Here is a 144179-nt window from a genome sequence, read left to right as displayed (position 1 = left end):
TTTGGGGAACCACCACAAACAGGGTTCATAAACATAAACCATGAGCAAAAGACCCACCTCCAAGTAAGTTGGGCAGTGTCCTTTTCCCCTCAGTCCAGCAACCCAGAAATCCCTTTAATGTGCCTGTCCCTTTCTCTGCACTCCACTCACAGTTGCTGTCCTTGGTCAGTGTAGACCCAGAGTTAAAAGGTGCATCTGCAGAGTTTGCCTCCCACTCTGGGTAGAGGTAAGGAGGCACCTTACTCGCTCCGCTGCTCAGGCATTCACCTGCTGCCCCTCTCCGCCAGCAACCCTGCTGGCTGCTCACTGCACTTCTCTGCCAGCCCGCCCTGCTGGCCACTCGCTCTGCTCACCGTCTCATCAGCCACTCGTTTTTCCAACCGAACATCAGTCACCTTCTGCTGCCACCTGTCTCTCTACTGTGACCTCTGCACATCAGAATCTTAGTGATTTTCAGCTCTTTTCAGGATGGACAGAAACACTGCCCCCTCTCAAGTGACTTCAGCTTTCAGTGATTGAGCATTTAAAATAACAAAACAGACTCCCAATGAAGCCTATTTAGCTCTTTCTTTGAACAGTGAGGAGGAACAGGTTAAACCAGTCTAGGGAGAACACTTGGGGAGGGTTCACAACCTCCTGGCTGGGACACCTGTTCCCCTCTCTCTCTTACCCTTCACAGGCCTCTGGCATTCGAGCTCCGGGCTTAATGAGCTCCTTTCAGCTGAGCGTGACCCCCTCATTCGGAACAAGATAAGCACAGTTCTGCTCCCCTTTATTCACAATAATGCCAACATTGGTAACAACATTTCCCTACCCCTGCATTCAGTATTAAGGTGATTTGTAACCCAACACCAGCCCAAGTTGATCACTTTGAGCAGAACACCGCTCTATCTGCTGAATATCTAAGATCCACTTCCTGGACACTACAGTGCTAATAAACGATGGTCACATAAACACCACCCTATACCAGAAACCTACTGACCGCTCTTCCTACCTACATGCCTCCAGCTTTCACCCTGACCACACCACACGATCCATTGTCTACAGCCAAGCTCTGCGATACAACCACATTTGCTCCAACCCCTCAGACAGAGACAAACACCTACAAGATCTCTATCAAGCATTCTTACAACTACAATACCCCACTGTGGAAATGAAGAAAGAGATTGATAGAGCCAGAAGAGTTCCCAGAAGTCACCTACTACAGGACAGGCCTAACAAAGAAAATAACAGAACACCATTTGCCATCACCTTCAGCCCCCAACTAAAACCCCTCCAACGCATTATCAAGGATCTACAACCTATCCTCAAGGATGACCCAACACTCTCACAAATCTTGGGAGACAGGTAATATTACCTTGCCTACAGACAGCCCCCCAACCTGAAGCAAATACTCACCAGCAACCACATACCACACAACAGAACCACTGACCCAGGAACCTATCCTTGCAACAAAGCCCGTTGCCAACTGTGCCCACATATCTATTCAGGGGACACCATCACAGGGCCTAATAACATCAGCCACACTATCAGAGGCTCGTTCACCTGCACATCTACCAATGTGATATATGCCATCATGTGCCAGCAATGCCCCTCTGCCATGTACATTGGGCAAACTGGACAGTCTCTACGTAAAAGAATAAATGGACACAAATCAGATATCAAGAATTATAACATTCATAAACCAGTCAGAGAACACTTCAATCTCTCTGGTCACTCGATTTCTGATCTCAAAGTGACTATCCTCAACAAAAAAACTTCAAAAACGGATTCCAATGAGAGACTGCTGAATTGGAATTAATTTGCAAATTGGATACAATTAACTTAGGCTTGAATAGAGACTGGGAATGGTTGATTCATTTTAAAAAGTAACCTATTTCCCCTTGTTTATTCCTTTCCCCCCTCCTTCACTGTTCCTCAGATGTTCTTGTTAAACCCTGGATTTGTGCTGGAAATGGCCCACCTTGATTATCATACACATTGTAAGGAGAGTGATCACTTTAGATAACCTATTACCAGCAGGAGAGTGGGGTGGGGGGAGAGAAAACCTTTTGTAGTGATAAACACCCATTTTTTCATGGTCTGTGTGTATCAAAACATCTTCTGTATTTTCCACAGTATGCATCCGATGAAGTGAGCTGTAGCTCACGAAAGCTTATGCTCAAATAAATTGGTTAGTCTCTAAGGTGCCACAAGTACTCCTTTTCTTTTTGCGAATACAGACTAACATGGCTGTTACTCTGAAACCTAAGCACAGTAGGTGTCCTTATGTAAATACAGATTGCTCTTAAAGTCTCTCCCCCTCCCAGCTAGCTGTTGGGGAAGAATTCAGCAGACCCTGCTTACAGTATCAATGCACAAGAAAATTTGGGGAATTCGAAGGGGAGAGGAAGCAGCTCTTAGATACATACCTAAATGGATCCACTGGCCAAATATCATCTCACTGGGAGGGAGAGAGGGAGGGACAGAGAGAGAAAGAGAAACAGAGAACAGGACACAGGCCCCAAGGCTGCAGAAGCAGCCATGGAATAGCTCCACTGGTGTTTTACATCCTAAGAAAGGCAAAAATTCCATTCCAACAACTCCCACTAAGAACACTTGCATGAATCCCATTTTCTTGGGAGCTGCACAGGAATCAAAGAGCTGGCACACACAGAGATATCAAGTTTATCAGAGAAAGAACTCCTGCTATCCATGAAAGCAGTAGATATTATGTCAGGAGCAGCTGAGTTATTTTGCTGTGTCTTTTGCCTCACAATCAGTTTTCTTTCAACATTATAAAATTGGAAACAAATCTCCAGCTTCATCTCTCAGAAACCGATAGGATCATTTTCTACTTTCCTCCTTGTTTCCTTCTCTCCACAGCTTTGTGTTCTCTCTAGTGTTCACCTGCAAAACCATTCTAACATGGGCTGTTAGTATTGTATCTTAGGAGAATGCAGATTGCTTTTGGTTATATTAAAACATTCAGATATTTGGAAGGTTTAGCTGTGTTTAACAAGTAGAAAATATTTGTTTCATTAGACATGGTAAAATATGAATTCATATTTTTGTATCAGCAAAATAAATGACATGCATGACCTGACCAGTATTCCTGGCCAAATAGTTCCAGCATTTGTCTTATGGCAGTTCCTATTTCTAGCATTGCTCATCACTTCAGAAATGTCAGAGTTACACTTCTGCTTATGGATGCATTTCAGATGCAAGTATTTGGGCATCAGTAAACAGTTCTCTTTCTGCATGAATAGTTGTTACATTAGCATGCATTCTCTTCTCCTTTTGACTCATTTTCCCACACTGTGGCGTTGTCTACACTACAGGAGAAATTCGATCTAAGCTATGCAATTTGAGTAACTGAATAGAATAATTCAAATCGACGTAGCTTAGACCTACTTACCGCTGGGTCCACACTACGCAAAGTCGACAGGGGACACTCTCCAGTCAACTCCCCCTACTCTTCTTGGTCTGGTGGAGTACAGGAGTCAACAAGAGAGCGATCTGCAGTTCATTAGACTCGATAAATCGACCGCAAATGCACTGATCGTCGCTCATTGATCCCCCAGTAAATAGACAAGTAGACAAGCCTTGAGTCACTTTAGTGGTTGTGCAGCACATGCATGCCTAATCTAAGATATTACAATAACTGATGACTCAGAAGGTACGTATTCCACCAGCACACTGTAACCAGGCACAGACTCACTGGTGGCACCTTCTGCTGGTCATCTCAGGGAATTAGCATTCCAGCCTCCGGAGCGCCCTCTGTCAGCCAGTGTTTCACCTTGCTGCTGGCTCCTGTGTCCCACTCGGTGCCCCTTTAACTGAGTGCTGCTACCTGGCAGTACCCCGCAGTTCTGGGTCTTCCCCTCTGAGGGGAACCCCCCTACCCACTATCCCCACCTCACCTCAGTCGTAGGCTCCTGCTAGTCACCAGCTAACCCCCGTGCCCTGGAGCAGACTGCAGTATGAGCTACTCATCACAGGCAAGCCTGGGTTTGGACCTGCTGCCTCTGGCTACCCATGGGCTGCCCCCTACAACCCTAGTATCTAATAGGCCTTACCAGGCATGCAACCTGGTACTTTCCTAGGTCAGAGCTCCCTGGCTCCCTTGGCCTTTCCCCAGCCCTGCTCCAAACTAGGTCCTCTATTCAGGTCTCTGCAGCCAGGTCCCTCCCTCTCAGGGCTAGAGAGGGAGTCCCTCTGCTCTTGGCTTTTATAAGGCCTGCTGGGTCTGTTTGGGGCATGGCCCCCAGCTGTGGCTGCTCTGCCAATCAGCCCAGCTTTTCCCCTGCCCCAGCCCTCTCCCAGGGCTGTTTTAGGCCCTTCCAGGCAGGAGCAGGTGGCCACCCCGCTACACACATGTTGGTGAAATATGTCCTATTCTAGTACACTACTGAAAGCTTTGTATTTACAGAAGGCTGCTTTCTACATATGCAATCATAAGGCAAGTGGATGCTTCCTACTGAGATCAAAGAATATAGTTAGAAAAATTAAGTTGTTGAGTGTCATAAATTCATAAATAAAAGTATGATTGTGATGGGTTCGCGCTCGAGACTGTCACTTGATGAACTGGGATACCACTGAGAACAACCCTCCTGCCAGAACAGGTGCCCCTCCACTCCAGTCTTGCTGAGTTAGACACTCCAGTCAGCTCCAGCACAGATCCAGAGGTCAGGTCACACCTCTTTGTAGTTCCCTGAAACTGAGATTCACTCAGTCCAGGGGCTTCTCAGTTAACATGGACTTTCCCAGCGCCCAGTGTTCAGCCTTTCTGGGAGCCTGAACCCCAAATAGATCCATTTTACTCTGTATAAAGCTTATACAGGGTAAATTCGTACATTGTTCGCCCTCTATATCACTGATAGAGATATGCACAGCTGTTTGCTCACCTAGGTAGTAATCACTTACTCTGGGTTTATTAGTAAACAAAAGTGATTTATTAAGTATAAAAAGTAGGATTTAAGTGGTTTCAAGTAATATCAGACAGAACAAAGTAAGTCACCAAGCAAAATAAAGCAAAAATATGCAAGTCTAAGCCTAATACATTAAGAAACTGATTACAGCTAATATCTCACCCTCAGAGATGTTCCAATAAGCTTCTTTCACAGACTAGACTCCTTTCTAGTGTGGCCCACAGGTGGTAAGTGGGGTTTTCTCATGACTGGCAGCCCCATTTGTCCTGCTTCCCCCTCCTCCCCCACATTTATAGCTTTGGCACAAGTCAGGAATCTTTTGTCTTTGCTTGTCCCCATCCCCGCCTCATCAATGGAAAAGTATAAGTATTAAGATGGATTTCAGTATCATGTGACATGGTCACATGTCACTGTAAGACCCCTAGTCTCCATGTTTCCTGGGTTGGCCCACATGTACACAGGAAGGTTTCCAGGTAAATAAACTATTTACAACCAATTGTCCTAGTCAATAGGAGCCATCAATATTCTAAACCACCATTAATGGCCCATACTTTGCATAATTACAATAGGACCTCAGAGTTATACTTCATATTTCTAGCTTCAGATACAAGAATAATACATGTATACAAATAGGAGGAATATATTCAGTAGGTTATAAGCTTTGTAATGATACCTTACAAGAGACCTTTTGCATAAAGCATATTCCAGTTATATCATATTCAAACTCATAAGCATATTTCCATAAAATATATGGAGTGCAACATCACAATGATTTAAAAAAGTCTTTTTAATTAGGAATAATACTTAAATCAGGGATAGGAACACATCAGTCCATAGTTGCTCTTCTGTTCAAATATGTTTAATTTCTTGTCTCGTAAGTAACCTATTTCAGCAGACACTGTGCTATTAAAATCTGTCTATAAAACTAGGTACTTTTATTTTTCAGAAAATTCAGAGCTCTAGCTAGCACTTTTGTCATAATTTACTCCATTACATTTTTTTGTTTTTGAAGACCCCTGAGTTAAGGCTGGAATGCTAGTCTGAATTCTAAATTTAAGTCTGAAATTGATTTGTTCTGTGGATAGTCAACTGATATTTAATGTTGTGTGGAGTAAATATAAATTAGAGTTGTTGTTTATAAATACCAACATGAAAAGATGAGAGCTTAGTTGACTGTAATAGTTCAGAATCCTGTATCAAAATCATTCAGAATAAATATAGGTTTCAGAGTAACAGCCGTGTTAGTCTGTATTCGCAAAAAGAAAAGGAGTACTTGTGGCACCTTAGAGACTAACCAATTTATTTGAGCATGAGCTTTCGTGAGCCGATGAAGTGAGCTGTAGCTCACGAAAGCTCATGCTCAAATAAATTGGTTAGTCTCTAAGGTGCCACAAGTACTCCTTTTCTTTTTTCAGAATAAATATGTTACTCAACACACATTTTCAGCTACTAAAACTTTTATTATTTGGTAATTCCCATGAGCAAAGTTGCTGAGACAAATTCTGCCCTTGGTGATTCCCTGGCCCCTGAATTACAATGGTGCATTTGTCAATGGGGTCACAACTGAGGGTAAAATCCAGCAGACTGGGTTTTTGTTCAAACCCAAGAAAATGAATAATGCTTTTGTTAAAAAATGAAAAAAGTCATAAAGAGAGCTTCTGCAAATGTCTTCTATAACATGCAGAAAAGTAATACTAAAAGCTGAAGCCTAGTGTGTAGGTTATCAAAATATCAATCAACTATTTGAGTTGGCAAACACTTATTTTCCTCATCTGCTCTGTTCCTCTGATCATCAGAAAAGTAAGCAATAAATAATTCATGATGTTTCTGCAGTGGAAATATTTTGGGGAAGTTAAAAAGGTGAGACGTTTTAAACCAAAGTCATAAAACTTTGCTTTTGTTTATTTTTTTTTACTTAACACTTCACAGTTTGTTTCCCCCTTTCTTTCTCTGCTCCCTTTTAAGTCACTCAAGTTTCTGGTTTTAAAAGTCTAAACTATATAATTCAGTTTTTATATTTGCAATGGTTTGTTTACTTTACAGATGAGTAGTAATTTTTAAGGGTTCTATCCATTAATAATTATCCTGAGGTCACTGACTTTGGCCCCATAGTAAGACAACTAATGCACTAGGTCAGCTGCTCCAGAAAATCCATTTTTTCCCTATTTACATGAGTCTGAAGCAAAGGGGGTAAGGAAGGAAAGCTAATCATATTACCAGTTGGTCGACCTGACTAAGTCATATGGTGATCCACCATCATGAATGAACCTCTTTAAAAGATTAAATTAACTCAGCAGTGCAGCTACATAATTTATATTGAACTCAATCTAATTTCTTACCCCTCCCTCACTACTCCCCACAATCTCTCATCCCATTAAAAATAATCAAATATCACCAGTTCTCCTATAACCTGGAAGAATGTCTGAAGCTCCTAATCCTACCCAGGCTCTCCTCATTCCAAGGAAAAGTAACTACTTTTTAAAGCATTGTCACTACCTACCTACCCCCCACCCAACCACCCCCGCCACACAGACACACTTTCTCCCTTCCCAACATGCTTGGCCCCAAAACACACAAAATCTCATCAACTCTGGCAACTACAAATCCCTGAATTATTTGGTTCTGGCCTGAAATCAGGACAAGGGCTGGACAAGGAAGCTGTCCAAAAGGCTGTCTTTAGTGCTGCAGGGAGTTACAATGATATACATAACTCTGAAACATGTGTGGGAAAAGAATAGGTAGCTTTGTGGTGATAATACATATTTTTGGCAACTGAAGATTCAGCTTTATGGCCTAGATCAGGATTTGCCTCCATATGTAACATGCTATTGAAGCTAGCAATATGTCCAATAGCACGAGAGCCTAGGGCCTTTAAATTAAGGTATGGCCCATCAGTGGCCCATCTAGCAATAAAACAGCAGAGCGATTGCATAACTCTGAAGCCTGTTCATGACCCTTTTGGACTGAGAACCCCTGACCGATCAACCTGGGAATAAAGTAATGTGCAAACTAAATAGACCATCTTTGGATGGAGGGAGAGGCACAAAAAGGGCATGCTTCCAAGGGTTTATTATATTGTTTGGAGTTGGTTTTACTGTGGTTAGTTTTGGTTTGGGAGTGAGAAGCAGCTCCTGGCCATATTTTTAACATAAGTGCCAAGACGGAATGTACTTTTTTGGTAAATGTTTATTATATAGCTAAGTAAATAGATAAATATTAATGTAAAGAGAACTATAGAAATGCCTAATTCAAAAATAGATGGAGGGCATTCAATCTGTCTCCTGTAGTTATGTGTTAGAGTTGGTTTAAAAAAATTCTCTGTGGAAAATTTTGAATTTTCAGTTATTACAAAACAAAAATGGAAAAAAAAGGGGGTTGATTGAAAACTGAAATTTTCAGCTAGGAAATGCTGGCATAGTCCCTCAAGCAGTTGTTGTTCAGGTGCCTTGTGGTCCCATTTTCTCTATGGATTAGGCTACATCTTCTATGATCCACACAGTCTCTCCTCTTACTGACCCTTTGCAGTGCATGTTGGGAGTCTCTGGCCTCAGTGTAACATGGGAGATTGTCCATTGTCCATTGAAAAAAGTTTTGATTGAAAATCTTTAAACAGCCCTAATGAGTGCATTTAAAACACTTCATCTACTTGTGATTTACTTCATGACAATAATCATTTTAATGATCTAGAACAAAATCTGTTAATCTTTATAGGTCTGACCCTGCAGATCCTAAACTGAATGTGGAAAAAAAATCAATAATACTATGAACTAAAAAATGAATAAAATGCTGTAAGGTTACCCCTCTGTTAGTAGGCAAAATGGGTAACCAAAACCCCAGTTTTCTCTAAACCAACACAAATTTTCCACCTGTCTCAAATGATGTCTGTGGCACCCAGGGCCAGTTTAGATGAGTTGCTGTACCTAAAGTCATATAGTCAAGTGGCCAAGGTAAAAGCATTTTCAAGTGTCCTGAGTATGTTACCTAGGGAGAGAATGATTCTGCAGCCCTTATTAATTCTGAGTAATACCTACTAACATGAGGAGGCCAACTCACTTCAGAATTGCACCTGGAGTTTGATAGTTCACGACCTGGACACTGAGCTTAGCCTTATGCCCAAGAAAGAAGGGCTTCTGGCATAAGAAACTCTCTGAACCCTTCAGGATGGTTGGCCTAGATGAAAAATTATGTGAGAGAAACACATTAGGACTGGGTGGTGCCCATACTGAAGAACACTGACTCACTATCACCAGGGCTGAGGTGGATTAATTGTGCCTTCAAGATCTATTCCCCTTCCATGTGTGAAAGATGTAGGAGGAATAATTGTTTGGAAGCTGTAGAGATGGCATCTCTGATCATAGGGCATCCCATTATATACAATGCTGTGGAAGGAATGCAGTAATCACATAGTTAAACCAATTTTACACCTCATTAAAATCAGGGGGTACCACTGATATTGTCTTTAATATTAACAGCCCAGTGTGAAATATATTATGAATCTGATACTTCTGGGTGTTAAGTCTATGTAATAATCATTCATAAATAAACTTTTGGTGTAAAAGTTTTTGTTAAGTCAATGATTGGAAAAAATATCTTTTTATAATTCATAAGCACTGACTAGAGCTCTGTGTTAACTGAAAACCCAGGCACTGGCTGTAGCCCTGAAAAAACATCCTAACCCAAACAAATCAGAATTAATGCTTGGAATAGAAAAGTGTGTGAGCTCTGCTGCAGCCAGGTCCTGTTATATGAGTTTTAGAGTGTACATTACCAACAGATTAAACTAAATTATCAAATGCAAGAGGCTGTCTCTTTACAAAAAAAATGAAAAAAGAAAACCCACACAATCAGATTATTGTGAAACAAAGCAAGGAAACTGATGTTTCACCCTTAGATTGTACTGTTTGCTTAGGTGTAACAGAACATGTGTAGCTAACATCACATATTGATGGGAGACTCTTTCAGCTCTTAAAAAGAAAAGGAGTACTTGTGGCACCGTAGAAACTAACCAATGTATTTGAGCATAAGCTTTCGTGAGCTACAGCTCACTTCGTTGGATGCTCCTATAAACTCAATGTAATGTTCAGGAATAGTGCCAGATTGACAGTACTTAGTAACGGAACCCTTATGTTTATTATCCACAGAACAGGAACAGTAGTGGCAGTCCGGCCTTCTGCATACTGCTCTGCCAATGTGCCTCAGATATTTTTCAGAGCAACAGCTGCTGGGAACATAAGTTTATTTTTAGCATATTCTTGGCCTCTCCACTGCAAATGCCAGCAATAGTGCCACATTATAGTGATGGATCACCAGTCTTAGGGTACGTCTGTATTATGGGCTAGGCACGTGATTTCCCCTACCTACCTATATTCATGCTCGCTCTCATCACACTAGCATGAGTATGAATAGCAGCATAGCTGGGATAGCATGGCCACTGGCAGCGGAGGGAGGGATGAACTGTGCCGAGTACATACCCTCCAGGGTATGAGTTAGGATGAGTATGTGTACATGAGTAGGGTAATCATACCCCTAGCTCGAAGTGTAGACATAGCTCAAAAGGAAATGGACTGTGACCATGAACGGAACTGATATAGGCCAGTCAAACAGTTGTCATGCTTTGGGTCACACCCACTAGGAACAATGGGTCAACTTCCAGCTGGTAAACTATGAAAACAAAGCAATGTCGTTTGGTAGGGAAAGATGTATGTGTAGAGAGAGAGGGGAAACATTTTTCTTAATTATTCTTATGAGAACAAAATGAACAGTTTCCAAATGATATTTTAAGGGCCTTACTTTCAGCTGCTCTTACTTGGGCCTCCGTTTTTGCAGATATAACTTTATCTCCCGCATTATTTCCATATGGATAAGGAAATTCTTGTGGTTGTAATAAAGTAATTGGGTAAGTAGCTGTAATAAGGTAAATGGCTAAAGGATTTAATGTCCACAAACTGTGGGCACAAAAAGTAAGGCCAAGTTTTGAACATGACCCTATATGTAGATGATTATTATTATTGTGGTAGGAATATGATCACCAAAAACAACTATTTATATAAAGCAATAATTTGCAGTTGGACAGCTTTCATCCAAGAATATCAAAGACCATTATAAATGACATTTAAGCATCCTCTAACAAGCTTATGAAGAAACTACTAGCATACTCCTTTGTCCCTTTGGACTAATCACACATGTAAAGTAAATGTATTTCTCAAGTGGGGCCCGACCTATCTAAACCAGATTCATGAACTAACATTTCACTAAATCACTTCATCATTTAAATCTATTTTAGATTCTGTGCTATCTGTATGACTAAAACCACATTTTTGATCAAAAGATGTAGAAATTAGGTATTTAGCAAGAGATCCTTATGGCCATGGGTAATCTGCACTGCGCTGTTCCAGAAGCCTGTTGGGCCATTTAAGGTTTATGGTGCCATAGCTGTTTAAACAATGACATCAAGTGCCCAGGAGGCTTTAGATTAGCTGTTTAAATAAAAAAATTAATTCAAAAGAAACTGGTCATTCTTGAAGCATGTCAAGTAGAGGAAGAAGTTAGAAGGATTTCCACTTTGCAGACCAATTCCACAAGAAAAGTGGCCAGGCATGATTCAAAGAACACTGCCATATCCCTACCTGGTTGTCACTGCTAGTTTTTAATTCTGTGCCAGTTTAAAACAGGGAATGTAAAATTCCAGGTCAACAGTGTTGCAAACTCTTGGAATTTTATCACCAGTTTCATGCTAGTTGGTGTTTTCTTAAAGCACCAATTTGCTAGAATCAGGTTATTGCCAGAGAATCTCAGATAAGTCAATTTCTAGTTCTCCTGGCTGCAAAACTTCCAAATGCTCTAAACACCAGAAGGAATATAAAAAGATCCCAACATTTATTATATTTGAAATCTCACAATTTTTAAGCCAATCCATGATTTTGGGGGCCTGACTCTTGATTCTTGAGCTCTCAAAGTTGGCGTCATTTGATTCATCACTATCCCATTCCAAGGTTTTACTCAAAAGACAGACAGATGACATCATGGATGCAGTCACAGAAGAGAAGACACTGCATACAGTCACAGCTTGTACTTTGTAAGGGAAATCCCAGACTGCTAACTTTGTTTACAGCACAAGACTAGAATTTTAAAAGGAGGGCATGCCCAAATCTCCTCTGCCTGAATAGCTCAAGGATTATTGGGAAAAGCACTCAGGGTGTTGTGCTGGACTAGGGTAGGACAAGCCTGGAGAAGTCCTTCACCCCACATTGCCTAGAAGAATAGACAAGCGATCCATTGCTTATTTTGGTGTTTGATTTCGGAAAGACTTAGCATCTTCACCCTTTAAAAAAAAAAGTCAGTTCAAAAAATTGAAAAAGTTCATTTTTGGACAACTCAAAAGAAAAATATTTTTCATTGAGCCAACTAGCCAAAAAAATCAGTTATTCACACAGCTCTGCTCAAGAGTGCCTGTATGCACAGTGCTTTGCTAAACCATGTGATCCTCAGGTAAATTTCTCAGTGAAATCCAACTCCATTTTTGGTAGTTAAGGACAGCAGAATTGGGCCCATTATTGTTGAACCAAGTTTAGTCAGATGTGTTGAAGGTACCTATCCCCACTGGGGGGCGGAGGGGGATCTTTTTAAAAAATAAGGAGGTATCTGATCACAAAAATAGCTTTAAGGAATTTCTTAAAAACAAACAAAACAATGTTTGTTTGGAGTTGATTTACTATCAATCCAATGGAAATGAACACCTCTTTCCAAACAAGTTCACCTTTCAGTGGAAAACAAGAATAAGCAATTTAAATCAGAGGGGCAGTTTCCCCCAAAAAAGTAATAAGCACCAGAAGGAAAATTTATTCTTGTCCATAATATCCCAGTAGCAAAATTAGGCTAGTGATTATTATTGGACGACCTTGAAACGAAGATGCATCCAGCCATGCATGTAATTATTGCTGATAGATTGTGTCATAGATTGTGCCATGTCTTGTCTGGAACCTGAGAAACAATTCATATCCCACTATGATTGGGGTGCTATCACTTTTGCAGTCTGATTGCATTTGGATTATTTCCAGCAAGAAGCACATCAATCTTCCCAATGCTGGTAGATCAGATGCTTCACCAGCACTGATTTATTAAGGGCAAACTAGTCAACAAACCTTTTTTTCCTTTCCTGCTGCATGTTGACTGCTGCACAGTGTTTTCTTAAAGTGCTTAATACAGGATCTGATAGGCTTTTCTATTATGTTACACCTGTGTTATGCTAATGTCACTCCAATGAGGTCAATGGAATCGCATCAGGGTAAAACCAGCATAATTCAGAGAGTAGTATCAGGCCCTCTCAAGGTTCCTCCCCCACTCTGAACTCTAGGGTACAGATGTGGGGACCTGCATGAAAAACCTCCTAAGCTTATCTTTACCAGCTTAGGTCAAAACTGCCCCAAGGTACAAAATATTCCACCCGTTGTCCTTGGACTGGCCGCTACCACCACCAAACTAATACTGGTTACTGGGGAAGAGCTGTTTGGACACGTCTTTCCCCCAAAATACTTCCCAAAACCTTGCACCCCACTTCCTGGACAAGGTTTGGTAAAAAGCCTCACCAATTTGCCTAGGTGACTACAGACCCAGACCCTTGGATCTTAAGAACAATGAACAATCCTCCCAACACTTGCACCCCCCCTTTCCTGGGAAATGTTGGATAAAAAGCCTCACCAATTTGCATAGGTGACCACAGACCCAAACCCTTGGATCTGAGAACAATGAAAAAGCATTCAGTTTCTTACAAGAAGACTTTTAATAAAAATAGAAGTAAATAGAAATGAAGAAATCCCCCCTGTAAAATCAGGATGGTAGATATCTTACAGGGTAATTAGATTCAAAAACATAGAGAACCCCTCTAGGCAAAACCTTAAGTTACAAAAAAGATACACAGACAGAAATAGTTATTCTATTCAGCACTATTCTATTCAGCACAATTCTTTTCTCAGCCATTTAAAGAAATCATAATCTAACACATACCTAGCTAGATTACTTACTAAAAGTTCTAAGACTCCATTCCTGGTCTATCCCTGACAAAACAGACTATAGACAGACACACAGACCCTTTGTTTCTCTCCCTCCTCCCAGCTTTTGAAAGTATCTTGTCTCCTCATTGGTCATTTTGGTCAGGTGCCAGTGAGGTTACCTTTAGCTTCTTAGCCCTTTACAAGTGAGAGGAGCTTTCCCCTGGCCAGGAGGGATTTCAAAGGGGTTTACCCTTCCCTTTATATTTATGACAGGCCCTGTACATGTTACAGGTAAGAAAGTAGACAGTTAAAAAGTATGCAGAAGCTCAAATCAAGTACTTAACTATCAAAGTCATAAGATACTCATTATCAATGATGCAAACTGTTCCCAGAAAAAGGGAGGTCAGCTTTTGAAATCTGGTCTCTAATACATCATACTTTTTTCAGTTCTAAAAGCTCACCATTTCTATTGATCAATGTTCATAGCCTTTCAAACCCTCAAGATAATGCTAATTCAGTTCATTTGTGTCTTAAGGAAATATTTATAGTTTAAATTAAAAAGATATCAAAATTTGAAGGACCAAATTCAGAGGAGAGCCTAAAGGAATCCAAATGTGTGAGTTAATTACACTCTCTATCTACACTAACTTACACTTTCTTTGACTCCCATCCACTTATCCCTGTGTATATCACTTCTTCATTTGGTCTTCTGAATACTAAAAGAGGACATTGCTGTATCACAATAGGGCACATGTACTTGATCTTACACCACACTCATAGTGGTTGCTTTTTCTGCTACATAACTCTTACTTCCCCCAATTTACAACAGTGTTAAATTGAGAGGTGATGGGTAATGGGTTTTCATTATTATGTTGGTAAGTGGACAGTGTCCAAGTCTGATACTAATTGGCTTAATTTACATGGTGAGGGAATATGAAGATGTAAATGACACCAACATAGACTCTTCTCCGAATTTGGACCAAAAGGTATGCAATGTATTACTTTATTTTGGAGCTAGTGAAGTCACCTTCACTTCTTACAGAGAAATATGAATGATTTTTAATGAAGGTATGTCTTTTAATTGTTACTGAACTGAATTCCAATCTAAACCCCCCCCCACAATCGGCTAAATTCTGCTCTCAATTACAACAGTTTAAATCCAAAATACTCCAGTGTAAATGTGGAATATCTCCCTAACATCAGCAGTTTAAAGAGAATTGTTTGAGAGTAGAATTTGACCCCATGGACTACACTGTCCTTTCTCTGACACAAAAATACTGTCCTAATACAACAAAGAATAACCACTGAACATCTGAAATATGCCATCCACCCACCTCAGTGGGGAATTTCACCTGGGGAAATTTGAGAGCCAACCCCAAATTACTGGTTATTTGGTAGGAGCCTTAAAACCCCCAAAACTGGAACCAAATCCTAGTAGGGGTGATGAGTGGGTAACTCCCCTCTGATGTTCAAGTTTAATAAAAGTTGCAACCTGATGCTTAAAATCCATCCATATATTTGTTCTCATTTCAACGATATGTCCGCATCAGAGATTAATACCTTAAAAATCCTTATCTCAAGGAATATGGCTGTTGCATTCATGTGAGAAAGGAACCCCTGGCTTTGCCACGGAATGACCTTGGGCAAGTCACTTCATTGTTCTATACCTCTATTTTCCATTCCACATTTTGTCTGTCTTGTAAATACAGATTGTAAGCTCTTCAGGATGTGGATCATCTCTTACTACATATTATATATGTATATATATTTGTATACAAACATACACACACACACACACATTTATATATGGTGCTTAGCCCAGCTGAACCCTGTTTCTAGCTACAAAGGTGAGATTTGAAGAATATAATATATAATAAAGGTAGCAGCTACAGCTAGATTATTAATATTTTGTGTAAGAGAGAAGATGCTAATATTACTGGTGTACATAAGGAACTGATTAGACTGCACTTGAAAAAAAGAATAACCAATAGTGGTCAGCATCCCTAAAAAAATAAAATTACTCTTGAAATGATTTAGTACAAGATATAGGATAATTAGACTGAGGAAAAAGGTCAATCTCACATTGGAACACAGGGACGATTTACAGTAATTAGTTATTTAAAAGTTATGCTGATGCCATTTTTGGTCAAGCATATGATAAAAGATTCTTCTGTGACAAATCTGGAGGTTCAGATTATGAAGGAACAGTGCTCACTGTTTTTTTCTGTTATTTTAAATCAAGTGTGTTGCAGTATCTTGCTGCTATTGCTCTGAAATTTATTCAAATAGTAGCATTTGAACGTTGTCCCACAAGGATACTAATGGAAATGAAACTTGTTTCTCATGATGAGGGTGTCCCAGGGAGCAAAATTAAAATAATAAAATTAAACAATTGATCCAGTAAAGATATCTTTACAATTTCAAAGCAGGACACTAAAGTAATGTTTTCTCTAGATTGGAAATTAAGAATTAAATATAGTGAATACTCAGGCAATGAAGTCAAACTGAGAAGAACAGCTATATAATCTCATAGGGGGTGGTTTCTGGAGCAGAGTGAAACAGCAGCATGGTAAATTGATAAAAATTAGGAAAGAAATATTTATCTGTACTAGAGTAAGATTGGATTTAATAATGGAATTTTCAAAAGAAAGAAATGGTGTGCATAGGAACAATTGTACCACATGGATATGCTATAATGCATAACTTATATTGAAAAATGGCAGTCTCTCAGGAATCCTATGAAGGTCATAATTCATTATCAAAAACTAAAAACAGATGGTAGGGCTCTAACCCAAGTGAGATGGTATCCATGGCTTCACAAATTTTACTGGTGAACTTCCATGAATAGGGTTCGGACATTCAGCAAAATTCAGAAGAAAGCTTTTACTCTAAGTGCACAAAATTGATTAAAAGCAGACATGACTGGTAAGAAGCAAAACATTTTCTTTATCACTGTACAATACTGTAGCAAACAAAATATTAGCCAAGTGAGAAGAAAGCCAGCAAAGCTGTATGCTGCAGCAACATACATATTCTTTCATCATGTTCTACAAGTAATTTCCATTGACTGAACTGATGGGGAGAGGTGGCATGGTATTTTTGGTAGAAAGCACTGAAGGCTCGGAACATCGTTTCCTGTTGCATTCTTGCCCAAGTTTAAGACTGGCAACTTTTAGAATATGATGTTAAACAGTCTGGCTGTGTAGCTAGCAGGGAATTTATTGTCAGTGGACATCAGGTACTAAGTGTGATGGCTTTGGTCACAGAGACCGCCTTGGGACTGTCACCTGATGTGCTGAAACTACCTCTGAGACCATTTTCTTTGTCATCTTGGGACTCCAGAACCCTGTCTTGTTGAGCCAGACATGCTAGCCTGCTGCAAGACAGACCCAGGGTCTGAACCATGCCCCCAAAGCTGCAGACTTAACTGAAAACAGCTCAGCAAGTACTCCTGTCTCCAGCACCCAGACACCCAGCTCCCAATGGGATCCAAACCCCAAATACATCCTTTTTACTCTGTACAAAGCTTATACAGGGTAAACTCATAAATTGTCCACCCTCTCGAACACTGATAGAGAGATATTCACAGCTGTTTACTCCCCCAGGTATTAATCACTTACTCTGGGTTTACTAATAAACAAAAGTGATTTTATTGAGAATAAAAAGTAGGATTTAAGTGGTTTCAAGTAATAACAGACAGAACAAAGTAAGTTACCAAGAAAAATAAAACAAAACACGCAAGTCTAAAGCCTAATATATTTAAGAAACTGAATACAGGTAAATCTCACCCTCAGAGATGTTCCAATAAGCTTCTTTCACAGACTAGACTCCTTCTTAGTCTGGGCCCAATCTTTTCCCCAGTACAGTTCTTGTTATTTCCAGCTCAGATGGTAATGAGGGGATTTCTCATGACTGCAGCCCCGTTTTTCTGTTCCACCCCCTTTTATAGTTTTGGCACAAGGTGGGAACCTTTTGTCTCTCTGGATCCCCACCCCTCCTTCTAAATGAAAAAGCACCAGATTTAAGATGGATTCCAGTTCAGGTGACAAGATCACATATCACTGTAAGCCTTCTTCATTACCTAGTAGCTGGAAGACAGGCTTGCAGGTAAACAAACCCATTCACAGTTCATTGTTTCTGAAGCACCCTTAATGGCTTTCACTTAACGTGTTTACATCAGTAACACAAGTTTATATGACAGGTTTCAGAGTAGCAGCCGTCTTAGTCTGTATCCACAAAAAGAAAAGGAGTATTTGTGGCACCTTAGAGATTAACAAATTTATTTGAGCATAAGCTTTCATGAGCTACAGCTCACTTCATCAGATGCATGCAGTGGAAATACAGTGGGGAGATTTTAATATACATAGAGAACATGAAACAATGGGTGTTACCATACGCATTGTAATGAGAGTGATCAGGTAAGGTGAGCTATTACCAGCAGGAGAGGAAAAAATAACAAAAACACCTTTTGTAGTGATAATCAAGGTGGGCCATTTCCAGCAGTTGACCAGAATGTGTGAGGAACAGTGGGAGGAGGGGCAGGAGAATAAACATGGGGAAATAGTTTTACTTTGTGTAATGACACATCAACTCCCAGTCTTTATTCAAGCCTAATTTAATGGTGTCCAGTTTGCAGATTAATTCCAGTTCTGCTGTTTCTCATTGGAGTCTGTTTTTGAACTTTTTTTTGTTGAATAATTGCAACTTTTAGGGCTGTAATTGAGTGTTCAGGGAGGCTGAAGTGTTCTCCAACTGATTTTTGAATGTTTTAATTCTTGACATCTGATTTATGTCCATTTATTCTTTTGCGTAGAGACTGTCCGGTTTGGCCAATGTACATGGCAGAGGGGCATTGCTGGCACATGATGGCATATATCACATTGGTAGATGTGCAGGTAAACGAGCCTCTGATAGTGTGGCTGATGTGATTAGGCCCTATGATGGTGTCCTCCGAATAGATATGTGGGCAAAGTTGTCAACGGGCAAGCATATTCCAGTTACATCATATTCACACTTATAAACATATTTCCATAAAACATACGGAATGCAATGTCACAGTGAGGATGAAAAAAGGAGAGCAATTTGATGTGGTGACAATATTGTTTGGGCATTGGTTCTATATATTTCTCTTTTTTATATGTGTCCAGATAATATTTATGTGCCCATCATGTACTAAGTACCATATCATTACCACATAAATAGCTACATGATCACAACTTTCCTTGTAAATTATTTGGGCTTGATTCTGTTGTCACTTGCATGGGTGAAAATCAAAACTAACCATTATAGTCACTGGAGTAAAAGAGAGGAGAATTAGAGCACAAGTTCCAGGGTCCTGATTTTCAGAGATACTAAGTACGCACAACTTTAGTTAGAATCAGTGGGAGCTATGGGTTCTTAACATCTCTGAAAATAAAGCCAATAGGGTTTAATTTTGCATGTGAAATTACCCAGCATATGTTTTAAATCAGTTAAGTTCCTAAATAATTAAAGAGCAGTTAGTTTTGGTATTATAGAATATTTTAAACACCATCTTTAATTAAAAATATTTTAGGGAAAAACATTAGCAAGGTAGTCTATGTTTTGGGTTTATTCACACTTACATTTAATCCCTACCTACCCCTGCAACAGAGCCTTCTATCCCATTATTTTATAACCCATAGTAACAAATTAAGAATAATTGACAGCATGAAGTGATCCAACTAAATTATTCTTTCATAAACGTATGGCAAATCTAGAGGTAATAATATATAAGCAAATACTCATTTTTATGATGCTTTTGATATTATTACTCAAGACTTGACATATACCACAACTCAGTCACTCATTACTGTCTAGAAAAGAATGCTAGTATTTTCCATTATGCCAGCTAAATGAATGTGCTGAAGTATATATCTGTAGGCTGCAAAGGGTTAAAGAAACACAAACTTTTTTCTGATGGCAGGTGGTCACGAAGCAGCCCTTTTTCACTACCTACAGGAAAATGTGTCCACAGGTATTATGCTAACCCCACTATGTTTTCCATTGCAACAAAAGCACCTCAGGAGTCTCATATTACATAGAAATGCTGGGAACAAAGGAATGCAGAGAGAGCATTTAATAAAAAAAGTCTTTTCTTTTGGTTCTCATCACCAGATTTACTGTAAAAGTAACCGTGTTTTATGTAAAATTGTCAGGGCTCAGGTAAAAGCACCTGGTGACCAGCATGCTCTCAGTTTTATTAGAAACACTCTACCAATTTTTAATCCAAAAAAATGGTAAAAATTTTTCAGCCTAATTCAGACACTGGAATCCTTCCCCTCAAAAATAAATATATAAAGTGAACTGGTATTACTGTACCAGTTTTGTACTAGATTCATACAAAGTCTTTCAAAAAACAAAATTATGGGATATCCATAAAGACATAGGTATAATACATCAACCACATTATTCTTAGGGATACAAATATCTTAACCTTCCCAGCCTCTAACTAATGTCATGTGTACTGCAATAAAACAAAATAATTCTCCAAGAAATGTTGGATTTTTTTTCCCAAGTGCTCAAGCACCCCTCACTCAAACTACATATGGTTTCTGCAGGAGTCCTCCTTCAGCGATGGCAGTTGAATCAGTGAAACAGAAGCATTCCAAGACTGGAAACAGCATGCTCAGGCGTTAGAAAGGAGTTGGAAAGGCCTCTGCTCCTCACTAGAATACTAGAGATTGAGAAATGAACAAGGTTGGACCTCGCTGGGGTTGTGACAATCCCCCTCACAATGCCAACAACCCACAGGCTCTAGGGTGATAGCAAGTGTGAAAAATCTGGACGGGGGTGGGGGGTAATAGGCACCTATATTAAAAAAAAGCCCCCATTATTTGGATTGTCTCTATAAAATCGGGACATCTGATCACCCTAACAGGCTCCCACTGCCTCCCAACACCCTCACTAGAAGTTTATTTCCACTGAAGAAGCGGGTTGAGTTTAATTGTGGGTGCATTAACTAACCACCTGTGGACGTGTTGCAACATCTTTTATTTTGATTGAGCCAGTCAATGGGAAGCCTTGGGTATGTTAGGAAAAATGTGTGGATAGGTCATGATTAGTTAACACACTGCAACCTAACTTCAACCCATTTTTCCTAGTGTAAGCATGCCCCTAGGATCCCGACCGGCCCACCAGTCTTCTCACAGTGTGCCAGGCTCTTCCACCACCTCAAAAAAATCTCTTTTCTCTCCTCTCAGCAACCCTCTTTCAGAAGCTTCACTGGTTTTAGAATTTGCACGTGGATTTACTTTTAAACAGAGTTGCCCAGGCATAAGTGAAGGCAGAAATTTGTCCTTTAATTGCTCCATCAGCTGAACTTTATTTTAGTTTTTTATAAAGATATATGTTGAAAAAATACTCTATAATAAAAGGCTTGAGACAATGGAGAGTACCCTTTGTTAACTGGTTCCTAGTGAGTCTAGTTTCAGTGCTTTTCTACACTAGTAGAACAGGAGCACACCAGCACTACCTGTTTCATCAGAACACAGTACTTTCTCAGAACTCACTTTGTCATTTTACCCCTGTCCATGTCAACATTCTACCAGGCCTAAAGCCATGTCAGCAATAATCACCCCGGCAACCAAGGAAGGGTTGGAGGGGGCATGAAAACTGAAATAATTAAATTTTATTTCTCAGTGATATCAAATGTTTCCACAGTCCCACAGCTGCATTAGTCATCTATTTCCCTAGGCTACAGGTCTATAAAAGATCAGTCTCAAATCATCTAAGACAAAATGAAACAGGAGAAGTCACAAAAGAGAAATTAAATGGGTACAGCCACTACCTCTAGGCTTGCTTCTGACAGTATATTACCTCCTTTGCTACTGGCGCTCTTGCTAGTGTCTCCAGGGCACTGAGTGACAAACAAATGCCTCCTTGAAGAATAGCCTGCCACCAGGAATATTTTTTTTTTAAACCCTGTTATCATCCAGCAATAGACTTCTGATACAGTACTGTTTCCATTAACAGAGTGTGTTGTGGTAAGCAAGCACTTCTAAAAAAGGTATCCAAAACTTTTGAATAAAATAATGCATTTCAGTTCTCTGCATTTTCCCAAAGTCATTACCATAACCACTAAAATCCTGCCTGCCAGGCAGCTTCATTTGATTTTCTTTTCTTCTGTTGGAAATATATGCAGCTCCACTTCTTCATAAATTCTCCATAAGTAACTCTTGTTATGCCTCAGTACAGTTCATGAGCCCATGTGTTTTATAGCACAGATTTTTGTCAGATGGGTCTACATTAAAACACTCTTAAGGAAATTAGAGTAAAGTTCTTATCATAAATCCAATTTCTGTCAACCTTTATTTAGTACCAACTAAAAAATATTATTGTTTTTCACCAGATTAATTGAGTGACATGATGCAATCTTGCCAAAGACAAAAAACTAATTCTGCATGTCCTAACATAATTAAAATTCAACAGTTTAAACAGGAATTGGATAGACAAGCAAATAATTTGGTGGTGGGCACAGTAAAAACCTCAATAAAATAGGATATCTAAAGCTTAATCAAGAGTATCCTAGCTATAAATGGACCATTTCCATATCTTGGAGATCTTGTGAGGAAATCCTGCAGAATATGCTGGTTGATGGGTAAACATTAAAAGGAAAAATTGATTCCTGTTTTTTTTTTTAAGAATTATTTTAATAAGTTACACCCAGAACATGAGTTCTTAGCTCTGTATATTTATAGTGTGCAAGAGACACCATAAAATAAGTACTGACTTTTTAATTGGAATTTTTAAAAATGGGTTACATACATTTTCTGTAGACTTTCACCTCTTTGCACTAGTATATCAAACGTTTATTCTGTTAGTGAGCTTTCAAGCTTACACAGAGCTCTTCTTCCGGTCTGGGAAATGCACTCAGTGTCACAGCTAAATACAAGTGGAACAGGATTGTTTAATATAAGGAGATAATACATATTTCAAGGGACCGTTCAAGGTGAAGTGGCCCATTAACCTTTCTCCACTCACAGGGCGGGGGAAAGGAAAAAAAAACTGGGGGAAGCGTTAAGTGAGTCATAGATTTATTGGACCAACATAAATTGGTCCAATAAGAGAGATTACCTCAACCGCCTAGTCTCCCTAATATCCTAGGTCCAACATGGTTACAACAACACTGCATACAGATATTTATTCTGGAATATTAATTCAGACTTCAGTAGAGAATTGATGTCAGCTTGTTATTATTATCAAATTATTTTCCAGTGGGAATTTAATGGACTATCACAAAAGTTTCCATGACAACAGCATACAACAAGGTGCTCAGTTAATACCAGAGTTGTTGTAATAAGATAAGCTGCTGACATTTACATGAGAGCAATTTAATCAAATTTATTATTTTCTTTACACTTATAAAATGTCTGAAAGGGCTGAGAAATGCTAATAAGCCCATCTGACTGATGTGATTTAAACTCCACAGTTCATAAATCTGAGGGATTCTTTCCTTATGGAATTTCTTGACTGGAAGAAGTAGAGTGATGCCTTTGTGAAGATGTGTTATCCAGCTATATAATTCCGACAGGAAAGCAGGGTAATTCAGCCAGCTCCTCTCAGAAAACATGAGAATTAGCATGCTCTTCATCAGATAGTCAAATCCTGCTGGGTTTGTGACCTCACTGCTATTAACCTGTTAGAAGCTTATTCATCTCACCTTGCTCCTTTGTGCCATGGTTTTCTGATTGCTTTGGCTGAGTGCATCAGAAAGGCTGCTGCTGACATCATCACCAGGCACTCTGGTCTGATCCATACTGAAACCGTCAGATGAAACTGGTACAGAGAAACAGTAGTTGGCTTATAAAATAAGGGTTGAAGCTGGCTGTTTATTTTGCATCTGAAAGCTTTATGAAAAGCTTAGAGAAAACCAGAGATCAAAAGTGGAGTTCTTCAGCAAGGAGGGCGGGGGAAAAGATGGGATACATTTGCTTAAAGTTACTTTTTATTTACTTTGTAGATAGATCAATCTTGTGAACATTGATGCCTTCAGAACCCTGGCAGTTCAAGTCTTCTGTTTACACATAGAAAATATATAGTACAACATGGGGCACACCAATGCAGGTTTCCCAAAACTATCCCACCAATGTGCCTCATCTCTGACTCAGAATGTGAGAGGTACTTTGAAGGTTAAGTCTCAATGTGTATTCAATCCTTGGCCTCTGCTGAGACAGTCAAACAGCGTGCCCATGTTCATTTTAAGTCATTTTGAGATGGGCTGACAAGATAGCTCATGAAACACTGTTTTGAACCCAAACTACCTCCACTCAGCCCCAGCCAACACCTCGTCCTGCAAGGAATTATTTTATTTTTCAGAAAAGATCACCCATATCCAGAATGACTTCAGAAGCCACTAAGAGTGACAAGGGACAGTAGGACCTAAACACTACACTCACCTCCCAAGCCTCAATGCGCAATGTAGAAATCACAGAAACATCAATGCCAATCAAGGCCATCTGACCCCTGCTCCTGCTGTACAGTAGAAAATTAGAGCACAGCTGGGACTCAAAGTAGCAGAAACATTTCAACATCTCTTTTGGTGAGGGGAATTAGGCATCCACCCTAGGTAGTCTGACCAGTACCAAACAGTCCAACAAATTCCAAAGGAATCCATCACTCAACAGGAGAGACCATGCAAACTACTTCCATATGTCTAACTCATCTTTCCTGAGCAAGATGATCGAAAAGCTAGTGCCAAGAAGGCTAAAGTATCACCAAGTATTAGGGGGTAGCCGTGTTAGTCTGTATCCACAAAAACAACAAGGAGTCTGGTGGCACCTAACAGATTTATTTGGGCATAAGCTTTTGTGGGTAAAACACCACTTCTTCAGATGCATGGAGTGAAAATTACAGATTCAGGCATTATATAATGACACATGAAGAGAAGGGAGTTATCTCACAAGTGGAGAACCAGTGTTGACAGGGCCAATTTGATCAGGGTGGATGTAGTCCACTCTCAATAATGGATGAGGAGATGTCAATTCCAGGAGAGGCAAAGCTGCTTTTGTAACAAGCCAGCCACTCCTAGTCCCTATTCAAGCCCAAATTAATGGTGTCAAATGTGCAAATGAATTTTAGTTCTGCTGTTTCTCTTTGAAGTCTCACCGTCATCTCAGATCCCCGTCAGTCAGGCTTCAAGCTCAGGCAGGGTACAAGAGACAGTATTTGTTACTCTGGTAGACAACATTCGTTTGTCAACCAACAGGGGGAAGTTTGAGTGCAGGAAGTCTGAGTGACAGAACTGGATCTTGATGATTGAACTTAACCCCTCAAAACAGAAGAATGATCACAGGCCTCAGTAAGTTCTTCACACACACAGAAATGCGAAAACATATAAACGAATAAAGCTACTTCTTCTACAGAAGGAAGGAAGGAGTGAGTATTTCTATTTTAACAGTATTTGAGACACTCAAATATTACGTTGGGGACCAGATACCTCAGATACTAAAGTTATAAGTGTAGTATTAGAATCTATATAGAACAGAATATGAAATTGTTAAATGAAAGAGGAAAAATTTGCTGTTTCAATTTTGACCTTGATTTATTTTAAATTATTAACAACTATAATTTGAATTACATTCTTGCTGGTACAGTATCTTCAGGACTGATATCACAACAGCTAATACTGACTAGGTAAAAATCTATGTTTTCACTCTGGCAAAGTATTTCCAGGCAGAGACTGAGGTTTCATGGGCGACATAAAAGAATTCATTTAATGTACTGTGCATACTGGTAATGAAAGTGATTTATAGATAAAATTTAAAATACTCAAACATGACTAAATGAATCCTGGCCCATCTCTAGAATACATTAGCACAGTAACTTGGTTCTGTATGAATGTTTTCATATGTGAGAAGAGTGAGAAGAAAAGTCAATCATGTTGGTTTTAATTGTTCTATTAATTAAATCATACAGGCTGACATTCACTCCTCTTGCTCAAAGTGTGAATTCAAATCATACACACATTCCAATACACAACACCAGGGTCTCTGAAGTACAACCCTTCTATAACTCCAACTATAGGCCATAGATGGGCATAGCAGTAACTGCTTGTCTGCAACTAAGTATGAAAGCTTTGAATTATTCTGATAACTTGGTCCATCCTCAGTCAGTCTTCAAATCTCTCCTATGCAGCTGCCTTTCTAAGGCCAGCACAGAGGTCCCTATCACAGTATAGGGGCTGGGTGTGCAGAGCCCTCTGCATACAGAGGATCCCACAATACAGTCCCACTGCGGAACTTAAGGGCTTTAGAGGATCTTACATAGGCCATCTACACCTCTGGTGAATTTCTTCCTCAGTTTATTCATCTGGGAGCACAATGAAATTTTTTTGTATATGGAAGAGTGCACCTGATAGAGATATGCCTGGCCAGCTCCCAGTTGAACATTCCCTGGGAGCAAGAACTTTTTGCAGTTTATAGTATAGAAGCAGGCATGTTTTAAAGTAACAGGATTGAATACTTTTATACTCAGAAGCAATGCACATTTTAAAAAAAGAAAAAAAAACCCCAAAGGGTGAGACATTCCAGACTTTCACAACCTCACTTATGATGTATCCACAAGTGCACAGTAGTATTACAATTAAGAATCTGAGCTAAAATAAGCAATAAAATGACTAGCATGTAATTAATAATATATGCAAGTTTTTTTTATTGTCATTCAGTGATGTTTACTTAAAAGTATTCCTATTTAATTGAACTTCCCCATACCCTGACTTTGTTCATTCATGAGCTCTATGTATTTCTTCTCGCTGAAATCACCTCACATCATTATTGTATATTTACTGATAAGAAGGGTCTCATTCCAGCAATAAAGCCATGTGGAATGTATTACCCGAAGGTCTATTAAGCACATAAGCGTCAGCATTTATTTACAGCATTGAAAGAAAGGAATCCTTAAAAGGTTATTTAAGCTATGGCACACAGACTAAAATATATCCAGTGTCCTATTGATCTGACAACCAGCCATAACTGTCTAGAATAGTTCTAAGTAGCACACGGGTACACACTCAAAATATCTCCTGGAAAAATGTTACCAATTAAAAAACCCACAACAAAAATAGTTCTGCTTTTGAAAGCCGTTATGCATATGTTTGTATAATCCTGTTGGATACCTATTGTAACTGAAAGGTATGCGTCTTCCTCACCCTATGAAAGGTAATATTGGCATGAATAAAAAAAATCAGTGTCTAAGCTCCTCCACCCATGTGACACGTTGCCTGCTTTCATTGAACTTTTCATCTTGAAAAGGGGGAAGGGGGGAGTAGCTTGCCATTTCTCATTACCAACACAATGCATACATTTATTCAAGATCAGAAATAGAACTCTGGGGAATGAAGAAATGTTTTCATGCCTTCTGCTCCGCTGAAAATATAATAGCTCCACCTTGAGGCATAAGTAGGTGAACAGCAGTCAAATGGTATAAGCCAGAGTAGAACTGAAGATGTATTTCAAGATGCTGTCAAGCACAGTAGCAACCTCAATTAATAAAAGTGAGCTTCTTCCGCCCTCCCTTTCTGCCTCTTTCCTGAGCACAAAAAAGTGTTGGTGTATTCAGGCAGGATTCACCATGAATCCGTACTGACTGTATAGTGAGAAGAGAAAAACCATCTTAAAGGGATATTGCCAAAGATTTTACAATTCAGATTTGGAATAAGTTGACAACAGTCCTACCTGTGAGATTTTACATTTGAGTCTCTCTTCTGTTATATATTCATGCACTTAAATCAGCTATTCCCATGAGTGTTCCTGCTAAGACACTCTTTCATTGTTTTAGTATTCACTTTCAAAGAATATGGCAATGTCAGCAGAGCTGAAACATCCTTATTTCATTTGACTCAGTATTTACAAAAACATTGAGAGATTTGCTTAACACTAATTTATAAGCCACTAATTTTATCTTTTCATAATGATCCCATATGCAATGTTTAAGTTCAAGTATTTTCTGCATAACAAGATTCTGGGATTGTCACTGTAGGCGTCACTCTGAAGCCTAGAATGTCTGTTGAGTTAGTGTGATGCAACAGAAACTTCTACAAGCATGGCTGATAGCTTTTTTCATTCAAAGTATCACCAGGTGTAATCATCACTGGAATCTGTGGTCTGTTTCCACACATATTGGTAAACAGAGGCACACGATTTTATGAATTTACACCCATCTGACCAAAGAGGTTTCTAGTTAATTTATTATGGGTCAGAACCTCAGTGGTATAAACTGGCTTTGCTCTATTAACCTCCTGTGGCAAAATATTCTGCTGTAATGCCTCAGTGCAGACATTACCTAGGCCAATGGGAGCGGTTCTCCCATCAGAGTAGGTAATCCATCTCCTGAAGAGGCAGTAGGTAGGTCAACAGAAGAATTCTTCCATGGACCTAATACTGGCTATACAGGGGGGTTAGGTTGGCTCAACTACGCTGCTCAAGGGTGTGGATTTTTCACTCCTGAGCAATGAAATTAAGCCTGATTAATTTTCTAGTGTAGACCAGTGTCATTTACTAACTTTTGAATGTCTGACTTTGTAATCTTAACTTTTTTTAACACTGGGTTTTATTGCATGTAAAAAAGTACAGAGGTACAAACTGAACAATTGTAATAGCAAGACTTTTCATAGAAAGAACTTTTTAAACTGACCACTATGGGAAATTTACAGACAGCAAATTTGAAATATGTAAACAAACATTTGCCCTTGAAATCAGTTTTTAAGAAGCATGCTCACATATTAGATAACAGATACATGTGTCCATTCATCATTTACCAGGATTATTATTATTTGTGTACAAAAGCACCAATCAGGACTGTGCTTGGCACTGTACAAATCCATATTAAAATACATTTCATGTCCTGAAGTGATTATAACCTAAAATCTTGATCCTGCAGTGAGCCCCTTGCAGGCAGATGGAATCCTGCATTCAGTTGACTTCACTGGGGTGCTACATAGCTACAGACGTCCACAAGACTGCATGGAAGGGACTCCTGTCTGACAGCATGTGACCAGGGATAGCTGCTTCTGAGCCTCTTGCTTCCCCCGGAGGAGCTGCCTATGCATGCTGCTGCTTTTCACCACGATGGTTCCTGATAGAGCCCTGCAGCTCTGTGGATATTTGCTGTATATCCATGGATATAAATTTTGTATCCATGTAGGGCTCTAGTTGCGAACCTGTCTAGGAAGTTTTGAACGGAGGGGGTGGAGAGATTTTGCCAAGTATTGTTGTCAGGTGGGAGGGGGCAGAGGCAGAACACAAAGGATCAGAGAGAAACACAGACAGTCTGAAGGACCAACTGAAAGCATGACGTCCCACCTTGGGAAGAGGTTTCTGGGCCAGGGTGCAAGCTGAAAAGAGTGTTCTTGGTGCTGTGAGCAGAAGAAGCTGTGTCCTGCTAGTTGATTCCTTCTGCATTCAGACACTGAGAATTTTGTACATTCATTGTAAATAAACAAGACTGCATCACAAATTTCTCTTCCTAACTTGAACCTCCCCGGGGCCCCAAACTTTGACTAGATATTAGGGTTAAAAGGGGCAACAGTAATGATCTCAGTATTCCCTACTGACTACCTGCTTCCTAATGGTCAGTACTGAGTAGTTGCAATGAATTGCTAGTGAATGACAGTGAAAGAATTTTGTATGGAAATTTTTCAGCAAATAGTGAAACCGGGTTTGTTCAATATCTTCATAAATGATCTGGAGGATGGTGTGGATTGCACCCTCAGCAAGTTTGCAGATGACACTAACCTGGGAGGAGAGGTAGATACGCTGGAGGGTAGGGATAGGATACAGAGGGACCTAGACAAATTAGAGGATTGGGCCAAAAGAAATCTGATGAGGTTCAACAAGGACAAGTGAAGAGTCCTGCACTTAGGACAGAAGAATCCCATGCACTGCTACAGACTAGGGACCAAATGGCTCGGCAGCAGTTCTTCAGAAAAGGACCTAGGGGTTACAGTGGATGAGAAGCTGCCATATGAGTCAACAGTGTGCCCTTGTTGCCAAGAAGGCCAATGGCATTTTGGGATGTATAAGTAGGGGCATTGCCAGCAGATTGAGGGACGTGATCGTTCCCCTCTATTCGACATTGGTGAGGCCTCATCTGGAGTACTGTGTCCAGTTTTGGGATCCACACTACAAGAAGGATGTGGAAAAATTGGAAAGCGTCCAGCAGAGGGCAACAAAAATGATTAGGGGACTGGAACACATGACTTATGAGGAGAGGCTGAGGGAACTGGGATTATTTAGTCTGCGGAAGAGAAGAATGAGGGGGTATTTGATAGATGCTTTCAACTACCTGAAAGGGGGTTCCAAAGAGGATGAATCTAGACTGTTCTCAGTGGTAGCTGATGACAGAACAAGGAGTAATGGTCTCAAGTTGTAGTGGGGGAGGTTTAGGTTGGATATTAGGAAAAACTTTTTCACTAGGAGGGTGGTGAAACACTGGAATGCGTTACCTAGGGAGGTGGTGGAATCTCCTTCCTTAGATATTTTTAAGGTCAGGCTTGACAAAGCCCTGGCTGGGATGATTTAGTTGGAGATTGGTCCTGCTTTGAGCAGGGGGTTGGACTAGATGACCTCCTGAGGTCCCTTCCAACCCTGATATTCTATGATTCTATGAAACATTTAAAGAAAATTATAAGTTGCTCATAGACTATTTGCAAGCAGAAAGCAGATTTAATATTTTTTCAGCTTTATTTCAAAATTGTATTTTATAGATGTACCTTGAACACATAGTCTGTCCAAATGATGCCTATTAGATCAATTAGATTGATTAGTTTAGACAGACAAAAGCAACAACATTTTGGCCAGGTTAGAGAGCTGCAAGTTGAGTCAGTACACCACAGAGGATGTGTCTATACAGCCCATGGAAGCAAGCCTCACAGCTTTCAAAATACCTGTGTAGATAGTTCTTTGAAGTTGCAGCTCAGACTGGACCCCACCCCTTTCCCTAGACTTCAGAGAAGATATCTGCAGTTGGCTATGTGGTAGACTACCAAGGAATGGATCAGGGGCTAGGCACTAGGGAAGAAGTGAAAGACAAATGTTTGAGATGTTATATATGAAGAATCAACAGGGTTTAGTATCGGACTAGATACTGGGTACAGGAGGGAGGTGACACTGAGGTATCAGGCCTGAGAAATGAGAAGGTTGATGGAGTTACTAACATGCTGGAAAACTGAGAGAAGAAAAGTATGGAGTTTGTATTGGCAGTGGAACATCCTGGAAGAGAGACTAGAAATACAGTTGCAGTTAGTAGATTAGAGACCAAGACAGCAGGGGAGAAAATCTTGGGTCCATTTAAATCAATGGAATTTTTGCCATGGACTCTAAAGGAGCCCAGATTTCACCCTTGGGGTGTGTCTATATAGATAGAGAGAGAGAGAGGTGTTGTATAGGTATATATGCACACCCTAGTTTCTCCCCCTACTTAGTCTCATATGTGTTACCCTTGCTTTCTATGAACGTTGTATTTGTGGTTTCAGAGTGGTAGCCATGTTAGTCTGTATCAGGAAAAAGAACGAGGAGTCCTTGTGGGACCTTAGAGACTAACCAATTTATTTGAGCATAAGCTTCCATGGGCTAAAACCCACTTCATTGGATGCATGCAGTGGAAAATACAGTAGGAAGATATATACACACACACACAACATGAAAAAATGGTTTTTGCCATACATGCTATAACTCCTTGTTCTTTTTATTCTATTACTGTTAATTTATAGAAAGGAATAATCTAAATCCACTGCTCATTGAAGTCAATGGGGGACTTTCTACTGACTTCAATGGTCATTGGGCAAAGACCCTTGATGCATGGACAGGAGTATAAATAAAACTTCCAAAGATGTGGTATCACACTAGCTTTCATATTTAAATACCAATGGCTCTTAGTGTTTAATGATTTTTCACTACTTATGATTCATACACAAAATGTACTTCTAGTCCCCCAAACTGTGGCTTCTTTCAAAGCTTACAGGCAGGCCTATTAACTTTAACTAAATTTCTAATTTTATTAAAGGAAATGCAGTGTTATGATAGATGTAGAAATGCAGTGCTTCAACTTAAAAAATAAGTATTTAACCTGATTTCAAAACTCAGACAGCATCTATAATTTGCAATGCAATCCCATCCCTTTTATGGTTTATTAAAATAAGCGTTAGTGAAACATTTTAATTCTATACAGCTGAACAGTCATATAAATTTATGAGTGCAACGGATGTTTCTACTGGCTCATTTAGGCTGCTTATCCTTACATTCCCCTCAGCTGATGAGGTGCCCTTCTATATTACAAGGAATTCCTTTTACATCACAATGGTACAGCTGGTTCAAAACACCACCTGCACTCAAATGCCTGGGTTGTATGTAGCTACACTGTACAGAATTTAAAGTTGCTTTCTGAAACCGATGATGGAGTTTCACACTAGAGTGGGTGAAATTTACCATGTGAAAAGGGCTAGTGCAGAAGGCCTGTGTACCACTTACATTCTACTTAAGACCTATTTTGAGGGTGTAAATGGCACTTCAGCTTTGCGATGGCCATTTGTGTTGGGAGAAGTTTTACTCTCAGGTTTTTTCCCCTCCCTTCAGTTAATGTAGTTAGGGCTTTCCCGCCCCATTTTTTTTTTTTTTTAAAATAGGGGCATATCACTAGAGTACCTACTTATAAGTACAGGGAGGGAGGGAATCACACTCTTGAAATTCAAAATGAATTTCAAAGCAGTGCTAAGACTTCAGTCACTATCTCCTAGCCAGACCTGTTCAATAAAAAGCTTAAAAAGCTTACAAAATATTAAAACATTATTATTAGTAGAATAATAGCACTTACAAACCCTAGTTATGGACAACAACCCCATTGTGCCAGTACATGAGACTCATAATTTACTCTAAAATAGATTTTAAGGGCTAAATTTTAAAACAGCAAAGCTTCATTGATATCAATGACCTGCAACTCACCTGATGATACGAGGTAATGAGTCATCTCTGAACTAGAGCCTGATTAAGCCACATGTGGTGATAAGTCATTTCTTTGCTAGGCTCTAGCCAATCCACAAGCCAGAAGCTGGTCTGGTGACTCTCACAGCAAGCATATAAGCCACACCAGTGAAACAGCAGCTCAGTCTGCCCTGTGTCACTTCATGACTTAGAATTCTCTTGCCTGGTAGTGGTGACAGATTCCACAGGGCTGCTCTTGCTCCAGCCCTGGTCTAATTTCAGCCTTGTTCCCAGTCCTGCTCTAGCAATGCCTTTGCTCCAACCCTACTCTTACTTTGTTCCGAACTTACTCTTGACTCATGATTCCAGCTCCAACCTTGGGCTCCAGTTCCTGTCCTGGCTGCCACTACTCACACCACTAGGCCTGACCCTCCATATCTTGGTTTCTGACAGATATTTCAGTACAACTGCTAATTTTAGGCAAACATATTTCCATATATGAAGTGTTGAGCTGTTTTGATTCAACACATAGGTCCAGGTTTCCATTCCCTGACACGATGAGCTTGACATCATCAGCTCAATGTCTGGTTGGCAGCTGGTATCAAGAGGAGTGCCACAGGGGTTGGTCCCAGGCTGGTTTTGTTAAACTTCTTTATTAATGATCTAGATGATGGGATGAATTGCACCCTCAGCAAGTTTGCAGATGACACTAAGATGGGGGAAGAGGTAGATATGCTGGAGGGTAGGGATAGGGTCCAGAGTGACCTAGACAAATTGGAGGATTGGGCCAAAAGAAATCTGATGAGGTTCAACAAGGACAAGTGTGGAGACCTGCACTTAGGAAGGAAGAATCCCATGCACCACTACGGACTGGGGACTGACTGGCTAAGCAGCAGTTCTGCAGAAAAGGACCTGGGGATTACAGTGGACAAGAAGCTGGATATGAGTCAGCAGTGTGTCCTTGTTGCCAAGAAGGCCAACGGCATAGTGGGCTGTATTAGTAGAAGCATTGCCAGCAGATTGAGGGAAGTGATTATTCCCCTCTAATTGGCACTGGTGAGGCCACACCTGGAATAGTGTCCAGTTTTGGTCCCCCCTACTATAGAAGGGATATGGACAAACTGGCGAGAGTCTAGTGGAGGGCAACAAAAATGATTAGGGGGCTGGGGCACATGACTTACATGGAGAGGCTGAGGGAACTGGGGTTATTTAGTCTGCAGAAGAGAAGAGTGAGGGGGGATTTGATAGCAGCATTCAGCTACCTGAAGGGAGGTTCCAAAGAGGATGGAGCTAGGCTGTTCTCAGTAGTGGCAGATGACAGAACAAGAAGCAATGGTCTCAAGTTGCAGTGGGGGAGGTCTAGGTTGGATATTAGCAAACACTATTTCACTAAGAGGGTGGTGAAGCACTGGAATATCTTACCTAGGGAGATGGTGGAATCTCCATCCTTAGAGGTTTTTAAGGCCCGGGTTAACAAAGCCCTGGCTGGGATGATTTAGTTGGGGATTGGTCCTGCTTTGAGCAGGGGATTGGACTAGATGACCTCCTGTGGTCTCTGCCAACCCTAAAATTCTATGATTCTATGACATTGTAAATAAGAATATTCACACAAGAAAATAGGCAAATTTTGAAATTTGCTTTTCAACAAATATTCTCCAATATTTACTTAAAGTGTATTATTCTGGCAATCTTTCCTGCCAGTGAGCTTGTTTTCTGGGACACTCACAAAAAGCAAACAAAAGGCACAAATACAGGTAAAGTGGACACATTTAACGTTGGGAACAAATATTTACAAGTAATTTTTCAGCACCTGTCCCATTCTAGTCTTGAGTGAAGTTTCAAATATGAGAAGTTATGTTGTGGTTTCTAATACACAATAGTCCTAGGATGATCTCATCAAACACTTTGAATTCTGACAGGAGACAGAATTTGAGCACAGATTTACCGAAGTTGACAGCTTGTGCACTAACCGACTGATATGGCAAGTTCTTGGCACTGTTTTACTTACACATTACTATCTTCTATGACTAGATAGTAGCAGTCTCTTCAGAGAAGGAGTTGTGAATGTCTGCAGAAAATTTTCATTTCAAAATACGGAACTCAAATTCTCAAAGATTATGGCACATTCCTGCCATCATCTCTGGACTGTACACTTTAACTTTCAAAATCTAAACAATTATCCCGCTGAGCAAAGTGTGTGAAAATTGGGCCTCCAATCCAGTTTGTAGAGCACTGCCTGAGAGTTCAAGGTGGCTCTTGTTAGTGAGTGACTCATGTCCACTGTGATTTCTTATTAAGACTTTATATTATTCTTTCCTTACTGTTCCCTTTACAGTAAAAATCATCCAGACTGAAAGTCCATTATTGCTCTTTCTCTATGAAAAAAACATAAAATAGTGCACATCTTTTACCAGATGGGAGAATGCAAGAAGAATTAAGCTATCAGAGCTGCAATATAAACAATTACTGCAACTAGGAGATAAGCAGGTTTAACTCTTGAGACATATTTTTCATAACTCTTAAGACTCCAAATTTAAGGCTCAACTGCGAGTTCTTCAGCCCAGTATCTTTTTTTTATAAGCCCACAGGTAAACTGTTAAAGTGGCTAATGGGAGCAGTGAGGAGTTAGCCATGCGACTCCAGTGGAAGTTTTACAGTAAAATCAACAGGAAGGGCTTGGAAAATGTACCCCTAACATTAACCATTTGATTCTCCCTACTCTCTTTTGTTCCTTTTTGGTTCCAGGTACGTAGTTGAATTGCCCACCTCACTCCAAAGAAAACTACATACTCTGGTTCCAGTTCTGCAATGTACTGAATCAGGTGCCTAACTTTGGCCTCCTATGAACAGCCCCATTGAAAAGAAATTCAAGTCAGTGGAGTATCATATTTCAGGAAACATTGGAAGTCAGCTACATCCCATTTTTGTTATTACATCAACACTAAAGAATGTAATCAGATTTGTGGGTCCAATTTGTGCTAGGACTGTACAAACCATGTGAAAATTTCCTGCCCCAAAGAGTTTATGATCAAAGAAGGTCCTGATGTACTTTATGCCACTAATCCTCCTCCTTTCCCCAGAAAAAAACAATTATATTCAGAACATGACCACTGGATCCCTTTCTTGAAAAACATTCAGTTTCCTCATGGCCCGATGCTCCAGTTTTGTGGCCAAATTTTCTAACATAGTACCTGATCTTTATTAATGCAGGTACAGCTGTATTTCCATAATCACTCATGGAGTGCATTTGCTTGGGTGCTCTCACTTGAACACTCAAGTGATGGAATTTATATGCACAAAGTCCATCACTTGGCTCCATCACAATGGAGTTGTACTGGATTTATACTAGCTAAGGATCTGGCCCCATATATTGAAAATTTGGACTTAAATGTATTCCTTGGGTTGATCTTTGTAGCAAAACAGTGCATGAATTCAGGCTTACCATAAAAAAAAAGTGGCTACCATGCAAATACTGTAAATCTAGACGTAGGGAACCCTCTATCAGAACTTTCTTTTGTGGTTATTTAAGTGAAAATTGGATTGAAAGTCCTTATAAAGAGTAATAAATTTTCCTGTCTTTCCCTTCATCCCATACATTTGGGATGAGAATTTTATGACTAGGGCATGGGTACTTTCTTACTGATCTTCTGGCAATAGCTATCAGTTGAAGATTGCTGCTTCTTCACCACCTTTTCACCATAGTGAAATGACGCAGTTTGCCAGATATAATTTCATCCTTATGCTTGCAAACAGACTGTTTAAGTAATTGCCTGCATGAAACATTCAGACCATTATTTTAAAGCTAAAGGCAAAGAAGGTTACAGTCTTTGCCAGTTACTAAAACTGCGGTGGAAGGACTCTGTGTGATAGTATTATCACTTTACACATCAGCCCTAAGAAAACCAGTAGCTAAAGTGAGAATGCTGATTGTTTTTTTCCAGAATTGGCTTTTCCTTGCCAATTTAAAAAAAAAAAAAGATTTTTCATGTCACAAAAATGTGACCATGTTTTAGTAGGGTTAGTGTCAGGTACCTTTTTTCTGAATCCTGCTATCTACCCTGCATCTTTCACAATCAAGAAAAGAAAAACGTGTTTCATTGTAGAAGTATTTAAACTGAAGAATCTGTTCAACTATCATGAAGAGCATCTCTATTTTTCAGTGAGATGAGCTGGGTCAGAAATACAGTTTTCCTGCCTGAGCCCGTTTCCATGTACAGAAATGCTCCATCTGTGGGAGATTAGATACTCTAACACGCTCCCCACAAAGGCTTTCAGGTTACTGTCAGTGCTATTGGATGGCAACCACTACACTTCAGAGTAACAGCCGTGTTAGTCTGTATTCGCAAAAAGAAAAGGAGTAATTGTGGCACCTCAGAGACTAACCCATTTATTTGAGCATAAGCTCTGCATCCGATGAAGTGAGCTGTAGCTCACGAAAGCTTATGCTCAAATAAATGGGTTAGTCTCTAAGGTGCCACAAGTCCTCCTTTTCTTTTAACCACTACACTGAATGCCTTATAAAGCCATATTAATGGTCCCCCACTGAACATCGTATGCTCAAGGACTGAAAAGAATGATTAATTATACACAAAATAATTGACATGGGGGCAGATTTTGATTCCCTTACTCACTCAGGTAGCACCTTACTCTCCAAGTAGCCCACTGTAGCCAAGGGTATCACAAGCTGTCCCTTAAGAAAGAATGTTCAGGTTTCAAGCAGGAAAACGGTAAAATGACTTAGTGTAAACAGCATCTGAATGGTGTATTAGAAACAAGGGCTTGAAAGAGCTGCTGGAACATCTTTCCCATCACTACTACAGACATGTCCTTTATATTAAATCCCTCTGTACCTTTTGTCTAGTCTATTCCTGAATACTTCTAGTCATGGTGCAGCAATGATCACCCTTAGCAATTTATTCCATTATCTAGCCAGCCCAACTCTCAGAACTCTTTTCAAAGTTAATAGAAGTGTGAATTTTTAACTGCACTGAGATGTTCACAGGCGTTTCAAAGAATAAATGAAAAGCCCTCTATAAAGCTCATGAGCCAACTAGACCCAGAGCCACATTGGTGATATCCCCACAGAGTGTTCTTATCTAGACCCACAGGACCAGATTTTCAAAGATATTTAGGTGACTAAAGATGCAGATAGGTACGTAGTGGGATTTTCAAAAGCAACTTCTACATCCATAGGACTCTAAATAACTTTAAAATCTGGCCCATAGATAAAAGGGACAGCTGAGCACAATATAAGCAGTAAATCTGGGAAAAGTACTTGAAGGCATTAAATTTTATATATTTATAAAGTATCTGGTAGGTGGGTAAGCTAATGAATATTGCTCTGATTTAGTGATGCTAGGAGCACCATTAATGCCCAGTTGGATAGCAACAGGGTTGGATGGAAATATGCCATGGAGAATGTCATGGAGAATATGACCCTATTCTAACTTTGACCTGTCTCTAAACACTTTTGGTGAAATCTGTGTCCACTGAAACTCCCATTGACTTCAGTGGAACTAAGATTTCTCCTGCAGACTCTAAACCAGGGGTAGTCAATTATTTTTTGTCAAGGTCCAAATTTCTTGGTCAAGGTATAGTCAAGGTCCAGTCTCCAGAGAAAATAATAATAAAAACAATAATGATAATAAGTACATTCAAAGAGTTTAGGGTCTGTTCAAAAGTGTCTGGTGGTCTGGATTTGGCCTGCGGTCTGGCCCCTTGCTCTTATCCCTTTCAATCACAAGATGAAAAAACATTATTATACTACTAATGCCAGCATATTTCTGATTGCTTAGTTTAGTAGATTGAATTCCATTTAATAGGAATTTATTAACTTGACAGCACTTGGAATGGAAACCCCCAAGAGAGAATAAATATGGATCAGCATTACATTGCCTGTTATTAATCACTTTTGATCAACAGCCAAATGGGGGGTTTTTTGGTTTGTTTTTTTAATCAAACATGACAGATAAGGCTTTATTTGGAAGTGAGCATATTTCATTGTAACTGAGAGTAACTTTTAATTAAGCTCTTGGACTTGTGATCTTTGTTTTTAGGCAAACTTCCAAATCAGTTCTGTTTTACAATCTCTCGCAGCTTTACAGTTCAACATTAGCCTTACCTCAGACAATATTTGTTGTCAATTCTGAGTGGGTGTGCAATTCCACAGAGCATTGTACTGGACTGGTCACCTTCATTCAAGTGTGTCTGTTGTGCAGCTCTGGATGTATGAAGTTGTGGGGGTGGAAGAAAAAGTAATTGTTTTCCTTTTCATGCCAAAGTACCTTTCTGAAGTTTGATACCTCAGCTTAATAAATGTGCCATTCTACAGTGAATTACAATTGGTTCTTTAATGGGTTTGATACACCTAAGTGTGCAGAACCAATGAATAATGGTATTTTGATAGCTTTATCATCCACATGAAACTTCCTTTAATGTCTGTTGTGGGATCGAGTCTCTTACTTATACTGTGGACTTGACTGAAAGATCATTAAGTGTATTTATTTTCTTTTTTTATAGGCAGAATCATCTCTATCTGTGAGCTGAGAACACCATACCCACTATCACAGTGCCATGCATGACCTTGTGCATTGTATTTTATATGGTATTAGTTGAAAGAAAGTACTTTTACTAATAATACAGTTCTGTTCTTGCTCTATTGTCAGCCTTGAGTCATCCCTCAACACAGATCCTCTCTTCAGACACCAGCTATTTGAAAAGCTAACATAAAGAAAGGTCTCCAGCAAAGATTTTAGTGTTACCAGTGTCATTCCATAGCTTGAATGCTACCATTCAAAATCTAAGCCACACAATGGCTCGGGCTTGATCTTCTAGGCCACTCTATTGATCCAGTCTTGCGTATATATATATTTTTTGCAATTTGCAGTGTTGTTTGATAAAGAGTTTATGTTGAATAATTTGAGATATTTAACATTACTCACAATAGTTATATTTCATGCACTGAGGAAAAGGCCACCTTTTCTGTATAAAATGCTATTTTTAAGGAGTTCATAGGACTAAGCCAGAATAATTGCATATATAAAAAAAGAACAGATCAAAACAACCAATAATATAAGAAGCTGATCTTGTCCAGTGAAGTCAGTAAGAGTTTTGCCATTGACTTTGATGAGAGCAGGATGAGGCCCTAAAAGAATTAATCTGAATAACTTTTTTTGCAGTTGGACCTAATCCTACTTTCTTTGGAGTCAATAACATTTTTGCAAGTAAATTAAAATGGAAGACTGATCAGGCCTATTTTCAGACATCTTATGGGACCTTATTCAGACAGAATAGTTTCAAGGTAACATAAATAACCTCACAAGGGGAAAAGGCATTTCTATAAAAGCTTCATTTTAAGCTTGAGAATGTGCAAATAATGTGACCTCTTTAAAAATAGTCTCTCACACCTGGTGCATTTCTTCCTTTTCCTTGGCATAGAAAACTGACCCCATTCTGTCTGGTTTCTAAAAATATTTTCAATGAACTGCACCTCTTTGGTTCGGTATCTTGGTGGTGATAAGATGACTGAGCACTCCATAAAAGAAGTTCATAAAAAAAAATGGAGAGAGAGTTTGGATGGGAGAACGGGGCTGCAGAACTATATCCAATCTGTACTGATTTCTACCATTAAGTACTAAAATAAAAGAAAACAATGAAGATGAACTAAAGGCACTCTAAAAGAACTCAGCCTTGATTTTTGTGTGTGTGGAAGAAGAGTAGGTTACCTAGGAAATGTTATATGTATTGCTAACTGAGAAGCAAGTGTTTTTAGGAAGCCTCCCTATCCCCCATTAAAATGATGGCAGTGCATCACCCTTTGCATTCCCATTAGTGCAGGACTCCAAATGTGCTTGACACTTGCATGGCAGGTGAAAAAGATTGTACCCCTGCTCCCCTGAATACAAAGGCCTGACACACATGAACTGAGTGATGCACAGCCCTGGACAGTAAAGCCACTGGAGATAGACCCTCGGTTAGTGTAAATTGTCACATCTCCATTTAAGTCAATAGAGCTGACAATTTATACCAGTTGGGGATCTGCCCCATGGTACTGAGGATATCTTCTATATGATCTTCAAACTTCTACCTAGAAGATCACTAGAAGAAAGGAATGACCAATTCTTGCACTTAGATTCAGTCTGAAAGATACCACCTCTGGCAACACTTTTTATTCATCACCCAAATTGTGCTAGGCATTTTACATGAGAAAACAACAAGGCTCTTCAGTTTAAAGTAGACAATGATCAGTCAAAGGATGGTGTAATAAAAGTACAAGTGACTGAGAAGTTCTGAACAGAGTTTGTCGTCTTAGTTCCAGATTTTTTAGTGCATATCTCAGAGACAGGACCAGGGTTTATGGGAAAAGTGTGTTTTAAGAAGGGACTTAGCAGTGAACTGCATTGCAGGGTCAGGAAATGAAGTCTTAGGAGACCTGACCCAATGTGACCTAAAAGTCACAGAAGAACTACAAGAGGCCTTCCATCTTCCTGATGTTTTCCTTTTAAAATACACGTCTTCAATTATACCCCCTTTACACTGAATATGAGCAGTTTTGTCCCATGTAGAAGCCCTGATGCAAAATTACAAAATAGTTGTTACTAGCTCAGATCTATAAAATGATTTAGATTTAAAGTCTTTGTGGAAAAAATAATCACAAAATAAAATTGCATAGAGCATTACTGATGTTCTGGAGCCCTCAGCAAATTACTGTAAATATCTAGGCAATCATTCGCTCTCAGCTATTAAGCAAAAAAGAGTCATTTCCATAGTAACCACTATACTCATAAATTACACTGTATGCTGATAAAAAGCAACTTCTTCAGTAAATCTACACGGTTATGTGAAGGGAGCTAAGCGGGTTGGGTGGGGTTTAGTTAGTTATTTGAAATGTCTAAGAGCAAATCTTGTAGATTCATATCTCAAAGCTGACTGTCCTAATTAGAGCTATGCAAATAACTGATTCTTTTGGTTCTCTGGAAGTTCCAAGACATCCCCAAAAAATCATTCTGACACAAAATGAAGCATTTTGTTTTGACTGAGCTTTATGTAGCCTCAATAGTCTATCTTGATTACATAATGATGAAATTTTGTGTTGTACCTCATAGATTTCAGGCACAAAGTGCACGCATATATATGGAATCTGAAGCCTCAGCTCAGTTGAAAATATTTAAGTTCACATTTCCTTGATTAGTGTAGAATATTTGCCTAGGGAATTTAATATGGATGAAGTAAATAAGATTCTATAGAAATTTCACTAAAAAAAATCCATAATACTTAGTAAACAAAGGAAAATTCATATATAGATAGATTATATCTATCTCTAGATCTTAGAGAGACAGAGAGAGAGAGTGTGACATTCATAGGAGGTTTTTAAAAGATTCTAGAAAGTATCTTTCTCCCCTTATGGAAAATACCTGCAGAATTTAATAGGGATGTAACCAATAAGATTCAGTAGAAATTCCTCTAAAACCCTAACTAAAAAAAAAAAAATCAGAAATTAATGGAAAATGATTAGAGTATTCATATAAATAGATATTTTTAGAATATAGAGACTTCTATACCATACTATAGAATTATGAAGTTGGTTTTAAAATTCTCTACTATAAACTTTTCTATGGGAAAAAGTAATGTCTTTTTAATTAGACTTTTTTTGGCAAAGCAAAACATCCTCTCTGTAGTACTACATGTCAATATACTATTTTTCATAACCTATTCCAAACCTCAATCTGAAGGCTCCCAATCCTCCACATAAAATTGCTATACCAACAAACTAGTGTGACTTTATCATTAACATAACAAAGATCAAAGTGTAAACAATTTGTTAAGGAACAAGTTTGCAATACTATCTTCACATATGAAGATCTATGAACTTAAAAACTGTATCACTATAAACACCAAATTTATTTTCAGTTATGGCTCTATAAGAACAATCCAACTCTAAATTGGGAAAATGAAACAAAACCTGATGGCAGATTTCGCAAATATGAACAAGGATTTTACTTCCTCTGACAGAACTAAAACAAACTTTTTAAAAAATCTTCCTAAAAGTGGTACTGAACTATTCCTGGGTTTAAGTCTCATTGTCCTTTCGCACAAGCATGCTCACTCAGTATTTGTGTTCCAGGACAAAAATAAAGAAAAATTAATTTTAATAGCTTGGCAGGTACATGAACCTGAGGGTAAGGAAAACTTATTAAAGCAGAGGATGTGGTGAATCATCACAACCACTATGGGAAACAGTATCACCTCGTCACAGATTCCTTGGTAATCATTTTTTTCCACTCTATGACTCACCATTCGTCAATGAAGCAGAAAATGTAACTCCTTGTATCTGGACACTTTCAGTGCCAAGTCTTGAAAATTGATCTTCATCTGATGGATGTCATTAGCATTTTGGAACACCTTTTCTGTCTAGGGCTTGTGGCTATACTTAACACAGAAGGGGGTTTTGACCTTTGGAGACAGCATTAGTCAATGTGACAGTGTTATCTGTAACTTTGGCAGAAATACTGGAACAGCCTTTTCTTTATACCAATGGTTAAAATTAAAATACTAACCTGAAAATAGACTATATAAACTTATCTTTTATTAGGGTGGCAAGAAGATGATCTTCAGTAAAGAGTAGTGAAAAGCAAACTGGGATCAATGCCATGCATGCCTGAATGATATTTCTTTTTCCTAGCTAGTCTGATTTTTTCCATATTGTATGTAAAGGGAACCAACTCTTCCTTAGTTCACCTAGGGAACCTACCGCCCTAACTCCCCCTAGTATTGTGATAGAAATATAGTTTACCGCACTATGACCTATAGATGTAATGTGCTGGGCTAGGGCATGGGATCAGATTTTCTCCAGTGGTTGGTTCTAGCACCTATATCTTCTATTACTATCCCTCAACTAAAGTACATATTCTTTAGTTCAAGGGGGAAAATGTATAGAATCATAAAAAAGGAGAGCTGGAAGGGACCTTGACAGGTGTCATCTAGACCAGCTCCATGTGCTGAGGCAGGACTAAGTATAACTAGACCGTCCTTAATCAGTATTTGTCTAACTTGTTCTTAGAAACCTCCAACAACAGGGATTTCACAGCCTCCTTGGTATCCTATTCCAGTACTGAATTATCCTTACAGCTAGAAAGCTTTTCTTAATATTGACCTAAATTAAGCTAATTACTTCCTATTCCACTTGCAGTGGACATGGAAAACAATTCATCCTTGTCCTCTTTATAACCATCCCTAACATATCTGAAGACATGTCCCCCTCCCACCCCACCTCCATTTTCTGTTCTGTCAAGACTAAACATGCCCAGTTTTTTAAAATCTTTCCTCCTAGGTCAGGTTTTCTAAACCTTTTATCATTTTTGTTGCTTTCCTCTGGACTTTCTCCAATTTGTCCATAGGACACAGTACTTCAGTTGAGACCTCAAGAGTGTTGAGTTCAGAAAGACAATGACCTCCTGTTTCTTACATACAACACTCTTGTTAATACACCCCAGAATGATATTAGCCTTTTTCATAACTTCATGACTTTGTTGACTCTTACTCAATTTATGATCCACTATTACCCCCAGATCCTTTTCAGCGGTACTACTACCTAGCCAGTTATTCCCCATTTTGTAATTGTGCATTTGATTTTTCCTTGCTAAGTGTTTTGGTACTTGTCTTCACTGAATTTCATCTTGACAAATTGGAGATTTGGTCTGAATTCAACAAGGTCATTTTGAATTCTAATCCTGTCCTCCAAAGTGCTTGCAACTCCTCACAGTTTTGTGTCTGCAAATTTTATAAGCGCACATTCCACTCTGTTATCCAAGTCATTAATAAAAATCTTGACTAGTACCAGAGTCAGGACATAACCCCTGGGGGATCCCACTCCACAGCAAACCATTGATAACTATTGTTTGAATACAATCTTTCAAATGGTTTTGCACCCACTTTATAGTAATTTAATCTAGACCACATTTCCCTAGTTTGCTTATGAGAATGTCATTTCAGACTGTGTCAAAGCTTTACTAAAAATCAAGATATTTCACATCTGTAGCTGATCCCCAGGCACTAGGCCAGTGACCTTGTTAAAGAAGGAAGTTAGGTAGATTTGGCCTGATTTATAATTTTGGTCCTGAAGTTCCAAATTCATTTCTCACTGATGACCGTGGTTTCTGTATGTATTGGACAGTTGTGGTTACAGAAGCATTAAGTGGAAGCCAGTAGTTGATGTTTTACAAGCCGCAGGTGAAACAGAGCAGCTATAAGAAAGCAGAAAAGTGAGACAGAAGCTAGCCTTCAAGTAGCTTTATCAAACAAGCTGTATGCTGACTGATTGGCTGTAGAAACCTGAAGTAAAGTCGATATACAAGTTTCTTAAGGAGAGCTGAAAAGGTTTCTGGGAGTCTTCAGGTCTATGTGAAACCCAACTGACCACAAACTCAGTACAACTGAGGGAAAACCACATAGCCACTTCCTGTATCAGAACCAAAGCACTGGCAAAGTCCGACAGAGAAAAACATGATGGGAGGAAAAAAAGATCCGAGGACTGAAGGAACACTGAGATGTTGGGTAAAAGCAGAGTCTTTTGGCCTTTGAATAAACAGTGAATATTCTTGTCTGCAATAAAAAGAATTGCTATACAGTTAGCACACTTCAAAATGTTATTACATTTGTTCAGCCACAGAACTGTTCTCACGGAAATCAGTCACAATCTTTCTAAGCTCCCTTCCTTGTCTGATCAACAGAGCCCCCTTTTCACTGTTGTTTCTACTGTGTACATTAGGTAATCATCATCCTGCCTCTACTTGCTACAGGACTCCTGTGAGGGATACAAGCTTTTCTATGCATGTATCATCAGCTAAACCATGCCCTTGGTTAGTAAGGCAATTAGTCGTGTACAGCAGGGGGCAGCGATGTTTGTTCACCTCTTTACACTCATGCGGGTAATGTAGACTTTTAAATGTTTCAAAACAATCTATTTTTATTCATAAAAGAACTATTGAATTCTTATCAGCTATGTTGTTTTGTCCTAAATACATACCTATGGAGCAAGCAACAGTGAAATGGTTGACCTATGCCAGCCTCACTTGGGGAGGGAATTTCCTATCCTGACAAGTGCGGCTGCTATTTCTCTGCTACTGGTTTTTTTATTTCTTACTGTATACTGGCCAGGCTATAGGAACTGTAACAGCATCTCCCTGTATTATGTTACAGATATCCCTAGTGCTGCGCTTGAAGCCCTGAGTCTCTCTCCCCCTCTCCCCACATCCCGCTGATCTCAGACAACAGAACTATGGCTTTTACAGCCAGTGAGTGGAAATTCCCATAAATTTCCTTTATTATACTGTATGTTACCCTACTGCAGTACACCCCGTTCTTGGTGTACAACTGTGCAGAGGTTACTATACTTTTGTAGTGTCCTACCTTTTGAGACCCGGCCTTGACCATGATGGTCTTGCCTGAGCCTTGAGAGAAAACTAAATATATTTCACAATGTGGTTAATGTCAATATTTCTGTAAATGTGATGGAATACCAGGCAGTGTTTTGAGGTGCCAGTTGTCTGTCTTGGCATGATGTCATCTTAATTTCTGTAAGTCCTGTCCATGAGGGTGAGCTAATTCATTAAGCTAGGTGTAAAGCAAGTTTTTATGCTGTTCTTCTGCTTGAAGAAATCATTCCTGTCACTATTTTGAATAAATATTGTTCATGTGATAATTATGATGGGTCAAAGGGTAACTTTGCATTTCCTAGTAATGGCAAGGCTACAGGAGACTAATTCATTTACAGCAGATTAATTCAACATATTGCTGGTAACCAGAAACACATTAAAGCTCATATTAATGCTTTCATTCAGTCCCTTTATAGACAATGAAATGTACAGTAGGACAATTTCATTTGTTATTTGAACTTCTGCCTATCATCCCAACTCTATGATGGCATTCTTAGGGCGCTCCTGGGCGCCCAGAGCAATAGGGTCACCTATGCACAAGATTTCAGGAAAATATGGATATGAATTAATACTTGGATGTTCCACTTCAGCCTCCAACTCCACTGCACATCCTAAATTTAGAATAAGTAAATAAGCATATGAGTTAGGCAGTCCCATTGACTTCAGTAGTACTACTTCCATGTTTTACTGTTTTCCAGAATCTAGGACTTAGAGATTGTTGACCTAAAAAGAGACACTTTTACTTGCACTATCCTGTACTGTTGAAACGGAGTTAGGATTTTACCCCACTATGCTCTTGCTAAAATATCCATTGTATTGTATCATTTTAGGACAGGGAGTGATAAATTACTTCACTTTAGCCACTATCCATGAGTAACTCCAACACACAGTACTAAGTAAGGATTTAGTGTATCCAACTAATCCTTAAATCTGGGTCAACTCATGCCTAAATGGTCAGGATCTCAGTACATGTCATCTACTTCTTGTCCTCTCTACCAGCTTCAGAGCGCATATTGAACCAAACTAGATTTTTTAATAACGGGTAGCTTGAGATCTGCCTTTTTAACTCACCTTGAATGTTTTGATTTACTCAGTAAAGAGGTATTTCTGGAGCTGCTGCTGTCTCCTATAATCATAGAAATGTAGGGCTGGAAGGGACCTAGAGAGGTCACCAAGTCCAACCCTCTGCACTGAGGCAGGACCAAGTAAATCTAGACCATCCCTAACTCATCTGTTCTTAAAAGCCTTCAATGACGGGGATTCCACGACCTCCCTTGGAAGCCTATTTCAGAACTTAATTAGCCTTATAGTTTGAAAGCTTTTCCTAATATCTAACCTAAATCTCCCTTATTGCATATTACACCCATTACTTTTTGCCCTACCTTCAGTGAGCATGGAGAACAAGTTATCACTGTCCTCTGTATAAAAGCTTATCAGGTCCTCCCCATCAGTATTCTTTTCTCAACTCTAAACATACCCAATTTAATTTTTGCACATAGGTCAGGTTTTCTAACCCTTTCATAATTTTTGTTGCTCTCTGGTGGACCCTCTTCAATTTGCCCACATCTTTAGTAAACTGTGGCACTCAGAACTGGACATGGTACTCCAGCTGAGATCTCACCTGTGCCAAGTAGAGCAGGACAATTACCTCCTGTTTCTTACATACAGAACTCCTGTTAATATACCCCAGAATCATACTCTTTCACAACTGCATGACATTGTTGACTCATTCAATTTGTGATTACTATAATCCCCAGATCCTTTTCAGCAGTACTACTGCCTAGCCAGTTATTTCCCATTTTGTAGTTATGCATTGATTTTTCTTCCTAAGTATAGTAGTTAGTACGTCCCTTTATTGAATTTCATCCTGTTGATTGCAGACCAATTCTCTGATTTGTTAATGTCATTTTGAATTCTAATTCCGTCTTACAAAGTGCTTGCAAACCCTGCCCCCCCAACTTGCTGTCATCCACAAATTTTTAAGCACTCTCTCCACTCTATTAACCAAGTCATTAATGAAAATATTGACTAGTACAAAACCCTGTTGGACCCCACTAGATATGCCCTTCCAGTTTCAAAGCAAATCCTTGGTAACTACGCTGAGTATGGTCTTTGAACCTCTTTTGAACTTGCCATATAAAAATTTCATCTAGACCTCATTTCCCTATTTTGCTCATGAGAATGTCATGTAGGATTGTGTCAAAAGCTTTACAAAATCAAGAGCATGATCCTAATTACTCATTACTGATCAAATCTGACAGGTTTCACAAGTTATTTAGTTCTAGTATTAAATACTTTTTTAGCATATGAGTCAGAGTGATCAAGGGGCTTATAATGGAATGCAGCTTTTCACTTTTAAGTCACTACCTTGATTTAAGTACAAATGGATGTTGCCAAGAGATGGGTGAACCAAAAAGGATTTTGGTTTGTATATGCATACAGAATTTCAGAAGCAGTGCTGAGCTTATGAATCATAGAAGTTAGACATGAAAAACAAATGGAAAAGTGATGAACATCCTAGAAGTTAAAGATGGAAATGATATTTTTCATCTCTACCCAGACCTGCCAATGCAGGACATTAGTCATAGAAATAAGTCCAAAAATAATTTTGAATAATGAATAAAATTCAAGGAAGTCACAGTTCACTCAAGGACAGTTAGGTTAAGATTTTCAAAGGACTCAGCTTTTGCCTGACTTCACTACCAGTAAAGTCAGTGGGAATTTTATCACAGACTTTAAATGGGAACAGAGTTCGGTCAACACTGAGCATCTTTAAAAATTACACTCAGTTATTTGTGCCAACACTAGTCTGTACCATTTGGGGTGGGTTGGAATAACTGACAGAGGCTGTCAGATGAACCTAAAATTGTTTATGCTATTCTAATATGTTTAGTGCAATATAACCTTAGAATCATAGAAGATTAGAGTTGGAAGAGACCCCAGGAGGTCATCTAGTCCAACCCCAACTAAATCATCCCAGCCAGGGCTTTGCCAAGCTGGGCCTTGAAAACCTCTAAGGATGGAGATTCCACTACCTCCATAGATAACCTTGTTGAAGTTCATTAACACTGCATGTTCTAAATTATATTGTTTCTGATCTTGGAGACTATTTGTTTCGGGTAAAATTTAAAATATATTATCTATTTGCTAAGCACGTGTATAGAAATAATCCAAGTTATTGAAGCTGTAATAGTAAGAACCAGCAAGAACCACTATTAAAAATAGACTTGGCTGTATTTCTTAAGCATTAAGTGTTAAGCACTTAGCCACTAAACTGCTAGTCTGTTGATCCTTCAACCAGTCAGGAAGCCTACTACAAGCCAGCTATACTCATTAGGTTAACTAGAGACTGAGTCTGCTGCAGGCCCTGATTCCTGTCACCCAGAGAGAATAATCTTCCTTCAGGCTTCTGCAAGAATCTGTTTATAATTACTAGTGCCTCTTACAAAAGATACTCAGGAATTAAAAGCATATATTTTGTAGTGTTCTGTCCAGTATGGCACGGAGTATTTGTTTTAAGTGATGTAGGTAGAACCCATCTGCTCTCTTAGCATTTAACTCTAGGTAAATAGTACATTTTTACTGACATTTATAGTGCCTTACAAGATAACATTGCCTTTGGAAATTCTGTTTTAAATTGAGTTAATTGAACCTGTAGAAAGTGTGGTAAGTATGCTATGAATCAGCAGCACTGGCTATGACTTTCAAAGGGCAACACAACATAGAAATTGATTTTTTCAGGCTCCCTGAAAAGGAATCCACTTGTATTAAAAAAAAGTAATCACTGATAGTAAAAAATTAAAGAATGAATAAGCTTGTAGCTACACTAAACCCAGCATGTGGCTTTAACTCAATATTTCAGGCTAGCAATAAGTATTTGTTCTAGTTTTTCCAATGTACCTTGAGAATATGTAATATAGTGAATTCAAAGACAGACATGTCTCACATGTGGGAGACTAAAGCTTTGTGAGTTTAAAATGGAAGGAATTATAGAAACAAAAGTTATTACTAGTTATTAGAAGAGAATACAGAGCCTTTTACTTAGAAGTCACTGGTCTGAATCCAGCCCAGACAAGTAGTGAACAAATGGTAATGTCATTTTGTGCTTGAGATGAATGGATGGTCTCAGTTGAGTGATCATTGGGCAGGGCCCACTAATAAAAGACACCACCACACTTGGCACTAATTAGCAGTCTCACTGAAGTGGCCAAGGATCCAAAATAACTCTTGCTATAGAAGGACTGTTTATGTAAAGTTAGAAAACAAAATATTACAGCAGAGCAATAGCTCTGCTATAGTTAAGATTCAGATCAGCTTTCTGTTTAAAGCTAGACTATGTGCTCTAAAATCTACATGGTTACCTGCATTGAAATTTGGTATGCCTCATGGTGCTGCAGGGTTCTTTAGTTATCTAACTTTGGAGCCAAAGGGTTCCTGAGGTAAAGCACCCCTCCAAAAGCAGCTTTTCTTGAAGTTGAGAGATTCTGGCAACAGTCTTTTGTTCACAGATGGAGATCAGCGTAGGCCTCAGATCATTGCACAGGATCTCCAGTACTTGAAGGTAGCAAACAGAGTGCATGGCACCAACCAACCCTTTCTGAAAAATCAAATATTTGAAGAATATTTTTGCTTCTATTAGGTTCACTGAAAGACGCATGTGCTTCTTACTCCTAATAGATTACACTGAGCATGCGCAGATAGAGGAATTAACAGAATTAATTGTTAGCATGAAAATTAGGAGGCGAACTGGATAGCTCAAGTGGATAAAGAGTAGTCTTTCTGAACCTGACCCACCTAGAGAATATCAGCTTAAATTTCACCTTAGGCAGAAATCTGGAAAAGATTGTGAGGCATATTGCTAAAAATCTGTCTATCCTTATTTGTTTGGGGTTTTTTGTTGGGAAGGGGTACTTATCACAAGGAATGGTGGAATGAGGTGGAGAAGGAGTGACATACACACGACTTCTCACATGCTTAAAAAGTTACTTTAACTACCAGGTAATAAAAAGTAAATAAAAAAAGAGGGCTAATGTTTTGAGACATAGATCATGGATGAGGTTTCTCTCATTGACTCTGTTAGCAACTATACATTGCAAACATTTCACTATAACAATATGTACAAGAGGTGGGAGGAGCACGTAGCCATATGGCCTAGTGGAAACACCAGTGGACTGGGACTAATCCTAGCTCTGCTATTGGCCTGCTGGGTGACGTTGGGAAAGTCACTTCACCTCTGTGCCTCAGTTTCTCATCTGTAAAAAGGGGGATAATGATGTAACTTTGAAATATACCAATGAAAAGCACTATATAAAAGCTTGATCTTTGATCATTGCCTAGCAACAGTAGCATATCAACTGCAAACCTAGTTAAGAACTGCAACAAGCTCCTATCAACATTTCCTTTCAGCTTAAAGAACTAGGAAATTGAATAGCAAAAAACTTCATTAACACAGAGCTAAGATTGCCCTGTGATAGCTTCCAGATTGTTGAGTTCAGCAAAACTCAAACTTCCGAAAGCCAGGAGACAGAGTTAAGGTAAATGTCCACGCAACATTAACTTTGCCCTCTTTGAACGGTGCCCCACAACTCCCATAACACACACTCACATTGTAGTGGACAGGTGCTACCTGTCAGGAATCAGGGCCTGCAGCACTGGCAGGCTCAAGGCAACCAAATGTGTATAGCTGGCCTACTTAGTTGGAAGAGGCAGCAGACTGGCTTTCAAGCCAGCAGCTTACCATCTACACAAAGTATTTGCCCATAGCTACGATAGCACTTCTGCCTTTCTCAGGCCTGGTCTGGCCCCTGCTCCTGTCTTGACTCATTTCAAGTAAACTGGTTTTGACCCTTGGCTCTGGCACCAGGCTACTGACTGATCATGAGGCATGACTACCCACGTCCTAGTCACATAATATCATCTGCGCTTGCCCTACACTCAAACACAGAGCCTACTCCTCTGAAAGAATACCACACTTATCAATTTTAACAACCCCTTCACACTTACACAAAGCATACTTTTATTTCCTGGTTTTTGAAAGTTGAGTTTCACGGAACTTGACATTCTGGAAGGGCACAAGCTATCACCAGGCAACCTCAGCCATTCATTAATGATGGTTTTTTGACATTTAACATACAAAATCTTCCCAAAACAAAAGTTAACCTGGAGTAAGCTGTTAAATATTATTCACCCTAAGTACTTAACAGATATTGAGAATGTACAGAGGATCAAAATGTCAAGTGCTGGAGGGTAACACAAAGATTAACTAAAACAAGTATGCTTGGGCTTTTCCACTATCCTACTCTGTATGGAGGTCAATTAAACCCCCGTACAGAGAGAGTGTAAAATGCTATCTGATAAGAATCTGTTATACCCACTTTGCACAGATGTAAGTGACTACACAAGGCACAGGACAACAAAATCAGGCCCACTGTGTGTTTCGGTAGGTGCTCCTCCCACCCTTTTTTTTTGGACAAAAGTCAACATTTTCTGCTGAAGGAAACATTTTCTGATTAGCTCTAGTTAAGTCTACTTAAGGGAGTTTTAATTGAGCAAATGAAGAGTTGTAAAGAGATAGTGGCAGGAGGCTTAGCCAATCCAAACAAAATGACAGAACACCAAATCTGAAGATGAGAACTCTGAAGCAAAACAAAACAAACAATAGATCAAACTGAAAAACCACAGGCCAAGTTTGTGACAAAGGATCTATCAGATCTTCTCCCCAGATTATTTCATTCTGCACCTTTACATTTCATTGTTTCTCTTAATGGACCTTTATAATCACAATCAGAGCCTACCAAATCCCCTGTCTGTATAACCCGTTTACATGCTTGAATTGAAGAGATTGTTGGGTTATTTTCCTTTGTGGAAGTATAACATTGTATAAGTATAACGTTGTATAAGGGGACATGCTGGATACATTGTATATGAGAGGGCATGCCAAAACATGTTACAAAGTATCTGAGGGAGCACACGTAGGGACAGTTAGCTTTTGAATGGAGAAGCAATTAAGATAGAGCCAGCACGTCTAAGAAGCAGGCATCAGAATGGAAGGTGTGAAGGGCAATTAGTTAAGTTAACTGGAAGCTGTTAAAGGAGATTGTTAAGGGTGGCAGGTAATTGAAGATACGTGACTGGTCTCAGGGATCTCGAAGGGTGGTGACTAAAATCTTTTTCTTCTTTTGTCTGTAACTTCTCTGTAACTTGTTCTCCAAAAAACTGTATAAATTAAGAGACACAAGCCCCACTCGGGGGGCTCACTTCTAAATGTATTAGCAGAGCAGCTTTGCTAATAAAACAGAGTGGTCTGATAAATTGTGAGTCTGAGTCAAACTTTGACACCTTCCTATTACATTAATTAGCAAATCTTTGTGAATGCAAACAATGCTAAGGAAGAGCTTCATTTTGGTTCCGCAGTATTTACTGTTCTCATTTTCTACTGCTCTTCCCAGACATGGGTATTAGACAAAATAGAATGACTAAGTAAAGAAAAAAGGAAAACCTCTCTTACCGACTCTATGAAACTGCTTCCTGAAGCATACACCTCACAAGAATGAACTCCAAATGCAAAAAAGCTTGTTTCTATTTGTCCATTTAGTGAAATCAAAAGATGTTTTGTAAGAAAACAGAATACTTTATTAAAGGAACAGTTAGAAACAGTATAAGCCTTACACAAAAGTCAACACAATCAAGGATCATCAATTTCATCACATGCCTCCAGTTGACATCAGCCTTTGATTTTGGTTTTTGCTCACTGACTATTTATAATGGTGCCCTTACTTCATGAAGCAGAAAAACTAGTCCTGTTCTACAGCACATGGGAAGAGTTTGATTTGAAGGGACAGCAAACGGGATGCACACTCTTGCATGGCATGCTGCACAGCTCAAGGCAGAGTCACAAGGTGTCAGCACACAGGTGTTGGGTGGAAGTAAGGGAAGAGCAGTATCAAAGGGACAGTGAGAAAGCAAAGTATCCTTGTTTTTTCCTCCCTCATACAGTTCAGCCTTGTTAGGAGATACAAAGAGCTCATCTTCTGCCTCTGTGGAGCAGCTCCACAGCCTTGGGTAGAGGAAGCTTTCTTCCATTCCTCCCACAACTTCCCAGCATCCAATCAACCTTCTGTCTGGGCTTACATCAGGGCTGAATTTGTCCCATTAGTAGAGCTGGCTAAAACTTTTCCATCAGAAAATTGGGCTTTGGAGCTAAATGAAGGTTTCAGTGAAACCTGTGCGCTTTCCACTGAAAATGTGTGTTTTTTTGGTAAAATGTTAGTTAGGCTAAGCCACTGTGGTGCCTCATGGGAGTTGTAGTTTAGTTGCCTCATGTCCTCGTTCTCCTCTGTGGGCTAGGCTCCCCAGCAGGACTTCATTTCATGAAGAACCATGGCTTTGGGACTCCCACAATGCACCAAGAGGTGAGATCATGGTGCATAGCAGGCGATTAGTCAAACTAGGGATCTTGGCCTCTAGAGAAAAATGGGAGCATGAGCTACACCTTACTGATATTTCCAAACTGAACTATTTTTAAGATTTACATCAACAACAAAAAAACCCCAACATTTTCCATGGAAAATTCATGAAAGTTAATTTTATTTTTCCTTGAAGTTTTCTGTGGAAACAAAACATTTTTCCAACCAGCTGAGCCCCTTAGCTAGATTCCCTACAGTTTGATCAGAAACCAGAGCACAGCTTCCATTGACTCGAATAAGAAATTTGTGTATATAGTATTCTCAAAGAAGACGCTTTGCTGCATCAGACAAAAATAAGCTATTTGAACTACTGTACACTGTCTCAATACTAACGTAACACTTATTACATTTGCTGAGAGGTGGAACAGACTGACATTTTGCTATATACATAAGAATTGGAGCTGCTACATTTTATTCAGCAGAATTTTGACATTAACTTCAGAAGATTCTCAGTGACATTAATCCATGGTCTTAGTTGCAGCATCTTTACTTTGGTAGATCTTTGATAATAGAGGAATAATGGGAGGAAGATGGTGCTTCAGTGAAATCACTGGACTGGGACTCCAGCGTAGCTACAGACTTCCTGTGTGACCTTCAGTAAATCACTTAATCTGTATGTCAATTCTCCATCTGTAAAATGTGGATAATGCTACATCACACGCGTGTTAGGATAAATCTCTCTTTTGTGAAGTGCTCAGATGCTATAATAAGCACCAGAGAAAATCCCCTAAATAAACCATTAGACTAATAGCAATGTATAACATCTAGCACATTTTCTGGTACAAAGTGTGATGGATTTATTGCATGTTTACTGTTGATTGGACAGAATGTCATACACGTAGGCTTGGTTACATGAATGGCTGTATCTTTGCCACTTCGTTAGGCACCATTGCTGTAAATAAAAACCATACATGACTTAAAAATATTCTCTGCTATTTCTGCAGGAAATTTGTTGCATTTGCATGATAACTGCATTTCAGTTCCTATGTACAAGCCATGGTAATAATGATTAAGGAAGACACCTGTAAATTTTATATTAAGCTGACACAGTTTTCCTGTTAGATTTTTCACCAGTTCTCCTGTTGTGCAGCTGTCTTCTTAGATCTGCCCTTCTCACTTGTATGATTTGTTCAATGACTCCTTCGAGATTGTTTTGTTCACCCCAGCAGTCCTACTAAAGGCTGCCAAAGAAAGCATGCCACACGCAATTTTGTAGTTAGAATCATAGAATATCAGGGTTGGATGGGACCTCAGGAGGTCATCTAGTCCAACATCCTGTTCAAAGCAGGAACAATCCCCAACTAAATCATCCCAGCCAGGGCTTTGTCAAGCCGGACCTTAAAAACTTCTAAGGAAGGAGATTCCACCACCTCCCTAGGTAACGCATTCCAGTGTTTCACCACTCTCCTAGTGAAAAAGTTTTTCCTAATATCCAACCTAAACCTCCCCCACTGCAACTTGAGACCATTACTCCTTGTTCTGTCATTTGCTACCACTGAGAACAGTCTAGAGCCATCCTCTTTGGAATTCCCTTTCAGGTAGTTGAAAGCAGCTATCAAATCCCCCCTCATTCTTCTCTTCCACAGACTAAACAGTTCCCTCAGCCTCTCCTCATAAGTCATGTGTTCCAGTCCCCTAATCATTTTTGTTGCCTTCCGCTGGACTCTCTCCAATTTATGCACATCCTTCTTGTAGTGTGGGGACCAAAACTGGACACAGGACTCCAGATGAGGCCTCACCAATGTCAAATAGAGGGGAACGATCACGTCCCTCGATCTGCTGGCAATGCCCCTACTTATATATCCCAAAAGGACATTGGCCTTCTTGGCAACAACGGCACACTGTTGACTCATATCCAGCTTCTCGTCCACTGTAACCCCTAGGTCCTTTTTTGCAGAACTGCTGCCGAGCCATTCGGTCCCTTGTCTGTAGCGGTGCATGGGATTCTTCCGTTCTAAGTGCAGGACTCTGCACTTGTCCTTGTTGAACCTCATCAGATTTCTTTTGGCCCAATCCTCTAATTTGTCTAGGGCCCTCTGTATCCTATCTACCTCTTCTCCCAGTTTAGTGTCATCTGCAAACTTGCTGAGGGTGCAATCCACACCATCCTCCAGATTATTAATGAAGATTTTGAACAAAACCGGCCCGAGGACCGACCCTTGGGGCACTACACTTGATACCGGCTGCCAACTAGACATGGAGCCATTGATCACTACCCGTTGAGCCCGACAATCTAGCCAACTTTCTACCCACCTTATAGTGCATTCATCCAGCCCATACTTCTTTAACTTGCTGACAAGAATACTGTGGGAGACCGTGTCAAAAACCTTGCTAAAGTCAAGGAACAACACGTCTACTGCTTTCCCCTCATCCACAGAGCCAGTTATCTCATCATAGAAGGCAATTAGATTAGTCAGGCATGACTTGCCCTTGGTGAATCCGTGCTGATTGTTCCTGATCACTTTCCTCTCCTCTAAGTGCTTCAGAATTGATTCCTTGAGGACCTGCTCCATGATTTTTCCAGGGACTGAGGTGAGGCCGACTGGCCTGTAGTTCCCAGGATCCTCCTTCTCCCCCTCTTCCCCCGCCTTTTTTTTTTGCTCCCCACTTCTTAACCAAGAGATTTTTTTCCTCCCTATGAAGAAACAAATCTATTTGCTTTTGTAAGATGATTCACTTAAATTGTAATGGTTTACTTGTTAGCGTTTCATCTCTAAGCCGAAGCTGTCGTCAAACTTATTTTGGTTACATTCAAGCCACTTCAATATTCAGATAAATTCACTCATGGTTTAGTTCCACTTGAACTAACACTGGAAGCTCTGCATCCTTTATACTTTGTAATAATTTTATAAGCATAATGGAAGCACATGGCATCTGCAAAATGAAGTATTTTAATTGCCTTTGTGAAGTCTCAAGGAGTTAGAGAGTATAGGACTGTCCTCTGTGGCACTATACTGACTCTTTTAGAAACAGCTTTTGTTCATTTGAGTCTATGACTTCAAGTACCACATATTCTTTTAAATGTTTTGTAACAAATAATAAAGTCTCATTGCATAAAATTGATTTTAAAACCTTCAGAATTGAAAGTGACCAGTTTCTCAGTATGCAATTTAGTATGAACTCAAAAGTCTTCAAGGGTAGTTTAGATTATAGAATAGATTATATTCAGTCATGCTTGTATTCAGCCAACCTGTTCTTCTCAGATTAAAGACATAAGCAATTACAGTGCAGTCAGGAAAACAAGGACAAGAAGGTTCACATAATATCCTGAAAACTGAAGAGATACCAGATATTCTGTAGTTCTCATTGTCTTTGAGGAAAATGGCCTTCTTTTCACAGGTAAACCAAATGGCTAATCATGAAAAACTGGCATTGATCTCTTTTACATTTAAGCATCTGGGGCAATGTGCTGTCCCTCTCTTCTCATACAGATTGCTAACAAAAGTAAAGGCTACAAACAATAAGTGAGGTTTTGTTGCTTGATCTCACAATAACTTTAGATGTTTAATCACCACACAGAGGAGTCTTTACTTCCTCTGGTCTGCCAGCCTTCTGGATTTGAAGCCCAGTATACTAAACATCCTTCTCCCTTTACATCCATGCACACTTTTAAAAACTGAAATAAAAAAGTTTTAAATAGCTGTTTTGTTCAAATATTTTATACTAATAAAGAGAACAATGGAGAGACATACCTACATGCCAGATTTAAACAGGTGCATTTTTATTGGTTTAAGTGGAATTGCACCTGCTTTGATTAAATTATGTTACACCACTACCATTTTACTAGCCTAACGCATGATTAGCAAGTCTGCCATTAGATTTTGTGTCTTGGACACTGCTGTCTGTGTTGCAGTAACCTTATTGTTTACAGGGAAGACTCTTGTCATAACGTCGTTCTTCCATCTGGGCAATACTGAACTAATCTAGATTATGTTGGACCATGAAGATTGTTTTGGTGACTCACCTTGATACTTATATTTCAGTAGTTGCTATCCACTTCATGCGCAACTACATATGGTTTGTGCACAGAAAGCTCTGTAATAGGAGGCACCCCACATGTCTATATTCGTCCTGGGGCCTGAAGTTTTAGCAGCTTTTTCTTTTGTGCTTGGGCATTATATCCTTACTGAGCCTCAGTCTTGCTGTTGCATGACTTAAGAATCAGACTCAGAAACCGGTGATTGGTCCAGTTCAAGACTGTTGAAGCCCTGCAGCACCTTTTCATAGACCAGGGGTCGGCAACCTTTCAGAAGTGGTGTGCTGAGTCTTCATTTATTCACTCTAATTTAAAGTTTCGCGTGCCAGTAATACATTAACATTTTTAGAAGTTCTCTTTCTATAAGGCTATAATATATAAACTAAACTATTGCTGTATGTAAAGTAAATAAGGGTTTTAAAATGTTTAAGAAGCTTCGTTTAACATTAAATTAAAATGCAGAGCCCCGCCCCTCGCCGGATCAGTGGCTAGGACCTGGGCAGTGTGAGTGCCACTGAAAATCAGCTCACGTGCCATACGTTGCCTACCCCTGTCACAGACCATCATCATTTAAATCAAAACCTAAACTATTTTTGATGTAAACTACCCTAAGAACCGTTATAATCTTTAGCCCAACGATTAGGGAATTCAATCAGGATGTTGGAGACCCTGATTCAATTCCCTTCTCCTGCCATGCCTGATGTGGGGGGGAAGGGATTTGTGATGCTTCCCAGGATCATGAGGCACCTCTCCACCATCTGCCCTTAGCATGGAGGAAGTCTTGTCTGCCTGCTGTGAATCAGCTCCCTGAAGCCACCACCTCTGGCAATACAAGCACTATTTTCCAGGCCTTGCTCTCTGTGCGCAGGCTAACAATAGGCACATAACCACTGTGTCCTCCAAGCATCCCCCTGGAGCATCCAGCCCCTGTTCTGTGCTACACACTCATAACTGCTATTCCCAAAGAAATATTACATGTCACCTTGTAGGATTCAACTCAGGATCACCTCTTCATGTAACACACAGCACTTTATATAAAGAGATATACAGATTACATTATGTAGATATATTGACAATAAGTTTATCAAAGACCAGAGACAAGTGATAGTGAGAATATTGGAAACAAATGGTTACATAAGACAATCATAACATGCTTTCCAGACTCTGACAAGATAACTTACCATAAGTCCTTCCCCTGCATTTTCAACCACATTGGTTAAGATTCCTTCTCATAAGATCAAGCCCACTGGCAACTTGTCCTTCCATATTGAAAGAAGGAGGGTCTATCTCCATACCCCTAGTTACACCACTAAAAATTCCATTCTCCTTTACATGTAAGCAGAGCTTTCCCCTGCTGGTTCCCTTCTTCCTGTAAATTTTCTCTTTAATGATTTCAGTCTTTCATTAGCACTTGGCCCAGACTGTAAAGGGATGCCCATTGTGAACTATACAATACTTAATTTCAGTGTAAACAGAAACGTTTCTTTCCTGAAAGAAAGCCTGTGTTTTTCACCTTTCTGGTGACCAGTCCCTAGTCACAGAACTTACCATCATTTTTAATCTCTCTCTGTCTCTCTCACACACACACACACACACACACACACACACACACACACACACAATCTTTTGCAATGATCATAATTACCATTGTGACACAGGCTCACACATTCATTTCATTACACATGACATTCTTTTGGTGAAACCAGAGGATCCCTCTGCCAGCTGGTATCTGGAGGTTCCTGGGTCATATGATTTAAACTGGGGTTTCCCCACCTTAGTGGGGAACCACTGGACTACAGGGAGATTCTGACGTGTGTCTCCAGTTGAAGTTGTTTCACTTTCCTTAAATAAATATGCATTAGGTCTGAGAGAATGACTCTTTAGAGCCCAGATCCACAAAGGGACTTAGGTACCTAGAGTCCAATTTGAGTTTCATTTACACCATTGGTAACTCCATTGTGGATGAGATCTGAATCATTTATTTTCTAGTCTATGATATGCATAGCAAGGTTAAACCATAAAGAAGAACGGAGATAGGAAAACAGACATCAAGCCAGCTGACATTTTATTTAACTTGTACAAGGAGAGCAGCAACCTCCTGTTCATTCATTCTTTCACAATTTTTACAAGCAATTAGATTTAAAAACAAAACCCCCTCAAATAGGTTTCAAGTCAATATAAATTTCATTTGAGTGAATTCTGATAGATTGTATCAGGTCTATGAAGACAGTGAAGTCTCTTCCCCTCTCCCCCCCTCCCTCCATATCTGTACCTTCAACACTTAAAGTACTTAGGAAAATGAGAAATGCAAACTTCCTAACAGGCCTCTTGTTAATCATTAAGATAGCTATAACATCTTTAAACACTTAGCAAAATGGTTTCTAGTGGTACAGAACAGTTTCCCAGCATTTGACATTATAACAAAAGAGGTTTGGGGAGAGTAACAAAAGCTTATTTGTTTTATGGACTTAGAAACTTAACTGTAATCACTTCTTATGAGATGTCTGAAATATTTCATGTATTTGCATGGTCCAAATTCTATTTTCTTAATGAATGTAGATCCATTGTATTGTAAAAAATATACACTGATATGCAAGCATCCTGGGCAAGCATGCAAGATTCCAGTGAATGACCCAGCAATAATTTTTCACTTGCTGTACTGCTATATAGGAAACATCTTTACAGAATACAGAAGTTTGGACACTGAAGTCATCACAGAATAGCAAGAGTGAAAGAGACATTCTGGAAGAACAAACCATCAGCTGAGAAAGGACATATGTCTGAAGCCTAAATTCCAACTCTTAAAAATGGAAATTTGCTGTGTTAAATCATAGAACTGGAAGGGACCTTGAGAGGTCATCTAGTCCAGTACCCTGCACTCGTGGCAGGACTAATTATCTTGACCATTCCTGACGGGTGTTTGTCTAACCTGCTCTTAAAAATCTCCAATGATGGAGATTCCACAACCTCCCTAGGCAATTTATTCCTGTGCTCAACCACTCTGACAGGAAGTTTTTCCTAATGTTCAACCTAAACCTCCCTTGCTGCAATTTAAACCCATTGCTTCTTGTCCTATTCTCAGAGGTTAAGAAGAACAATTTTTCTTCCTTCTCCTTGTAACAACTTTTACATACTTGAAAAGGTATGTCCCTTTTCAGTCTTCTCTTTTCAAGACTAAACACACAATTTTTTTTCAATCTTCCCTCAGAGGTCATGTTTTCTAGACCTTTAATCATTTTTGTTGCTCTTCTCTGCACGCTCTCCAATTTGTCCATATCCTTCCTGAAATGTGGAGCCCAGAACTGGACACAATACTCCACTTGAGGCCTACCTAATCAGAGTAGAGCAGAGTGGAAAAATTACTTCTCATGTCTTGCTTACAACACTCCTGCTAATACATCCCAGAATGTTCACTTACTTTGCAACAGCGTTACACTGTTGACTCATTTTACTTGTGGTCTACTCTGACCCCAGATCCCTTTTCACAGTCGTCCTCCCTAGGCAGTTAGTTCCCATTTTGTTTGTGTGCAACTGATTTTCTTTCCTAAGTGGAGTAGTTTGCATTTGTCCTTATTGAATTTCATCCTATTTACTTCGGACCATTTCTCCAGTTTGTCCAGATCATTTTGAATTTTAATCCTATCCTCCAAAGCACATGCAACTCCTCCCAGCTTGGTATCATCTTCAAACTTTATAAATGTACTCTGTATGCCATTATCAAAATCATCGATGAAGCTATTGAACAGAACCGGACCTGATCCCTGCGGTCCCCACTCGTTATGCCCTCCATCATGACTGTGAACCACTGATAACTACTCTCTGGGAACAGTTTTCCAACCAGTTTTGCACCTATCTTATAGTAGCTCCATCTAGGCTGGATTTCCCTAGTTTATTTGTGAGACAGTCATGTGGGACAGTATCAAAAGCCTTACTAAAATCAAGATATAGCAATTGCTTCCCCCCATCCACAAGGCTTGTTACCCTGTCAAAGAAAGTTATTTGTTTTTCACAAATCCGTGGTGACTGTTATTTATCATCTTATTATGTTCTAGATATTTGCAAATTGATTGCTTAATTATTTGCTCCATTATCTTATCAGAAGTTAAGCTGACTGGTCTGTAATTCTCTGGGTTGTGCTTATTTCCCTTTTATAGATGGGCACTATATTTTGTCTTTTCCAGTCTTCTGGAAACTTTCCAGTCTTCCATGACTTCTCAAAGATAATCACTAATGGCTCAGATATCTCCTTAGTCAGCTCCTTGAGTATTCTAGGATGCATTTCATCATGCCCTGGTGACTTGAAGACATCTAATTTGTCCAAGTAATTTTTACTTGTTCTTTCCCTATTTTAGCCTCTTCTGATCCTACCTCATTTTCACTGGCATTCACTACATTAGAAGTCTGGTCACCACCACCCTTCTTGGTGAAAACATAAACAAAGATGTCATTATGCACCTCTCTGCCATTTCCACATTTTCTGTTAGTCTCCCCCGCCGCCCCACATAGAGTAATGGGCCTTCCCTGTCCTTGGTCTTCCTCTTGCTTCTAATATATTTGTAGAAGGTTTTCTTGTTACCCTTTATGTCTCTAACTAGTTTGATCTCATTTTGTGCCTTGGCCTTTCTGATTTTGTCCCTACATACTTGTGTGTGGGTTTTTTTTTTTAATATATTCATCCTTTGTAATTTGACCTAGTTTCCACTTTTTGTAGGATTCTTTTTTGATTTTTAGATCATTGAAGATCGCCTGGTTAAGGGTGGTCTCTTGCCATACTTCCTATCTTTCCTTACAGCTCCAAATACTCAATGTATAGTTCAAGGATTATTAGGAAATTGATCACAATTTCATGAAACCATCTGACTTTTTTCCTTTGTGTTTCAGATTATTTATTGTGACTAATGTGTTTCAGGAACTCCAGTTTGATCAGATATTTTGAATAAATGTCATAATTAGACACACACTCTATTTTTCTCTTGAAGAGGAGATCACAGTTCCCTCATAGGAGCTCCTTCATTACATTAAAAAGGCAAGATTCATAGCTTCAGAGGTTGTTGAATGTCAGGAGGTCTGTGTGTCAAAAAGCAGAGGCCATTGTAGAAAATGTACAACCAACACTCTGCAAGGAAAAGTCCTTGCAGTAACATAGTTCATACTGTTTAATCTGTGCTAAAGTTTCCTTTAAGACAATAAATTGACTGCAGAACTGGCCTAAGGTCACATTTTCATGACATATCAAAATATTGTCAAACCCAACAGCAAAGAATTAATTGGTATTTCCCAAAAATGGCACAAGACTTTTGGGGCTCAAGGAAAGCCATTCACAAAAACCAACAACAACTACTATCCTTATGTTTAAGCAATAACCAGATACAAAGGACACAGGAAATAAAAAGAAAATTATCCTTCAAAATGAACAGGTTCAACTGGCTATAGATCTAATTGCCATAAGCAAACTTCTCTGAACTCTTGTTCTGGTGGAACATTGTTATTAGTATGAATAAATTTTTGGTTATAGTGGCACCTGCTAGCATTTCTGTAGTTGATGGTCTGTCAGTTTCCATTATAAACCCATATTCTCAGGAGTTTAGCTCTGCTATAAAATATTGCTCTGAGCTGTAACTTTAGAATAAAAGGCTCAGATGTGGATCTCTTATATCCTATTTCATTTAAATCACTTTAGCGTAAAGTATGTAAGCACACAATAAGGGTCTCCTATAAATTCAAAATCATTCATTTTTTAAAAATAGTAAGAGTGACTGGGCTCGTTTCATTCTTCCTCATGCTCCTTGACACTTTCTACTCTCCTTCCTATTCCATCCACTTCTCTGTCATCACTCTTCCCTCTCAAATCACTATACAAACTTGTCACTTTCTACAGAGCCATGTCTGCCTGTGAGAAAGCCTTGCTGTGGGTTGTCTACCCTGTGGGGTTTTGCACTGGGGTAGCTATATTAACAGAACAGCGCTGTACTGATGGTGGGGGGGGGGGGAGAACATGCCCGTGCAGTTTGCCCCTGTAGCATGACAGCTACCCTAAGGATCTGGATGGATTCAGCACCTGAACAACTACACAAATGCAAAACACCCTTATATCAACAAGCCCATGTGTAATTCTGCTCCTCCTCAGCTCTCCCTCTTTTCAAATACGATCTAAAAAATAGAGCTTTATTTCCCTGCCCCACCTCAGTTCCTTTTCCATTGTTATTTATTTATATGTAGAAAAAAATATGTTTTTAATAAGAAGAGTGAAAGTGCCACATAGATTGAGGGTGGCTGTACATCAGAGGGAAAAGATCTAAGGAAGTTATGCCATTATTAATTCATTTTTTCAAAGACATTTAAGATTTAGTTTATCAAAAAGTGTCTGGTTTTTGTTTTTTTACTCTTCAGGATTGACTGTAGGTGCAATCCTGCTATAAATACTCCCTTCCCCCAATCTAACTTGCATTTATGACATTGTGTTTGCCACCAAACACATTTTTCGAAGTTGATTGGTGTGACAAGTTGTCATATTATTTATTTCTGATGTTGAAACAGCTCTGTATTTTGTAAATGGGTCACAAGTTAATTAAAAGCTGAATGCTAAAATAAATGAAGGGCCAGGATATGAATTTCAATGAACTAGAACACTTCTAACTAAGAAGAGAAGATTCTTGAATAGCACATTTCTTTTTGTCTCATTGTCCATTACCAATGAAATGGACATAAGGCTGAGGTGACCTCTGTAGTACTTTATTTACATGTTAGGAATGAAAGTGCTGTATTTTGTTCAAGTCCAATTTTACATAAACCTACAGTGTATATATATATATATATATATATATATATATATATATATATATTGCTGTAGATCAGTTTAACAGGGAAATAACTTCTCTATTTTAGAGTACTAATTGCTAACGATGGGAGGTTTGGACCTGATCCTGCAACGTTCTTGGTGTCTCCTGAAAGATAAGAGCCTTAAATACAACTTAAGGAAAGTCGGGGAGCACCTTGTATGGTTATACACTTTGTTTGGATAAGCATCCAAAACATTTATTCAAATCTCTTTAGCTATATGGCTAAAATTTCACATGACCCAGGTCTTGCTAAGATTTCTAGTATTTCCATATTCCATCTCACTGCTACTTTGGTTATTTGTTTTTGTCAATGCTTTGTATGAGAAAGCTATAGTCAAGTTTTAGTCCTATAGTATCTTGCAGCCTCTTTCTGGGAGTGGTATAAAACCCACGATTAGTCTTTATTTTAAGTAGGACTTGCAAAAATAGAGCAGGTTGGAAAATTATGAGAACACTAATGTCAAAACAAATTTGCAAATATGTGGCACAAGCCAAACGTAAAGACCCCCATGTAAATATTTAAAATTAGAGGGAAACAAGACGACAAAACACTTTTTAGTTTAGGTGCTTCTCACTCTGTAGAGGGGAATGTCCTACTCCCTTTCTACCCCCGAAAGACCGAAGGAACATTAACCAGTGGACCAGCCCCTGGCAGTTGCCAAGGGACCAGGGAAGGCTGGAGGGTTCATAAGGAAGACTAGAGCATAGAGCCTTCACATGGATAGCTGTTTTCCTAAGCTGATTTCCAGAAACTGTGAGGAGGGCTGGGGAGGAGAGATAGAAAAATCTAGTCAACAACAACAACAACAAAAAAGGAGTTTCTTATATGGGTCTCTCATGAAGGTGCAATCTGACCCCCATCATTTCTGAACATGGAAACACTTAAGGGGGCTGATCCCCGTTTTAAACCAGTGAAGGAGGAGCAAATCGTGTCAGGTTAACATTAGCAGAGTTTAAGATTAAAGATTGAGTGATCATCTGATTAAGTCATAAATCTGGGTTTGGATGTAAATGCACTTGGAGTAAACAAGTACATTGGTGAAATCATTATGACTTCCCTGCATTGCTCACAGAGAGCAGCTTCCAACTGAGACAAGCTTACCACAGCTGCTACTGCCTCAGGGAAAGATCTAGGTTCACTTCCTAGCTCTGCTTCAGAGTTCCAACAACACCTGAATAAATCACTTACAGATGGGAACTGAGGCACAGAGAGTAAAAGGGAGATGGCACAAGGAAGGGTTACTATCTGGCTTGCCTATTTAGACAGAAAACACGTTGAAGTGACATTTGATTATATAGGTAGTAATTGACAAATCAGAGGAACTGTCCCAGATTGAGGTGTCAATAGAGGAGATTTTGGAACAAAAGTTGATAAGTTAAACAGTATTAAGTCACCAGGACCAGAAGGTATTCACCCAAGAGTTCTGCAATTTCATATCTGAGTTCCTTCAGAACAACTAAGTATGGTATGTAATTTATCACTTAAAATCACCCTCCAGTCCTCTGATACAGAGGCTATCTAATGAAATGCCTATTTTAGAAATGCTCCAGAGATGATCCTGGTAATTACAGGATAATAACCTTAACTTCGGTACCAGACAAATTGGTTGAAAACTACAGTGAAGGACATAGGTGCTAGAACTAGGGGTGTGGGGCGTGCTGCCACATCCCCTGGCTTGAAGAGGTTGTGATGGTTTGGACCCCCTGTACTGGGATTTCATGAGCCTCTCTTGCTCAACCAGCCTGTGTTCCCTTTCCCTGCTTTGCTGAATTAGGCTCTTCAGCCTCTTGAATCACGCGTGCGCGCGCACACACACACGTAGGGCCACACCCCACTGGAGTCATCGAATATCAGGGTTGGAAGGGACCTCAGGAGGTCATCTAGTCCAACCCCCTGCTCAAAGCAGGACCAATCCCCAACTAAATCATCCCAGCCAGGACTTTGTCAAGCCTGACCTTAAAAACCTCAAAGGAAGGAGATTCCACCACCTCCCTAGGTAACGCATTCCAGTGTTTCACCACCCTCCTAGTGAAAACATTTTTCCTAATACCCAACCTAAACCTCCCCCACTGCAACTTGAGACCATTACTCCTTGTTCTGTCATCAGCTACCACTGAGAACAGTCTAGATCCATCCACTTTGGAACTCCCTTTCAGGTAGTTGAAAGCAGCTATCAAATACCCCCTCATTCTTCTCTTCCACAGACTAAACATCCCTAGTTCCCTCAGCCTCTCCTCATAAGTCATGTGTTCCAGTCCCCTAATAATTTTTATTGCCCTCCGCTGGACTCTTTCCAATTTTTCCACATCCTTCTTATAGTGTGGGGCCCAAAACTGGACACAGTACTCCAGATGAGGCCTCACCAATGTCAAATAGAGGGGAACGATCACGTCCCTCGATCTGCTGGCAACGCCCCTACTTATACATCCCAAAAGGCCATTGGCCTTCTTGGCAACACAGCACACTGTTGACTCATATCCAGCTTCTCGTCCACTGTAACCCCTAGGTCCTTTTTTGCAGAACTGCTGCCGAGCCATTCGGTCCCTTGTCTGTAGCGGTTCATGGGATTCTTCCGTTCTAAGTGCAGGACTCTGCACTTGTCCTTGTTGAACCCCATCAGATTTCTTTTGGCCCAATCCTCTAATTTGTCTAGGGCCCTCTGTATCCTATCTACCTCTCCTTCTAGTTTAGTGTCATCTGCAAACTTGCTGAGGGTACAATCCACACCATCCTCCAGATCATTTATGAAGATATTGAACAAAACAGTCCCGAGGACCGACCCTTGGGGCACTCCACTTGATACCGGCTGCCAACTAGACATGGAGCCATTGATCACTACCCGTTGAGCCCAACAATCTAGCCAACTTTCTATCCACCTTATAGTCCATTCATCCAGCCCATACTACTTTAACTTGCTGACAAGAATACTTTGGGAGACTGTGTCAAAAGCTTTGCTAAAGTCAAGGAACATCATCAGTCACAGACTGAAGTCAGGTCTGTGTGAGAGGACTCTCCCAGCACTCACATGCACGCTCATTTTGGGAGATAAACCCAAAATAATACTGTCTTGCGCTGTATGGAAAAATCTACCCTCTTCCTTAATGCGAAGAGAGATGTGCATGACTTCCCCCCCCCCCCCCGCCACCCTGTTAGAAATTACATGAAGTGGGTATCATCAACTACAAAAAGGTGAATTTTAAATGGTTAAGGGGATAGCAAACAGAACAAAGCAAATTACATTAGTAAATACACAAGAACTGAAGAGTGAGCTTAACACACTAGATAGGCAGGATACAAATTAACAAATTCTCACCCTGAGTGATAAACAAGCTGGCAGATTCTTAAGGCACAAGTTGCCTTGGCTTTCCCAGGTTTTCTTACATAGGCTAAAGATATTAGCCGTGGACCATCACTTCTCACAGTTCAGTCTTTGTTCCTCAGGTGTTCTATAGGGAGAGTGAGGACCCCTCATGTTGTCATTGTACATCTTTTATATCTTCCCCGCATTTGTAGAAAAGCTTTTTTGCTGTGACCTGGGTCAAACAGTTCCCATTGTATAGAGCTATCTCAGAGGTTTCTCTTCCACACAGTTCCTGGGGTAATGTTTGTGTGCATTTCTTCAATGAGCCACTAACATTGTTTGGCTTCATCCAACATTGCATGTCTGAAATACAGAGACATGGTCAATATTCCCAGCTTCAGATATAAAAAATGATACATGCATACAAATTGGATAAACACATTCAGTAAATCATAACCTTTCCAGTGATGCACTTTACGCAAGATGGCTAATGTAAGGTATCTCAGTTATGGGATATTCATATCATAAGCATATTTCCATAAAAAATATGGAGTGAAACATCCGTGGTTTCCACCATATACAGGGTTTATAGTGTGGTTCAATGACTCAGTGCCCCCACTATACAAATTGTTCCAGCACCCCAGTAAAGAAAAGAATTCTCAGACACATAGATTAACAATTTGTTGGGGGAAAAGTCAACACAGCTTTTGTAAATGTAATTCATGCCTCACTGATTAGAATTCTCTGAGGTGGTCTGAGGCGAAGCAATGACACACCAGCATGGCTCCTCCTGCTGGTTGTCCTGGGAATTAGCTCTTCCAGCCCAGAGCGCCCTCTGCAGGCCAGTGTCTCGCCTGCCGCTGGCCCCCTGTGTCCCTCCCAGACCCTGGTGCCCTTTATCTCAGGGTTCTGCCCTCTGCAGTACCCCTGCCGTCTTTGGGTCTCCCCTTCCCAGGGAACCCCCAACCCTCTATCCCCACCTTGCCTCAGTAGCTACTGCCAATCATCATCTAGTCCCCCCCCTCACTGCGGCAGACTGCAGCCTAATCCACTCATCACTGACAAGGGGGGTTTGGACCTGCTTTGGCCTTTCTATCAGGCCACTGCCTAGGAAGTCGCCAGGCCTGTGCTCCCCAGCACTGCTCCATTCTTTGTACCCAACATGACATGTTGGCAAAGAAGCCAAACAGGAATTATATTAAGCCATTCTACTCTTTTCCCCCAGAGAGGCCTTATTGAGCCATATGCTGAACTGAGATATACTCCACAGAGACTCTAAACATAGATAGATGTTAAAGAGGAAAGACCACAAATCCCAGTCCAGTGTTTTTCCATACAGGCAGACATCAAGTTCTGGTAGTAATCTGAGTAAATGAAAAAATTCTCTAGAGAATTATTCCATTTTAATTATCCCTAGGTTGTTTACTTGAGTTAGTTTGCTACTTCTAGATGTGCTCAGGTGATAATTCATATCACCAGTAGTTTTGCTTGGAATCAGATATACCAGAGTGCCAAATGAACCTTAAGTACTGGTATGCATAATGCAGCTAAAATAAAATTGAAATAATGCACAATTGATAGCTGACATGAGCTGATTTTAGATCATGATAGACCACATAAAACCACATAGTTGTTGGTAATCAGTACATTTATGTTAGAGGAAAAAAGTAAAGAACTTTTGAAGTTAAAACAGGATATAGCTTTTTATAGACAAGTCATTCTTGCTCATTAAAAAAACCTCATTCTTGTTAAATAGGGTTCTTGGACTAGATCAACAAAGGCACTCAGGCATTGCAATGGTCACTGTTGGAATACTTAATTTTAGATACCTTCGCACCCAATAGAATCCACATCCCCAAGTTAGGGACCCAGGCTCCCCTATACAAGGCATGGAGAGAGTTTAGGCCTCTAAGAATAGGATCTACAAAAACCAGCATGGTCAGCAGGGAGCCATCTAAGCTAGCCAACAGTGGTTGAGCCAGGATTTGCAACCATGGGGGACAATGGGTAATTGGTGGTGAGGGCTGGAGACTGAGTCCACCCCACACTCACCTGGGTGTGGCAGCTCCCATCCTGCAGGCTGGGTCTAGCTCCCTACTCTGGATGTTGCAACACTCTATCCCAGTTCCACTGAGATTTGGCCCACCTGTCCCTCCATTGTGTGCCATGTCACAACACCAGGAGCTGGGCCCAGACCCGTGGAACAGGAGCCACTACTGCCAAGTGAGTGCAGGGCATGCTCACTGTTCTCCAGCCCCATGTGAAATGGATCCACATCTATACCTAAGAGATGCTGGAAGGGGGTGCGGGAGGGGTCACCCCCATGTCCCCATTAGCTCTGTTACTGCTAGCCAATAAGAAATGTCAAGGAGAGGGGTTTGGCCTTAGTCCTGTCTCTCTCAGGGAGTTAGGCACCTGAGCCTGGGCCAGAGGGAGCTTCCTATCTCAGCTCAGATTATTCAGCCATGAACCCACAGCCACGGGCAGCTGTGGGGCGGCCATGCCTGCGGACGGTGGTGTAAACAAACAGTCTCGCAGCCTGCCAGCAGATTACCCCGACGGGCCACACGGGCTGCAGGTTGCCCACCACTGGTTTATAGCTATTAGAAAACAATCCCCTCCAAAACCTGGAATTGAACCTAGGAGTCTTAAGTCAACATTCCTCTGCTCTCAAACATCTGTTAACTGCACATGCCTCAGCCTCCTTGCATGCCTGATCCACAGATGAGGATGGCCTCACACTGCCACCAGCTATTCTGCTAACTCAAGTGGCAGTAGTTGGTGCTATGGACTTTAAAGTGCCAATCCTGCTGATGACCCATGTGAGAGGGTCAATTTGGTCCACAAGACTGGTGTGGGTTTTTTTTTTTTAAACCTTTTAAAAAACTAGAAAATTTTACACAAAAATCTACATTAAAGAACATTAAGGTCACAAAGTCAAATACTCAAAAGTTAAGAAATGAAATAATTAAGTTTATGTAACCTTAATGTGGCTTTCTTATGTGTATACATTTCAATACATTGTTTCATTACATGAGCACATACATATATTCCACAGGATTCCTGCCTCATTCAGGGCACAGGATGAAAAGTGCTGACTCAGAATTTTGTAGTGAATGAGTCTGTTGCCTGTAGGAACCCTTCCTGGTTTACGGGAGAAGATGGAAAGTGTGTAGTGAATAAGTAAAGAGACTGAATGTAGAGAAGGATGATTTTGTGGTTAAGGCTGTTGAGTGCCACCCAGGAAAACTGGATTCTATCACTGCCTCTGCTACAGAAGTCCTATGCGATGCTAGGCAACTTAGGCAAGTCATTTGAACCAAACTTTCACCTGTTTAATTGCATTCCTGACTTCAGGTGTCTCAAGTTCAGCAAATTTTGGCTTCTAGTTGCCTAAGGACTGAGCTGTTATAGCTATAAACTGAAGTCAATTGGGACCCAGTTTTGAACATAGGAAGTGCTATAAAAATGCTAAGCACTCTGAAAAAGTTAGATAAAATTGTCAGTGTCCACTAATTTTGTGTGCTCAACTTGAGACACCTAGGGCCTATCTCTGTCTGTACAAAAGGGATAATACTGCCTCACCTTACAGAGGTATTAAGATAAATTCATACATTAAGTGAAATATTCATACTGTGATGAAAGCACCATGAAGAAATTGATAGTTCTATATTTAGAGCAGGTTTTGAATAGGGTTCTGTAATTAAAGAGAGGGGCCAGAGATGGAATGAGTATAAAGAGAAATATTGAATAACTACTTATTCTGTGAGCAGCATCCATCCTGTGTGCTGAATGATGAAGGGGAAAAATAATGTGATCGTGTAATTGAAGACTATCATAATGCATACTCACAAGGGAAGCCAAGTTTAGGTTGTCCAGGCAACATTAATTCTAGCATTTCCTAACTTCTGAGCGCTAGACTTTTGCGACCTTAACATTAACAGGGTTTTTTTTGTATTTAATTTCATAAGTAGGCTGAGATGTCAAAGTTGCCATATGCTATTTGGATGCTTAATTGCCATTAACATTGACGGGGGAGGAGGGGAAAAAAACAACAGTGGAAGCCTTTCCAATTACTTTAGAGGTCTTAACTTTATATTCCACCTGTTTTCTCATTAGGATAGTGCTCACTCATATGAACTTAAGCAAAATAAGCTATTGCATACTTAGAATATTCTATATACCTATTAATGTATGTGTTTTCTTATTCAGACCTCCCTTCAAGTTTGGATGACAGTATGTAAAAGGATCCCAGCATGGGATTTTTTTGTCAAGTTGCTTTATCAAAGTCTTTGAGGTGTTCATGCCTTTTTTAAAAAAAATAAAAAACCCTTAATAAGTAGAAATTGCTTTAACAACAGGTGAAAGTATTTTGCTAAAGTTTGCCATGGATGAAAGTAAACACCAGCCCAGAATGGATGCCAACAAGGAGGCAGAATCAGGTCAGTGATATTGCTGCTACAGTTATTGCAAGTACAATAAAATGAGAAACAATGCTGACAATTTAAAAGTGAACACTTTTGTACTTGTGACACCATGTGAAAAATGCATGTGTCCTAAAAAAACCCCTCTTTTTAATTTAAACAGATTACCATACACATTATTCATAAATGGTTATTGCGTGGCATCACTAGAGGTCTGAGTTAAGGTTGGGAGGGTATTTAATTATACATCTCTACACTAGCATCTTTGGACATTTTAATCTTACCTCAATTCTTAATTTCCTGGGTTTATTATGCTTATTTTAGGGATATTTACAACATCCCTGTAATTCCCCCCATCCCCAGAGAAATACTCTACTGTAGCTCTATTTTAGTGTAGTGTTTCTCTGAAAACTAAACAAAATAAACATTTTCAGTTTCCTTATCATGCATCCTGAGGGAATAATAGAATTCAGTTAGAAACCCTAATATAGATAAGACTAAAATCTTGGCTCTATTTCACTTTGGAATGGTAAAATGCATCTATTCCATGATAAATAAACCTTGAATGTTCAGGCTGGCACAGAGCCATAGCAAAAAGAATTCTGGATAAACCACTTGGAGTTTGTTAATAATCAAATGTAGGAAAATTAGAATGTTTGGTGTGAAATGTATATGATTTATATCAAGATCTCAGCATCATTAATGCAAAGCCTTATTTTTATTGACAGTACGGTGCCTTTATGTTACTCAGCACGTGGTACATGAAACATGAAAGGACTCCATGCTTGTAAAACTAAACTGATTCTTTATTAAGAGAACCATTTATAAAGGTGCTGCAACTGCAGTTAGCATTCAATCCATGTGCATGTACAAATTGAGTTCTTGGTGCCTCATCCAAATTCTCCCCTTGTGTAACCTGCTGTGCTCCTCCCTCCAACTTCAAAGGGACCGGTCTTTCTCCTTATACAAGTAATGAAGTACAAGTGACAAGTAATAGCAGTGGTACGGCTGGAAACTGAACAACAAAATCACTGGGAATTTGAGATACAAAAGATGCAATCAAAATGAAACAAAATTCAAGATCCATGAGTGCAATTCGTATATTGGTGAACTCTTACTCAAACAAGTAGCCTTATTATAATCATTTTGAATGCAAGTGAAGCCCTGCTTTCCACATCACTAATATTGTCAGTGGGACTACTCAGGAGTGTTCACAGTGTGAGTAAAGGTTACACACTTTGGCTCTTAATGTTGCTATCATCAAGCGATAATTATACAGAATTCATTCTATATACAAATTCCTAAAAATAGGACAATGTCTATGAATTCCCTAATAAAATGTAAAATAAACTGTGTGGGTGGACACTCATTCTTTCCTCGTGAATTATAGAACCCAAAGCTGTAACTATTAAAAAGGTTTCCCCAAAAACAGAGCTTCATTAGAAGCGATACTACAGTTGAGTGCTATTTAAATTTCAACAGCTGTTAATTACTGGTGGATTGGGAATAGTGCTCTTTAAAAAAGGCACTTTAATTCAAACACTGTATTCAAGGTGATTCAACAGGAACTCATGATCAAGAATGTTAAAATCCACCAGACTTATAAAAAGAATCAAGGTAGATATTCAGCAGAATACAAATGGGTGAGGAACATTTCTGAATATAAAATTTACTGAAGTGGTACCAAAGGGTTAAGAAATGAAACTTTATTGCTCCAAATGTAGTGTTTTCCAGTATTGTTTCTAGTTGCTTAGTTTGATTTTAAATTAGGACTGAAAATGGATCTTTCCCTCTTGTAAATGGGCTCATGGGATATTTTGCTGACATTCTGTATGTTAAGTAGTTAACCTTGCAAGGTACATTGCTTATGGTGTTACTGCTGCAGCATTTTGTTTTAATAAAAGGCTCTTGTTACTGAAAGTAAATGCATATGTTCTCACTTTATGTCTGCTGGAAATATCAGTCCATTACCATTCACTACCCCTTTAACTCATTCCCTTAGGTCTAGAAGCAGACCTGTTTCCATTCAAAATTACAAGTAACGTAAAGAAATGTTAAAAAAAACAAAAACAAACCTAGGAAGAAAAAAATCTTTGCCTTTAATCTACACTAAAATTACAGCAAGGAGTGTGAATATGGACTATGGAACAATTTGAAGGAATGCTTTTTTTAGCTTTAATTACTGCCGCCGGGCCCCCCCGCCCCCGGTAGCCAATAAAACCCTTAAAAACCTCATACTCCTTTGTTACAACATAAAGAATATAATAGTTTCCCTTCCTATCATACAAGTAAATTGCACTCTAGTTACAAATGTCTGTATATACAAAAAAGAGAGGACTTTATGCTAGTAACTGAATGTGTCACAAGCATATTCCGCCTTAATACACATCTCCCATGAAGCCTACCATTGCCAATATGCCAAGCAATGAAGTACTGTCACCCTTGTTTACAGAGAGTAAAATACATTCTGCATTGCTTTGTGATAAATCCTTTGTCTGATTTCTAGATACTGTATATCATGTGTCAGAATGATGCCTGCTCATTTAGGCCCAAAATTAGGTATGCACTTAGGTACTTTCCTAACTTTAAGCATGTGCTTAAAGCCCTATGGAAATGGATGGGACTACTCAGATGCTTGAAGTACAGTACATGCTTGAGTAATTCAGTCAGTCAATGAGACCTTAGGCACCTCTTCAGAAAAAATAAGCAAAAGCAGAAAGCATACGGGGAGTGAAAAATGGGAGGGATTAGCAAGGAAAGCTACCTTCCTGAGGTCAGAACATGTAGGGATAAAGTGAGAAGGGCCAAAAGCCATGTAGAGTTGGACCTTGCAAAGGGAATTAAAAGTAATAATAAAAGGTTCTATAGCCATATAAATAAGAAGAAAACAAAGAAAGAAGAAGTGGGACCGCTTAACACTGAAGATGGAGTGGAGGTTAAGGATAATCTAGGCATGGCCCAATATCTAAACAAATACTTTGCCTCAGTCTTTAATGCGGAGCTCAGGGATAATTGTAGGACGACAAATGGGAATGAGGATATGGAGGTAGATATTACCACATCTGACGTGGAAGCCAAACTCGAACAGCTTAATCGGACTAAACTGGGGGGCCCGGATAATCTTCATCCAAGAATATTAAAGGAACTGGCACATGAAATTGCAAGCCCATTAGCAAGATTTTTTAATGAATCTGTAAACTCCAGGGTTGTACCGTATGACTGGAGAATTGCTAACATAGTTCCTATTTTTAAGAAAGGTAAAAAAAAGTGATCCGGGTAACTACAGCCCTGTTAGTTTGCCATCTGTAGTATGCAAGGTCTTGGAAAAATTTTTGAAGGAGAAAGTAGTTAAGGACATTGAGGTCAATGGTAATTGGGACAAAATACAACATGGCTTTACAAAAGGTAGATCGTGTCAAACCAACCTGATCTCCTTCTTTAAAAAGGTAACAGATTTTATAAACAAAGGGAATGCAGTGGATCTAATTTACCTCGATTTCAGTAAGGCATTTGATACAGTTCCACATGGAGAATTAGTTAAATTGGAAAAGATGAGGATCAATATGAAAATTGAAAGGTAGATAAGAAACTGGTTAAAGGGGAGACTACAGCGGGTCACACTGAAAGGTGAACTGTCAGGCTGGAAGGAGGTTACTAGAGCAATTCCTCAAGGATAGGTTTTGAGACCAATCTTATTTAACCTTTTTATTACTGACCTTGGCACAAAAAGCGGGAATGTGCTAATAAAGTTCGCGGATGACACAAATCTGGGAGGTATTGTCAATACAGAGAAGGACAGGAATATCATACAGGAAGATCTGGATGACCTTGTAAACTGGAGTAATAGTAATAGGATAAAATTTAATAGTGAAAAGTGCAAGGTCATGCATTTAGGGATTAATAACAAACATTTCTGTTATAAGCTGGGGACGCATCAGTTGGAAGTAACAGAGGAGGTGAAGGACCTCGGAGTTTTGGTTGATCACAGGATGACTATGAGCCGCCAATGTGATATGGCTGTGAAAAAACTAATGCGGTCTTGGGATGCATCAGACAAGGTATTTCCAGTAGAGATAAGGAGGTGTTAGTACCGTTATACAAGGCACTGGTGAGACCTCATCTGGAATATTGTGTACTGTTCTGGTCTCCCATGTTTAAGAAAGATAAATTCAAACTGGAACAGGTACAGAGAAGGGCTAGTAGGATGATCCGAGGAATGGAAAACCTGTCTTATGAAAGGAGACTCAAAGAGCTTGGCTTGTTTAGCCTAACCAAAAGAAGGATGAGAGGAGATATGATTGCTATCTATAAATGTATCAGGGGGATAAATACCATGGAGGGAGAAGAATTATTTAAACTCGGTACCAATGTGGACCCAAGAACAAATGGATATAAACTGGCCATCAGGAAGTTTAGACTTGAAATTAAACAAAGGTTTCTAACCATCAAAGGAGTGAAGTTCTGAAACAACCTTCCAAGGGAAACAGTGGGGGCAAAAGACATATCTGGCTTCAAGACTAAGCTTGATAAGTTTATGGAGGAGATGATATGATGGGATAGCCTAATTTTGGCAATTAATTGATCTTCGACTAATAGCGGTAGATATGCTCAATGGCCTGCAATGGGATGTTAGATGGGGTGGGATCTGAGTTACTATAGAGAATTGTTTCCTGGGTGTGTGGCTGGTGAGTCTTGCCCACATGCTCAGGGTTTAGATAATGGCCATATTTGGGGTCAGGAAGGAATTTTCCTCCAGGGCAGATTGGCAGAGGCCCTGGAGGTTTTTTGCCTTCCTCTGCAGCGTGGGGCACGGGTCTCTTGCTGGAGGATTCTCTGCACCCTGAAGTCTTTGAACCAAAATTTGAGGACTTCAATAACTCAGACATAAGTTAGGGGTTTGTTACAGGAGTTGGTGGGTGAGATTCTATGGCCTGCGCTGTGCAGGAGGTCAGACAAGATGATCATAATGGTCCCTTCTGACCTTAAAATCTATGATTCTATGATTTCTCACATTCTGAAAGTTAAAGTATGTGCATTAGTACTTTGCTGAATTGGAGCCTTGGATAGTTACCTGTCCCATGGGTTATCATCTTTCTTCTGCAAGTTTTGAAGAACACTGAGTATACCATTCAGAGTAACAGCCGTGTTAGTCTGTATTCGCAAAAAGAAAAGGAGTACTTGTGGCACCTTAGAGACTAACCAATTTATTTGAGCATGAGCTTTCGTGAGGTAGCTCACGAAAGCTCATGCTCAAATAAATTGGTTAGTCTCTAAGGTGCCACAAGTACTCCTTTTCTTTTTGAGTATACCATTGTCACTCAGCTATAACAATCATGCTACATAGCAGCATTATTAAACAAATCAAATCAAGATTGCACATATACAGACCACAAGTCACCCTTAAATACATAGGCTCCTTCATTATTGTCATGTTCTGTTCACTTAGTACCTTAGGAATGCAGTAAATACTGAGCTAACATTATTTAGTTATCTTAGGAAACTGACAAACATTTGTAGGGTGACCAATGCGCACTGGTATGTGAGAGAGAGCCATACATGAGACGTGTAAGTAACCCTACAACCAAACTAGTTTTGCCAAAGCAGTTTGTTTGAAGGAATTATTAGTGCACATGGTTTATGACAACATATTTTAAATTTAAAAGGTGGTATTTTACAATGGCTTTTTACTGCCTTGATGGCTCATATGTTCTCTCTTTGCATTTGGATAGAGGCATAGGTACTCTGCCAGATTTTCTTTCAATGCATAAGATGAATGGGTAAATAAGAACACATACTGTAGAAGGGCATTAGGTCAGTATTCATTCTGCAACCTATTTTATAGTTAGAGATTGTGCATATATATGTATATATATTTGCATCTTACCTTCAAAGTGAAAATAGAGGTTACACAATGTAAACAAGTCTTTATTCTGATCCATCTTAATACTTGCCAGATGTAAGGGGAACAAGAGAACACTTTCTCAGGCTACTGTTATGGCCAAGTCTAACCTCCCAAGAGAGACTTCTTCAGAGATCAGTTCCTTATGCTCATAAAACAAATGAGCTTGTGTGAACCTGTTCTTAGTAGTTGCAGAGTTAAACTATGCATGACTCTTGACTGCTCATAGCATGAGCAAATTGCAGCGTTCCATGAGTAATTTTTACCTTTGTGCTAATATTTAGGTTTTCTTGTGGCTATTTAACTTTGTAGTAATACAATCAGGCATATTTATAGTGCATAATTACATCTAACTAGCCATTCATTCTTCTGGGCTAGAGTAAAGAACCAGCGCTGTTATAAAGCTCGCTTCACCCAGTTTTAGAAGCAACAGGGTTTTCTTTGTAGTTTTTCATAATTTTCACCCCCTTATTGTTTCATATCAAGGCTTATAAGCCAGTATTAGTTCATAAGCATAGCAAGATTTTTAAAAATATAGAGAAATATATCCCCCTACAATTTAAATTACACCTCTCCTTATATAGGACTTTTCACACAGATCTCAAAGCACTTCCTATCATTATCCCCATTTTACACACCCAGATACAGGGAAAGCAACTTGGCCAGGGTCACCCAGCAAACCTGTGGCAGAACCAGGACTTGACCCTTATTCTCCCAAGTCCCACTCCAGGTCCCTATCCAAAGTTTCAAGCTTCAGAGGGGTAGCCATGTTAGTCTGGATCTGTAAAAGCAGCAAAGAGTCCTGTGGCACCTTATAGACATATTGGAGCATGAGCTTTTGTGGGTGAATACCCACTTCGTCAAGCATCCGACGAAGTGGGTATTCACCCATGGAAGCTCATGCTCCAATACGTCTGTTAGTCTATAAGGTGCCACAGGACTCTTTGCCGTTTATCCACAGTTTAATCTTTTGGCTCTACTGCCTGCTGCAGTTCTGCTTAAGCACAATTATGCTACACGGAAGCAGCTCAGCACAGTACAACACATCAATAAGGAGAAGCAACAGTATTCCTAGCTTGAAATATTCAGTATTTTCTCCTTCTACGCAATCTGCAATGTATCCAGGTAAAAGTCTATAACAATGCTAAAGCCCAAACATCAGCTGCCAGAAAAATTGGAGATCATGGCTAGGAGAGAGGCAAAAGGTGGCAGTCTGTGATTATGCCAAGAGAAGAAAGTTGTAAGAAACAAGACAGCTAATTCTCTAGTAAAGGTTATGGACTCTTCTGGACCTGATCTAGATTAGCTGTTGCTAGGCTGTACGTCGGGAGATGAAGCCATCAGATGTTTGAGACTGTACCTTGCTAACATACAAACAAACAAAACCAAACAGCAATACTACTTCATAATCTTAACACAGTGTACGAAGTACTTTGATTATTTAGTGTCATTTTGGTCAGAAGATTGCATTACGATACATTGAATTTTACTTTATTGTGCACTCCAGAGCAGACTGATGTTCCTCATACCAATGGACTCTTTGAAATACATTGATACTGTCTTAGTCTGCTATTTTAGAATCCCATAAACTATCAGTTCAGTGGGAATTACATGTTAATCAAAGACTGAAATTAACAGGCTAAATTCCGGCCTCCTTCGATCTTGAGTTTCAGGGAACAATCCTCTATAAGATTATATGAAGTGGTGTGGGGCAACTGTGTCTCACACACCACAGAATAACATGATGGAAACTGGGCAGAAATTTATTGAGCTCCCCTCCTCCCACACGCCCCATTTGTGAGTAAGAGACTGTGCCTCATATAAGGATTACAGGATTTGATTGTCTAGCATCAGATCATACTTCCATTCTACCCCCTCTTCGTTAGCAATGAACCAACACTAAAACTTTCTCAGCATCCAGCTTCTTGTTAAAGAATGATTAAGATGAAGCATGTGGTGAACTGGCATTTGCCTGAGTACATAAGTATTTGTTTAAAAAAAGAAAAAAAAGAAAAACAATTTGAAAAATACTGTCCAGCTCAGCAGTCTTCAGATACAAGGAACAGCCACTACATAGCAATTAAAAACCACCACCACTCCTCAGGACATTTGCAGATAAAACTAGCCACCATTTTCATGTTGTCAATGAATGGGAAACAAAACAATATCTCATTATATTCTTCTAGTAAGAGCTTATCTAAATGGAGGTCACTATCTGCTAAATGGTTTTAAATCAGCTTTTACTCCTAATGTTTATTTTACATAGGCAGAAGTTATGCCAATTTCTTACCTGGAAGTTAGCATCTTCAAGTCCTGAACTTGTTTCACCAAAAAGAACTATAAGGTATTTCATACATAATTTTCCAAAAATGTTATCTGAAAATATTTTCACTTTCAATTATGGCAGCTTCCTAACTTATAATACAGCTCTCAGACGGGAACATACATTTTTCCTTTTTTAACAGTTTGCACATTAAATAAAATGAGTTATATTTATCTTGACTCACTCTCAGGCCTTTCACAGCTTTGGTTCATTGCATTCAGAATAACCTGTTCAGCCACACAGATTTCTGTTATTAGGAAATATAATTTTCTGTAGTTATGCAAAATTGTATTTCAAATTAGACAGTGCTGCACATCACATATTAACCAAATGTATTTTGAACTAAAAAAAAAAAAAAATCTCTTTCTTAAGCACAGTAAGCTTCTATTTAGAATCTATGGGCCCCATCCTGCAAGCACATATGCATGTGAGTAACTTTAGTCACATGAGGAGCTCATTGTCCCCAGGTAATTGTTTGCTGGTATCTGTAAATATTTAATATATGGTAAGGATTCCCTTACTGTATCACTATTTATGGGATTGAAAGCTAAACAAGTGTTGCCTATCTATTTGATATTATTTTACACAGGGATTTATGAAAGACAAGGTGGGCAAGGTACTATCTTTTATTGGACCAACTTCTGTCAGTGAGAGAAGCTTTTGAGCTTACACAGAGCTCTTCTTCGGGTCTGGAAAATATAATCAATGTCACAGCTAAATATAAAGGTCAAAGTTTAGCATAAGTAGTTAGCACAAATTCTAAAAAGACAGTTCAAGGTGAAGTGGCCCATTAACACCCTTGTTAGGACGGAGGGAGTTACTTGGTTACAGTTTGTTGTGATAAGCCGTAAATCCAGTGCCTTTATTAAGACCATGATTTTTAGTATCTAGCAAAACTTATGAATTTAATTTCCCAGTCTCATCTCTTGATGAAAGGGTTGAGCTGGTTTCCTTGGAGGATGAGAACGGTGTGTGTGCGGGGAGGGGAGAGCGCGGGTGTCAGATATAGACTTAACTTTGTGAAAAGTGTTCATCCACAGGTGGTTGTGTTTTGGTCTTATTTTTATCATTGTTTTGTGGGTTCATTTGAGAGCATAGTGATTGTCTGGTTTTACCCACAGTTGTTACTAGAGCATTTAGTGCACTGAATGAGGTACACCGCATGTTGATAGGAACCATGAATCTTGACAAGTGTGTTGATCATTGTAGCAATGGAGATATCATAGAATCATAGAATATCAGGGTTGGAAGGGACCTCAGGAGGTCATCTAGTCCAACCCCCTGCTCAAAGCAGGACCAATCCCCAATTAAACCATCCCAGCCAGGGCTTTGTCAAGCCTGACCTTAAAAACTTCTAAGGAAGGAGATTCTACCACCTCCCTAGGTAACGCATTCCAGTGTTTCACCACCCTCCTAGTGAAAAAGTTTTTCCTAATATCCAACTTAAACCTCCCCCACTGCAACTTGAGACCACAACTCCTTGTCCTGTCATCTTCTACCACTGAGAATAGTCTAGAACCATCCTCTCTGGAACCACCTCTCAGGTAGTTGAAAGCAGCTATCAAATCCCCCCTCATTCTTCTCTTCTGCAGACTAAACAATCCCAGTTCCCTCAGTCTCTCCTCATAAGTCATGTGTTCCAGACCCCTAATCATTTTTGTTGCCCATCGCTGGACTCTCTCCAATTTTTCCACATCCGTCTTGTAGCGTGGGGCCCAAAACTGGACACAGTACTCCAGATGAGGCCTCACCAATGTCGAATAGAGGGGGACGATCATGTCCCTCGATCTGCTCGCTATGCCCCTACTTATACATCCCAAAATGCCATTGGCCTTCTTGGCAACAAGGGCACACTGCTGACTCATATCCAGCTTCTCATCCTCTGTAACCCCTAGGTCCTTTTCCGCAGAACTGCTGCCTAGCCATTCGGTCCCTAGTCTGTAGCGGTGCATTGGGTTCTTCCGTTCTAAGTGCAGGACCCTGCACTTATCCTTATTGAACCTCATCAGATTTCTTTTGGCCCAATCCTCCAATTTGTCTAGGTCCCTCTGTATCCTATCCCTGCCCTCCAGCGTATCTACCACTCCTCCTAGTTTAGTATCATCCGCAAATTTGCTGAGAGTGCAATCCACACCATCCTCCAGATCATTTATGAAGATATTGAACAAAACCGGCCCCAGAAATGTCTGCATATTTGCATCTGTTGTTCTGGCAGGGTTTGGTGCTGCTTTGAATTGGTGTGTCCTGGTCTGTGGGGAGCTTGCTTCTGATGAGCTTGTAGAGATTGTGAGTTGTCTGACAGCCAGAAGAAGGGAGTTCAAGAAAGATTTCTTTCAGATTGGGATACCCATCGAGTATGTGTTATAGTTGGATGATCCCCTGTATGGGTTTCAGTGTGGGGTGGTACGTGACAACTAGGGGTGTGTAGTCAGAGGAGGTACTATTTTTGTATTGAAGCAGGTTCTCTCAGGCTATTTGGGTGGCCCATTTCATGATGTGATCTGCTTCTCTGGTGGAGTGTCCTTATTTTGGGAAAGTAATTTTGAGTGTGTTAAGATGTATATCCTGGACTTTTTCCTCAGAGCACATTCTATGCTATCTGAGTGCCTGGCAGTCAATAACAGATTTCTTGGTGTGTTTTGGATGGTTACTGATCAATGAACTTAGGAGTGGTGATCTGGGGATTTATTGTATATAGTTGTCCATTGTAGAAGCTGATTGTGCTGTCCAGGAAGTCGATGCTGGTGTGGGAGGGTTCCAGAGAGCTTTATGGGAGGGTGATGTTGGTTATAGTCATGGTGAAAATCTGAAAGAGTTTAGGTCATCTGCCCAGAGGATGTGTCTTGGGTAGATCACTGGTTTTGTGGTACATTTGTCCAGAAATTTCTCAAGCTGGCTCATGAAGAGGTTGGCATATTGGGGAGCCACAGAATTATAGACTTTAAGGTCAGAAGGGACCATTATGATCATCTAGTCTGACCTCCTGCACAATGAAGGCCACAGAACCTCACCCACCCTCTCCTGTAACAAACCCCTGACCTATGTCTGAGCTATTGAAGTCCTCAAATCACGGTTTAAAAACTTCAAGGCACAGAGAATCCTCCAGCAAGTGACCCATGCCCCACACTGAAGAGGAAAGGAAAAAAAAAACAACAAAAACAAAAACACAACCCATGGCCTCTGCCAATCTGCCCTGGAGGAAAATTCCTTCCCGACCCCAAATATGGCAATCAGCTAAACTCTGAGAATGTGGGCAAGACTCGCCAGCCAGACACCCAGTTACAGATCTGTAGTAACTCAGATCCCACCCTATCTAGTATCTCATCACAGGCCATTTGGCATATCTACCGCTAATAGTCAAAGATCAATTAATTGCCAAAATTAGGCTATCCCATCATACCATCCCCTCCATAAACTTATAAAGCTTAACCTTGAAGCCAGATAGGTCTTTTGCCTCCACTGCTCTCTTTGGAAGGCTATTCCAGAACTTCACTCCTCTGATAGTTAGAAACCCTCGTCTAATTTCAAGTCTAAAGTTCCTGATGGCCAGTTTATACCCATTTGTTCTTGTGTCCACATTGGTACTGAGCTTAAATAATTCCTCTCCCTCCCTGGTGTTTATCCCTCTGATGTATTTATAGAGAGCAATCATATCTCCCCCTCAGCCTTCTTTTAGTTAGGCTAAACAAGCCAAGCTCCTTGAGTCTACCTTCATAAGACAGGCTTTCCATTCCTCGGATCATCCTAGTAGCCCTTCTCTGTACCTGTTCCACTTTGAATTCATCCTTCTTAAACATGGGAGACCAGAACAGTACACAATATTCCAGATGAGGTCTCACCAGTGCCTTGTGTAACAGTACTAACACCTCCTTGTCTCTACTGGAAATACCTCGCCTGATGCATCCCAAGTCTGCATTAGCTTTTTCACAGCCATATCACATTGGCGGCTCATAGTCATCCTGTGGTCCACCAATACTCCGAGGTCCTTCTCCTCCTCTGTTACTTCCAAGTGATGTGTCCCCAGTTTATAACAAAAATTCTTGTTATTAATCCCTAAATGCATGACTTTGCACTTTTCATTATTAAATTTCATCCTATTACTATTACTCCAGAAGGTCATCCAGATCTTCCTGTATGATACCCTGATCCCTCTCTGTATTGGCAATACCTCCCAGCTTCATGTCATCCGCAAACTTTATTAGCACATTCCCACTTTTTGTTCCAAGGTCAGTAATAAAAAGATTAAATAAGATTGGTCCCAAAACCGATCCTTGAGGAACTCCACTAGTAACCTCCTTCCAGTTAACCTTTCAGTATGACCCATTGTAGTCTCCCCTTTAACCAGTTCCTTATCCACCTTTCAATTTTCATATTGATCCCTATCTTTTCCAACTTAGCTAATAATTCCCCATGTGGAACCGTATCAAATGCCTTACTGAAATCAAGGTAAATTAGATCCACTGCATTTCCTTTGTCTAAAAAAATCTGTTACCTTTTCAAAGAAGGAGATCAGGTTGGTTTGGAACGATCTACCTTTTGTAAAACCATGTTGCATTTTGTCCCAATTACCATGACCTCAATGTCCTTAACTACTTTCTCCTTCAAAAATTTTTCCAAGACCTTGCATACTACAGATGTCAAACTAACAGCTTTTAGTTACCCGAATCATGTTTTTTTCCCCCTTTCTTAAAAATAGGAACTATGTTAGCAATTCTCCAGTCATATGGTACAACCCCTGAGTTTACAGATTCATTAAAAATTCTTGCTAATGGGCTTGCAATTTCATGTGCCAGTTCCTTTAATATTCTTGGATGAAGGTTATCTGGGCCCCCTGATTTAGTCCCATTAAGCCGTTCGAGTTTGGCTTCTACTTCGGATGTGGCAATATCTACCTCCATATCCTCATTCCCATTTGTCATTCTACCATTATCCTTAAGCTCCTCATTAAAGACTGAGGGCAAGTATTTGTTTAGATATTGGGTCATGCCTAGATTATCCTTAACCTCCATCCTCAGTGTTTAGCGGTCCCACTTCTTCTTTCTTTGTTTTCTTCTTATTTATCTGGATATAGAACCTTTTACTATTGGTTATAATTCCCTTTGCAAGGTCCAACTCTACATGGCTTTTGGCCTTTCTCACTTTATCCCTACATGTTCTGAACTCAATAAGGTAGCTTTCCTGGCTGATCCCTCCCATCTTCCACTCCTTGTAGGCTTTCTGCTTTTTCTTAATCTCCTCTCTGAGATACTTGCTCATCCAGCTTGGTCTACAACTCCTGCCTACGAGATTTTCCCCCTTTCTTGGGATGCAGGCTTCTGATAGTTTCTGTAACCTAGACTTGAAGTAATTCCAGGCCTCCTCCGCCTTTAGATCCACAAGTTCTTCAGTCCAATCCACTTCCCTAATTTCCTTAATTTTTTAAAGTTTAGGGTTTTTGATTTAAAAAACCCTAGTCACAGATCTATTTTTGTTTATCCTTCCATTTATTTTGAACTGAATTAGCATCATGGTTGCTTGAACCAAGGTTGTGCCCTACAACCATTTCTTTTATGAGGTCCTCACTACTCACCAAAACCAAATCTAAAATGGCTTCCCCTCTTGTTGGTTCAGCAACTACTTGGTGAAGGAATCCATCAGTTATCACATCGAGAAAAATCTGAGCCCTGATATTATTAATAGGACTTGTCCTCCAGTCTATATCTGGAAAGTTAAAGTCTCCCATGATCATACAATTCCCACTAGTATTTACTTAATTAAAAACATTAAAGAGGACTCTATCCATATCCAAATCGGATCCCGGCAGTCTATAGCACACCCCAAGCACTATCCCATGGGGACTCCAGTAGCTTTCTTCCCCCATGTGATTTTTGCCCAGACAGACTGTCTTATCCATTCCATCACTTCTTATTTCTTTACAGTCCACCTCATCATTGATATACAATGCTATGCCACCACCTTTGCCTTTATTTCTGTCTTTCCTAAACAGCATATACCCTTCAATACCTGTAGTCCAGTCATGACTACTATTCCACCATGTTTCTGTTATCCCTACAATATCTGGTTTCACTTCCTGCACCAGTAGCTCTAGTTCCTCCATTTTGTTACCTAGGCTCCTTGCATTAGCGTACAAACATCTTAATTTTTGCTGTTTGGCTTCTCTCCCATTCTTTACCCGAGTACGCACAGACATTCTACCACCAGTATCACCTATTAGACTGGTATATACACTACCCTTCCTCCTTATGTCCATTTTCCTACCGGGCTGTATCCTTTCTTACTTCGTTTTCTTCCCTCTCAATGTTAAAATCCAGCGTGGAGATTACCTGGACATCTTCCAACCATCTCCCCCAAATTCCTAGTTTAAAGCTCTCTTAATCAGCTGTGCCCGCCTCCATCCTAGAAGTCTATTTCCCTCCCTACTCAGGTGAAGTCCATCCCGAGAGAACAGTCCTCTGTCCATGAATGCTTCCCAGTGGCCATACATCCCAAAGCCCTTCTTATAGCACCACTGCCAGAGCCATCTGTTGATCATAATCTTGTCACATCTTTGTTGCCTTTCTCTAGGAACAGGCAGAATCCTACTGAAGATCACCTGAGCCTCGATTTCCTTAAGCATCTTCCCCAGCCTGGCATAGTCTCCACTGATAGGTTCCAGCGAGAATCTAGCCATATCATTTGTTCCCACATGAAGGACAATCAGTGGATTCTTTCCCGCTCCCATTAGGATCCTCTTCAGCCTCAGGTTCACATCCTGAGTTTAGGTCACCTGCCCAGAGGATGTGTCTTGGGTAGATCACTGGTTTTGTGGTGCATTTGTCCAGAAATTTCTCAAGGTGTCTCATGAAGAGGTTGGCATATTGGGGAGCCATCTTAGTACCCACGGCTGTTCCCATGGTTTAGGCAAACTGTTGAATACAAAATTATTATGGGTAAGGATGAAATGGATACATTTGGCAATGTGTTTGAGCTAGATATTGAAGGTTGTCCATCATCCTGTAAATACTTGAATCAGGCAGCTATGCCTCCATTGTGAGGGATGTTGGTGTATAGGGAAATGACATCCATGATGACAATGATGTGTTCTGAGGAAGGATGTTAATGTTGCAGAGTTTGTGGAGGACGTAGGTTATGTCAGGGAGGAATCTGGCCCTTTGTGTGATGAGTGGTTTGAAGATACTCAAGGAATATTGGGACTCATAGAAACTAAGAATGTCATGTCCAGATATGATGGGTCTGCCTGGGTTCCCTTGTTTGCGTGTCTTAGGAAGCATGTGGAAGATCTCTGTGGTGGATGTGTGGATGAGTTTGTAGGAGCTTCTTTGGGGAAGACTTTGATGATATGCTTAAATTCCTGAGCAAATCGTGATGTGGGGGTCTTCTTTGATTTCTTTATAGTAGGTGGTGTCAGAGTTGTCAGTTGGCCTCATTCACGTAGTAATCATGGTTGAGAACCACAATGACACCCACTTTGTCAGCTGGTTTGATTTCAGGGACTGTATAGCCAGTAAACTCTGTTTGACATTGAGCATCATAGTTAATCAATGCCTTTCCCAGACCTAAGGAAGAGCTCTGTGCAGCTCGAAAGTTGGTCTCTCTCACCAACAGAAATTGGCCCAATAAAAATATATTACCTCACACACCCTGTCTTTCTAATATCCTGGAACTAACAGCTACAAGACTGCATACAGGGATTTATGAAAAAGTTATTTGGTATTATCAAAGAAATTTCACTCTAGTAGACACAATATAATTGTCACTGGCTTATAAAATATTAGCAACTCTCTGGTCCACGAGCAATAATGATTTTTCTGGAAGTCTACCTTTCAGGTAACAGCCATCCTAAGACTGTTAAAGACCTTAGGAAAATCGGAGTATTCTTAAATCACTATAACAGTTTAATCTGTAGTTTATACCGGTCAACTACCCACCGCCCCGCCAAAAAAGAAGACTTACCCCATAATATATAGACATCTCTTTCCCAGCTGGATCCCAAAGTACTTCATTAAATAATGGGACAAATTTCAGCCCATCATGGAACTTGCTCCTAGAATCATGGAACTTACTCCTACATTAATGGAGTATTATGAGTCTATATTCTGACCATCACTTCCAGCCATTTGGACTGTGGAAGATTACCCTATTAGGAGCATGATTAACATATTGGTAATAGTGACTGATCTCAATTGATACAGGGTGCGGGGCGGGGGTGGAGGGGTGTTCTTGCACCAATGTGAGGTTCATGCTAGCTGACTCCTAGGCCTTGTCCTGGAATGACCGTCCACGACTCCCATTACAAAAGGCTTCCAGGGTCACATGTCTATACATTTATTAGAGACCCAGAATCATCATCTTTCATATTGCAACTTGAAAAGCAACACTGAAGGTCAACATCCAAGTTTTTCCATCAACTGTGTGGCTTCTGGTGATGTGGAATGAATCAAGACTGCCACTCTGGAGAAAAGGCATAGGAAGCAGCAGCAGTTCATTATATGTTCCATGGTTTAGATGTTTTCTCTACATTTACATATTGGACTGTCCATCATTTTTCCATTTGTATAGTAGATAATTGCAGTACCTGTGAGGTTCCGATATAGTTTTCTGTGATCCATATGTAGCATGGTGAAGCCATGTGGTTTGTCTTTAGGATCTGTAATCATGTCTTAATTCTTGACCCCTCTATTTTCACACAGCCCCTGTGGACAGTCCCAAGATTAAGGCTGCTAACCAGAAGGGGTTCCTGGATTCAAAAGTGGCATCTTGGGGGTGGAGAAATGAGGGAGGAAGCAAGACAGATGTGTATATCCTACCACCATCCCGCTGAAGAGAAGCAGCAATAATACAAGAACACATCTTCATGATAATGAACCTAGACTTCCCAAGGACAGGAAGCCAGACTATAGGCATTGACTTCTGAACTCCTGTGACAATTCTCATGGCAGTTTTCAACTGGACATTGACAAGTTTTCTAACTAAGCTACCTCCCCATACTCGCACACAATATTCAGCTGCTGAGAAGACAAGGGCCAAGGTAGCTGACGTTAAGGTCTGAGCCTGTCCTCTCCAACTAGTCCCAGCTAGTTTGTGGATTATATTGTTCCAAGACTTAATCTTGGCAGTGGTCTTCAGGTGTTGGCCATATGCAGCATTCTGATTTGCAATCCAGAACCACTCCAAGATATTTCAGGAAATCCTCATATCTAAGTTTGATATTGCAGAAGGTGAAATTCAGGGACTTGTGTGTTGGGTGGTTGCTCAGGTGGAATTTGGAGACCATTGGGTTTATGAGGTTTCTGTCAGTCACCATAATCATTTTTTCAGATCTTCTGTGAGGGTGCATTCCCAGAATAAAGATATAAAAATTTCCACTCTCCACTCCCCAAGTTGGTTTTTTGGTATGCTTGTAAAGTACAACCATTAGTCAAAAAGTTTGTCTTATCTGGTATGTGTGTACTGTTTAGGAAGGGACTTTTGTGCCAGCATATAAAATGTTACTGGGTCTAGTACCAGTACAAAGAATTAACTGAGTTCACTTTACATAGTAAATACAGCTCAATTGTAGCCAATTCTGGGGTTGGAGATTGGCAATTAAATAGACAGCTGATACACACCACCAGAAAGAGAGAAAGGATTGGCCACTGGTGAAAATCCCTGTTCTTTCAAAAAGCAGACAGAACTGTACTGTTGTGCTCAGGAAGGGAAACACACCCGTGGATAATATTATTCTTGGATATCGTTATTTCCCTAACTTGCACACAATTTATACTGGCTAAATATTTTATCTGAGAAAAGGAAATTTTCACTTGAAGGAGGGAGTGAAGATAAAACTGAAGTATTAGCATTCAAACCAATTTTTTCATCCTCTGAATATATATTTCTCCTCCTGTTGGAGCCTTAAAAAAGCCATATCACCACCTTCAAGTTGGAGGCAGAGGGATGAAAACCTGCCAGATCCCCAGACTGCACATGTGGAATAGGGTAATGTCATCCCTCTGAATCACTCCCCTTTCCACAACCTCACAGAAGCCCTTGAGAGCTTGGGCTCTACAATACAAGAGAAGGTGAATCAGATAAAACCACTGGCTCTGAAAAACCACACACAATTCTAAATGTATAGGAAGTCTAGGACAGCAGGGTAAGGCAGCTCTGAATGTACTTCTGTATAGATACCCTAAATAGGTCCTTTTATTCCTCAACTTGGCAAGGAAATTTGGAAGGGTAATAGATGCAGAAATCTGTTGCTTAAATGACTTCTTAAACCTATCCAATTTACAAACCTACCGTTACAAATAAAATTACACACCCACACACCACATTCACTTTCAAGCATACTGAAGGAGCTCAAACACCACACATGCTTTTTGCAATAATAATCAGTCTGGTAACATTTTTGTGGAAGACACCATCCAGCATCTCAATGTAACACCAAGCAAAGAAACATTTTTCTTGTGCAACATTCATTCCACAGAGGGACACCATGAGATTTCTCATGCCTATAGCATTTTAATAAGATGGCAGCAGGTGCAGCCTACTGCCCTGCGTGCCTCCTTCCTCTAAGAAACAATGATATAGTTCAGTCCTGTGTAGTGTTCTTTAAAGGAGTCTCTTCTATTGATTCAAAGGGTACCACAGGGAAGGAAGTCACCAAAGTTGCAAAGTCTCATCAAGTCCAGTAAGATCTCCCAGTATTATTTCACAGGAAGTATTCTCTTAGAGTGCTCCCTCAGAAGGAGGCGCCCTCCTGTTGAGGTAGCTGTGAACTAGTGAGCTGAGTCAAGAGACCTGGGTTCTTTACCTGAGTGCCACAAACTTCCTATACCTCATTTAGGAGCTGGGGATAAGTGCTTTGAGATCTATCAAAGAAAGGCATGACTTAAGTGTATTATACATAAATAATACCATTTCTGCTGTGACACTGAACATTCTCTGAAAAGATCCTGCCTTTGTTACTAATGTGACAGCTCAGGGGCTCCTTGGTGTGGAGGAAAGTTCTGAAGTATGACCCAATTCCATGGTAACAGTTAATATGAGAAATGTATAATTGCTTCAGTAATAAAAAGGGGAAACAGAAGTATTGCTAGTTCCTCTTACTAGCTGGAAAGGCAACAAGAGGAAGCCAGGTGCAAAATGGCCACTTGTCTCTGCTAAATTTAAAGGGCCAGTCCTCAAAAGGGGTGCTGGGAAAGAGTTTGTATTAGGTCATAATATTACATGGGGATTGCTTAGCAGAAACCAGACACGTACAAAGAAAGGCACTTTCATGGAAGGGATCATTTCTCTATCATACCACTATATCAGAGCTGGCTATTTTATAAACACAGATATTTCCAGAGAGGGGAGTGGAAGGGCCTTGACAAATGACCCGAGGCAGTGGAACACAGCAAATAATGCCAAACAGGGACTTGTATTTCCGTTGAGGGTTTTATTTTTTGGGGGGGAGGGAGGAAGGAGGGTGCAATATTTACTATTAAACTACAGAACCTAAGACTTCATTTTAAGTGATTTTAGATTTCTGGATATTTTACTAACAGGTGTAGCCATTCAAGTGAGCTAACACCTGTAAATCCAATCTTGCAAAAAGACATGCAGTGAGATTCTGTGCGGTACCTCCAAGAAGCTCAGCATAGAACTTGTACCTACATGGAGAGGATGGAGGCTAAAGTGGCTATAAATTCAGAGGGGTAGGAATAGCTCTTGGTGTAATTTAGCAAGCTCTTCACATTGCCAAGGGACAGCAGCAGTGCTCAAGAGCTCTGTGGTCCATGGCCTTGCCCAGGCATGCCACGATGCCCCAAGCATGTGGCCAAGCCCCATATGCCAAGGCTTGAAAGGGGGTCCTTGGGGTGGAGGGAAGAGGAACAGCTTTATGGCTTCTCAGTTCTTGCCTCTGATGAATTCTCCTCTGGCCATATCTGGGGCTTTTAGAACCTCTTTATAACACTGACCTTTTTACCTGGCATAAAAAGGATCCAAAGCAAGGGTGAGGAGCTCATCTATTGGCTTAAGTGATATCAGAGTTAGGGCAAGACTGAGCACTTTTGAAAATCCAATCCCAGTAGTAAAAGAGTAAGGCTAGTCCTAAATATAGGTCTCTTACTTTTCTAGCTGATAGGAGGTTCTCTGTAGCCCTAGCTGCTGAATGCTTGAGCATAATTACTTATACCATTTTGAAAAGGCAGTAATACCTGACTTGATCTAGGTAAATAATTATGAACAACATGTGAATGACCACCTCAATTTGTTGCAAGAGTAGAGCAAAAATTCTTGCCAAAAAAAAAAAATAAATTAAAAAAATCCTGCATTTTCTTTTTGGCCCTTCCAATTAAGGGAGATAATGCTGCTACCAACTTTTCAAATGCAGCCTTCATCTAAAATGTTCGGGTTAAAAATGAATATGAAAACCAGCTATCCTTCCAAGGTAAGGTTAAAGTGTGAAAAGCATGTACTGATTGTTTGACTCAAACAACACTTTTACTGCTGTCTGAATCTCAGCTTGACAAAATAGAATTCAGACTACGGCCCCTGGAATGCTAATGTAGCCAGGTGAGTCATATATGTCAGTGTCAGATCTAACACGTAATAGTATTTTTAAAAAATCCCAAGGATATGGAAGGAATTAAAAACAACCCACAACTCCAAAATCCTTCCTAGGATATCTGCATTCACTGTTAATTAGTCTCTGTTTCATATAGAAAAGAGTCACTACAGAATGGAGCATTAACACCTGCAACCTCTTGACTGATACTGTATCAGTATATACTATGCATATAGTTTTGCACTGAAGTCTGTTTTCCTCTTTCAACACGTTTTTTATTTCCTATCCTCCCTTGGGTTCCTGTAGCCCGAAGTGTTAGCAATGGCATATTCTGTTTATTGGGAGCTCTTAGAAAGTGATATTAGCAACCTTGTCAATAAACTGAAAGCATTTAATTGAGTCAGGGCTAGGTTTTAAATTTATGCTGATTAACTGAGACTCCTTACTGCTATTCATGTGCTGTACTTTTCTAACCTGACCTTGAGGTAACCTTTCAAAGAGGTGCATGGAGGAAAGTAACAAAAGGACCCTTTCACAATTTACTACCCATGAAGTGTTAGTTTACATTTAAATTTTAATGTGGGGTTTGGACTTCTGCACAACAGTCCCATTAGAGTTCAAATTTATTTTTTTTAAAAATGCAGAAAAGTTACTCCTTAAAACAGGATATTTTTTCTTCCCAACAGATTAAGAGATAAAATGAGTATTTAATACCATCAGCACAGCTGTGGAAGTTTAAGCCGTAGTCTACTTTACAGTTGTAAAATCCAAATATCCAAATATATGGCATGATGTCATTGAGTTCTCACTGGAATGGTTGTGTGCTTCTGAGCCCCTTGAGCGTCAAGAAAAATGTCAGTTTCATTAGAACTTACAAAAGCAGAACCTGGCTCCCAAATGGGGATGGAAGGTGAGAGCGGGAGTAGAGATGAAGTTGACCAGGATCACGATTTTTTTGTTTACATCTAGAATGGTAAACAGGAGAGCGGCCATCTTAACCATTTTAATTTTGTAGATCCAGACAGGAAGGGAGGGGGAAGAATTTTTTTTAAAAAATGGTGAGTGTGTTATATATCCATACATTGATGGATATGCACAAGTCATGACCCTGAAAATCTCTCAAACAGTACAATGTTGTTTTAATCCAGCATCAGTAAAATAAGGCTGAGAGTAGGCACAAGTAAAGTCTGTCCCCAGACATAACTCTTTGCACTGAATGATGATTAAGTCAAACACTTGTGCACCGAGAGCGAGATTCTGAGTGGCATAAAAGGAGTCTAAAAATACCACCACAGATGCATGGTAACACTTTTCTCCCATCCTTCTTTTATAATTCCACAGTATTTTGTGAATCATGTTTTATTTCCCTCATCCCAATCACCATTAGAGAGTAAAGAAAAAGCTTACTGCTCTGAGTCAGTCCATTCTTCCAAGAAGAAGAACCACCTAAGAAGTAAAATGAATTTGACTACCTGCCGCAAAGCAGCATGAAGCTGAAGCTTTTTTGGGTAACTGCATGCTAAAATTTGAAAGGTGGTTTCTCTGGTAGGTGACATATACCACCAAAATTGGATGGCAAAAGATGTTAATTTCTTGGTAATAAACAGCCACAAACCTTTGATCAGATCCTGTCACCCCCACTACAGTCTGGTATTTAATGTATTTAAGCAAAATGAGGCAAATCAAAGAAAAAAGTTTTTAATTGGTGGTTTAACTATATGATTAATGATGTCTCTTTAAAACAAATGGCTCTCCAGCTTCAAACCCCTGTTTTTGAAAAAGTCAGCTTCTTCTCCTTAATGACTCCATTTAATCGATAGGCAAGCTGAACAACATATTGTATGAAACCCATTAGGTTTAGCATTTTCACAGGAGCGGAAAAGTCCCCTGAATGATGTGTTACTAGTTGTTGATAACCAGTCTGGAAGTGATGAATCACCACCACACAAGCTGTAATTCAAAATGAACAGTAGCTTGCTTTGAAACATACAGCATAACAAAAATAGTTTCCATATTAAAGTAACCTACGACATTTATGATGAAAAGTGAAATTTAAAGTGCAAAGAATGTAAACCTCAGACTTCTCTTTTATTCAGAAAGATAGGAAATTGTGGGCAGTCCTGCCAATTTGGAAGCATGCATATGCGCCACCCCTCAGGATTTCAAAATTAGGCCTAGTCTACACATGAAAGATTTGTTAACGGCAAACTATTCGTGTAGACAGTTTCTATTGTCAAAAGTGTCCTTTTGCCATTGTAGCTTATACCAGTTCCTGTAGCAAAATAAGCCATTCCTGGCAAGATATATACTACTTTTTGCTGGTGTAACTGTATTTATACTAGGGCATTTCCCAGCATAGTAAATATGGGGAGGGGGAAATCACACCCTTAAACATAGCTATTCCAGCAAAAAAAATTTAATGTAGACCACGCCTTAGAGCCAGTAGATTGATCTGACCCCCTTGAAAGTCTCCCGAAGGGACTATAGAATCTTACTCTACTATTTTTAGGGATAATTCAGCTGATAGGTCCATGGAGGGATTTTCAAAGGATAAATGCCCATGAAAAGTAACGACTCACCAAGGGAGGAGGTGGCTGAGGGTAACTGAACAGGTAGGTAGAAGAATGACATCTCAGAAGTAAAGGCATAATGTTAGGCTCACCATGTAGAAAATAAAAGGTATTAGTGACATGGCTAATAAATAAATTGCAAAATACACTATATCCAGCATTTAAAGCTCTTTTGAATATTATACTTGTAATATCAAACTATGGAATGTATAAAGATGTTGGGAGGGGGTACCATCAGCATGAATACATTAGTAATATGAGCAATCACCTCCATTTTAGTGCTGAGTTATTAGCGCTCAGACTCTACTGAATGAGAGTTCAGTGTTGGGATTTGAATAGTTGTGGATCCATTGGCCTCCACCTTCTCCTTATACAAGCCACTTGTGTGGGCTGTCCCTAGCCTAACTGCCTAAGGTGTTTCTAAGATGCCTATCACCTTGGTACCCAAGTACCAAGACCTACAGTGAAAATAGTACTAATTCTCTCTGTCCCCATCCCACAAACAGGGGTGTGTGACCTGTACTCATTCTGTTGCATTCAGGGCCCACCACGCCTGCAAGGAGAAGCAGGCCAGGATTTGTTCTTAAACATCACTGGGGTCTTAATCCTAGAAAATGCTGAGCACAAGAGCTGCTCAGGAGCTTTTCAACAAACTATTTTTTCCATTACCAAATGATGATTCATCAAGAAGGTTTCTCACATCCAACCTATGAGAAAGTCAGGCCACCCTCTTCAATAGCCCACTGATTCAGACCACCACCAAATTATACTGTCAGTCTCTCTCCTCTTGGAGCTGTTCCACTTTGTATAAATAATTAAATATTCACTGGGGTAGAGGGAAACACAACACACACGCTACATTGCCCTAACGTCTAGATTATGGAATCCCTCTCTACCCCGGTGAGCATTTAATTCTTTATACAAAGTGGAAAAGCTCCAAGAGGAGAGAGACTGACAGTATAATTTGGTGGTGGTCTGAATCAGACAGGACTTGCTGGGTCTGCCACATTCCAGGTACATACCCTAAAAAAAAACAAAAAAAAACCCTGACTAAAAATTTCAAAAGGTCTCTCACTAGGCAGGACTTCCCCTCAGCTTCTCAAGGACTCACTACCATGCCCACAGTCTCTTCCAGATAGTTTTATTATCTAAACTTAGACAAACAAGCAGCTCCACAACTCAACTTTCACATCTCAGGATCTTGCTACCTCCCAGGGGCCTCTAGAAGTCTTGCTTCTATATGCATACAACTAGTTCTGATATAGTGGCTGCCTCTCTGATCCTTTACAGCCTCAGGTGAAGACCCACCCAATTAACTGATCCAACTGGGAGCACCTGTTCTGGCATAGGGTGCTGGACATACCTCAGTTATAAGAGCCAGCTACCCACCTTCTCATTTGCACTCTACATAGGGATAAAAACAAATACCAAAACCTCAAAAAAATTAACAAAATGGAATACTTGGCTTTTGTCTACTGAGCACCGTTGCCATAGTCCAGTAAAGCACATATATAGTCCCATTGAAATCATTTGCTGAAAGTTCAGCACATACTTAAATATTTCGCTGAATAAGGACAAGAGCATTTAGCACCTTCCAGGATCAAATCTGAAGTTAGTCAGAAGGGCGGGTTCCAAATATTTGAAGTTTCAACAATTTTGGGGGAAAAAAAATGCAATTTATGTTGCTTTTCCAACCACCTTTTAGAGTGACTGAAATGTTTTCAATTTTTTCTGTTAGCCAGCACTAAGAAGCCATGTACAATTTTACAATGAGAGATTGTTTTTGTCATATTTGTAATTAATTTGAAAGATGAACAGGGTAATTCCATTGTCCAGCCATTTCACAATTTGGAACATTTCAGCCTGTAGGCCATAGTAGAAATGTTACTGGCATGAAAGCAAAAGGAGCTTTATCAAAGCTTATGAGTCTGTAACAAAGTACTCTTGGACAGAAAAGTGATTTTGGAAATAAAAACTATATAAAGTTTATAAAATGTTTATTTTGTTGTTCAGTGCAAACCTTTACATTAATTTAAATCTTTTCATGTAATGTAAAATCAAAGATAAGTTGTTTCCTCATTTCTACTTAGGATATTTTTGTGAGAGGCAGTAGGGCTTTTTGCTATAATGAAATAAAAGCTTGAAGAATTCTTCATACTGCTCTATACGTAGTTCCTAAGATGGTTTTATAATGAATGTTTATAGATTTTCAGCATTATGTCTTCAGAGTTTCCCCTACATTATCTCCAAAAAGTGACTCGAGAACCTGAATTCATAAGAAATTTGTTTAAAACAATTTAAGTATAATGGGTTAGATCTTCAGCCTATGTAAATTGGTGTAGCAATTTAGAAGTCAGTGGAGCTTTTCCCATTTACAGGATCTGGCTCTATATTTGTTAGGGATATGGACTTTGTAAAGCCTGGATACTTTAGACCATACCATTACCTTTTTACGTGCTCAAATGCAAAACTATGAATAGATCTCAGATTATTCATGCAATGACTTTAAAGGGTCAAATATACTTAAATATGTAATATAAACTCAGAACTCCTGAAAAAATTAAATGTTGTGCAGTTATGATTTACCAATTTTTTTTACATACAGACTAAAATGGAAGTTCTTCCTCACGCAAAAGTACTGAAACCAGTCGGTGTTTTGCCGGAATAAGGAGTTTAAGACTAGGACCACAAGGATTTTATTGTGATTAATAAAATGCAGTTGTATGCACATAGTGGAGACGCAGTGCAGGTAAAAAAAAAAGTGTTACAGTAGAGGGGAATGTAGCCTCAATATAGAGGGCTGGGCTGTCACCTCCATTTACACTCTGGGGGGACCCTATGCATGGTAGGAAAGTGAAGAAGGAGATGCACTCTGTCTAATACCATGCTTGCTCTCTTGTTCCATCAACTTGTGCCTGCCCTTGTTCCATGAGGAAGGAACTTCTCATATTTCAGGAAGTGGGGTAGGCAAAATAGCATGAAGACCTTAATATTCTCTGTCAAGTTTTCTTCCCCACTCTGAACTCTAGCGTACAGATTTGGGGACCTGCATGAAAACCCGCTAAGCTTATTTTTACCAGCTTAGGTTAAAACTTCCCCAAGGTACAAACTATTTTACCCTTTTCCCCTTGGCCTTTATTACTGTCACCACCAAGCGTCTAACAGATATATAACCGGGAAAGAGCCCACTTGGAAACGTCTTTCCCCCCAAAATCCTCCCCAAACCCTACACCCCCTTTCCTGGGGAAGGCTTGAGAAAAATCCTCACCAATTTTCATAGGTGAACACAGACCCAAACCCTTGGATCTTAAGAACGATGAAAAAGCAATCAGGTTCTTAAAAGAAGAATTTTAATTGAAGAAAAAAAGTAAAAGAACCACCTCTGTAAAATCAGGATGGTAAATACCTTACAGGGTAATCAGATTCAAAACACAGAGAATCCCTCTAGGCAAAACATTAAGTTACAAAAAGACACAAAAACAGGAATATACATTCCATTCTGCACAGCTTATTTTATTAGCCATTTACACAAAACAGAATCTAAGGCATATCTAGCTAGATTACTTACTAAGTTCTAAGACTCTATTCCTTTTCTGTTCCTGGCAAAAACAACACACAGATAGAGAACCTTTGTTTCTCCCCCCACTCCAGCTTTGAAAGTATCTTGTCTCCTCATTGGTCATTTTGGTCAGGTGCCAGCGAGGTTATCCTAGCTTCTTAACCCTTTACAGGTGAAAGAGTTTTTCCTCTGGCCAGGAGGGATTTTAAAGGTGTTTACCCTTCCCTTTATATTTATGACATTCTCTATGGGTGAAAATTGGGTTGGGCTATAGAAAAATGTCAAATGAACATCTTCATTGCCTGATCTCCACAACAAAACTGTTTGTTGTCTGGGTATACTGCAAAAAGGACAGGAGACTTGTTATGGGTTTTAATCATGCCGCACCTTTATTATATAGATGTCTGGGACTACCCTGCAGAAAAAGCGTAGAGTGCAGGAAAATCCATGCTTATTCAAATAAATTCTCTGGGGTTTTCACCAGTCCCCCTTTGTTTAATCCATGCTTATTCAAATCAGTTCTCTGGGGCTTCCACCAGCCCCCATTTGTTTCCATCCAGGTCCGCCAGCCGACCCATGGCTTGGATCTTACTGTCCTCCAGCCTCGTCAGTGGGTTAAGGAGGGCTCTGAGAACGGGGAGCGTGTTGGCTCCCTGCCATACCAATTATAGGAGTCCCCGAACCCCCTCTCCTGTTCTGTTCCTTTATCCAGTACCTCCTTTTAAGTCCTTTACCAGGCCATTTATCTGGTCACTGGCTGCCCTCCCGATGGAGTACCTGCACTGAACATCCGCCCAATATTACAAAATAAGTTGCGACATATGGCCTACCACCTTTTCTATTCACCAGAAAAGGTCCATCTTCACACCCACTGTGAGGAAGGCAAAAAAACCCACTCCACTGAAGCCAATTCCGGTGGTGCGGGAAAAATTCCTTCCCAGCCCCCCTTTAAAAGGGACGACTAGTGTAGTACCCAAAGCAGGTCCAGAACCCAGCCTGCCATTTGCCTCCACTATGGGAGGGAGGGTGGGCGCTGGCTTCCTCGCTGCTTGGACATAGAGACTTGCTCCACCCAGGTTTTGTACCTTTATGCACATTCCTGGTGTTGAGGGGGGTGAGTCATTTCTGCAAAGCTGACCACCGAGCACCTTTTACAGCACTTTCTGACCTTCTTCCTCTGCCCCCCACCCAACCACAAAGCAGAGCTGCCCTTCTTTGTGTAAGCCCAGACAAATTCTGCCCCCCTTTAATTGTGGTGCAGTCAACTTCAGCAAGACCCCTCTCAACTAAACTAAGAGTCTCTGCAAAGTGTCAGAATTCCTCCGTTTTTCTATCACATGGACTGTGACCCAACGGGGGAAAAAAAATCAAATCACCAGCAGTACTCGCCACCCACCCACTATTTTTCTTACCTGTAATTAAAGAATCGTTTAACTTCTCAATTAGGATTTGCCAACACCTTATCAATTTAGAGATACTGTTAGAAGGAGAAGCAGTCACTTTTAGCTGCATTGTTAATAGGCTTCCTAAACTGCAACTTCTTGCCCCTTGTTTACATTTACAAGCTGCTATTTTGTGCATTCAAATCAGGTATCTGCCAGCTGTACTTACAGTTGCCTGTTTCAATTCAAAAATATGGGGCTTGCAAACAGACACATTATCAAATATTGCAGCCCCACTTAAGAATGGCCATTGGAAATTTGTTGTTCTTTTGTTATACAGTAAGCAGCAATGGAAAGCATACTATATGTGATTTTCACAACACATAATTGTGTTAACCTTAAAAGGAAAATCTCCATGATGTATTTTAGGTTAACAGTGAATTATTTTGTTAAAAATGAAAGGAAAATGTGATTTGAAATGTCCTGCTTTGTGTGCAATTTGATAATGAGTTGTATAAAATACGAAATAAAATAATCAGTTGTCTAGCTTAATATGTTTACCTACATAAATATAGATGCAGCTATGTATGTACGGAATTACTCATGGAGTAAAATACAACTCCACTGAGTAAAACTGGGAGATCTAAGCCCATAATCTCTTATTTGAAGATTTTTGTGACAAGTTTAAAGGATATATTTAAAGCATGTTAAATATTCTTAGTATATCTCCTAATCTTAATTTGTTTATGAATAAAGTAAGAGGTTAAACACAGTACCATCCTTATCTTCAACTTCTTTCCTTTTGACAGTTCTTACCTAATACTAAGAGTGGAATAAGTTTACTTTATAGCCTGTGAATAGGTTTCTTTCTTCAAATGATGTCCTTTTTTTTCTTTAAATTTGTTTTGGTTGAATATATTTACCTGGTCTCTGAATGTTTATTATTAGGCTAAACATGAATAAAGAAGCTTGGTGTTTTATGTCATCCACTTGCTTTTTCAGAAGTCGTGGCATTTTGTTGGTGACAATAATTACATAGTTTAATATTCATATAATCAAGAAGCCTCTACCTATCTATATATAACAATCCTGAAACCATAAAAGGTTTTGAAGCAAACAGCTCTGCAAAGTTACCCAACATACCAGAAAGAGCCATTTCTAATATCATTCAGGTTTTTTCCATCAAAGCAATGATTATTTTAATGGTTGCTGGGAGGGATTGCTGTTTCAAAACACTTTCCATTAGAACTCCCTTTTTTAATATACCTTGCTAACTTTCCAAAACTTGCATCTTTTTAGGCTGAAGTTTTCTGTATATGCTCTCTGAAAAAGAAGGTGATATTTGTGTTCATGAACATATGTATATACAATTTGAGCAATAGCTATTAAGTCAGAGTCATTTTTTAGTTTTGAATATTAATATACATTAGTGAATATTCAAATATATTTCTCTCCTTGTGGAACAAAGTTTCAACAGCAATTTTCTGAACAGAGCTATAGCAAAATTGATTGGAATTTCAAACTTGGCATGGATGTAAGGCAGAATCCTCCACCCTCTGAAGGAAATATAAGTTTGTATTTTACTTCTGTGAGTGCAGGATCAGGGCTTAGGTCCTTTTAAGGAACATATACATGCTTAGCTTTGGCTTGGGGGGAAAATAAAAGTAAAATAGTTAAACTATTGAAACCACTTCTGAGCATGCTTCCTGACCCCTTGCTAAAATTTCTGTACAAATTCTATTCAATTTCTTATACCACCTTCATCAGTAGAGTACTGGAACACCTCCTAGTAATCCATTTAGTGACACAACTAACATCTGTCAGGTGTGGTTTAATCTCTCTCTAATCCTCTACCAAGGGAGAAAAAAAAACCTTCAACAGAGCTTAATGAAACCTCTTCTCTTTGTGATGTTATTGCACAGTCTGCCTGCCTGGCCTAGTGGTCAGAGCAGGTCAGAACCAAAGTCAGAGTCCAAATTCCAAAGCCAAGGGTCAAAAACAGAGTCAGAGCCAGAAATCAGAGCTGAGAGTCAAAACTGAATTACCTGGAATCAGGGAAGGTAGAAGCAGGACTGGGAAAGGACTGGAACAAGGGAGGGTCTAGGCTGGAGCAAAGCTGGGTGCAGGGCTTGAAGTGAGGCAAGCACAGGGAGGCAGAGAATCCACAGACGTGCATTTGGCAGCTGCTGATCTTTTGTCGTTGTTGGTTTTGGTGCAGCAGTCCCATCGTACGAGGCTACGACCGCCACTTCTTCATTCCTTGTTAGCGTGGAGTTTTTTAAAGATATACATCCTCTTTGTTTAGTATCTTTAAAGAAATGCAACAAGGCTTTTTTTTGCACTAGTCCATTTTCCTGACATTCTCACTAGTCCCTCCAGGGAAAAATCTTTGATTCCAAGTTTACTCAATTTTTCATGAAGAAACATTCTTTCCATAGAATATTGCCCACAATGCCATAGAATATGATCAACAGTTTCTTTGGTTTGATACATATTAAACAGCCCACCTGTGTGTCTTTTTAATGAGTTTAACATATCATTTAATGCACAATGTCCTGCTAGCACTCTAAAAATGACTACTTCACTTTTTCTATTATGCCTGGATTGTAGTACTCTCTTTGATTTTTGAGCATGCATCATAAACCTTTCATAGAATCATAGAATATCAGGGTTGAAAGGGACCTCAGGAGGTCATCTAGTCCAACCCCTTGCTCAAAGCAAGACTAATCCCCAACTAAATCATCCCAGCCAGGGCTTTGTCAAGCCTGACCTTAAAAACTTCTAAGGAAGGAGATTCCACCACCTCCCTAGGTAACGCATTCCAGTGTTTTACCACCCTCCTAGTGAAAACGTTTTTCCTAATATCCAACCTAAACCTCCCCCACTGCAACTTGAGACCATTACTCCTTGTTCTGTCATCTGCTACCACTGAGAACAGTCTAGATCCATCCTCTTTGGAACCCCCTTTCAGGTAGTTGAAAGCAGCTATCAAATAACCCCTCATTCTTCTCTTCCGCAGACTAAACAATCCCACTTCCCTCAGCCTCTCCTCATAAGTCATGTGTTCCAGACCCCTAATAATTTTTGTTGCCCTCCGCTGGACTCTTTCCAATTTTTCTACATCCTTCTTGTAGTGTGGGGCCCAAAACTGGACACAGTACTCCAGATGAGGCCTCACCAATGTCAAATAGAGGGGAACGATCACATCCCTCGATCTGCTGGCAACGCCCCTACTTATACATCCCAAAAGGACATTGGCCTTCTTGGCAACAACGGCACACTGTTGACTCATATCCAGCTTCTCGTCCACTGTCACCCCTAGGTCCTTTTTTGCAGAACTGCTGCCGAGCCATTCGGTCCCTTGTCTGTAGCGGTGCATGGGATTCTTCCGTTCTAAGTGCAGGACTCTGCACTTGTCCTTGTTGAACCCCATCAGATTTCTTTTGGCCCAATCCTCTAATTTGTCTAGGGCCCTCTGTATCCTATCCCTACCCTCCAGCGTATCTACCTCTCCTCCCAGTTTAGTGTCATCTGCAAACTTGCTGAGGGTGCAATCCACACCATCCTCCAGATCATTTATGAAGATATTGAACAAAACCGGCCCCAGGAGCAACCCCTGGGGCACTCCACTTGATACCGGCTGCCAACTAGACATGGAGCCATTGATCACTACCCGTTGAGCCCGACAATCTAGCCAGCTTTCTATCCACCTTATTGTCCATTTATCCAGCCCATACTTCTTTAACTTACTGGCAAGAATACTGTAGGAGACCGTGTCAAAAGTTTTGCTAAAGTCCACTGCTTTCCCTTCATCCACAGAGCCAGTTATCTCATCATAGAAGGCAATTAGATTAGTCAGGCATGACTTGCCCTTGGTGAATCCATGTTGACTGTTCCTGATCACTTTCCTCTCCTCTAAGTGCTTCAGAATTGATTCCTTGAGGACCTGCTCCATGATTTTTCCGGGGACTGAGGTGAGGCTGACTGGCCTGTAGTTCCCAGGATCCTCCTCCTTCCCTTTTTTAAAGTTAGGCACTACATTAGTCTTTTTCCAGTCATCCGGGACCTCCCGCGATGGCCATGAGTTTTCAAAGATAATGGCCAATGGCTCTGCAATCACATTCGCCAACTCCTTTAGCACTCTCGGATGCAGCACATCTGGCCCAATGAACTTGTGCTCGTCCAGCTTTTGTAAATAGTCCCAAACCACTTCTTTCTCCACAGAGGGCTGGTCGCCTCCTCCCCATGCTGTGCTGCCCAGTGCAGCAGAATGGGAGCTGACCTTGTTCGTGAAGACAGAAGCAAAAAAAGCACTGAGTACATTAGCTTTTACCACATCCTCTGTCACTAGGTTGCCTCCCTCATTCAATAAGGGGCCCACACTTTCCCTGACTTTCTTCTTGTTGCTAACATACCTGAAGAAACCCTTCTTGTTACTCTTAACATCTCTTGCTACCTGCAACTCCAGGTGTGATTTGGCCTTCCTTATTTCACTCCTGCGTGCCCGAGCAATATTTTTATACTCTTCCCTGGTCATTTGTCCAATCTTCCACTTATTGTAAGCTTCTTTTTTTGTGTTTTAAGATCAGCAAGGATTTCACTGTTAAGCCAAGCTGGTCGCCTGCCATATTTACTATTCTTTCTACACATTGGGATGGTTTGTCCCTGTAACCTCAATAAGGATTCTTTAAAATACAGCCAGCTCTCCTGGTCTCCTTTCCCCTTCATGTTATTCTCCCAGGGGATCCTGCCCATCAGTTCCCTGAGGTTGTCAAAGTCTGCTTTTCTGAAGTCCAGGATCCGTATTCTGCTGGTTTCCTTTCTTCCCTGTGTCAGGATCCTGAACTCGACTATCTCATAGTCACTGCCTCCCAGGTTCCCATCCACTTTTGCTTCCCCTACTAATTCTTCCCGGTTTGTGAGCAGCAGGTCAAGAAGAGCTCTCCCCCTAGTTGGTTCCTCCAGCACTTGCACCAGGCAATTGTCCCCTACACTTTCCAAAAACTTCCTGGATTGTCTGTGCACCGCTGTATTGCTCTCCCAGCAGATATCAGGGTGATTGAAGTCTCCCATAAGAACCAGGGCCAGCGATCTAGTAACTTCTGTTAGTTGCCGGAAGAAAGTCTCATCCACCTCATCCCCCTGATCCGGTGGTCTATAGCAGACTCCTACCACGACATCATCCTTGTTGCTCACGCTTCTAAACTTAATCCAGAGACTCACAGGTTTTTCTGCAGTTTCATTCCAGAGCACTGAGCAGTCATTCTGCTCTCTTACATACAATGCAACTCCCCCGCCTTTTCTGCCCTGCCTGTCCTTCCTGAACAGTTTATATCCATCCATGACAGTACTCCAGTCATGTGAGTTATCCCACCAAGTCTCTGTTATTCCAATCACATTATAATTCCTTGACTGTGCCAGAACTTCCAGTTCTCCCTGCTTGTTTCCCAGGCTTCTTGCATTTGTGTATAGGCACTTGAGATAACTTGCTGTTTGTCCTGCTTTCTTAGTATGAGGCAGGAGCCCTCCCCTTTCGCGTTCTCCTGCTCGTGCTTCCTCCCGGTATCCCACATCCTCACTTACCTCAGGGCTTTGGTCTCCTTCCCCGGTGAACCTAGTTTAAAGCCCTCCTCACTAGGTTAGCCAGCCTGCTTCTGAAGATGCTTTTCCCTCTCTTTGTTAGGTGGAGCCCGTCTCTGCCTAGCACTCCTCCTTCTTGGAACACCATCTCATGGTCAAAGAATCCAAAGCCTTCTCTCTGACACCACCTGTGTAGCCATTCGTTGACTTCCACAATTCGACGGTCTCTACCCAGGCCTTTTCCTTCTACGGGGAGGATGCACAAAAACACCACTTGCACTTCAAACTCCTTTATCCTTCTTCCCAGAGACACGTAGTCTGCAGTCATCCACTCAAGGTCATTCTTGGCAGTATCATTGGTGCCAACGTGGAGAAGCAGGAAGGGGTAGTGATCCAAGGGCTTGATGAGTCTCAGCAAGCTCTCCGTCACATCGTGAATCCTAGCTCCTGGCAAGCAGCAGACTTCTCGGTTTTCCCGGTCGGGGCGGCAGATAGATGACTCAGTCCCCCTGAGGAGAGAGTCCCCGACCACCACCACCCGCCGCCTCCTCTTTGGAGCAGTGGTCATGGAACTCCCATCCCTAGGACAGTGCATCTCATGCCTTCCAATCGGCGGAGTCTCTTTCTGTTCCCTTCTTTCAGATGTATCATCTAGTCCACTCTCTGCATTAGTACCTGTGGAGAGAACATGAAAACGGTTGCTTACCTTTATCTGCACTGCTGGTACATGGACGCTCTCCTTTCTTCTTTTGGAGGTCACATGCTGCCAAATTTCTTCACCATCCTCCTGTCACCGCTGCACAGCCTGCTCTGAATCTTCAGAACATTGTGCCCGTAGAAGCATATCCTGAAGTCTGTCCAGGAAATCTTCAGTTTCTCTTATGCAACTTTGTGCTTTTGTTTCCTTAGTTCATAGTTCTTGCCACTCCTTTGAAAACTCCTATGTGACTACACTTTTAAATTCTTATCTACTCAAAGGTATCTTAATATTCACCTCTTCATCTTTTTAGAGCTTGTTTTGCTGCTTTGTCAGCCATTTCATTTCCAGATAGTCCGATATGCTATTGTTACAGACACTTGCATGTGCTATTTCTGTTGTTAGGGACATTATTTCACTTATGTCATTTCTGATTTTCAGAGTCCTTGTTCTGATTGTCATAATGCCGGACAAGAAAATCAGATAAATTACAGCTGCAGCCAGTCGTACATCCCTTACCCAGGTTAGTGCCAATGTTATCCCCATTAGTTCAGCCATCAAAACAGTCACATAATTTGATACCCTTTCAGATTTCTGTATTCCAGGATTAGGAACACAAAAGGCTGTTCCCACTCTACCGGAACTGTCTTCTTTTGATCCATCTGAATAAACGTGGCAAAGTTAGATCTAGCAGTTTCATCCTCAGATTTATAGGTGCTTCTCCAGTGGCTGTTTGCAGCACATACCCCGGTGTTATCATTGCACCACATGCCAGTCATAGAGCTTGGGCCTGGAGCAGTTCCAATTTTCTAAAGAACTGTTTGATGCTAAACCAAAAGCTTGGCATCTGTAGTCTAAAACTGATCTTATTAATGTTCTATACATCATCATCAATACCTTATTGGCACCCCCATTTGTTTCCAGCTACACTTTTAAATAAGTTCATCCTACTTTTATACTTTTGTCTGATATTATCTACGTGACCTTTCCAAGTTAATTTATTATCAAACATGACTCCTAGGAACTTAAACTTTTGAACTGTCTGAATATTTTCACCATAAAGAAATAAGTCCCAGTCTTCCCTAATTTTCTTCATGGTTAAAAGCATCCCCATAGTTTTTGTAAGTGAGAATTTAAATCCCCAATCATTTCCCCACTTGGAAATTCTCTGGAGTGACTCATTTGTCTTTTCCACGGCTACTTTAAGTCTTTTATGCTTTGTCCATACAGCACAGTCGCCTATGAAAAAGGAAATATCTATTCCTGTCTACACACTTTCCAGGAGGTCATTTATCATAATGGAAAACAAAGTAGGGCTAATAATATTCCCTTGTGGCGTTCCATTTGTAAGCTTGTTGGGTTTTGATAATGCTGTTCCCACTTTGACTTGTAGAGTTCTATCACTTTAAAAGTCCCATATCCACTAAAACATTCTTCCTTTCATTCCAACTTTGGCTAGTTTATACAGGAGGCCTCCCTTCATAGCATGTCAGATGCTATTTCAATGTCCAGGAAGACTTATAAAGTTCTTAGTCCTTATGCTTTTTTGTTGTGCCATTTCTAATCTCCCTATATGGTCAACTGTGCATCTTCCTTTTCTGAAAACACTTTATAGCCCAGTTATAATATTTTTTCTCCAGGGATTCCATTTGACTTACATTTATCATTTTTCCATGATTTTCCCCACACATGGTGTGAGGTCTATAGGCATCAGGTTTTGTACGTACCTTGCCTGGTTTCCTAATTGGTATCACCAATTCTTATTTCCATTCTATCAACAGCAGTCCTTCCCCTCACCCCCCGCCCCAATATATCATTATATAACTACAATAGGATCTTAAGACTCCCTTCTGACAAGAGTTGAAGCATTTTGTTATTTGTATTATCTTTATCTGGGGCTGTATTTTTCCTTTTTGTAATGCCTGCAATAAACTCCTGCATACTAAAATTTTTGTTTAACACATCAGTATATTCTCTGAAGTCATTTATCAATTTAAAGTTTTATTCAGTAAATCACCTTTTTTTTTTCATGAAACTCATTGCTTTAATTTAAATCACTATTGACCTTTTGGAATTCTTTTGCTGAAATGCCTGTCTTTGCTAAGTTTACAATAAGATCAGGTTTACATTGATTTTTACTTAAAATTCCATTCATTCTTTGAATTTGCTTCTATCTTTTTGAAAGCTTTGAATCCTTGTTCAATACCCCACAGAAATTTCTCCAATTTTTTTTGGCTTTTTGATAATCCTTGCATCACCACTTTACATATTTTAGAATTCATTAAGACTTTACTATTCAATGTGTGTTTGGCATGCTTATATGCCTTATTTATTTGCTTGATTGCTAATTTGCAATCTTCATTCCATCAGGGAAACAAATTTCTAAGTCTGGGGGAAATATGATGATTTGTAGCTGGCCAGATCAGCTGCTGCTATCATTCCTTTTATTGTGCTGTTATAGAATTCTGTTAGGTTGTCACTTGTACAATCACTACATAAATATTTAACACATTTAATCTTGGAAAGGCCACAATCAGCTTTTTGAAAATTCCAGCTAGGAATCTTTACATTTTCTACTTTTCCTTGGCCTTGATGCTCAATAAGAGTGATCACTTTGCCATTCCATCTTCTTTAGGAATTTCTCAGCTGCATTTACTAGTTATATTATTTGTTGCAGTTCCCAAATCCAAACCAGAAAATGATTCATCCACTATTTTAAATCTTGTAGATGCTCCTGTATTCAATATTACCAAGTAATGCCTATCAATAAATTGCACTGGGTATTTACCATTTAGGTCAGTTTTCTTAATTGCCCTTAACTCATTATGACTATTAAAATCTCCACAAATTATTAATGGGTTTTGGAGTTATTAGTTAGTTTTTCTAATTCTGGAATAACTAATGTTTACATGTATTTTAAACATTATAAATCTGTACATAAGTGTTTTTGTTCTGCATGAATCTCAATAGAATTATATTCAAAACCTAGTTTTTGCACATCTATTTCAATCTAACTAAGTGCCTCTTCTAAAAATATACAGACTCCCCCACCCCCACCCTTCTCTTCTGGTACCTGCTCAACCCCTTCAGACTATACTGTATTTTGGTAGATTGAACACATGTTTACTCATTAGCTACATTTTTTGCATACATATGACATCAGGCTTTTTTCCCCCATTTCAAAGATGGCTTTCTAAAATTCCTGTCCATGCATTATTAAACTTCATGCATTCCAACTAAGGGTTGTTAAGAACATGTTATACAAGCTGCATTTTGCCTTATTTAAAATAACATGATGCTATCTATTGAGAGGTTGTCTATCTTTAGATTTTTTCTGCTGGTTTTGTTATGATTTTAATCCTTTCATTTTTCCCCTCATCTGCAAGGTTCACTTAATTACTTCAATTTTGAATTGTCTTATAGACCTGGATCTTGGTGTCCTGCCATAGGTCACAGTCCATGAAAACATGTCGGAGCAATTTCCCAAAGGAAGCACTTGCGCACTGGATCCTGTGCTGGATCTCACTGTTGATTTTTGCATTTTAATAAAGTTGGCTACCAAGGTAGCAAAAGTGCTCAGCTGTCTCCAAAGTCTGACCTTTGATGGTGATTTGTGGTGGGTCATGTGCAAGGCCTGAAGCAGGTTGATAGAGCACTTTAGTCTTCCCAATATTTAGTGAGAGTCCTAGGCTTCGGTAAGCTTGTGCAAGAAAATCCAGTATGGACTGAAGGTCATTCTCAGTGTGCGTGAGGATCTACACAGGGTCAGAGGTACACAGGATGTAGCAGGGTCAGATGGCACACCAGCTGAAGTTGACAAGATTGACAATTATAGCACCTCACAGGAATGTGGGGAGAAATATATGGTGTAAACCAGAAAGACTGATACTCCATTTGGATCCTATCCAGAAGTGTCCCACCTTGAAGCATTATGTGTACAGGCATAGATGTCCAGTTTTCTCCCTCTCTCCTACTAAGCAGCCATTTAAAAAACAATACTTCACCTAAACTAAATCTTCACCTATACTCTTTTTTGATATCATCCTCAGATAATCCTAGTGACACTCCTTATATAACCCCTCTTGCTCCCATCAGGAATTTAGGCAGTTGACAAGTAACTTCCATTTTCCCTCAGGTTTCAGTTTTAAGACATTTTTCAGCTTGCTCCTTGTGTGTACATTCTATCAATAGATCTCCACGCTGCATTCTTTTAGCTCTTTCTATGGCACAAACACTTCTTATCCATTCTGCCGTTTTTCAGGGGGTTAACATCACCTATTTTCACATCACTGTCACTGAGTTGACATTTTTGTTTTTAATTTCTATGCATTCATTCTTGTTCAAATCTTGATACAGCTAGCTTTCCCCCTCCCCCCGCCACCTTTCCTGCTCTGAGACCATTCCTTATTCCCTGTGGCTTCTCCTATAGTCCAAGGAAATTTTCTCTCCCTGGCTAGCATTGTCAATTTCAGTGATCAACCTTGTTTCAGCTGGGGGCCAAGGCAAGCCACAGCCCTCCACTCAGCTTGCACCTGCAGCACATCATCCTCACTCATACATTAGCAACTGATCCTCTGCAGCAGCTGGGCTTCAGATCAAGCCACCTGGCTGCCGTAGCCAATCAGGTGGTTCTGCTGAGGCCCAGCAGTGCTCATTGGCTGTCTGACAATTGGGCAGGCACAGCTGTGGCCCTTATTCCTGAGGGACAGAGCCAGGGTCTATGGCTCTCATGCTGATGTGGAGACAATAAGCCTGAGGGAGCACTGTTTAATTTAAAAGCATATCAACATCCTTCAAGAAGTGCCTTAATAGCAGCAACAGAAGAAAATGTGTGAAAAATATACCATGGATGATCAATAGCGTAGCTGGGGGGGAGCAGGGCAGCAACCGCTCTCCCTCCGAGCGGAAGTGGCGCCTTTCTAATTTTTACTTACCCGGCGCTGCTCTGGGTCTTCGGGGGAGGGACAGGCGGCGCTCCGGGTCTTCAATGGCACTTCGGGTGAGTACAAGCGGGTGGTGCCTTTTTTTATCTCCGCTCCCCCTGTTTTTTTCACCTGGCTATGCCACTGTGGATAATGTGCTTTTATGATTGCTCCTCAGTTTCGTGTATATTATACTGTTATTCAAATTAAGCCTTCATTTTAAAAAATTAATAAAATCAGATCTTTTTCCACTGTGAAAAAAGCTACAGCCATCACAAAGAGCACCAATGTGCTGCTGTCCTAGCAACCCAGCCTTCCAGAATGCTCTCTTCACCCACAGATCCATTCTTAGGCCTGTCCTTAAGTGTGTGCATGAATAAGTCCTATTCACTTTACAGGGATTCAAGCATCTGCTTAAATGCTGGTGTGAATAGGGATGGACTTAGGCATAGTCATAAGTGATTGCTGAATTGGGACCTAAGACAACAAGTGTGGGGACTCACTACATAAAATAACGTAACATTTTCCTACATCCTGTTAAATAATATCAGATTGTGCTCTGCTTCACTCTCTTATTCTGATATAACTACTTTTATTTACAATTAAGACAATGTAATTGCTTTATATTAATTTGCCTACTCTGGTGCACTGTAGTGTTAGATATAAAATAGCACCACAGTAAAAAATATATATTTTTGCATTGCAGTCATTATTTGAATGGCTGTGTCACTAATCTTCACCATCTCTGGAAAACTTCCTTTATTATTTGGAAGTTTATATGACAAGATCACTTTGGAAAATGTTGCACTACTTCTGATTGTAACAAATTAGGGCCTTTTCAAAATAATGAGACATTTTAGTTGAGTTTAGACTTTTTATATTTGCTGGTTTATAGATAATAATTTGTGCAGGGACAGTATGAATTAATCTTAAACTGCTGTTCGTGGAAGCAGAAAACTGGAGCAGAAAGAAATTCAGCAATTATTAAATTATGCCAAGCAAGAAATCTAGAAGGCCAACATGCACTTAAGTCAAGAATTTTGGGCTACATGTTCGGTTCACCAAGTGCTGAAGAGCAGAGCAAAATCAAACTGATGGAGGAGAGCAATTGATTCACTGCAGATTAACACACACCCATATGCAATGGAAGACCCTGCACTCCAGGTGCCCACAACACAGGGTCAATGGTTTGGGGGAAGGAGTTTTTGGAGGTGGGAAGGGACCAAGAGCGGGGTAAACTGCCCTCATGCCCTTTTGGAATTGGCAGAAATCCACTTAAGTGTTTATAGAACCCTCTGATTTCTACTCCTGGGGAAGGGATTACCAGGCAGGCATGAAGTGACTGTTAAAGGCTACATGGATCTCACAGGGCTATGTGCTGCCAGGACTGAAGAACAACTGAATGGTGCTTGTCAGATATGGTCCAGGATTGGCAGGATTGTGAGTTCAGCAAAATCTGGGGGATCAGCTTAGATTCACTCCACTGCCAGGTCACACTTCTTCCATGCAAGGCAAAACTTAACCTCCCCACTGAAAGGGAGAGGTCACTTAAATGTCAGGAGTGCTACCCCATGGAGTGTTGGGTGCATATTTTATCCTCCTGTGGGTTTATCCACAGAAGTGTAGCATGTGGTCCATTATTTTCTCACCTTTATTCCTTTCCTGCCTGTGGAAAAGTTAGAACCAACATGCAAGATGACATTCTTCACTGGGTTAGGTGTTTTTTTTAAAACACATTTCAACTAGAAAATGTTTACTGGCACACCATTTCATTTTAATCCTCTAACTGTGCTCCGATGCCACAGTATCTCTTGCACTAAGCTGTGCTATGCAAAGCAATATGATGTTATGAGATAATCCTCACTGGAAGTTGACAAGATGTAAAATATATGCTAAAAGGTAACCTACATAAACATTAATAACAAATTCATGAAATGAAAAATAAATAAAAGTATGGACATAAATCTGGTCTAACTTCCTAAGAGCCTTCTGCTGCTGAGCACAGGGAGCCATTCACCAGCCCTTGTTTGTGCATTCTTTTTTGTACTTGACTCTCAGTTCCTTCCCTCTTCGTTCAGAAGTGTATTTAGCAGGGAAGATGAAATGGAGAAGTAGAGATTTAAACCAGATGTTGGGGTGAACTACCTGCAACATAGCCAGATTCCTTACGTTTGTTACCAAATTTATTTTGGAAGTAGGCACACCATGTTCTGTTTTCAATTGAATTAAGTGTCTTTGGAACTATTTAAATATATTGCTTCCACAAATTCACAGTTAAGCTTCCTAGGTTCCTTCTAACATTTGGGGCAAGAGGATGGGATCTGTAGTTCCTCTTCATTGCACTCTACAGGGCATGCAACTCCAAGGAGTTCTGGAGGTATGCACTGTTTTGAAGTTTTGGAATAGCCTTCCAAGGGAAGCAGTGGGGGCAAAAGATCTATCTGGCTTTAAGATTAAACTCGATAAGTTTATGGAAGAGATGGTATGATGGGATAACAACATGATTTTGGTAATTAACTGATTTTTAAATATTCATGGTAAATAGGCCTAATGGCCTGTGATGGGATGTTAGATGAGGTGGTTCTGAATTACCCAGGAAAGAATTTTCTGTAGTGTCTGGCTGGTGAATCTTGCCCATGTACTCAGGGTTTAGCTGATCGCCATATTTGGAGTCAGGAAGGAATTTTCCTCCAGGGCAGATTGGAAGAGACCCTGGAGGTTTTTCGCCTTCCTTTGTAGCATGGGGCACGGGTCACTTGCTGGAGGATCCTCTGTTACTTGAAGTCTTTAAACCACAATTTGAGGACTTCAATAGCTCAGACATAGGTAAGAGGTTTTTCGCAGGAGTGGGTGGGTGAAATTCTGTGGCCTGCGTTGTGCAGGAGGTCAGACTAGATGATCATAATGGTCCCTTCTGACCTTAGTATCTATGAATCTTGCTTATAAATCACTGTGGAAAGTAAAAAAAACGGTTACTCACCTTCTCGTAACAGTTGTTCTTCAAGATGTGTTGCTCATATCCATTCCAATTAGGTGTGTGCGTGACACATGCACAGTCATCTGAAAGTTTTCCCCCTAGCAGCACCTGTCAGATTGGCTGTGGAGCCCCCTGGAGTGGCACTTTCATGGCGCTCAATGTATGACCCTGCTGACCCAACGCCTCCTCAATTCCTTTTTGTCAGTTACTCCGACAGGGGAAGGCATGTGGGTTTGGAATGGACATGAGCAACACATCTCAGAGAACAACAGTTACAAGAAGGTGAGTAACCATTTTTTCTTCTTTGAGTGATTGCTCATATCAATTCCAATTAGGTGACTCCCAAGCCTTACCTAGACGGTGGGGTCAGAGTTATGGAATTGCTGAGTGGAGCACCGCTCTACTGAATGCTGCTTCACCTTTGGCATGCTTGATGATGGTGTAATGGGAGGTGAACATATTCACCAAGGATCAAGTTGCTGCCCTGCAGATTTCTTGTATCAGGATCTGGGCCAGATGAGGCCTGTGCCCTTGTGGAGTGTGCCATAAGTGTCGGGGCTGGTATCTTGACCAGCTCATAGCACATGCGGATGCAGGATGTGATTCAGGAAGATATTCTTTGAGATGAGATGCAGAGTCCTTTCATCTGGGCTGTCACCGCTACAAACAACTGGTTCGACTTCCTGAACGGCTTAATGCACTCGATGTAGAAGGCTAGCACCCGCCGAACATCCAGAGAGTGCAGCCTCTGCTCACAGCTACTGGCATGAGACTTCGGATGAAAACCAGGCAGGAATAAGTCTTGGCTAGTATGGAAATGTGACACAATCTTAGCAAGAAAGGCCGGGTGAGGCCTGATTTGCACCTTTACCTTGTGGAAAACCATTTAAGGTGGGTCAGAGGTAAGGGCCTTTAACACAGACACCCTCCTTGCTGATATAATGGTGACCAGGAAGGCTACCTTCCAAGACAGGTAGAGAAGGGAGCAAGTTGCCAGCAGTTCAAATGGAGCCCCATTAGTCTGGAGAGGATAAAATTAAGGTCCCACACAGGAACAGGCTGTCTAATCTGAGGATGTAGCCATTCCAGACCCTTGAGGAACCAACTAACCACGGGGTTGGTGAAGACGGAGCGTCCAGATACTCCCGGGTGGAAAGCCGAGATAGCAGCGAGGTGTACTTTTATGGATGATGATGCCAGGCCTTGCTGTTTCCAGGTGCAGAAGGTACTCTAGGATGAGGGGTATAGGTGCCGTAAGTGGGGGTGTATGATGCTGGTCACACCAGCAAGTAAACCTTTTCCACTTTGCCAGATATGTGGCCCTAGTGGAGGGTTTCCTGCTGCCGAGTAAGACCTCCCTTACCTGTTCTGAACACAGAAGCTCCATGGGGTTCAGCCATGAAGCTTCCAGGCTGTGAGGTGGAGGTACTGGACGTTGGGGTGACAAAGATAACCATGGTCCTGAGTGATCAGGTCGGGGAGGAGCGGCAACATGATCAGGGCATCCACCGACAGCTCCAGGAGCATGGTGTACCAGTGTTGTCAAGGCCACGCTGGTGCCACCACAGTTATCTCCGCCCCATCCCTGCAGATCTTGAGTAGGACCTTGTTTATGAGAGGGATCAGGGGAAAGGCGTAGAACAGGAGGCCTCCCCAAAGTAGCAGGAATGCATCCATGATTGAGCCTGGGCTGTGGTTCTGGAAGGAGCAGAACATTGGGCACTTTCTGTTGCTCTGGATGGCAAACAGATCGGGAAATGGGGAAATGCCCATCTTTGGAAGATGGAGTGTACGACATCCAGTTGAATGGACTACTCGTGATTGCGGAAGGATCTGCTGAGGTGGACCGCCAGTGCATTCTGAACTTCTGGTAGTTAGGATGCTTCCAAATGAATGGAGAGGGTTATGCAGAACTCCCAGAGCCAGAGAGGGCTTCCCAGCATAGGAGAGATGAATGGGCCCTATCCGGCTTGTTGATGTAAAACTTGGCGGTGGAGTTGTCCGTCATAACTGCCATACACTGGCCTTGTAGCTGGACCTGAAAGGTTTGGCATGATAGTTGCACTGCCCTCAGCTCCTTGATATTGATATGTAGGGAGAGCTCGTCCTGTGACAAGGCCCTGCGTTTGGAGGTCTCCCAAATGCATGCCCCATCCTACAGCTGATGCGTCTGTTACCAGAGACAAGAAGGGCTGGGAGCTATTGAAAGGGACTCCTTTGCACACCGACTGACGGTCGAGCCACCACTGGAGGGACTCGAGTACTTACTCTGGCACTGTGACCACTGAGTCCAGGCTGTCAAGCCTGGATAGGCTTGGGCGATAGGCTGAAGCGAGCCACACCTGGAGCGGCCTAAGCCTCAGTCTGACATGCCAGATCACATAAGTGCAGGCTGTCATCTGGCAAAGGAGACTCAGGCAGCTCCTTGCTCGGGTACCACCTGAGGCCTTGAATAATGTCTGTCATGGCTTGGAATTGGGTCTCCAGCAAAAACGCTCTTCCCTGTACTGAGTCCAACACCGCCCAAATAAACTATATTCTTTGGGTCAGTGACAAGGTTGACTTGTTCATGTTGAGGAGGAGACTCAGTCTCTCAAAAGTGCATCTGACTAATCGCACTTGAGACTCAACCTGCTCCCTTGTGTGCCCTCTGAGCAGCCAGTCATCGAGGTAGGGGTATACCTGCACCTGCCTCCTTCGGAGGAAGGCTGCTACGACCGACATGCACTTGGTGAATACTTGGGGGGACAGCTGACAGTCCAAAGGGGAGGACCATGAACTAATAATGTTTGTGGTTGACCACATACTGTAGGAATCATCTGTGTGCAGGCTGAATAGTTATGTGAAAGTACGCGTCTTTCATGTCGACGGCGGCGTACCAGTCTCCCAGATCTAGAGAAGGGATAATCGTACTGATGGAGACCATTCAGAACTTCAACTTTAACATGAATTTGTTGAGTCCTCGCAGGTCTAGAATGGGTCTGAGACCCCCCTTGGCTTTGGGTATTACGAAGTATCGGGAATAGAATCCCTTGCCCTATAGCTCCCAGGGAACCTCCTCCACCACTTCGATAATGAGGAGTGCCTGCAGCTCCTGGATAAGGAGTTGCTCCTGAGAAGGGTCTTTGAAGAGGGACGGGGAAGGGAGTGGGCGGTAGGGAGTAGAGGAGCAGAACTGGAGAGAATATCCCACTTCTACTGTGCAAAGAACCCAGCAGGCTGATGTTATTTGGGACTAAGCACAGTAGAAGTGGGACAGACGATTCAAGAAAGAAGGGGAAGGATCTGGAATAGTGGCTGGTGTGCCATCCTCAGGCACACCTTCAAAAGGCCTGCTTTGAGCCGGACTACGGTTTGGTCGGGGCTTGGTCCTGCCCGGACAGGGGGTGGGAAGGCTTACGCCTGCTGTTCCTGCCCCTTCTCCTAAAGGGCTCCTGCCTCGGCCGAGGAGGATAGGAGTATTGCTGCTGTTGCTGTGGCTTAAAATGTTTACATTAGTTTGCAGGGGTGTGCATACCCAACAATTTCACTGTAGCCTGCGAGTCTTTTTGGCTATACAGCGAAGTCCGTCTGCTCCATAAACAGGCCTGCCGCACCAAAAGGCAGGTCATGCATGGTCTGTTGGACCTCAGGTGGAAGCCCCGAGGCCTGCAGTCATGAGCTACGCCTCATGGCGATTCCAGAGGACAAGGATGTGCCACCGAGTCTGCAGCGTCCAGTGAGGTCTGTAAAGAGGTCCATGCCACTGCCTTGCCCTCCTCCATGATAGCTCCAATCTCCTCCCTGGACTCTGATGGCACCAGCTCCTTAAATTTCAGCATCAAGTTCCAGGAGTTGAAGCTGTATCTACTCAGGATTCCCCGCTGGTTGGCAATCCTGAGTTGTAAATCCACAGTGGAGTACACTTTGCACCTGAACAAATCCAGGCACTTGGTGTCCTTTGACTTAGGTACTGGGGCTTGCTGTCCCTGCCTCACCCTCTCTTTTACTGCAGCCACCACCAATGAGCAGGGTTGCAGGCGTGTGAAGAGGTATTTGTACCCCTTAGAGGGGATGAAATACTTTCTCTCCACACCCTTCGCGGTGGGAAGGATTAAGGCCAGAGTCTGCCAAATGGTCTTTGAGTTGGCCTGGATAGTTTTGATAAGGGGCAGAGCCATACTCGATGGGCCTTCTGGAGCCAAGACCATTGGGTCCTCTGACTATACCACCTCACCCATATTCCATGCTACCCTCTTTAGGAGGTCCTGGTAGGCATGGCTGTCTATGGGGGGTGGTCCCGAGGTGGAGGTGCCCACAACCACCTCATCCAGGGAGGATGAGGAGGCAGCTAAAGGGGGAATGAGGTCCTCCTGACCTTCTTGGTCCCCAGGAGCCTCCTGCCCTGCCTCTATTTCAGGGCCAACCACCCCAGGATATGGCTTGGGGATGGGGGTCTGTTTCACGGGACGTAGTGTGGCCAGTACCCCCTCAGCACCCCTAGGGGTGGGGCGAATGGCAGATGCCTCCAGCACCCTTGGTTTGGAGACTGCCGAATGGGTACCCTTGGATTGGGTGCCCAGGGCCTGGTGGTATGCTCCTGGGGTCCAAAATGGCCACTGCACTGGTGCCTGCCACTGTGCAGGCCATGGCCCTGCACGTACATCAGGCCTTCCCCGGGCCGACCGGTGCCGCCCAAGTCCAAGTATCTAGACCCTACCTCCGAGTCTGAAGACAGTGCCGAGTGGAGCTGGGCTGGGGAGCGGTGCCGCGGGGCTAGGGAGTGGTGCCATGAGCGAGGTCTGTGCGGAGACATGGACTGGTGCCGAGAAGACCATTGCTGTGAGTGGGACCTGCTGCGCAGTGGGGATCAGCATGAGGATCAGCATCGTGACTGGGAGCACTGGCACGACCTGGAGTGATGCCGCAAGTCTGACCAGTGCTGCGAGTCCGACTGGTGCCGCAACTGTGAGGGCTGCCAAGACTCTGAGTGACACCAGGACATTGAGCAGTGCCGGGACTCAGAGTGGTATCTTACCTCTGCTGGCAGTGCTGAAGGACAAAGCATCACTGGTTTGCCTCGAGACAATATCGCACAGTGTGGCACCAGAGGCAATTCCACCACTTCACATGATCCAGCTGGATCGGGTTTGACGGTCCCCCTTGCAGGGCCAAAATTGACGGTGCCAGCTCCAAAATTCTCGGCACTGGGTGTTCCTCCCTGGAACGCGGCCCATTGGTTGGCTCCGAAGGGGTGGGTTCCAGAGTCAGAGATCCACTCCTCGCTTTTGCGCTGGGGAATGGGACCGGTGCTGGGCTGTTCCCACTGGTTTCGGTGCCGGGCAGTGGTGGTGCCATGGATCTCTTGCAGAGTCCTTCCATGGTGCTGCTTATGCCACTGCTGTGGGGCACTGAGCACCGATGAGCTTGGTTCCAGGTCTTGCTGCGCCGATGCGGGTTGCGGTATAAGTGCTGCCTCCATAAGGAGCTGCTCTGGGAAGAAGTCCCAATCCTTTTTTGTTTTGGGGAACAACCCTTTACAAATCCTGCACTCGTCTGCTTGGTGTGCTTCCCCCAGGCACTTTACACAAGCTTTGTGGGAGGTCGCACATTGGCATGGGCTTCTTGCAAGACTTGCAGGATTTGAACCCCTGGTACTTAGGCATACCCTGAGTCCCCAAAGGGAGAACGCGGTCGGGGTGGTGGGAAACCCCCACTCCCAACACCTATCTGTTGCCTACCGGAAACTAATTAACTAAACTGAACTGGGCTAGAGAAAACTGTATTACTACACTAAACTGAAAGACAGGGAAAATGAGGAGAGCTTGCTAAGCAAGTCACCACAGTTCCAACGACCTTCACTGGCGATAAGAAGGAACGGAGGCGGCGCCAGGTCAGCAGGGTCATATATTGAGTGGCATGGAGGTGCCACTCCAGCAGGCTCCACAGCCGACCTGATGAGTTCTGCTAGGGGAAAAACTTCCCGATGACTGTACACGAGGCACACACACGCCTAACTGGAATTAATACGAGCAATCACTTGAAGAAGAACAAATAAAATGTCAAATTAATCCCTAGTGTGCCTATATTAATGTCAATGGAGTTACACCAGTATGAATTTGGGTCATCTTGTTTATAACATTAGCAAGTAAACACAGGCATGTTTCAGATATTGGTCATATGATTTTAAATTTCAAAATAAAACCAATACATTGGATGATGAGTCAAATGATGTGATCTTTCCCAACCAATTTTCTTTAATTAAAAAAAATTGTAAGAATAAAGCAGACTGAAATCCCGTGAAAGGAACTACCTTAATGAACTACCCAGAGAACAGTTACATGAGTGAGCAAGATATGTGTTTGTTAGGGACTTTCAGTAATTTAGGAGCAGGGGGGCTGAGGACTTGATCCAGAGCCCACTGAAGCACCACCTTCCAGACATAATGTGATACTGTGATACAAACACAGTATAAACTGTTAAAACAATTTCTCTGAATAGTTCAAAAGTAGAAGTCAAAGATTTTAAAAATGGTCCTGTGATGAGGTTCACTCACTAGAGCAGCACCTCCTACTGGCTGTCATGGGGATTAGTTCTTCCAGCTTGTGCACCCTCTCCAGGTGGTGCCTCTCCTATCTCTTCTCCACCTGCAGACCCACCTCAGTCTATGCACCACAGCATCCTGTTCATGACTCGGCCCTCCAGCCATGTCACCATCTTTGTTTCTCCTCTTCTAGGGGTAGGTATCTCAGTCCAATCCTGCCACATCCCCAGGCCCACCCACTACTCCGAATCCCAGCACAGGGAACCTGTGGATAGCAACCTCCTGCTGCACCTCTTTAACTTCTGTCTCTGTTGCTTCATTTATCTGGGCCACTTGCCTGAGGTCCCAGCACCTTCTTTTCACTCTCCTCAAGGCCTTGAGTCAGCTAGTCCCTGCAGCCAGTCAGGAGCTCCCTCTTGCTCCCCCCGTCCCTGCTAGCAGCTGCTCTATCCAAAATACTATCCTATTCTCTCAGGGACACAATCCTCACTCCCCGAGCACCCAGCAGCCACTGACCTGCTCTACCCTGCAACTCCCTATTATGCGAGCCCACTGGGCTCTGATTGGCTGCTCCATGCAGCCTCCCTCCAATTGGCTGCTTCCCATGCAGCCTTACTAGGCTGTTTTGGAGGACTCACTGCTCCTCTCTGAGACAGGGTGTGGCAAGCCCATGACGCCTCCATTAACCTGTTGCTCTTTGGTGTGGGTGAACACCCTATCACAGGTCTCTATTCAAACTGACCAGAATAACAGTGTTCAATCCATGTTTTCAGGAACCATTTTAAACCCCATTTTTAAGTTTCTTACAGAAGAAAATGTCAGTCCTAGATATATAGAGAAACATGGTGCTCAGGTTCTCTGAATAGAACAGAATGCTCCAAAGTTAGAATACTTTTCAGAAAGAGGTAAAGCCTTAAATAGGGAAAGTCATTTGAGATTCTGCCACACGGTCTGTTGAGATAAAAACCATCACAAAGAGGAAGGTGGAGAGTTAAAAGATAGAGAGTTGAAAGATGGAAAGTTTCAATAAACTATTCCGAGACTTAAATGTGAACAAGGTGAAATGTTCCCTTATTAATACATTAGAAAGGGAGGCTGAATAAAATAATGATCCTAACCAGGGCAAGTGGGAAGAGGAACATTAGAGAGGTAGGTTTTAGCTTACAGACAACTTGTGGATGGAGAAAGGACAGACTTATTTTAGGAGGGTTTTTCTCCTCCACGCCCACAAAGCAGAATTCTGCTAGCTGTGATAGTGGTTTTGTCCATGTAAAACATTGACACCACTCACACAGAAAAATAAGTATATATGTACATTCTGTCAGACATTCAGACACCTATATAATGCTTTTAGCATTCATCTCCCCCCTTGAAAGAGACCAATGTCACAAATACACAATAGGACAGCAAAAAATCTAATTAACCCACAAGCAAACTTTTCATATGAAACTAACCAGATAGTGTTCAAATTGTTAAAGTTGAAAGATCCCTTTACAGTTACAGTAGATTCTCTTATCTTTCTCTGTCTATGTGTACATGCTGACGGGAACTTACTATTAGTATCCATCTCTGTTACAAGATAGATTCTCCATTACATCAATTGACAGTGTGATGACCTGTTTGCTAGTAGCAGAGCAATCAAGCCTGCTATGATAAATGGGTGAATATTGTCTTTTTATTCATTCACTTTTCTTCATCTTTATCATATATCCCACCACAAGTACAAATGACATTGATAACCTCTTTTCCCCCATTAATCACAAGCAGTCTGTTCTTTCATTTGCCCCAGGAAATCATGTAATCTAATAACTGGAAAAATGTAAACAAATGTCATCTTTCCTTTTCTTTTAGCGACCCTGTGTCTCTCTCTTTAAACTGGTGAAAAAATACATTAAAAGACATCCAAGATGTCTTGTGACCAAGAAATTTAATAACTTAACCTTTATAACCTGCATTTGCGAACAATTTTTTAAATGACTATTTATTATAATCAAATTCAAAGTGTACTGTTATCTTTCGGAAGATCAGCATTCTAAACCAGCAAACAGATTTTGTGTGTGGGAAGCTCATTGCTTCATGAAGTGGGAGCATATACATTTTTTAACTCCGTTTTGAGGAACTTAAAGATTGTCTATGTCAAGGAACCAACAGCTGAAAATGACAGTTACCCTTCCTGTGAAGGGAAAGGAAAAAAAAACAGAGTGGGGGAGGGTTTGGGATGAGTTGAAAGATGGTGACCAGTTGCACAGTACTTGCTTTTCGTTTGGCCATTATATGATAGAGCCCAAACATATCTGTAAAATTAATATTATTTTGTCATTTATCTCCCACTGTATTAGATAACTGAACTGACTTACAGGAAAATATAACTGTGCTTGCTATCCTCTTCAATTCTGAACAAAACAAACAGTTCATATATTAAAATGCAAACTCAAATTCTAATCCAAAAAAGGATCACTTTTCATAAGATTCGTATAAAAAGTCATTGCAACCTCATTATCAAAAAGAGAGGAAATACAGAGAAGAGCAACAAAAAATATTATTTGGCTGGAGAAGTTATGATCCTCACACCCAACTCCAATCATAGAAAGGACTTCAAGGGGCCCATGGACCTACCAGAAAGATGTGAGCTGGAAAACAGCTCTGCTCCTCTTGCCAATCACTGAGCGTTTGACCAGCCAGTTGTCAGAACAGTGGGTGTAGGGAGTTCCATAACAGCCAGAAGCTAGAGGTTAAGGGCTTCCACTGCCAGTGTGAAAAACTATTCTATCTGACTCAGTTAATTATGCAGGGATTGCCCACAAAGCCAGACCTGATTTTCCGTTGCCCTGCTCAAGGGCAAGGCCACTCCAAAAAACCCTTACTATGCAAAGGTCATGTGTTTCATGGGAGTTATAGCATGTCACATTTTAATATGTTAAAGGACTGCAACATTCACAACAGTTAATATGAGTCACATAAGTCCAATGGAGTAGCCAAGACACACTGGAGGTACTCAGACACTATGCAGATAGGCACCAAAGAAATGCCGGCATATGCTAATTTTATAGTATTTACCTATCTGTTTACATATTTACTCTCATGGTAGGACTGGGAGGAGAATTCAGCCTTGCTTGGTGACCTTCTGAAAATCTGCAAAAGAGTGGGTTGGTACTCCACAGTATGATGAAGATCCATAGAAAAGCCTCTTAGTCCTTCTGAATGTATTTAATGTTTATAAGGAAACCCTGGGGCTGGGAGAGGTAGGAGTGAACCTGAGAAGAAAGGGGACAGGTAGGGTGGGAGAATGTTGTTCAAATTTCATCAGTCCAGGTTTCCAGAATTTGGGGTGATCAAGTTCTGAAGAGGAACACAGACCAAACTTAATTTGGGGTGAGCCTGGGGTTCTGTGTGAGCATGTCAGAGAGCTCCCGGATTCCTCTTTGATGGTAACCTCTGGTTAGCATCCATGAGTAAAGTTTCTACCACCTCTGGCTGACTAGGATACTGTTTATTCTTGCAGATAATTACTTGGTCTTAGTTTTACATGCCTTTGTCACTTCCAGTGTGGACTACATCAGTGCAATATACCTGGGAATGATGCCATTAGCTTTTAGGAAACTCCAACTAGTACAAAACCCTGCAGCTAGTCTCTTCAGCAATGCACACTATTGTGAGCACCTCACATCTGTCCTCCATTCTCTACACTGGCTTCCCATAAAACATTGAGTCAAATTCAAGGTCTTGGTTTTTATCTTCAAGGAACTCAGTGGTTAGGGCCAGGCATATCTAAAGGATCACCTTAAAGAACCAGGATGAAGACCCTGACTGTCAACTCTGCTCCTCAGATAGGGGAACTTTCTACCATCAGGTTACAGCTCCTATGTACAGGAGACAGAGCTTTCTCAGGGGCCAGTCTGAGACTGTGGAGCAAGCTCCTAGAGGAACTAAGTACCACTGTCTACTACTCCCAGTGCAAGACATATTTCTTTGACTTCCCTTCTGTAAAGCAAACATATAACATCATGTATATATCATTCAGCTATCATGAGTTTAAATAGCTATGTAGCCACAGTAGCATAGACAGTGGTAGCAAAGGCATGACTGAGCCACGTTGAGTACAAACCCGCCTGAAACTGGTACGTATGTTCTCATCCCAGCTTAGCGGTATCTCCACTACCACTACACATGCTACCACAGCAGCACTGCTATTTATACTCACGCCAGATTGATGAGAACTGAGTATGTGTATGCAATATGGGTAACCCCTAGCTCATAGTTTAGGCATAACCTTCGGTAACCAAGCAGGTGTCTAAGTTACACTGCTCCCGATAGCAGCCCAGCATAAGAAACTAACATTTTCTTACGCTCTCCTGTTATTTACTTTTCTTCCTCCCTCCACTATTCTGGTCCCTTGACATGTGATTTACAGAAACCTAGATTCCCTTACACTTGTTAGGCTCAGGGAGCCACATTCAGAGATGTAATGGAAGAGGGATATTTAATTACATGCTGGTAAGTGGGAGAAAATCACAGTAAGTCAGACATGGGGAATCAAGATAAGTCTAAGGAGGTGTAGAGGGAATCAAAGCTCTGGTAACATACTCATTTAAAGGGGTTTGTAAAAGATGCAAGTTACAGCAGTATAGACTCATGTAAACACCTAAGAATTTGTCCCATTCTCTCACTTCAATACAAATATTTCTATGCTTGTATAAAATAGTATTAATAATGCACAAAGGTATAAATCACTATACAAAGTGCAAATCAGAGGAGCATCTGAGTCTGGGGTTCCATCCATTAAATGAATGCTTTCCAGCAGTTAATCTTGACTGCAGTTTTCTGATGCTAAAATATGACTTGCTGTGTATAGCTACTGGAGACTGGAACCATCTAGTATGAAGAGCTACTATACTGTCCTATTAGGGCAGGGGTTATCAAACTGTGATCTGTGGATCATGAGTGGTCCACAGAGAGTTGGCAAATCATGACTCCTCCTTATTATTTCCTCTTGCTATATTGCATTTTAAAAAGCTGAAAAATAGATTAAAGTTGTTGTACCAATAAAATAAAAACCAGCAGGATCTTATTAAAGGGAAAAAGGCAAAACACCACATTTATTGTGAATACAGAAAGAATCATAGTAAGCAGTTAGTTATAGCTATAACATTCCATTCAATCTCATATTTATTCACACATGCAGTCATACAAACACACACACACAGGTTCTGCAAGGTTGTTATCATAGTTACCAGCCTTAGAGTTGCTCATGCCAAGCCACTGGCCAGGTGGCCTGGACATGAGGAGGGAGCAGGGCCTTGTCAGATGCTCATCTGATGCTCCTGGAAGTTGGTTTGCAGAATCAGACCCCAAAGTTCTCACTTTTTAGAGTCTATTTTTATAGGAATTTCTTCCTATGCCAGTCTATGGGAATTGCTTCATCATGCTGTTGCTGAATCAATCAGCAGATAGCACATTCCTGATGGCTCCAAGATGTTATCTTGTTCTTTGGTTCTCCCATCCTTGAGGCTGTTGGGTGGATTCCAGTCTGCCCTCCGGGGGGGGGGGGGGGTCGTCTGGTTATTTCCACTTGACGCCTTCTTCAGCCGATGGACACTGGATTCTTAGGCTGGCACCTCCCTGATCATTCAGTTATTATCCACACCAAGCATCCATCCACATACATCCTCTATCTCTATTTTAATCACAATTGTTAATATAACAAAAGGGTGGGGAGTCTCTGGGTGCTGTTTCTGTTGTTAGAGTTTTGCTTTGAGTCTCTCTCTCTGTGAATTGCTTTGAGAACAGACTCTGTCTTAGAATGTACTAACACAATTAGCAGCTTGCAAGTTTCACACATAGAGGGAGAGAAACAATACCAAAAACCAAGAGACCTCTTAATTAGTAATACCCTGGAATTTAAACTCTGGGGAATCAAACTCATTTGTGATTTTAATACAGAACTTCTTTAATATGATCCAACATAATCCCCCTTTTGACACTAAGATTTATAATCGTCAGTGTCACTTTCTATGTAGCCTATTCAAGAGAAAGTACTGTGAGGCAATTTGAGTTTGTGATTCCAATTCATGCCACATACATGATCCTAGTGATGTATCTTTACTACAAGGTTCTGGGGCAACAGGCAAGGTGAGGCACACCCACTTTTGAGGAGTCCATTCGGTACAACCTCTAGTGTCCAATAGCTTCCTTCCCTCCCCAGCCCACTGGCTCAAGGTCCAGGGTAGCCAGAAGGATCCCATGTGTAATATGGGGAGTGGGTTAACCTTCAATACCTTTGCCTCCAGGAACTGTTAGTGTGCAATTTTGACAACAGTTTCTCCCATTAACAAGTCTGGTTTACAATACTGGAAACATATTGCATCCATTCATATTGATAAGTGTCAAACAATGATCTCTTTCTTTGTTTTAACAAATGCACCAAACCCTTAATATTTCCCAATATGACCCAGAACATTTTGTGTTCCAAAGTAGCTAGTGCAAGTATCTGCATTTCAGTGCATCCCATAGCTATGGCTGTGTAGTTTCCTATTTCTAATATATTTTTTTTCTTATGGATAAGCCATGTGGTAGTATTAAGCCATTACTAAAGATTCCATTGGCCTTTTAGGTTACCCAGACCAATTTGGACCAAGTCTACATTGGCATGTACTTGTTTTTGTATCAGGCTGTCCTGTAGCTGGGACAGAAAGCTTAATTTATTTTTAAGTTCCTGCAGGTCTTCAGTATTTTTTTTTTAAACACACAACAGTGCTAGCAACAACACAAAACACAAGACAAAACATAGAACACAGAACACAATTTCTATTGTGACAGTAGATTCATGGTAATGGGTTGCTTTTCAGCTGGCAGCTTTTCCTGATTTTCTGAAAGACAAAAAGAACATGTTTCTACCCCTTTTGGGGTGGCAGATTATTGCTTAAAATATTTCTTTTACAAATACCCTTGCTGATTGCAGGCAAAACAGAGAAATTGCCCCCATATTTTCCTGTTTTTGTTCTATAGGCAGGCCAGGTTTCAAAGGCTTTTATCTTTTAAGGGTTATGGGGAAATTATCCCACTGTTTAGTCATTAAATCCCTGAGTTTTCCTTCTTATACAGCAGACCAAGTTTATAATGTTTTTCCTGCTGTGTTAAGCTTTAAGTTTTATTTACAGGTAATAACTGAGAAGCATCATTACCATACGACCTTAAAGGATTTTTCCAAAAATCATACACACTATATGTTGTTACAGGGATACTTATTATCATTAAATTTATTAAAATTATCTTGTTATCCCATGCCTTTTATTTAGACAATTTGTTTGCTGACTAGGTATGTCCTTTATCTGCAGCTCCTTTGTGCTGCTAGTTCTTTCCTTCCTTTATCATTTAGGTAATTTGCATTTTCACAGAAACTTCCTGCTTTTGGATTTAAAGCCATCAGCAGCTCAGAGACTCTATCTTAAAAGGGACACAATCAACTTTCACCAGAGTTTTGATTACTTTTAACTTCTGCTTCCAAAACACACAGCAATCTGAAAAAGAAAACCCAACCTATTGTGGCTCCCTTTGGAGCCCTAATAGCATTTTAATTATGTAGCATGGTATGTTTGCATTTCTTTTGCCCCTTCTACAATATACCCTGCACATGTTCTGGGGCAAATGCACATTCCTTCCATAGTTTAACTTCTATAACATTATCCAGATCCATTTTTACATAAGGTGTCACTATTTCTTTTTTTGCTTACAGAGTTTTCATGTACCTTTATCAAAGTGACAGTCTGATTACTCAGAGCCATTTTAAGACTCAGTGTTTCTAACATTGCTTCTTTTTGTTTTGTGCACCTCACCCCTGCTGTTGCTTCAGAGAGGCACTGTCTTTTTTTAATTTTTTTTTTTTACTACAACTCTCATCTGCTGTTTTGTTACAAAAACAAACAAACAAAAACCAAACAAACAAAAAGAATCCCAAATTTTTTTTTTTTATATTCTCCTGATTTTGACTGCCCTGCTGCAGCCACAACTTAAAAACATTTTAAATTTTGTAAAGCATTGAGTTACCTTTTAAGGGTTAAATGCCAAATCCCAAAGCCAAACAACACTAATTACCTGTGTCTAGCAAAAAGGTCTGTCAGTTTTGCAACTTTGAATTAAAGAGTCAAATGGATTTTTAGTGGCATTATTTAAAACAAAAACAAAACTAACTGGTCCTTAGAACTTTACATATTTACACACACACAGACAGATACATACACATTTTCTTTTCCTTAACATCCCTTCCACACTGCTCTGTTTTTTTACATCTTACATTCCCTTTATACATTTGAGGCAGTTAAGTTCCAATAGAACCCTCTTATGTTCTTTTAGCAAATTTGACTAAATTGTCCAGTCAAATGATTTTAATCAGATAGTTTATTTTTGCCTGGCTAATTTACAGACATTCCTTTGGAAAAGGGCCCATTTTTCTTTCAGAATGGCTGCAAAGAAACCAAGAATGCTCTAACACTTTTCCTTTTTAACATTTTCGGTTAAAAGTTGTTTGGGTGAAATACAAAGTTTAACTGCTTAATTCCCTCCAGCCTCTGCAGAGTTAACTTTTTTTTTTTTTTTTTTACTCTCTTTTCTCTTTGTAATTATGCCTGGGGGTGCCGTACATAGGACCTTCTCCCCCTTTACCTGCCTCCCTCCAGCCTCTGCAGAGTTAACTTTTTCACTCTTTTTGTATTCCTGGAGTGCCTCTTTCACTATTTTCAGCTGGCTTTGGATATTTGTAGCCAGCACCTTCCAATTGTCTGCTCCCTTTTCCATTTGTGCCTTTTCCACTTTACATGAAGACAAGCGGAGGGAAGAATCCTTACATGCCTCCCACAACAACCAAATTGCTGCTGCATCTCTTTTGGCAGCACTAGAAGGTTTGTATATGAGGATATACTGAGCCAATCTATCCTCTACGTCCGAAATAGTGCAGACATCAGCTAGGGCTTGTTTAGTCCAAGGACTGTGCCCAAATTTTTGAAGGATTTGTTTAAAAGGTGTAATTTCTTTAACAAAAGGTGAGGTTGGAGTTCCTTCTGACTCCATTCCTCCCTCTGGTACTCGCTTACCCTGTTTTCTTTTAAACATCTTAACATGGATATTTCAATCTCTTTGTCACTGCTGGTATTACTTAGCAAGTGACACAGCCTAGATTCTGAAATCATAGCTTAATCTATGCGTTTTTCCCCTGCTACCTTCTCGGAGGCCAGCAGGTCCGGTTAACCTGTTTCTCCCTGCTACCTTCTCGGAGGCCAGCAGGTCCGGTTAACCTGTTCTTCCCTGCTACCTTCTCGGAGGCCAGCAGGTCTGGTTTAATCTGTTTTCCCTACTACCTTCTCGGAGGCCAGCAGGTCCCCTGCTACCTTCTCGGAGGCCAGCAGGTCTGGTTTAATCTGTTTTTCCTGCTACCTTCTCGGAGGCCAGCAGGTCTGGTTTAATCTGTTTTCCCTGCTACCTTCTCGGAGGCCAGCAGGTCTGGTTTAATCTGTTTTCCCTACTACCTTCTCGGAGGCCAGCAGGTCTGGTTTAGCCTGTTTTTCCTGCTACCTTCTCGGAGGCCAGCAGGTCCCCTGCTACCTTCTCGGAGGCCAGCAGGTCTGGTTTAATTTGTTTTCCCTACTACCTTCTCGGAGGCCAGCAGGTCTCCTGCTACCTTCTCGGAGGCCAGCAGGTCTGGTTTAATCTGTTTTTCCTGCTACCTTCTCGGAGGCCAGCAGGTCCCCTGCTACCTTCTCGGAGGCCAGCAGGTCTGGTTTAATCTGTTTTTCCTGCTACCTTCTCGGAGGCCAGCAGGTCCCCTGCTACCTTCTCGGAGGCCAGCAGGTCTGGTTAAGCTAATAGAAATGCCTAGCTCACTAGAGCTGGTGGTGTGCACACCAATATTTACAATAACTGAGGTTTTTTACCAATATTCCCCCTTTCGCAATTCTCCACCAAAATGTTGTACCAATAAAATAAAAACCAGCAGGATCTTATTAAAGGGAAAAAGGCAAAACACCACATTTATTGTGAATACAGAAAGAATCATAGTAAGCAGTTAGTTATAGCTATAACATTCCATTCAATCTCATATTTATTCACACATGCAGTCATACAAACACACACACACAGGTTCTGCAAGGTTGTTATCATAGTTACCAGCCTTAGAGTTGCTCATGCCAAGCCACTGGCCAGGTGGCCTGGACATGAGGAGGGAGCAGGGCCTTGTCAGATGCTCATCTGATGCTCCTGGAAGTTGGTTTGCAGAATCAGACCCCAAAGTTCTCACTTTTTAGAGTCTATTTTTATAGGAATTTCTTCCTATGCCAGTCTATGGGAATTGCTTCATCATGCTGTTGCTGAATCAATCAGCAGATAGCACATTCCTGATGGCTCCAAGATGTTATCTTGTTCTTTGGTTCTCCCATCCTTGAGGCTGTTGGGTGGATTCCAGTCTGCCCTCCGGGGGGGGGGGGGGGGTCGTCTGGTTATTTCCACTTGACGCCTTCTTCAGCCGATGGACACTGGATTCTTAGGCTGGCACCTCCCTGATCATTCAGTTATTATCCACACCAAGCATCCATCCACATACATCCTCTATCTCTATTTTAATCACAATTGTTAATATAACAAAAGGGTGGGGAGTCTCTGGGTGCTGTTTCTGTTGTTAGAGTATTGCTTTGAGTCTCTCTCTCTTGTGAATTGCTTTGAGAACAGACTCTGTCTTAGAATGTACTAACACAGTTAGCAGCTTGCAAGTTTCACACATAGAGGGAGAGAAACAATACCAAAAACCAAGAGACCTCTTAATTAGTAATACCCTGGAATTTAAACTCTGGGGAATCAAACTCATTTGTGATTTTAATACAGAACTTCTTTAATATGATCCAACAAAGTTTCCTAATGTTATTTTTCCAGGGAAGCAATTGCTGTAGTAGCCATAGACTGCCATGGAATCACAAGCAGGAAGGCAGGCCGTCTATAAGACCATCTCTGCATCAAATGTTTCCAGTGTCTATGGGGATCTATGATATACACCCAGGCCGGAGAGGAGAGGAGACTCCAGGGAGAAAATTCACGAGTATGTTCAAACTGGCATGTCGATGGTATGAACAGAGAAATTGTCTTCTTCTCACGAATTATCAATTTATTAATGTCAGCTGTGGTGTATAATCTACTATCTGAAATTCAGTCATCCTTCATAAAGAACATAGAACACTCCTTACTTTCACTATGTGCCTTCGCTAATGTATTCCCCAAGGGATAACAACTCTTAAAGGAAATTAAAGCATCACATCCTCTATGACTGTCTCAATTGCTTTAATCTTTTATGCACTTGTTTATACATCTCAGAATAGTCTGTACATTTCTAGTTCACCAGGAGAGATTTGATGAGATTATGGCAGTATTTAAAACACTGTCATTTTCATATGTTGACTTAATAAAATGAATTCATGTTAAGATTAAAAAGAGGCCCAAGAAAATGTAATAAATGCATCTGTGCAGGTATTTCAGTGCTGCCAGCATTGCTCTTATGGTGGCACAAAATCATGGCCTTATTCTTCTCACCAGTATTAGGAGAGAAGGGGAACTAGATCAGGTAGATGAAGTGGAACAGGTGTTGGAAGCAGGTTGAGCATAAGACTCTGCAGTGTGATCCCCTTACTTGCTGCGTACACAGAAGCCCCTTCATTCTAATTGTGTAAAATCAAGGTTCTGAGAGTCAGAAAGGAACATGACCAGGATAGAATGAGGGGGAACTGGAGAGAAGCCACACTGCATTGTGCCTTGGGGGCACAGCACCTGATGAAGCCCTGTTGCTCAAATAAATTTGTTAGTCTCTAAGGTGCCACAAGTACTCTTTTTTCTTTTTGTGGATACAGACTAACATGGCTGCTACTCTGAAACCAGAGGATATGATGTGATTGACAAAGCATCTAAGAGAATCAGTTCTCACCTGCAGAGGCTCAGAGACCCACTGGGTTGGAAGCAGTGATCCTTTTGGGTTCTTGGGCTCTGCAGATATGCCCCTCCGCTGAGGTTAGGAGGAAACCTCTACTCCTTGCTGAATTTCCTGTTCCCTCTATCCCTCTTTCATGAATTTTCCCTCAGGAGGGTATAATATAGACCTCAGAAAAGAACAAACAAGTCAATTTTATTTATGTCTGCAATTCATATAAGATATTAAGCCTGGTATGTACTAGAAACATTTTTAGAAAGCTCAGTTCTGATCACACAGACCAAACAGAGAGGCATATATTGTAAAATCAGCTACTGTAATGCTCAGCAGCACATCTGAGATCAGAATTTAAATCAAAACCTACAGGTTGTTTGTGCTGGTTGATCAAGCAAGATCTTTAAAATAAAGAACTCATTTAAAAGCAAGTGTTTTGTCCATGGAGGCAGAGTATTGAAAGACAAAAAGTCAAACCCAGTGAGTCATGGATTCTAAGGCCAGAATAGACCATTGTGATCATCTAGTCTGATTTCCTGTATAGCATAGGCCATAGAACTGCCCCAAAATCATCCCTCAAGCATATCTTTTAGAAAACCATCCAATCTTGATTTTAAAATGGTCAGTGATGGAGAATCCACCCCAACCCTGGATAAATTGTTCCAATGTTTAATTAATCTCACCATTAAAAATGTTCACCTTAGTGCCACTCTGAATTTGTCTAGCTTTAACTTCGAGACATTGGATCATGTTATTCCTTTCTCTCCTAATTGGAAAGCCCATTATTAAATATTTATTCCCCATGTAGGGACTTATAGTCTGTAATCAAGTCACCCTTTAGCCTTCTTGTTACACTAAACCGATTGAGCTCCTGGAGTCTATCACCATAAGGAATGTTTTCTCATCATTTAATCAACTTGTGGGTCTTTTTCTGACCCGTTTCCAATTTATCAACATCCTTCTTGAATTGTGGGCACCACAACAGGATACAGTAGTCCAGCAGCAGTCACATCAGTGCCAAATTCAGAGGTAAAATAATCTCTCTGCTCCTATTCAAGATTCCCGTCTGATTATCTACTATAGCCCCAAAATTTTTTCAGAGACACTGCTTCCCAGGATAGAGTCCCCAATCCTGCAAGTATGGCCTACTTTTTTGTTCCTAGATGTGTACCTTCAGAATTGTCAATTTTTAACGTTCTCTCTAAAAAGCTCATGACCTTAATACTAACCATTTCAGCTGCAAAGGGTTAACAGTTTGTTTTCCAGCCCTGTTTAAAAATCCACAACATAGACTTCTTCATTATTTAACTATTATTGATCTTAAAATGTATTCTAGTTTGAACGTGGATAGAGTTAAATGTGAAAAGACTTATATAACACTCAAATGTTCTGGCTGTTTTAAAACTCCAGTTATGTAACAGTTTTCAGAAAAACTAACACAGAATGGTATAAGAATAGCGTAACCTTTTCTCAGGAGTTTCCATAGCAACCCGCTTGAACATCATTTTAAACAGAACTTCGGTATTCCTTTTTATTACTTTGAAGTTTATCTTACTGCTTTGGTTTATAATGCAAGACAAAATGTTGCAAAATATGAGTTAGAAAACCCTGCTACTAAATTTTATTTGCATATAAACAATAATTCACTGATGTTTATATTGATATAGTAGATACACAGATATTTGTGCATGTAAGAAGCTATGCTGTATATATGCATGTATATATAGTAGGTGAAAGCAGTATGGCATTTTGACCCCCACTGTTTCCTGAGTGGAGCATCCAGCATAATAAAGCTTAAAGAAAATGTACTGAATACTAGTCATTAAGCTCACATATAAAACACTAAGGATAAAAATTTCCCACTGCCATACGTGATTTTGATCATTTATCCTGCTAAATTCTTCTATGTTTTTGTTGTCATTATTTCCAACTGTACACAGAGCTGTATACGGAGGACCTGACTGTGCTCTTGCTCATGTTGTGAGACACACTGCAAGATGACCTCCGACCTGAGCAGCTCCTGACAGCTCATACCAGTTGACTTCAGTGAAATTATTCCTGATTTTACAGTCAGGCTCCAAAATTTTAAACATTTTACTCATTTCATGTTTAGTAAATCACTGGGTGGGTACAGGAAAAACACTTCCTTATAAATAAGTTAACTTGACAAACTGTGATGGCACAGTACTGGCTTAGATTGTACTTACCTAAAAGTAAAACATCCAATTAAAGCTGGTAATGCATTTTCAGACAGCCCTTCAATAAATGATGGAGTCTCGCTGGGACTGGATTTAGGAACACTGTTGCTGATTTGTAAATGATTTATCTTCAGCTTCTTTTGAACAAGAATTTATGAGAGAGCAGAAGACAAAAATATGCCCAGTACTATTTCAGGAAACAGGAACTGAATAGTTATTGTATTTCAGTGAGTGATATATGGGCAAAGATTTTAGCAGTATGCAGGACACATTCAGCAGATATAAGTTTACACTACTACTATGCTGAGACTCATGGTGATGCTGCTGCATCATCAGACTCTAGAATACATGCAAAGACTCAGCTGCACTGGAAAGGGATATCAAAAACATGTAATCTCCCTAAGAAAAAATCACTTGCAACTAATCAGTTTTCGGGGCTAAACTTGCATTTGAATCACTCTATTTTCTTCCTTACAATTACTGAAGACCATTTCACAGCCTGAGGCCTAACACTTCAATGAATTGTTGACACATTCATAAAAGATGCTTGATGTATCAAGCAGTGTGCGCATATTAGATTTATTAGATTATGGTCTCATCAGATTCCCCTTTCTAGTGCACAAAGGTGGTGTTTTAATAACAAAAGGGCCATTCCCACACAGAATGATTATAGGCCAAAACCCACTGAAGACATTCTTAATGTACTTTAGAAAAGCTAAACAGGCAAAGTTGAGATATATGTAACTTACCAATGATTTACAGACCAGTGTATGTTTAAAGCTTGTCTTTTCAGTTAAACACTGAGATTACAAATAGATTAGTCCTTCAAAAAATGTTAATCTATTTCATATTTTGACCTGCATTCGAGATTGAAGAATTATCTCCTCATCTCATCTATTTGAGGTCGGGAAGGAATTTTCCTCCAGAGCAGATTGGAAGAGGCCCTGGAGGTTTTTCACCTTCCTCTGTAGCAAGGAGCACGGGTCACTTGCTGGAGGATTCTCTGCTCCTTGAAGTCTTTAAACCACGATTTGAGGACTTCAATAGCTCAGACATAGGTGAGAGATTTTTCGCAGGAGCGGTGGGTGAAATTCTGTGGTCTGCGTTGTGCAGGAGGTCAGACTAGATGATCATAATGGTCCCTTCTGACCTAAATATCTATGAATCTAAGACAACCAGAAAAATTAATCCATCAAAAATAGTATTAGTGATGATAGATCCTTTTAATTAGTGCTGTAGAAAGTCCTATTGCACTACATGCAGATTTTGCAGTTAGCTTGCAACAAAGATTAGTTTCAAAAGTAAAAAGAAAAGGAGTACTTGTGGCACCTTAGAGACTAAGCAATTTATTTGAGCATAAGCTTTCGTGAGCTACAGCTCACTTCATCGGATGCATACAGTGGAAAATACAGAAGATGTTTTTATACACACAAACCATGAAAAAATGGGTGTTTATCACTACAAAAGGTTTTCTCTCCCCCCTCCCCACTCTTCAAGCTATTACCAGCAGGAGAGTGGGTTGGGGGGGTGGGGAGAGAAAACCTTTTGTAGTGATAAACACCCATTTTTTCATGGTTTGTGTGTATAAAAACATCTTCTGTATTTTCCACAGTATGCATCCAATGAAGTGAGCTGTAGCTCACGAAAGCTTATGCTCAAATAAATTGCTTAGTCTCTAAGGTGCCACAAGTACATCTTTTCTTTTTGCGAATATAGACTAACACGGCTGTTACTCTGAAACCTTTCAAAAGTAAAGGATTGCATTAAGCATAATTAGAAAAATCATACTCCTAAAACACATAACAAAACAAACCAACCCTTTTGAAAGAGTGAAAATTATTAGGAAAATCTGAACATATCAGTGGTCTGAAATGGTAGTGATTTTTAAAACTCTGGCTGAAATGAAGTTAAAGTACAGTTTGAGACAAATACATTAGTTTTATGTATATTTGAACAAATATTGAAAAATGTTTCCCACAAATATTTGTTCAAATCTTCTAAAGAGATTTTGTTTTTACTTTGGACATGTTGGTGCCCTATTTGTGATTGTTTTTCATAAACATTTGTGCAAATGACTTTGGCTACCACAGATGAACATGGAAAACAAATTTTAAGCTTACATGCTCAAATGTTCAGATCAAGTGAATTTAAAAGTTGGTTTCTGCTGGAATTTGTGCTAGTAACTGCTCATATGAAGTTACAGAGGGCAGTGTTGTGATCTGGGAGTCTTAAGTGGAAGAAGAAAAGGAGGACTTGTGGCACCTTAGAGACTAACCAATTTATTTGAGCATAAGCTTCCGTGAGCTACAGCTTACTTCACTGGATGCATACTGTGGAAACTGCAGAAGACATTATATACACAGAGACCATGAAACAATACCTCCTCCCACCCCACTCTCCTGCTGGTAATAGCCCATCCAAAGTGACCACTCTCTTTACAATGTGTATGATAATCAAGGTGGGCCATTTCCAGCACAAATCCAGGTTTTCTCACCCCCCCCCCAAAAAAACACACACACACACACACACACACACACACAAACTCACTCTCCTGCTGGTAATAGCTTATCCAAAGTGACCACTCTCCCTACAATGTGCATGATAATCAAGGTGGGCCATTTCCAGCACAAATCCAGGTTTTCTCACCCCCTTCCCCCCTCCCCCCGACACAAACTCACTCTCCTGCTGGTAATAGCTCATCCAAACTGACCACTCTCCTTACAATGTGTATGATAATCAAGGTGAGCCATTTCCAGCATAAATCCAAGTTTAACCAGAACGTCGGGGGGGGGGGGGTAGGAAAAAACAAGGGGAAATAGGCTACCTTGCATAATGACTTAGCCACTCCCAGTCTCTATTTAAGCCTAAATTAATAGTATCCAATTTGCAAATGAATTCCAATTCAGCAGTTTCTCGCTGGAGTCTGGATTTGAAGTTTTTTTGTTGTAAGATAGCGACCTTCATGTCTGTGATTGCGTGACCAGAGAGATTGAAGTGTTCTCCGACTGGTTTATGAATGTTATAATTCTTGACATCTGATTTGTGTCCATTTATTCTTTTACGTAGAGACTGTCCAGTTTGACCAATGTACATGGCAGAGGGACATTGCTGGAAGAAAAAAAATCTTACGGCAACCTTAATCAGATCTGCTTATAACGCACCTTAAAAATATTCTCTATTCTCAGAGTTGGGATTAATTAAGTATCTCTTACTAGAGCAGTTATTTTTCTTCTGGACTGACCCCAACAGTCTTTCGCTCCACATGCATCAGGATAGAATCAGCTCCAAATTCCACTGCACTGTTAAGGCTAAGAACATCTCAATTATTTAACTGTTGGGGCCAGTCAGTCTGAGCTTTTAACGCTGAAAAGAATGTATTCTGTATTTTAGGAATTATCCTGCAAACAGAAAAATGGGGATAGTTAATTACATCAACATTTGCTGATTCATGTTGACATTATTCCTTTGACATAATGGTAATAAATTACTCAAAGTACATTTAAATTGTACTCAAATAAATTCCACTGCCTAGCATCTAGTGTAGTCCCTTAAATCTATATGAGGTGGGTGTAAAAAATCTGATTTGGAAGCATTTTACACCCACTTTGCATTCACTTTACATGGGGTAAATTATGACACAAAGTACCTGGTCGTAGAAAATCAGCCTCTTAATATTTAATCAAATATTGAAGGTATAGCAAAATAATGGTATAGCATCAAACTTAAATACTACTACTACACTAAGACATTTATTAGATCAAGTCATATCAGACATAGCTGCAGAGGGTTGAACAATAAGGTGGCCCCGCTCCTCAGTTCTTAGAGGCTTTGAACTGGTGACTTCTGAGCAATCCCAGAGCTGATGCATTATTTCAGGGATAGGAAGTATCAAAATTGTTGTTGCACCTCCTGCTGTCACCGGAGCTAAGGAGGGGTGTCAGAGTAGCAGCCGTGTTAGTCCGTATCCTCAAAAGGAACAGGAGGACTTGTGGCACCTTAGAGACTAACCAATTTATCTGAGCATTTTAAGCTTTCGTGGGCTACAGCTCTCTTCATTGGATGCATAGAATGGAACATATCGTAAGAAGATAGATAGATACACAGATAAGCTGGAAGTTGCCATACAAACTGAGAGAGGTTAATTAGGTAAGATGAGCTATTGTCAGCAGGAGAAAAAAACTGTTGTAGTGATAATCAAGATGGCCCATTTAGACAGTTGACAAGAAGGTGTGAGGATACTTAAGGAAATAGATTCAATATGTGTAATGAACCAGCCACTCCCAGTCTCTATTCAACCCCAAGTTAATGGTATCTAGTTTGCATATTAATTCAAGCTCAGCAGTTTCTCATTAGAGTCTGTTTTTGAAGCTTTTCTTTTGCAAAATTGCCACCCTTAAATCTTCTACCCAGTGGCCAGAGAGGCTGAAGTGTTCTACATTGTTTCAGGCCAGGGGGTTAGGATGTGTATACAACACTCTCCTCTTCAACCATAACTAAGAGAAATTCAGGTTACATTAAATTATACAATAGGAAATCTAACACCAGAAATGAAAAAGAAACTGTATCTCTAAATGGTAACCTGTCAACAAGCAGAGCAGTGGCTGAGTCCAGACCAGATGGCCACATGCCATGAAAAATAAACAGAATGTTTTATCTTAAATAGACAAGCAGGAATGTATTCTGATCATAATTACACATTAACACCTGTCTGTGAATTTCATTTCTGTAGCCCCATAGATTACTGTGCAAAGGCAAATATCATAATTAACACAACAGGACATTGTCACCAGCATTATTACAAACTAGTGCCACATCAACAGCTTACAGGACTATTGTCAAGGTGGATAGCCCCAACAACTTAAAGACTGACTTTTATATTAGCTTACGCTTGACAAACAAAGAACACTCAATACAAACGTATTTCCAAAAACATTATACTCCTTCAGGTATACCTGTATTAACTAGAGCTGTCTGGAAAACAGAAAACATGTATTGACAAAAAGGATTTCTTATTTTTAATTGAAATTTCAAACATTTCTGACCATCTCTAATATTAAGGATTTTTTCCCTCAAAACCTACCATCAGCGATGGTGTGGAAACAAATGTGATGTTTCAAATGCCAAATTATTTTATTACTGCCCTGAAGCATCCAATAAGATAAGATGGACTGAATAAACTCTTGTTTTATACTTTGTTTGGTAATTAAAACATGCAAAAAAAATTGAGACAAAACACGAAAATATCAAATTATTTCTCTATTAAGCTGGATATATTTCTTGAAAGCCTTTTTTTATGAATGACCTTTTTAATGTTCTTCTAAGTCTCCCTCAAGACAGAAGGTTGCAACTTTAATAAACTCCCAGCCACTCAGCTAGAGGACCCAATTACAACAAACCTGAAGTAATAGGTTTCTTCTCGATCATGAGAGGCATGTGCAGAGACAGTTGTTCTTCCAATTTGCCATCTGTTCAGTTACACATCAAAACAGCAAATAACATGAGCTGATTGATGCTGAGATCTTTTGAAAATCTGGCTACATCACTTAAGAATCTAAATGGTAACAGAGCTCTTTTGAAAGTGTGATTTTCAGAGCCCCTACTCTACGGGCAAAGCCAAAGGGCAGTGTGATATATTCAGGAACCAGAACAATGCTGATGGATCTAAGTTGAAGCTTGATAGATTTGACAGTATTCCTTTAAAATTGGGATTTTAAGACCCAGTAACACAGGAAGGGTGGAATAAATTCTTAAAATGTTTAAAATAATCCCAAATAGAGTAAATATTCCTGAGTAATTAATGGAACTTTGTTTCTTTGTGGAATGGTTTCTGACATCATCTAATTTTTTCAAAACAATGTAATTTAATCTTCTGGGAAACTTCACTTGCACTACCATTTAGGGAATTCTGCTGAAAGCTGAAATTATTGTTTTGTAAGAGAAAGACTAGAGGCTGTAAAAAGATTTTATCCTTCCCCCAACAACTGAAGCTGCAAGCCAAGGTCCATAACTGAATAAATACATAAGACCTGATTCTACTCTCTAGGTCGGACACTGATTTTACATCAGGGAAATTTCATTGACATCAATGGAGTTATTTTTGTTTTACATCCATGTAAATTCAGAATGAGGCCCACAAAATAATTGTGAGAACACATATTTGTTTACAGTGCTGGAAAATGCATCAATTTTACAACACAGTCAATGTTTCATTTGAAATAATTTTGAATATTGCTTAAATCCAAACATATGCAACGAATAAATAACCCCACAATTGTTTTGGCTGAGTGATTTTCATGCTGCTAAAATTTATATGAACTTAGTTCATTTTTGGTACTTCCTTCTGAGTTTCAAATATGCTCAAATTCTTATTCATAAAATGATAGGTTTTCCTTCACTGAAATGAGTGCAATCTCAGCCCCTGGGCATTCTGCCTTTCAGAATAGTAAACAAATATTTGCCTTTAATTTTGGCTCCCAATTTTTAATCTGTGTAATAACTCTGAGCTCTTTGTATGAGGTGCATTTTTATTACTTGTTTTTTCCAAATAGCAACATTTAAGTCACAAATAGCCCAAAATAAAGACGGTATTCAACAGAAAGCACAATCATTGAATAACAGAAGGGACCTCTCTAAATGTATTTCCTCACCTCTCAGCAGGGTACTATAGCTGGAAATGAATTGTTGGGGAAAGTACAGTATTCAATAAGCAATTTTCAATAGTTTTTTTTAATAGTTGCTGTGGCTGTAGTGCCATAATGTAGATGCTTCCTACAGCAATGAGAGGGGTTTTTCTGTTGTTGTAGGTAATCCACCTATCCAAGTGGCAATAGCTAGGCTAACAGAATAATTCTTCTTTTGTTCTAAGTGTGTATACACCAGGGTGAGGTTGGCATAGCTGTGGCTCTCAGGGGTGTGAATCTATAGCAAGAGCTAAACATTACTAGATCCACAGAGGTCACCCTAACATTCTTTCAGTTACAGCTTTAATTTTATCCCAAATCCATTTACTCTGGCTAACCCTGAAAGATATTAACACACACAAAACAAACAAAAAATCCACCCTACGTTAAAATACAATACAGTATTAGTGCATGGATGGCATGTTTGTTCTCAACTTATTCTCAAAGCACAGTGCTTCCCAAGCACAATGATATGGGTTAAGTTTGTAATAAGAAGCCTTAACTAAGAATTTCCTACATTTAAGTCAGATGTCTAGTGTTCGTTTTTTATAACTGTGTTTAATTAGACACACTACAAGAAACGCTCACTGAAACCAGTAATTTCTTGCTCAAGAGCAGTTAGAAGAAACATGTCTAATATAGTTGTTCAACTGCAATTACCATACACAATGTAGAAATTAAGTACAGCAAAAAAAAACCCCAACAACCTTGCAGCAGCAAGTCGGAGTCCAGGTCAACAGACTCAGTCTCTCAAGTCTTGAGCTGTGGGGCTAAAAATAGCATAATAGACATTCAGGCTTAGGCTGGAGCCCGGAGTTGAGGTGCTTCCCCCCCCCACCCCCCAAGCCAGGTTTCAGAACCCGGAATTAGGTTTGCCAACTTTCTAATCTCACAAAACCAAACAGCCTAGCCCCACCCCTTCCCTGAGGCCATGCCCCACCCCACCCCTTCCCCGAGGACCTTCTCCACGTTCACTACATTCCCCCTCCCTCGGTGGCTCACTCTCCCCCACTCTCATTCACTTTCACTGGGCTGGGGTAGGGGTTTGGGGGGCAGGAGAGCGGACTCTGAGATAGGGCTTTGGGCTTCGGGCTGGGGAGGGGTGGGGGGGCTGAG

General features: G+C 40.5%; 1 long non-coding RNA gene across 1 annotated transcript; it reads right to left on the bottom strand.

The window, feature by feature from the left end:
* Window positions 1–69143: 69143 nt before the first annotated feature.
* On the bottom strand, window positions 69144–137478 carry LOC140910478 (uncharacterized). Its single transcript, XR_012158603.2, has 3 exons — window positions 136393–137478; window positions 134189–134360; window positions 69144–69210 (listed from the first exon to the last, which is right to left on the bottom strand). It is a non-coding gene; the product is annotated as an uncharacterized LOC140910478 (long non-coding RNA).
* Window positions 137479–144179: the final 6701 nt, after the last annotated feature.

The sequence above is a fragment of the Lepidochelys kempii genome, chromosome 4 (assembly GCF_965140285.1).
Source record: "Lepidochelys kempii isolate rLepKem1 chromosome 4, rLepKem1.hap1, whole genome shotgun sequence".
In the NCBI taxonomy this organism is placed as follows: Eukaryota; Metazoa; Chordata; order Testudines; family Cheloniidae; genus Lepidochelys; species Lepidochelys kempii.
The sequence above is the reverse complement of the archived record's forward strand: the minus strand, read 5'-3'. Positions and strand labels throughout refer to the sequence as shown.